The 144179-nt window shown below is 42.3% G+C and overlaps 3 protein-coding genes and 2 long non-coding RNA genes across 5 annotated transcripts; 2 read left to right on the top strand and 3 right to left on the bottom strand.

The window, feature by feature from the left end:
- The first annotated feature begins 388 nt into the window (after positions 1-388).
- On the top strand, positions 389-20903 carry fam81b (family with sequence similarity 81 member B). The gene is made up of 9 exons (XM_064936467.1): positions 389-416; positions 707-765; positions 3043-3250; positions 4535-4653; positions 14978-15107; positions 16790-16896; positions 19045-19180; positions 19262-19457; positions 20479-20903. The coding sequence occupies exons 2-9, from the start codon at positions 737-739 to the stop codon at positions 20610-20612; spliced, it is 1059 nt and encodes a 352-aa protein (XP_064792539.1). The 5' UTR covers positions 389-416; positions 707-736; the 3' UTR covers positions 20613-20903.
- Positions 20904-30414: 9511 nt separating this feature from the next.
- Positions 30415-68911, top strand: LOC135514390 (uncharacterized). The gene is made up of 3 exons (XR_010451672.1): positions 30415-30692; positions 52592-52672; positions 68841-68911. It is a non-coding gene; the product is annotated as an uncharacterized LOC135514390 (long non-coding RNA).
- Positions 68912-77555: 8644 nt separating this feature from the next.
- On the bottom strand, positions 77556-81873 carry LOC135514389 (uncharacterized). The gene is made up of 2 exons (XR_010451671.1): positions 79170-81873; positions 77556-78744 (listed from the first exon to the last, which is right to left on the bottom strand). It is a non-coding gene; the product is annotated as an uncharacterized LOC135514389 (long non-coding RNA).
- A 958-nt stretch (positions 81874-82831) lies between these two features.
- Positions 82832-84157, bottom strand: LOC135513659 (interferon-inducible GTPase 5-like). The gene is made up of 2 exons (XM_064936518.1): positions 83602-84157; positions 82832-83481 (listed from the first exon to the last, which is right to left on the bottom strand). Exons 1-2 carry the CDS (start codon positions 84155-84157, stop codon positions 82856-82858), a joined length of 1182 nt encoding a protein of 393 aa, XP_064792590.1. The 3' UTR covers positions 82832-82855.
- A 21951-nt stretch (positions 84158-106108) lies between these two features.
- LOC135514388 (interferon-inducible GTPase 5-like) lies at positions 106109-118935 on the bottom strand. Its single transcript, XM_064937838.1, has 2 exons — positions 118286-118935; positions 106109-108088 (listed from the first exon to the last, which is right to left on the bottom strand). The coding sequence occupies exons 1-2, from the start codon at positions 118857-118859 to the stop codon at positions 107460-107462; spliced, it is 1203 nt and encodes a 400-aa protein (XP_064793910.1). The 5' UTR covers positions 118860-118935; the 3' UTR covers positions 106109-107459.
- Between the last annotated feature and the right edge of the window lie 25244 nt (positions 118936-144179).

Raw genomic sequence — 144179 nt, 5'->3', positions numbered from 1 at the left:
TTTTTACAGATGTTAATGAGGCTCTGCTAGAGCAGCAGTTTTCAGTGAATGAGATTGCCATAGCTGAGCGCCAACAGACATGGAAACTAATCAAACAGACAGAATACATATCCAAATTGAATTGCTGTGAAATAAACAGTCCGGAACAATCCAGCCTCAATAAAAATCCAAGTTGAAAAAGTATTGTTGGTCTACCACGACACAAACACTGGCGATTATCACACTCTTTAGCCACTAAAGTAATGGAGGAAGTAAAGATGCTTTGCTTGCTGAGCTTAGCACAAACACAACATCAATCCCTCGTTATCACGTTGCCAAGTCCACACTGGCACACCCCATTCAGCTTTACTGCAGTAACCAAGTGAACAACACAAACACACATGATGCACAACACTCTGTAGACCAGACATTGGTTTGTAAGTATCCTGCATTTTCTTTTGTTAGTTTACTTGATGAACAAAACATAATAAAATGATATACTACAGAGGACAATGGACTTCTCAGACTGGTTAATAAGTAAGACGTTACGTAAGGGAGTTGAGATAAGGCTAATGGAAATAACATGACTTGTATCTTTGTGTTTGAATTGAAGAGCAACCTCCCGTGACCCAATTTCCATTTACTGTAACAGCGAATGGAATTTGTGTTATCTGTCAAGGTGAAAGCTGTTTTGCATGCTTAACAAAATGTTCTATCTTCTTTTCAGGGAAACAGAAAACTGTTATGAAGAGGAATCATGTCACAGCCGTACCAGCCTTATGACAAGTGAGTTATACCTACAGCGCATTCGTGAAGTATTCAGACCCCTTCCCTTTCTCCACATTTTGTTATGACATTACAGCCTTGTTTTTCTTAAATGATTAATGCAACAAAAATCCTCATCAATCTACGCACAATACCCCATAATGACAAACCGAAAACAGGTTTTTAGAAATGTTTGCAAATGTAAAAACAGAAATAACACATTTACATCCGTATTCAGACTCTTTGCTATGAGACTCAAAATTGAGCATTGTGTTTCCATGTGCATTGTGTTTCCGTTGATCATCCTTGAGATGGTTCTACAACTTGATTGGAGTCCACCTGTGGTAAATTCAATTGATTTAGGCATGATTTGGAAAGGCACACACCTGTCTATATAAGGTCCCACAGCTGACAGTGTATGTCAGAGCAAAAACCGAGCCATGAGGTGGAAGGAATTGGCCGAAGAGCTCAGGGACAGGATTGTGTTGAGGCACAGATCTGGGGAAGGGTACCAAAATATTTCTGCAGCATTGAACATCCCCAAGAACACAGTGGCCTCCATCATTCTTAAATGGAAAAAGTTTGGAACCACCAAGACTCTTCTTAGAGCCGGCAACCCGGCCAAACTGAGCAATCGGGGGAGAAGGGCCTTGGTCAGGAAGGTGACCAAGAACCCGATGGTCACTCTGACAGAGCTCCATAGTTCCTCTGTAGAGATGGGAGAACTTTCCAGAAGTACAACCATCTCTGCAGCACTCACCCCAATCAGGCCTTTATTGTAGAGTGGCCAGACGGAAGCCACTCCTCTGTGAAAGGCACATGACATCCTGCTTGAAGTTTGCCAAAAGGCACCTAAAGGACTCTCAGACCATGAAAAACAAGATGATCTGGTCTGATGAAACCAAGATTGAACTCTTTGGCGTGAATGCCAAGCGTCACGTCTGGAGGAAACCTGGCACCACCCCTACGGTGAAGCATGGTGGTGGCAGAATCATGTGTGGGGATGTTTTCAGTGGCAGGGACTGGGAGACTAGTCAGGATTGAGGGAAAGATGAACGGAGCAAAGTATAGAGAGATCCTTGATGAAATCCAGATCCAGAGGGCTCAGGACCTCAGACTGAGCCGAAGGTTCACCTTCCAACAGGACAACGACCCTAAGCACACAGCCAAGACAACACAGGAGTAGCTTCTGGACAAGTCTCTGAATGTCCTTGAGTGGCCCAGCCAGGGCCCGGACTTGAACCCGATCGAACAAAGGTGCTTCAACAAAGTTTTGAATACTTATGTAAATGTGTAAAAAAAACTGTTTTTTTCTCGTTTTTAATAAATGCGAAAAAATGCCTAAACTTGATTTTGCTTTGTCATTATGGGGTATTGTGTGTAGATTGATGGGGGAGGGGTGGGATCTAATACATTTTTTAATAAGGCTGTAATGTAACAAAATGTGGAAAACAGGATGGGGTCTGAATACTTTTCCCGCAAGTGTTCCAAAACAGACCTTCAAAAAGTCTCTCACATTTCCTTTCATTAGTAACCCTCATTCAATCAGTGCAGTGGAGACATAGGGTTTGCACCTTAGTGTGTCAGAAAACCCACAGAGACCGAGTTAATGGGAAATAAGACTTGTGAAAGGCCCGAGGATACGGTAACAAGCCCAGTGCCATGCAGCTTTCCCATGGATACACCGGGTGGGATATACAGAGATTGACAATGTTTCAGATTTGACAGAGGTGTTTCTAATCCTCTTGGAGGGTAGACTGAATTTGCCTTGATTTTCTCTGCCTAGGTGCAATGTCAACCAAGTCAGATCTGTTGATATACATATCTCCATGCAATGCTACAGGGTAATCTCAGTGTTTGAAGAAAGCAAGCAGCCTTACAGTTTACAGATGTAGGATCTTAACTTTAGCCAGGTTGCTACAGCAGGAAACTAATCCTGCAACAACAGGAAATGTGAATTATTATGTGGATTAGTGGATATCTTCGGCAGGGGTTGATACGTGTTTTGTTAAGAAAAATCAAGTCTGAAATGTTGAAGTGGAAATGATAAACTACAGAAGCCTTTTTAACCTCCAATACACTACACATTTGCATTTACTGCTGTGCAGGAAAATTCTCAGCAGCAAAACAGTGACAAAATGAAGATCCTACATCTCTAGCTTCATCGGACACAGATGAATCACATTAGTAAGACACATAACTGGTCGTAGCACAATACTATGTCAAACCCAAACCAAAACGGCAGCATGCACATCAAGTGCTACCAGAGGAATCTAAATCTTCCTCCTTTTCCCCAAGGTCTGATGTCATAGAAGGCCGTCTGACCAATCAGGAGCGTACGATGAGCGTGCTGCTTGAGCAGGCGTTCAGGATCAAGGAGGAGGTGGTGGCCAGTCTGCACTTCACCCAGGGCTCTGTCCAGTCAGAGACCTCCTCTCGCAGGCTGCTGGAGAGCCACATCCACACCATCACGCACATTGTCAAACAGCTCAGCACTGACATACAGGTGGTGGCCTGTAGCATCACGTGTCTCTCTCCATTGTTGTCCATTGTTGTCATCATGTAGCACACATACAGGACATATATACATGTGTTCTGTTTTCAGTTGACATGGTAACAGCCAGTATACAGCACATAGAGAACTACAAAACTGGTTCATGTAATCATGTTCATCATAATCATGACCATAACTTGTATGTGTGGTATTGCTGTACTGTGTCGACAAGTTCAATGAAAATCTAAATGCACAAGTCACAAGAGCATAACAGAAAATAAATAAACAATGGAAGGAGTACATTTAATAAATATGGTAGTGTAGAAAACCTGAGAGCGGTGAGTATAGGAGCGCGAGGTTCGAGTGACGAGAGAGTGTTACAGACGTAGGATCTTAATTTGATCACCATTTGTTGCTGGGAATTCAAACGTATAGGTGTATTTGTGTTTTAAAAAAGGCTTCTAAAGTTTGTAATTTCCACTTTCCACAAACTTGATTTGCCCTAACGTAAAATGTATCAACCCTACAAAAAAGTCCATTAATTATAATATTCATAATAATTCAAATGTCCTGTTGCTGCAGGATTGTTTAACTGCTGTAGAAAACTGGCTCAAATTAAGATCCTACATCTGTGAGTGTCTCTGTGTGAGTCTCTCTCTTTCTCTCTCTGCCAGATCAGGCTGATTTGATTATGCTGCACTGAGCAAAGCCTCACTGAATCTCATTCAGGCTCATGGCGTATTCCTCATAAGTAAGCAGAAATTTTAACGACATCCAATAAACCTCAACCAGTTCTGGAACGGTTGCCAACAGGGCCACTTAGAAGAGGGATTGCGTAATAACAGTGGCGCATGAAATAGATAGATCAAATAGATCCGTGTCTGGAGTCATATTTTCCTCCACAGCAATAATGACCTCACAAACACAAGGGGACATGGCAAAATGTGGGTATTTATTTTGACAAAATGTTCGCCATTCACGGTTACTGCATCTGAAATTAAAACGATAAATCATGAGGTAATTAGTGTGAGAAGCAATAGGCAGAGCCAGGATTTTACTCCTCTACATGGAAAACGAGGTGTGATAACGTTAATACACCTGTCGCACAGGAGCTCAATATTCTTTTGGTTTATCTGCCAGGGCACAGTCATGTGATATAGGGTGAGTGAAGCTCAACTCATTTGAATGGTTCTGCGAGTGATTGTCCATGCAAGAGGAGAGTAGTGCGTGAGCGATGATGATCTCTAGCAACAGGCCGATACCACCTGACAGTGCCTCGATCTGTTCTCCCCGCAGGTTCTGAAGAGTCAGATAGCCCAGCGGGACAGTGTCACCTCTGGGACCTCTTTTGCTATGCAGAGTCTGGATCACAAAAACCTGGCTGGTTTTGGTGACCTCAGGGGCAGGGTGGCCAGGTATGCATTTACTATAACTGAGTCACTGTCTCTCACACACTCACACAAACAATAACACTCATTAGTGTTATGATGGGTTGCATGAAAGTCTGTTTAATTTCCATACCTGGCAAAGCAGAACTTTACAATTTGCATTATGGAAATGATTTTGCTCCCATCCTTAGAAGTGTGTGTGTGTGTGTCCGTGCGTGCGTGTGTTGAGTGTATTTGATACTCGTCCAAGTAGAAAAAATGCTATGAAGCATCTCCCTTCATCATATTTGATCGATCATCTGGAATTCCGTATATCTGCTATCAACATCTGGCAAACCAAACATAGAGGTGTGAATATAGATTTGTGATCAGGAGGAATATATGAGTTCCAGGCTGGTCAGATGAATCTCTCTGATAGGAAATGAGGATCAGTGTGTGGGTCACAGCAGGTTAGCCCAGTCTAGAATATAGATGGCGTCATGCATGGAGGTTGGGGAGGACAGTCGAGGGAGGGAGAGAAGTGGCTGCTCAGTGTTGATTTAGTGTTGTCTAGGTTGTCTAAAGCTCTCCAACTTGAACGATTTACCGCTTTTGGGCAATTTATTAATAATCAGGTTGTCTGCTGTTCTTGTAAACAAGTAAAACTAAGTGTACAGTACCAGTAAAAGGTATCATGATACATTGTTGCTCTCCACATTGTGCTTTGTAACAAAGCAAAGGGTGATGCAGTAGGTGATGACACATTTAGCTGAAGCTCTGTTTGTGTTGATAAAAGGCATTGACCAGTGGTATGTTTATTTAACTAGGCAGGTCAGTTAAGAACAAATCCTTGTTTTCAATGACAGAACAGAACGACAGATTTGTACCTTGTCAGCTCGGGGATTCGACCTTGCAACTATAGGCCTACTGGTAAAATGTACATGAGGGGGTAGTTGTACTCCAGACAGAGCAAAATTCAGTTGGTAGTACAGTAACCGTAAAAAAAAGGTTGGGAACCACTGGACCAGATCAATTAAAGAACCATAGAGCTATACAGTGCAGTCAGACCAGTGGTGGTCGGTGCCGTTTAACATGAAGAGAACGATAATTTTTTTAATGAGCATGGCCTTCTATTTCTATTACGGCATATTGGATGACTGTCAGTCATAATACATTCACCTCAGTCAATGTAACATTGATAGGTTTAGGCTACTACGTGATACTCAAATTTTTCCTGTACCCATCACGAGGTTGCTATAACCTAGCCTATGAATGAACGTTTACAGTGTAGGTGTACAGGTCAAGAGAAATTTGAGTGATCAAGGTGACAGACATTGACATATTCAAAACCGCCCTGCACAATCTTGCCTGCATCTAGCTGATCTAGGGTTCTGTATCTAGCTGATCTAGGGATCTGTAGTCATTAGTCTAACAGTTGCAAACTAGAGTTTCTATTGGAGAAATTCAGATATGTTTATCCCTGTTTTTACTAGATTCATTCTCTGATCCTTTGATTGGGTGGAGAGCATGTCAGTTCATGCTGAAAGGTCTAATAGGTTGGAGGACGTACTCTGGAAGTTGTCATATTTACTGTGGAAGTAACCACAAGGCTCCTTTTTGTATTGTAGTCAATGTACCCAGAGGACAACGGAAACTAGCTGTCCTAGCTGTTCTTTGGCTACACCATGGTGCTACCCTACAAAGTGCTGTTGAGGCTACTGTAGACCTTCATTGCAAAACAATGTGATTAATTCAATTATTTGGTGACGTGAATATATTTAGTATAGTTTTATCTAAAAAAGAGAACTTTTTTATGTTTCACAATTGTTATTTTTATTAAATTCATTGAGGTGGATGGATGGTCCCTCCCTTCCTCCTCTGAGGAGCCTCCACTGAGTCAGACACTACTGTAAAGGAGCTGCTGTGAGTCCGTTTGAGTTGGCTGAGCATCAGTGTTTAAAAGGTGCCTTGTGAACATAAAGATTTATGTGAACAATTCAATGTTGTCCCCCGCGTTGTTGATTATTATCTGTCGCATGGTGAAACACTTTGGGTTATCCATTCTGAAATGTGTATTCAAAACATTATGCATATTATGAAATATGCATTCGCATATTTGAGTATTATTCTACACACTGGCTATTATTTTACTGAACTCCGCCCACAAAATACCAGAATTGGTTGGTCCGCACCAATCTGAACCAATCGTAGACATCTATAGTTCACACAAGTTTGGACATCAAAGTACAGCTCAGTAGAGGACAGTACAGTATAGTACAGAATAGTAGAGTGGAGTACAGTAGAGTATCGTTCAATACAATACGGTACCTTATACTGTACTATAGTGTGCTCTACTGTACTAACTCTATTCTACTCTACTCTACTCTACTGTAGAGTACAGCACAGGACTGTACTGAACTTATTATTACTTTACTGAAACATAGACTTTCAGTGGCATGTATTCATGGAGGCCATCGATTTGCAAGACGCTGAATGTATCACACAGGAGAAAGCATCCGAGCAAGGGAAACAGTGCCATCTATCTGATGCTGTCTGTCCCAAACAACTATGACAGTTTTTTCAATGTAATTGTCTGCATCATTTCCAATCCACATATATATTGTTTGTAAATATATATATATATATATATATATATATATATATATATATATATATATATATATATATATATATATATATATACACCATTCAAAGTTTTGGGCTCACTTAGAAATGTCCTTGTTTTTGAAAGAAAATAACATTTATTGTCCATTAAAATAACATCAAATTGATCAGAAATACAGTGTAGACATTGTTAATGTTGTAAATGACTATTTTTTTTAATGGAATATCTACACAGGCGTACAGAGGCCCATTATCAGCAACCATCACTCCTGTGTTCCAATGGCACGTTGTGTTAGCTAATTCAAGTTGATCATTTTAAAAGGCTAATTTATCATTAGAAAACCCTTTTGCAATTATGTTAGCACAGCTGAAAACTGATGTTCTGATTAAAGAAGCAATACAACTGTCCTTGTTTAGACCAGTTGAGTATCTGGAGCATCAGCAAACAAAGACCTTTCTTCTGAAATTCGTCAGTCTATTCAATGCGAGAAATTGCCAAGAAACTGAAGATCTCGTTCAACGACGTGTACTACTCCATTCACAGAACAGCGCAAACTGGCACTAACCAGAATAGAAAGAGGAGTGGGAGGCCCTGGTGCACAACTGAGCAAGAGTACAATTACATTTTAGTGTCTAGTTTGAGAAACAGACACTAGTCACAAGTCCTCAACTGGCAGCTTCATTAAATAGTTCCCGCAAAACACCAGTCTTAACGTCAACAGTGAAGAGGCGACTCTGGGTTGCTGGCCTTCTAGGCAGAGTTGCAAAGAAATAGCAATTTCTCAGACTGGCCAGCGCCGTCTGCCCAGCGCCGCCTGAGCTGCCCGTCTGCTCAGTACCGCCTGAGCTGCCCGTCTGCCCAGCGCCGCCTGAGCTGCCCGTCTGCCCAGCGCCGTCTGAGCTGCCCGTCGGTCCAGATCTGCTAGAGTCTCCCATCTGTCCAGAGCCGCCAGAGCCGCCAGTCAGCATGGAGCCGCCAGAGCCGCCAGTCAACCAGGATCTGCCAGAGCCGCCAGTCAGCCAGGATCTGGCAGAGCCGCCAGTCAGCCAGGATCTGCCAGAGCCGCCATTCAGCCAGGATCTGCCAGAGCCGTCAGTCAGCCAGAAGCTGCCAGAGCCGTCAACCAGCCTGAGCTACCCCTCAGTCCTGAGCTACCCCTCAGGCCTGAGCTACCCCTCTCTCCTTCCCAGGAAGAAAGCCATTACACACTGGACAGAGTAAGACTGGAAAAAAGTGTTATGGACAGACAAATCGAAGTTTGAGGTGTTTTAAACACAAAGAAGAACATTCTTGAGATGCAGAAAAAATTGAAAAGATGCCGGAGGAATGCTTGACGCCATCTGTCAAGTATGGTGGAGGCAATGTGATGGTCTGGGGGTGATTTTGTGATATTTGTACAGGGTAAAAGGAATCTTGAAGAAGGAAGGCTATCACTCCATTTTGTTACGCCATGCCATACCCTGTGGACGGCTCTTAAATGGAGCCAATTTCCTCCTACAACAGGACAATGACACAAAACACAGCTCAGCTGGTATTCTGTCTATAATGGAGTGGCCAGTCCGGGATCTCAACCCTATAGAGCTGTTGTGGGAGCTGGTTCAAGCCAATCCAATTTGCGGGAGGTGCTTCAGGAAGCATATTCAGATTACCTCAACAAATTGACATGCCAAAGGTCTGAAAGGCTGGAATTGCTGCAAATGGAGGATTATTTGACGAAGCAAAGTTTGAAGGAACAATGAATATTTCAATTAAAAATCATTATTTATGACCTTGTCAACATCTTGACTACATTTCCTATTCGTTTTGCAACTCATTTCATTTATGTTTTCATGAAAAACAATGACATTTCTAAGTGACCCCTGGTAGTGAGTGTCTATATAGCTGTACCATGATATTTGCATTGCTACTAAGTAAACCTCCAATTGCTCCCCACTATTCCACCCGCTAAAACCCCTCTTCATCCCATGTTGGGTTGTCATCCCAATGGCCGGCAGACCACCCCTGACCCCCTGGATCCCATGGGCCCGGGACCCATCCTTCGAAAAGAGCACATAGTGCCACCCACAGAACAGAAGCAGATCCATCGCACTCACCTCAATTTGTATTATATATAGCTATTAAAAAATATATATCTATTTTTAAAATCCTGTTTATCTTAATTTCAATAATTATCAATTAATATTTGTTATAATGTAGGCAGTTTATGCCATTACGAACATTACAATTTTGGCCAGCAATTATTATTTTAGCAAACAATTACTGCGATTCATCCTATATTGGCCCAAACATCTTTTACTCCCTCACACACCTTCACACACACACCTTCACACACACACCTTCACACACACCTTCACACACACACCTTCACACCTTCACACACACACACACACACACACACACACACACACACACACACACACACACACACACACACACACACACACACACACACACACACACACACACACACACACACACACACACACACACACACACACACACACACACACACACACCATACACTCAGATGCTCAACAGTTGCACCATCCCAGAGCCCAACTGAAGAAAGGTCTTGATTTACGAATGCATATACAGATGCAGCTGTATGAGAAGACCTGCAAAACTGAACAAAAATGGGCAGAAATGGGGAGATTTAATTAACCATTGTCACATCCTAGATGATGGAGGTCAGATATACTTCCCCTGAAACACCCAAACATGGTCCCCCGTTCTGACCATAATCCCAAGCATCTCCATGCAGTCAGACCTTTGATGATTTTGTGCCACCAGGGCCACAATAATATGCCCCCTCTCTGAATGTCAGTGTGACCCCCTCCCCATGGGGGTTACTACAGCTAGTGTTGCCAGCACTGTCACTGCCTGGGTGGGGGAACCCCACCGGAATCCCCACCGGCTACGTACAAGGTCGTCAAGGTTCTCATTAGCAGCTTTGAGAATTTCCTTGTATATTATGCTCTCCCATCAGGGGGCTCTGCCTTTGCAGGACCAACCCTGCCAGGCAGGCTTAGAATCCTGTGGGGGCGGTGTTGCTCTAGAAGGTCTCTGATTGCATTTTGGCTGCATACAGGCAGCTTACAGCAGGCCCATAAAACAGATAAGGACATCTCTTTAGTGTCTGAGTCATTCAGGTTGGTGTCTAGCGTATAGGGTTGTTGACCGTCCCATCAAGATAGGACCATAAATAAATAAATTAGATGTATCATTTATTTAAAAATGTTGTTCCACCCTGATAGGGTGGAACAACCTATCAGGGTAAATAAATAAATAAAATGTATAATTTATTTTAAAATGCAGTTCCACCATGATTGGACAAATAAATAAATAAATGAGATGTATAATTCATTGTAAAATGTATATCCCTCATCTGCACAAAATTGAAAGCTCTCTCACAACCCCTGCTCGCAGACATACATACTGTATGTACATACCATTTTCTTTCTCACTCACTTAACGCCACACTTTCCCAAGCACCAAAAAACACACAACACCTTCCATCACAATACATCCTCACATACCCACATACTGTGCCTTCTGCCTGCTGTGTTTATCTACACCACGTTGAATTAGTACTTTTGTGTTCCAATTAGTTATATTTGAAGAATGCTTTTCTATCTATTTGTTTTTGCACTATTACAATCCCTAACATGGATAGTATTGTGTGTTCCATTATTCGCCTCCTCTATGCGAACGTTGTCCTTTTTAGAATAGCCATGGAGTAGTCTTTGTGTCTCTGAACATTTGGTTATCAATATACAGTTCATCGACTACGAGAGTTATGTATCTTCCTTGAAGATTGCTTTCAGAACTTTGCAACGTTCTGCAATTTCTTTCGGGAACTGAGCATTCCTATTTCCGTGCCAGCAAGTCTTTTACTCTGGCTTTTAACCATTATTTTATCTTTAATGAAAGCAAATTTGGCAACGATTGGGCGTTCATAACCTTGCCCTCTCTGTACTAAACGGTGTACACGTTCAAGTCGGATTTTGTCGATATCTTTGGTTGGGATCTGAAGCGCTGTAAGGAGGAACTGTCTCACTACAGATTGAGGAACTTCTCCTTCTTTCTCTTGGATACCTGTAAGTAACAGATTCTCTCTCATGGATCTAGTCTGTATGTCAAGTAAGGCTTCTCTCAGAATCTATGTTCTCCTTTTTAATTGAATTGACTTCAGTTTCAATCTTATTGACTGTCCCTTTTAGCTTGTTTGTTTCTTTCTCCAATGTCGAAGCTTTTTTGTCTCTCATCTCGAAGCTTGACTTCAACTCTTTTATATCCTTACTGACTAATTCAAGTATGCCCAGTTTGTCATTTGGTGATTGTAACAGATTGGTTTCGACCTTTACCATTCCCAGTGGTGAAAAGATGAATTTGTCTGTGTCTGTAGAAGATTCACATTTTTGTTTTGAGATTGTTTTGGTTCCCCTGTTTTACTCTCCATGTTTGGCTGTTACTTGTTTTTGTAATATTGTTGATACATTTCTCTAGTCTTATGATTTGTTTTGTGTTGTTATCCAGATTGAAGGTTATTACCCACCAGTTTGTAGTGCTAAAATTTAGTCTAACTTAATGATATTGAATTTTACTTTTTTTATCTTGAGGTGATCTACACAGCTGTGTTCAATCCGCCATCTTGGATCAGTCCGCCCTGTCTGCTTTCTCTGACATTGTTGCCGCCTGTAGCATTTAAAACAAGGGAAGCCAGCAAGCATCTGACCTTCCTTGACAAAAAGAATACAAAACTGCCCAAACTGAGCGAGCTCAACTGTGAATGATCCTGGCACACCAAAAAAAAGTGTCAAGGGAAGCCAGCTTGGATTTGGTGTCACTACTATCAAATCCCATTGAGAGCATACGTCATTGACAGAGAAACTTGAATTGTTGCATCTTGTTTTGTTGTTGTCCTCTGGTGGCTAGCCAGCTATCTAAAATTGGCCCTTTTCTAAATTATCCATGGATGGAGATAGGGATTTGGACTTGTGGTTTTACTTAATTCTCCATACTGGCCAATGATTATAACTGCAATTCTGATCCAACCATTGATTCATACATTGTTGTGCCCCTGGCCTGAGAGGATGGAAGTTCAATATGTAGCTAGACGTAGAAGGCTGATGTTAACTAGCAAACCGTTATGCGGAGTGGAACAAGGGAACCCAAGAGCAGACTCAGATGAGGACACGGGGATGAAGTAAGCAAGGTATTTATTGTAACAGGGGGAAGATTGAGTGCAGGTCAGGGGAAGCTCGGGTGGGTTGCTGGAGACCAGGTGCTGAGGCTTAGGCAGGAGCGAGAGGGGTTGAGACAGGGTAATCAGGTCGGGGGGGGGGGATCCAAGGGAGTAGTAGTGGGGAATCCAGGACAGAGTAGCAGGATGACGAGACGTGGGACAGGAGACAGGGACCAGAGTCAGAGAGGGCAGAACTGTAGCGGAGAGGAAAACAGTGTCAGGCAGGGGAACAGGCACAACAGGATCTAAATAGTAACAACCGGCTCGAAACGTAGACTGACTGAGCAGAGGTTACGATCTGGCAGCGTGGAAGTGGCAGGGCTGAGTATTTGTAGAGGTCCTGATTATGGAACATGTTGCAGCTGCTGGGGATTTGCTCTGACTCCAGCACACCTGTCTACACACACACACACACACACACACACACACACACACACACACACACACACACACACACACACACACACACACACACACACACACACACACACACACACACACACACACACACACACACACACACTCACACACACACACACACACACACACACACACACACACACACACACACACACACACACACACACACACACACACACACACACACACACACACACAGAGGTAGAGAGTACTGCGGGAGTGGAGGCAAGTCAAGGAGACACAAAATTAGAGGGTGTTGCAGGAGCAAATGTGACACTAACATTGGAAGTTAGGCTAGCGAGCAAGATTTTTTTAGCCTAGAACAACAAAAAATAAAAGAGAGTACTGAATCACAGAGTGATAGACAGTTTCATCAACATGAAAGAGAGGAGGATGACATTGGTGTTTCTCTACATGTAGGGTGAGTCAACAGTTAAATTTGCAGGAACGCGCAGGCACACACACGCACGCAGAAATCAGAACCATAAACAGCCATATCATATTTAGCTTACGTTGATTGGACTAAATTGTGTTAGGTATCTTTTAGTTGTCACTCTATTAGACTAAGCAGAGGTGATTTGATGTTGAAATGTTGCTGGAATAGTGGAGGCACTTCATATTTACTTTGTGACTTGCGGTACCTCTTTGTTGTTCTAAATCAATAGTTGTTCAGTGGTCTAAAAATGGCAGAAACATTCATTTGCCTGACCATACTGTAGGTCATGTAACTAACTGTCTGTTACTATAGATGCAATATGCTTTGTGGACTTCACTTGACAGAGGTTGCTATCTGGTTTTGTGATAAATCAAAGGTGTGGTTGAATTTATTCTGCCACTGTCTTATTGTCTCGGCCTTTAGGCCTATATATCACTGTCGCAAGGCATATGAATTAACAGGTTATTAACTTGCTGGTTAAGTGTGTCTTGAATTCTAAATAAATCACAGCCAGTGTCACCAGCTAAGCACCCCCACACATCACACCTCCTCCTCCATGCTTCACGGTGGAACTACACATGCGGAGAACATCCGTTCACTTACTCTGCGTCTCACAAAGACACGGTGGTTGGAACCAAAAATCTCAAATTATGACTCATCAGACCAAAGGACATATTTCCACTGGTCTAATGTACATTGCTTGTATTTCTTGGCTCAAGAAAGTCTCTTCTTCGTATTGGTGTCCTTAAATAGTGGTTTCTTTGCAGAAGAAAACCATGAAGGCCTGATTCATGCAGTCTCCTCTGACCAGTTGATGTTCAGATGTGTCTGTTACTTGAACTCTGTGAAGCATTTATTTGGGCTGCAATCTGAGGTGCAGTTAATTCTAATGAACTTATCCTCTGCAGCAGAGGTAACTCTGGGTCTTCCTTTACTGTGGCAGTCCTCATGAGAGCCTGTTTCATCATAGCGCTTGATGGTTTTTGCGACTGCACTTGAAGAAACCGTCAAAGTTCTTGAAATGTTCCATATTAACTGACCTTCATGTCTTAAAGTAATGATAGAGTGTTGTTTCTCTTTGCTTGTTTGAGCTATTCTTGCCATAATATGGACTTGGTCTTTTATCAAATAGGGCTATCATCTGTATACCAAACCTACAGTCCCTTGTCACAACCAACTGATTGGCTCAAATGTATTAAGAAGGAAAGAAATTCCAGAAATGAACTTTTAGCGATTGAAATGCATTCTAGGAGACTACCTCATGAAGCTGGTTGAGAGAATGCCAAGAGTGTGAAAAGCTGCCATCAAGGCAAAGGGTGGCTACTTTGAAGAATCTCAAATATGAAATACATTTTGATTTGTTTAACGCTTTTTTGTTTCTACATGATTCCATGTGTGTTATTTCATAGTTTTGAGGTCTTCACTATTATTCTACAATGTAGAAAATAGTACAAATAAAGAAAACCCTTGAATGAGTAGGCGTGTCCAAACTTTTGACTTGTACTGTATAAATAACTTAATTTCTCAAAAATATAGACTCTTAGCTTTCATTTGACACCCAAACTTCCCAGAGATGGTCAAGCCAGGTGGGAGTGTATTGTACTGTAATGGTAAAGACATCTCTCTTTCCCTGTCTCACTCTCAGGTGTGATGCCAGCATTGCCAAGCTGTCAGGTGATGTGAGCGACAGGGCACAGGAGATCGCCAGGCTCCAACAGGAGGTGTCAGAGGTCAAGTCAGGTCTGGGAGAGCGACTGAGAGAGATAGACATCAAGGTTAGGGGTTCTGAACAACTGGACTGCTTTTAGGTCAGACTCAACTTGACCAAGCACTTCACAACAAGATGCATAAAGGAATCTCCCTTTCCTTTTAGCTTCCTTTCCTGAAGGAACCAACATGGCCTCTCGCTGAATACATACAGTACATAGTAGGGATGACGACTGTAGCAAAACCTGGCTAGACTTTTGTGTTGGACAAAGAGTGAAAGAGGATATTACTCCAGGCCACAATTCTCTAATTAGAGTATTAGTGAATTGTGGCCTGGGGTTGACAAACACATGAATCAAATCAAATCAAATTTATTTATATAGCCCTTCGTACATCAGCTGATATCTCAAAGTGCTGTACAGAAACCCAGCCTAAAACCCCAAACAGCAAGCAATGCAGGTGTAGAAGCACGGTGGTTAGGAAAAACTCTCTAGAAAGGCCAAAACCTAGGAAGAAACCTAGAGAGGAACCAGGCTATGTGGGGTGGCCAGTCCTCTTCTGGCTGTGCCGGGTAGAGATTATAACAGAACATGGCCAAGATGTTCAAATGTTCATAAATGACCAGCATGGTCGAATAATAATAAGGCAGAACAGTTGAAACTGGAGTAGCAGCACGGCCAGTTGGACTGGGGACAGCAAGGAGTCATCATGTCAGGTAGTCCTGGGGCATGGTCCTAGGGCTCAGGTCCTCCGAGAGAGAGAAGGAGAGAATTAGAGAACGCACACTTAGATTCACACAGGACACCGAATTGGACAGGAGAAGTACTCCAGATATAACAAATTGACCCCAGCCCCCCGACACATAAACTACTGCAGCATAAATACTGGAGGCTGAGACAGGAGGGGACAGGAGGGGACACCCCCGGACAGGGCAAAACAGGAAGGATATAACCCCACCCACTTTGCCAAAGCACAGCCCCCACACCACTAGGGATATCTTCAACCACCAACTTACCATCCTGAAGGCTTTAGAGCCCCAAAACAACCTCAGTTATGATTGCATCTAGCCAGTGAATTGCACATTTTGCACATGTTGATCAAGTTGTGTTCATTTTAAAAACGTTTTTTTGTTGCTATGCAGTTTATCCGCCTCACTCTCAGATAAATAAGTAGTACTGCTAGGTTTTACACAGTCAAAGGTAACACATTTCTACATAACATTTGTTTTTCTACAAATGATACATGTGACATCAATATATAAAAAAAACCATTATAATATTTATTCAATACAGTAATATGAGATCTGTATGTAAAACATTTACATTTAAAATGTTTGTCACTTAGCAGATGTCCAGCTAAACAATGGATGTATAGCGTTTATAAAAAATAAAAATACACATTTGTTCACATCTAAAATCTATTAAACAACAAATCTGAGAACAGTAATATTTTTCACACACATCAACACAGAATATAGCGAATATGGAATATAGCGTTTTGGTAATAAACTCTTCATGTGTATGTCACACAGGGGCCAGGTTTGAGGCTGTTTACAATGCCTGTCTGTTTGCCTGTCTATCTGTCCATCTGTCTGTCTGCCTTCCTGTCTGTCTGGAGTGTCCATGCATGCAAGGACCTTTAAATGTCCCTTTTTAATGTAAATTTGATTGGTGGATTCAAATCAAGTATTTAAAATGTGTGTGTGTGTGTGTGTGTGTGTGTGTGTGTGTATGTGTGTGTGCGTGTGCAGCTGTCTCAGGCAGTTAGCAGACTGGAGGTGTTGCTGGTGGACCAGACCCACGGCCAGAGAAACAGCTGGACTGACCTGCACAGCCAAATCAAGCTCCTGGAGGCCAAGTGTGTCTTGTGCTCTTACAGTAACCCCATTTAACACACAACCTAGACACTGACCTTTAAAAGCCTGTTGAGAGACAACTTAATCATACTATGTATGGGGGGAACGGGGTACGAATACTAGTACCTACGCTGTATTCTATGCCACTGAATATAACAGTACATCATGTAGTAGCACCACGAAAGGAACTAGGTCAAAGCCCCTACATCAAGGAAGCTTGGTCTTACATGCTTATTTTTCATAGGCAATAAAAGAGATAGCTCTCTCCTTTCCTTGTGAAATGCACTACCTTTGCCATTATAAGTGGTGAGGCAAAATCATTATTCAATGTTGAATCCACCAGTTTTACATTTTTATTTGTTACAATGGAGACACTAAGATCTGACCCAAGCAGGTAATCCATCTGTATCTAGTCCATCATGGCCTGGCCCCAGGAACAGGTAATGAATAGCTTAAGCACATCATGTTGCACAGCCCTGCCCCTTCAAACCACACACAAACAAAAATACACACACACACACACACACACACACACACACACACACACACACACACACACACACACACACACACACACACACACACACACACACACACACACACACAAACAGTCATTGAAGTTGTAAAAGGTAAAAAATAACAATAATAATGAATGCAAATTGTAAAATGGATAAAGATAATCCAAACTATAATCCATCAGATGGCTGAATTACAGTATAGCACTACTGGCAAGGACAAATAATGAATGAAGTTCAGGCATTTTGGTGGGAATTCAGGTTTTTAAAAGATTTTTTGTATTATTTTTTTCCAGGTATTACATTTATTGTATAATGTAACTATTTTTCTTGTTATGCGCTCAAATCCACTGAGTGTACAAAACATTAGGAACACATTCCTAATATTGAGTTGTACCCCATTTTGGTAAGGACAGCCTCAATTCATCAGGGTATGGACTCTGCAAGGTGTCGAATGCGTTCCGCAAGGATGCTGGCCCGCGGAATTGCACATATAGACACTAGGTGTAGTTACATACATGAATACATATTCCAGCGCTTCTAATTTGTAAACGTTACAACTGTATTAAATCATTACTTTTTTAATTGTGTAGAAAATGTCTCTAGACAATGTGTTAAATCGCCGACAAGCATCAGTGCTCCTATAGATGCAACGGAAAGCCAATGTATTTCATTGAGCTCATTTCAGCCATTACCTAAGTGCGTTTGACAGGTCATCACAAACGTTTCCTTTGGTCATTACGTTAATGGACAAAAAAATGGCACGAGCAAGAGTAAAATGAAAGCAAACAATCGAGGGAAAAATAAGTGGCAAGGGGATTTTGCACTCCTCAAACACAGGAACTAGATGGTTTAAAAGGAGATGTCCTCAGGTGGTTGTGGCATGTGCATTGCTACATGCATGCAGGTACACACGCAGGTACTCAACCCACAGAGCACCAATACCCACCCTAGATGCTGCCTCACTGAAACTCTGTCAAGAGGAAACACTCGATGAGAGGAATGAGGCATGCTGTATTTGAGAAGCTAAGGGGTTAAGACATAACGTCACACCCTTGAGGCAATTATTGATGAGTGATCGAGTATATTGTGCTAAAACTTGCAGAAAGCCTTTGAGGGGAGCTAACTCGGCATATCCAAGGTGGCAGCTTTCACCGCACTGTTTTTGGGACTTCCCTCTGCTATTTACGATTAGTGTGGACAGATGGCTGTCTCGAGTCTCTCCTCTCAAATGGAGAAAGCCTGGCTGTGGACTTCTAATGGAGAGGCAGCATTTGAGTGCAGCAGAGTGAAGTGCTTGGCTTGCAGACCAAACAAAACAAAGAGTGTGCTGTTGCTGAGAAGGTCACTGGCATAACTACCCAAGAGAACATAGTTTAGGGTACCTCCTCCTCCCATCCAACTGCAGGGCCTGCTATAGAAACATACTCAGTTAATAAGAAGTGACACCTTAAATCTGAGATAGACTATTGAGATAGTTGTGCAACTGTTTAGGTCGATTTCTCAGTAAACCATCCTGAACCAGACTGTCAGAGGTGACTCTTGTGATGTGTATATGATTGTTCACAATCCTCAACAATCTGTACCCAGTTGCATGTGGATATAACATCAATAACATATATATTCCACCTACAGGAGCTCTGGTGTGGTAAGGGAGGCGAGGGAGGACACAGACAGACTCAGGATGTGGACAGAGCAACAGCTCAGCAGTTCAGCACAGACACACAGACATGGCAGTGAGGTGCTACGGTCACTACTGCAGGACAAAATGGTAGTATGCATATATGTGTGTGTGTGTGTGTGTGTGTCAGTTTGTCTGCTGGACTATGGTAAGGCGTGTGGGTGTGTGCAGGTGGAGGCGGATGGGAGGCTCAGTGAGCAGGTCAGGCTGCTGTCAGTCCGTGTGGAGAGAGCAGAGATTCAGCTGGAACAGGAGCACCAGGCAGACATGGTGAAGCACTCGAAGAGGAAACTCCACAGTAGGATCAGCACATTGGAGACCAGCTTCCGGGAAGAGCTGCAGCTGATCAAACAGGACTACCAGTCAGGTCGCTACTCACACCCTCACTAACACTGTCAATACCAGAGACAGGAGACCTTTACCAGGAAAAACACTGGGTATTCGATATAACTTATATACGTTGTGGATGACTGTCACAATAGGGGTCAGTGAAGGAATGATAAATAGGACAACGGGGCAGGTGCAATAAAGACCTAGATCCAATGGCCAACATTAGCAATGAGATCTCAGCTTGTATTTCTTTGGCAAAGTTCAATTACACACCTCACAGTTGTGTGGGCCTGTTCTGATTAAGTAGGCCTGATAAGTGCCACCTGAGCTCAGAAACTAATTGAGAACGGTGCCTTTTGGAGCAGATAGATAATGAGCACACCACTGAAGCATAGTTACAGCAGTGACAAACATCGTCTTTCCTGAGACATCAAGTAAGTCAAACGGGAAATATTTATTTCTTTATTGGGGTTTCCATAAACAGGGTCTAGTCAAATCGATCCACTCGATGTGACATGGAAACAACATAAAAAGAAACTGTAACAGGCCCTTCCACCAAGCCTTCAAGCATGCAGTTGGGGCGATGTTATCTATGTCCCTATCTCTCTGTTAATAAGTCATGGGGTGGACGTAAGCACGGCAGCCTGTTGTTGGGTTGACATCTAATGCCAATTTTCTGATTTCAGTTTATAGTTAATTTCCCCAAGGAGCTGATGTTGGCTCTAAGGCCTTCGCTCTGCAGGGCTTCTGAAACCCTTGTGAAAAAGGCAAAGGGACAGCTCAGTAAATAAAACTAGCAATAAACGCTGGGATGGATCACGCCTCAGTCTCGGCTTTAATAAGGCTGCGAGGCTAGCGCTTCATACCCCTCAATCGTTCACTCTGTCTTCAGAGGAAAGAAAGGGAAAAGAGAGGGAAGGACAGTGCATAATTGACAAGGTTCTTAATGTTCAACACACAGCAGCAGCAGTAAGGCAGAGCCTATAGGAGAGTCTACAAGGCTGTAAGTCATGTTGTAGGGACTGACTCTCCTTATCCCCCACCTCTCTGACGGCCAGGGTTCCAGTCTGTCCATGATGCCATAGACTCGCTGAGGCAGATCGGTGACACCAAAGCCCGGCTGGACAAGGAGAAGCTGCAAAAGGACATCAAACACATCCGCAGGAAGATGGTGGAGCTGAGAGATGTGTGACGCCACAGGTCACACAGGAGTGTGGTACTGCATGGTGAAACAGACCAGTAATGAAATTTCATACTCAAAATTGTCAATGATTGTGAATGACACAGAAGTCCATGATCACTGGGATCCACATGGTATAGTAAAGTGTGCAACACGTCAGGAATTATTATGGGATGCTTTCACTTTGAAACCTTTTCAAATCACTGATTTAATACCAAAAATAGTTAATCGGAAGAAAATCTTGATGTTATTATATCTCATCTGAAATGAATAAAGTTCATCATGAAAGTACAACTTAGTAATATTGACACAATCAAGCATGAGAATTTATTTCCAAATGCACCTGTCATCTCAAAATGCCAGAATTTATTGTTCAGGTACTGTGTCAAGAGCTGAAGGGTATAGTATTTCATATTTTTACAGCACTATATTTCAGCAAAATGCATCTCACTTCCAGCTCCTATGTCAAGAAAAAAGCATTTGACCTTTGAGATGAATCCAAACATCTGCTCTTTTTAGTTGTTACAGTTGCCCAGTTGCTACAATCTATTGTTGTCTACGAGTTGTCTCTGGAAATCGCCTTCACAAATGTCTAGCCTGCTCCAGTTGTAAATGCAACTTGTTCAGGGTTCCACAGTACATCCTGAGAAATGCAAGATGTACAGCAGTGCTGTGCAAAAGTATTTTGCCCCCTTTTCAAATGTTCTCTACTCTTGCATATTTTTAATACTGAATATTCTCAGATCTTCCACCAAAACCTAATATTAATTAGATAAAGGGAACCTGATTGAAAGAAATAACACAACAATGACATACAGTACCAGTCAAAAGTTTGGACACACCTACTCAATTAAGGGGTTTTCTTTAGATTTACTATTTTCACACTATTGACATTCTCTCAACCAGCTTCACGAGGTAGTCAACTGGAATGCATTACAATTAACAGGTGTGCCTTGCTAATTTGTGGAATTTCTTTCCTTCTTAATGAGATTGAGTCAATCCGTTGTGTTGTGACAAGGTAGGGGTGGTATACAGAAGCTCTATTTGGTAAAATACCAAGTCCATCTTATGGCAAGAACAGTTCAAACAAGCAAAGAGAAACAACAGTCCATCATTACTTTAAGACATGAAGGTCAGTCAATAATGACCATTTCAAGAACTTTGAATGTTTCTTCAAGTGCAGTTGCAAAAACCATCAAACGCTATGATGAAACTGGCTCTCATGAGGACCACCACAGGAAAGGAAGACCCAGAGTTAACTCTGCTGCAGAGGATACGTTCATTAGAGTTAACTGCACCTCAGATTGCAGACCAAATAAATGCTTCACAGAGTTCAAGTAACAGACACATCTCAACATCAACTGTTCAGAGGAGACTGCGTGAATCAGACCTTCATGGTCGATTTGCTGCAGAGAAACCACAACTAAACACCAATAATAAGCAGGGACTTGCTTGTGCCAAGAAACACGAGAAATGGGCATTAGACTGGTGGAAATGTCCAAAAGTCTTTGTTAAATGCAGAGTAGGTGAATGGATGTTCTCCGCATGTGTGGTTCCCACCGTGAAACATGGAGGAGGAGGTGTGATAGTGCTTTGCTGGAGATACTGTCAGGGATTTATTTAGAATTCAAGGCACACTTAACCAGCATGGCTATCCACATCGTTATACAGTGATATACCATCCCATCTGGTTTGTGCTTAGTGGGACTATCATTTGTTTTTCATCCAGGCTGTGTAAGGGCTATTTGACCAAGAAGGAGAGTGATAGCCCGGAGCCCGGATCTCAATCCCATTGAGCACGTCTGAGACCTGTTGGATCGGAGGGTGCGGGCTAGGGCAATTCCCCCCAGAAATGTCTGGGAACTTGCAGGTGCCTTGGTGGGGTACATCTCACAGCAATAACTGGCAAATCTGGTGCAGTCCATGAGGAGGAGATGCACTGCAGTACTTAAACCATTAAGTAATTATTACACTATTGTTCTACATTCAATCACCTTCTTCATCCTCATCATTCAGTTAATTGAAATTCAATTTTGAAGTCATACACAATTTTCAGTTTCTATTTGGTTGATGTCGCCCATTCATTGTCAGTTAGAGACACATTAGCGCCTTGGGACCCAAAAGCAGCATCTCTGCTTTGTAGTTTGTCATTATATGACTGGCCTGTGTTGCCCGGAGCACTTCCATCTGCTAGCGGAGTCGAAGGAGCACAGCGTGAGGAAAAAGCCCATCAACGATGGTCGCATGTTACGAGCCGCAGAAGCCAAAGACAGCGACCTCCCGAAAAGCAGTCGACACTCCCAACGAGAGGCCAGGAGGGGATACTGACAGCAAATAGTTTCACCGTCCTGGAGCCTGATCTTCCTGCACCTTCGTCGCTGGGGTTGCCTGTGTCTGCGGCCGCAGTGCCTCCTACTACGCTTTCGAAGTCGACATTGGAAACCTTTCCGTCCCTGCTCTGGATCGAGCAGGGCTTCTCCATCTGTCGGAGGCCTGAATCTCGTAAAGCGCGGGAGTGGGCGGATTTCCTCGTCCTTTTCGCCAGCCGTGATTTTGGGGCAGCTCCATGGTAAGCAATGTGACCGCAACTGGTGTAAAAACAATGTCCTATCAAGGAGAGAATGTAAATGACATAACTAAGCTGCTCCTAAATTATTACACTGGGGGTGTTGGTAGACACAATATAAGTCACATAATTTATGTCTCTTTAGCTGCTCTGAATAACTCTACTGATCCTACATCTATTGTATACAGTAATCATGTGCTTACGAACCCAATTTATACTGTTAACACTGAGCTGGTGTGCCCGAGGAGGAAGTGCACTGTGTGCAGCTCACCCTGCACTAGCAAAAAGAACATGAGCACATCTAATGCTGCTAAGTTTCCATGTAAAGCAATAAAAACAAGTAAGCAACCCAGAGGAAAAGTGATCAGTAGGTTCATGAAATCAATAATTTGCTAGTAACAGATGGAACATTCATATTCTGACTATCTCTGAAACTCACTTAGACAATAACTTTGACGATACAGTGGTAGCAATGCAAGGTTATAACATTTACAGAAAACATATAAATGCCAATGGTGGATGTGTTGCTGTATATATTCAGCACCATTAAAGATTAGAGAGGCTATCATGTTAAATACTGTTGAAGTAATATGGCTGCAGATTCATCTGCCTCACCTCAAGCCCGTTTTGGTGGGAAGCTGCTATAGATCACCAAGTTCTAACAATCAGTATCTGGATTACATTGATAATGTGTGTGATGTCATTAGAGAGGTTTACTTTCTGGGTGATTTAAATATTGACTTGCTTTCATCAGGCTGCCCACTCAAAAGAAAGCTTCAAACTCTAACTAGTGCCTGCAACCTGGTTCAGGTGTGGCAATAGTGCTAGTACAAATTTGGACCAAGGCGCAGAGAAAAACAACAGGCAGCGGTAAGGGTAAATCCAGAATATTTACTTAGTCTTACTAGTCTTACTGTCTTCATAGCAAGACAACAATGTAAGGGCACACGAGAACACTGAACAAAACATGAGACCTGAGCAACTGGCCCAGTCCATAGAGGAACCTAAATAGTCATCCAGCAGGTGATCCCAATAAACCCAATCCGGGTCACCTGGATACCTGTGGAAACCCAAGGGTGCTCTCTAGTGGCAACCACAGGTAGTACACTCCAGGAATAAACCCTGACCTGTGACATCAGTCAACCTACTGGGGTAGTTATAAACAGCACAGGAATGAAATCATCAACATGCATTGATTATATCTTTACTAATGCTGCAGAGATTTGTTTGACAGCAGTATCCAAATCCATTGAACATAGTGATCACAATATAGTAGCCATATCTAGGAAAACCAAAGATCCAACGGCTGGGCCTAATATAGTGTTGAAGAGGTCATACAATATGTTTTGTAGTGATTCCTATGTTGTTGATGTGAAGAATATTTGTTGGTCCGTGGTGTGTAAAGAGGAGCAAACAGACAATGTACTTGACACATTTATTCAATTGCTCATTCCAGTTACTAATACGCATAAACCCATTATGAAAATTGCTGTAAAAATGGTTAAATCCCCTTGGATTGATAAGGAATTGAAAAATGGTATGGTTGAGAGGGATGAGGCAAAAGGACTGGCAAATAAGTCTGAAGAGGCAAACATACTGAAATTTGAGAATTCATGTGACAAAACTGAACAAAAAGAAGAAGAAACTACACTATGAAACAAAAATAAATGACAAAGAACGATAGTAAATAGCTTTGTAGCACCTTAAATTAAATTTGGGGAAAAAAGGCAAACAATCATTAATTGAATCAGATGGCTCATTCATCACAAAACCGACTGATATTGCCAACAACTTTAATTATTTTTTTAATTGGCAAGATGAGCAAACTTAGACATGCCAGCAACAAACGCTGACACTACACATCCAAGTATATCTGAACAAATTATGAAAAACAAGCATTGTAATTTTGCCATCCGTAAAGTGATTGTGGAAGAGGTGAGAGGACCTCGATTGGCGTCTATCAGCAATGACAAGCCACCGGGGTTCTGGTCTGGCAACTTGGATGGAAAATTACTGAGGATAATATCGGATGATATCGCCACTCCTATTTGACATATATTTTTATTTAAGCCTACTAGAATGTGTGTGCCTCCCGGCTTGGAGGGAAGCAAAAGTCATTCCGCTACCCAAGAATAGTAAAACCCCCTTTACTGGCTCAAATAGGCTACCTGGGGCAGCAGGTAGCTTAGTGGTTAGAGTGTTGGACTTGCAACCGAATCCCCAAGCTGACAAGGTAAAAATCTGTTGCTCTGCCCCTGAACAACGCAGTTAACCCACTGTTCCTAGGCCATCATTGAAAATAAGAATTTGTTCTTAACTGACTTGCCTCGTTAAATAAAGATTAAACAAAAATAGCAGAACAATCAGCCTGTTACCAACCCATAGTAAACTTCTGGAAAAAATTGTGTTTGACCAGATTCAATTCTATTTTACAGTAAACAAACTGACAACAAACTTTCAGCATGCTTATAGGGAAGGACATTCAGCAAACACAGCACTTACACAAACGACTGATGATTGGCTAAGAGAAATGTATGATAAAAAGATTGTGGGGGCTTGTTAGGCTTCAGTGCAGCTTTTGACATTATTGATCATAGTCTGCTGCTGGCAGAACGTATGTGTTATGGCTTTACACCCCTGCTATAATGTGGATGAAGAGTTACCTGTGTAACAGAACACAGAGGGTGTTCTTTAATGGAAGCCTTACTAACATAATTCAGGTAGAATCAGGAATTCCCCAGGGCTGTTGTGTAGGCCTATTATATTTCAATCTTTACTCATGACATGCCACTGGCTTTGAGTAAAACCAGAGTTTCTATGTATGCGGGTGACTCAACTCTGTACATGTCAGCTACTACAGCTACTGAAATGACTGCAACACTTAACAAAGAGTTGCAGTTAGTTTCAGAGTGGGTGGCAAGGAATAAGATAGTCCTAAATATTTATATAACTAAAAGCATTGTATTTGGGACAAATCATTCACTAAACCCTAAACCTCAACTCAATTGTGTAAGAAATAATGTGGAAATTGAGCAAATTGAACTGAACTGTCATGGTCAAAACATATTGATACAACAGGAGCTATAATGGGGAGTATATCAAAAATAAAGTGTTGCTCTACCTTCTCAACAGCACTATCAACAAGGCAGGTCCCACAGGCGCTGGTTTAGTCGCACCTGGACTGCTGTTCAGGATTTAGGAAAGTTGTAATTGGCTCAGAACAGGGCAGCATGGCCGGCCCTTGGATGTACACAAGGTGGCAGCGTAGCCTAGTGTTTAGAGCGTTGGACGAGTGTCCGAAAGGTTGCAAGGTATGGCCCTGTGTCCATAAAGCATCTCAGAATAGGAGTACTGATCTTGGATGAGTTTTACTTTTTAGATCATAATGAATAAGATTATGGACAGGGAAGAGATGATCCTACATCCCCACTCTTACTCTGAGATGCTTTGCGGATACAGAAAGAATTTCAGTGCGGTTGGCCAATTGGTGATGCTGTGCTGTTGTTTGTTGAGATGCAAGACAAATTTCCCAAAAGGGACAATCAATAATAATAATAATTATTATTATTATTACAGGCCCAGGTTCCCAGAATATATCAGAATCACACTTTTTTTTTAACAATGTAACTGACACGATGACTCAGTCATTTCCTAACTGTGGGAGTTAACTTATTCCCTTATTTCCAAAAATGTCCTTATGACACAATATCTGCTATATCAGTTATAACACTGGTTTGAAGGCATTTCACCTGGTCTCCACTAAATGGGAGTGACAGCCACAGAAAGGTTCTAAAGTTGTGCCAAAGTAACAGAGCAGTGATTTTTGTTATCAGATTTCTTTTGTGATGCTCATTGGTCCTCTCAACTAAGGAAATATGCCACTTGATTTTTAAAGAATAATGATAGATTATTTTTTTTCATCCAATTACAACAATTTGTTTTAAACAATAGGGTGTACTTGTAATTTAAAGTCTTTACAGTTGAATTTGCTTCATCTAAATCTCTCTGAATTAGTCTGATAAGTGACACATACGGTATAAATGTGATGTACAATGTGATAACTGATGTGTTCGATGCTTTACTGTAGCTTACATCTGGTCTTGTAATGTTTTTCCTGCAATCCCTCACTCACTCCTGTAAATGCTGCGATATATGGAGAACTTTTCTGATTCTCTTACTCGCACCCCTTTTTCCACGTCATTCTGCTGCGGGGAAACCGGTCCAAATCTCTCCGGGTCCTCATTGACTGGAGCCGATGAGAGTTTGTTGGATGCTGAACATCCCCACTAAGCCCCTCTCCATTCCCATGGATGTTAGAGCGCTGGATGGGCGGGTCACCTATAAGACCACTCCCATCAACCTACGTGTGTCAGGGAATCACAGCGAGACCATTCAATTCCTGCTCATTAAATCCACCCAGATCCCCGTGGTTTTTGGGTTTATCCTGGCTCTAGCAAAAACAATACCCTCATCAACTGGTCTACGGGTGCTATCATGGGCTGGGCCATGCCCATTGTCTGAAGTTGGCGCAACCTGCCCCGGGAGCTCGGGGGCTCAGAAGTTGCTCCGCCATTCCCGCGGAGTACAAAGACCTCCGGGAGGTGTTCAGAAAGTCCCATGCCACTTCCCTTCTACCGCACCGCCCCTATGACTGTGGGATTGACCTTTTCCCTAGCATCACGCCCCGGGGACATCTGTACTCTCTGTTGGGACCAGAGACCAAGGCTTTGGAGACCTACATTGGGGACTCCCTATCTACAGGATTTATCCGTCCTTCTATCTCCTGTGTATTTATAGCTTTGTTCTCTGTTTGTCTGTTGCCAGTTTGTCAAGTCAACCAGCATTTTTGTATCTCAGCTCCTGCTTTTCCCAGTCTCCCTTTTTCTCACCCTCCAGGTTTTGACCCTTGCCTGTCCTGACTTTGAGCCCGCCTAACGACCAGTACCTTTGCCCCACCTCTGGATTATTGACCTCTGCCTACCCTAACCCTGACTGCCGTCCGGTACCATTGCCCCACCTTTGGTTTACTGACCCCTGCCTGCCTTGGCCTGACTATTGACTGTCCCGTTGGATTATTAAACCCTGCATCTGGGTCTTACCTTCAAACCTGATAGACATTAATACTTCCAGATGTTTCTTTGAGAGTGAGAGGTCAATCACCAGGGGACAGCAGGACCGTTGTCTCCCCGCCTGCTCTCATTGCTGGCCTTCTAGATCCCTGTGTGTGCAGGTTTTTATTTCAACCCAACATACCAGTATTTATGGTCAAAATGACCAATAATGAATAATCACTGTGGCATTTTAAAACTACCCCACCTCTTTCCTATGGAATATTCTGTATCTCAGGAACATACATTACATTCTACACTACACACTACATACAGTACTATATCCAATGTTCTTATGAGAGACAATAAGAATAAAATGACTTCACTATATACTTTATACTAGGTGAATTACTAAACAGATGTGATTATTGTGTATAATCCCTGTCACATGTAATAAGGTCTTTTTAGCCTTTCCCAATGGTTTCCAACCTGGGGTACTTGGCCCATCCACAGGGGGTACCTCCAACATAGGCCTACGAGTGGGTACGTGGGTACGTCAGAGGGTAGAGCAAAATTTGGTTTGGGTAAACAATCGAGAACCATTGCCTATCATAAGAGTGCAGGATCATCAACATTTAGGCTCATCTTAACTTTTCTCCAGTTGAGGGTCACATCTTGGCTGTGTTACTGGAGTTCAGACAGATATTTGATATATTGTCTTAGGAGAGAGATGCAGTGAAATGTGTTGTTTTACATGGTCAACCATAGTAGTACGGCATCCCTTTAGCAAATTAGGGTTAAGTGCCTTGCTCAAGGGCTCAAGGGACAGATTTTTCACCTTGTCGGCTCAGGTACCCGAGCCAGCGACCTTTCGGTTACTGGCCAAATGCTCTAACCGCTAGGCTACCTGCCTCCCTAAGAATCATCTCCCCTAAAGCAAGCTACCTTTAGATTTGGGAGTACGCATCCGTCAAACAGGCAAGAGACTTAAAACATAACCAATGGGCCATAGAGTTCTGTTCTGTGAAATGTCCACGCTCGTACCTCGTCTATGCTTTCAGATAAATAAAAAAAACTGCAAAAAAGGACCAGATTCATGATTTTAAAGTTCATGTGTTCCCCAATCACATAGCTCTTAAGTGAAACCATGCCCATGCTCTTGACAGAGACTCATGGATCTCTCTTTGCACAGAAGGAGAGTGTGTAAAGAGCTGAGCATGTTAAGGCAGAGATGCATATTGAAACCTTCAGATCGGGCAATTTGGACACCACGCAGGCTTCAGTGCTCCATGGGTTCTGACTCAGCAGAAAGAGTCACAGTACCTCTTTCTCAAGTTCACCTCAGCTGAGGGAAGTGTGTGTGTGTGTGTGTGTGTGTGTGCGCGTGCGTGCGTGCAAGCAAGTGAGCGAGAGAGCGCGAGAGAGAGAGAGAGAGAGAGAGAGAGAGAGAATATTTGTGCTACAGAACCTGGACATTTCCATGTTTTCAAATAATGTCTAATCTTCAAGGCTAATCTTGTGTTTTTAGCTTGTAAGACTGAAGGGGTGAAATGAAAAAACACTGAACAACGGTATTGTTCTAAGTGAGCTCAAACATTTTAGTGATTTGACAGTTACATATACAGTCAGTCCTCACTGGCCTTACCCACATAAATCCTGGCACGGTGGCAGTAGCCAGACACCAATCACACAGCATCCACACTTTTGAGTCCTTTCTTTTAGAGGGCATGTACTGGGAAACGGAGAAACATCCCTTCACGGCCAAGGCGCCTTGGTCGATTGTCAGGCAGCATTTGGGCGTGTACGAATCCCACATGGTGCTCTCGACAACGTCCAGCAGTTCAAGTACTTTGAAGAGGTCATCATACCATAGCTCGCCACGCACAGGCTCCGACTCACGGTCATATAGATGTAGGATTTGGGTGAGTTTTTCAAAGCGTAGAGCTGTCAAATGTCTTTTTAAAACATGTATTGCCTATGGAAATGTCACTGGCCTAGTACATGTCAGCATCAGGAAGCTGGTTGATGCCCATGAGAATGTTCAGTCCTATGTAAACTTTTATCTCTCTTAGGTCAGTGGGATGCCAGTGCTGGTCTGACTTTCCACTCCTCTTTTGCCGATAGAGGGCGTAATTGTTTGTTTGTTGTACCATGTGTTCAAAAAGAGAATCTGTGAAGAGTAACCGGAAATAGTCACAAGTGTCAGCATCGTCTCCCATAGAATGCTGTGGGCCACTGACAGCGGGAAAATGTCTCAATAGAAATGACCCGATCAGGTTTGCCCCAGAAGTCAGGAGAAGTGCAGTCCTCATCAAGCTGGAAAAAGCTTGTTTGCTCCTCCTCCTCCAAACCGGAGAAATCAATATCCGAGTCGTTTGAGGTGGAGTCAGAGCAGTTGTTGGAGGTAGAATAATAGCATTCCTCGTGCTTGACTCCATTGCCAGTGACCAGAATAATATTGCAGCCGCCTCCCGCGATGTAAGTAGCTGTGGCTGTAGTCCCCTCCGTTGCTGCAATGCTTTTGAACCCCCCCCCTCCCTCCCTCCTCGCTGTCCTCGTCCTTCAAACCACTTTATTCTGACTGAAAGATTAAGGGGAGAATCTTCGGTGGTTTCTTTGTCCGTGCCAGTTTCCAGAATAGTAAATAGCTCTCTCCTTTTTCTTGCCGCCATGTCGGGGTATGGAACTGTCCCTAAATTAGTCTTTGTGTATTTGTTTTTTGTGGGGAAACAATCCTCAAAACTAATGTTCAATTCATTACATTACATTTACATTTAAGTCATTTAGCAAACGCTCTTATCCAGAGCGACTTACAAATTGGTGAATTCACCTTCTGACATCCAGTGGAACAGCCACTTTACAATAGTGCATCTAAATCATTAAGGGGGGGTGGTGAGAAGGATTACTTATTCAATAGCAGCTGACATACACGGAGAGATGTCTTTATAAACCTTGCTGGTCTTTAAATCATGCGGATTCTATAAACTTGAATCTCACTGTTTCTGCTCTTGGGTATTCTACGCTTTGTAGAGAAGTGTGGCTGCAGACATCAGAAGCTGTATGCATGTCCTGTTTTGTCGGGCGTTTTATGGCTGCAGCTGGTGGGGTTGCTAGTTCACTAGGTTAGCAGATGGCTTCTTGCAGTTGTATTCACCACTATCAGTAGCTGGATTGGATACCCACCTCCGGGGACACGGAGGAAAGGAAACGAACTCACAATATAGTTTATGCGAAGGGTTCCTATTTGTAAATAAACTGTTTGTTTGTATTATGATGCATAAATAATGTTCAATTTGTAGCCTACATAATAAACAGTACATTTACAGTCACTGGGTGGCAACATTGCGTATTTGTAGGTTGTTATTACATGCGTAGGAAATCGATTAGTTCGCCATGATATTGTTTCGGTCGGCAATGTCTGGTGAAGGTGCATAGCGTTTGGTTCTACATGACATACCCCTCTATGTACTGGATATACCCCAATAATTTATTATATTAGAATAGTTCACTCACGAACCTGCAGTCCCGTAGGCTACTGTGGGAATTATGTCCGTCCCTCTTATATTGTTTGAATGTGGCCAGTCCCTATTCTTCACTCATAGAGGGGAATATTTCTTAGTGAATTTTTCCTGACTATTTCCATTGCACTGAAGGCCTAACTATTAGCTGATGTGTGGTTTAGCCTACTTTCATATCATTCAACATATAGCACTTATAGAATCATGATTTCTAGTGGTATTTAATTGAACAAGAATCTTCTTCTGGCCACACCTAAATATTACAGGTATGCATTGGTTTCAGAATTGGCCAGAACATGTATTGTGAGGAGCCTAGATATTTGTTGAGCAACAACATATACTGTACTGGTTTCACATGTAATTCTATGCAATGCAGCCTTCGTGTGCTGTCTTTCTGTAGTGTTTTCCTACTGTGGTCAGTGTACAACTAGACCTAAAGCAGTGTACAACAACTAATATATATATATATATATATATATATATATATATATATATATATATATATATATATATATATATATATATATTGGCTAAAGGTGTAGTCTTTCCATACGATATCTTAATGTAAATTATTTTTGTAATCAGTCCTAATGTGGGGGAAGGGACCTAATGGGAAAATCAAGTCACTTGAACATGGATAATGGGCTAGTATTTGATTGACAGGTAGATCAATGAGATTACAACCTATTCACTCACTCAAAAAGACAGACAAAATTGAATTTCCAATGTGTTATCACTTTAATTTCAACCATCTCAAAACAATCACATTCCAATAGAAAAATTGTCCGAATTTTGGTTTAGTTGTCACCCAAATGTCTATCACTATGCATTCAATCATTTCAAATAATACAAATGTCAGATATATATTTTATAAAACATATCTTATCACTGTACTTCATCTCATAACCAAATGACCTGGATTGCAGATGAGATTGCATTAAAAGTACTTTGTGTAATTGATCAATGTTGGAATGATATAGAGCAACAGGAGCAACGAAATTATTCAAATTTGACGTTTGCAATTCTTCCATTCTTTGGAAGCAGAGAACTGGAAGGAAAGGCTTTGGTGTTGGCTTTGTGGATGACCAGTGAAATATACCTGCTGGAGCATGTGCTATGGGTGGGTGTTGCTATGTTGACCAGTGAGCTGAGATAAGACGGGGCTTTACCTAGTAAAGACTTATAGATGACCTGGAGCCAGTGGGTTTGGCAACGAATATGTAGCGAGGACCAGCCAACGAGAGCATACAGGTCGCAATGATGGGTAGTATTTGGGGCTTTGGTGACAAAACGGATGGCACTGTGATAGGCTGCATCCAATTTGCTGAGTCGAGTGTTGGAGGCTAACTTGAAAATGACAACGCCGAAGTCAAGGATCGGCAGGATAGTAAGTTTTACGAGGGTATGTTTGGCAGCATGAGTGAAGGTGGCTTTGTTGCGAAATAGGAAGTTGATTCTAGATTTAATTTTGGATTAAAGATGCTTAATGTGAGTCTGGAAGGAGTGTTTTATGGCATTGAAGCTTGTTTGGAGGTTAATTAACACAGTGTCCAAAGAAGGGCCAGATGTATACAGAATGATGTCGTATGTGTAGAGGTGGATCAGAGAAACACCTGCAGCAAGAGCAACATCATTGATAAATACAGAGAAAAGAGTCGGCCTGAGAATTGAACCCTGTGGTACCCCCATAGAGACTGCCAGAGTTCTGGACAACAGGCCCTCCGATTAAAAAACACACTGAATATCTGAGGAGTAATTGATGAACCAGGCTAGGCAGTCATTAGAGAAACCAAGGCTGTTGAGTCTGCCGATAAGACTGACAGAGTCAAATCCCTTGACCAGGTCGATTAATATGGCTTTTATTGATGGAGGTTATGATATCATTTAGGACCTTGAGTGTGGCTAAGGTGCACCCGTGACCAGCTAGTTGCTGCGAGGGTTGCAGAGCAGTTGGCCAGGGTTTGGGGTAGCCAGGTGGAAAGTGTGGCCAGACGTGGAGAAATGCTTACTGAAATTCTCGATTATAGTGGATTTATCAGTGGTGACAGTGTTTCCTAATCTCAGTGCAGTGGGCAGCTGAGAGGAGGTGCTCTTATTCTCCATGGACTTTACAGTGTCCCAAGACCTTTTGGGATTAGTGCTGCAGGATGCAAATTTCTGTTTGAAAAAACTTGCCTTTGCTTTTCTAACTGTATATTGGTTCCTGAGTGACGATGAGAGTGGCTGCATCTCTGGAGGCGCCAGTTTAGCTAGGTGCGGTCTCCGCATGTGTGGGGGGTGGAGCAAGGGAGCTAACTGAGGCATGTAGAGCGGGACTAGGGGCTCTGCAGAAAAACAAAACAATAAGAGCGACGCTAAAAAACAGTATCCAAGGCATATTGACATTTTGGAAAATGTTTCAAAAACAAGTACATTTCTAAGTGAGCCCAAACTTTTGAACGGTAGTGTATTTGGAGACTGTTTAGTGACAAAAATCATTATTTTTCATCTAATAATTGTTTTGACTCCCGAGTGGCACAGCGGTCTAGGACACTGCGTCACAGTGCTAGATGCATCACGACAGATCCGGGTTCGATCCCAGGTTGTGTCGCAGCCGGCTCACAATTTGCCCAGCGTCGTCCGGGTTAGGGGAGGGTTTGGTCAGCCGGGATGTCTTTGTCCCATCACGCTCTAGCAACTCCTTGTGGTGTGCAGGGCACATGCACGCTTGTCGCCAGTTGTACAGTGTTTCCTCCGAAACATTGGCGTGACTTGCTTCTGGGTTAAGCGAGCAGTGTGTCAAGAGGCAGTGCGGCTTGGCAAGGTCGTGTTTCGGAGGATGCATGGCTCTCGACCTTCGCCTCCCCGAGTCCGTTTGGGAGTTGCAGTGATGGGACAAGACTGTAACTTCATATATCATGAAATTGGGTAAAAAAATATAGATAAAAAAAATATAACATCATAATAACCATAATTGTTTCATATATTCTTGTAATACTTAAAGGGGTCTTAAAATTAAATATCAAAAGGATGCTTTGTCCTAAAAACAGTTTCTACATATCTTCTTACTAATCCATATTTGATATAGCAGTGTCCACAACTGCATTGACATGGAGATGGGAACAGACTGAGGTTCCCACCAAAACCACTGGATGGCGATAAAGCATTGGATTTCATGAGGTAAACTTTGGTCAAAACGACTTAATTGTACAGTAGCTGGTGGAGAAATGTAGGATTACTGACAGAGAATGTCAGTGTATGGGTTAGACTTAGTTCTGAAGTACAAAATATCTATGTAAAGTCTTCTTATTTCCTCTGTCAGAAGTGACATTTGTTGACTTTGGTGATTTTTGTATCAGTCCAGACCAGGGTTGTGCACAGACCTTTCAGGGCGCAGCTGCTCGAAATGATTGTGATTTTCAATGCTCTTAAGTCCTTAAATAATATTCATAATCCTTTAACTAATATATGGTTTCCTGGCTAGTGGCTTGTGTGGATATTTTAGTATCTGGTGGTTAGCTAAGATTTAGACTACCTGTGTTGCTGTTGCCCAGACACACGTGCAACTCCCAACTGAAGAAAGCATGAAGTTGAGTCGGAGTATCATTGATGCAGCCTCCCCTCTCTATTTCTTTCTGCCTCTCTCTGCCAACCAGATCGAATATTGATGATGATGATGCACAGTATATCAAGTGCTACTCAAATTATATTCTGCTGTGGCAGTATTGTTGATATTTAAATGTGTTTCACATTATGGCCATTATGCTGATGGGCTGGGTCAGATTGGTTTTGTCAGGATCTGATCTGTGACTAATCCTAATTGCCTAAGCAATTTATCCCTATTAGCCTTTTGACTCTGCCTCTCCATTTTGTACTGTGGTTATTATTCATTTCTGTCACTGCCTTTGTTCAGGAAATGGAATGAAATTCAATGCAAAGAAACTGCTGCATACAGTGCATTATACACTGAGTGTACAAAATATTCATTTTGAGTTGCACCCCCTTTTGCCCTCCGAACAGCCTTAATTAATTTGTGCATGGACTCTACAAGGTGTCGAAAGCGTTTCACAGGAATGCTGGCCCATGTTGACTCCAATGCTTCCCACAGTAGTGTCAAGTTGGCTCGATGTCCTTTGGATGGTGAACCATTCTTCTTTCACACAGTGTGAAAGAGCCAGCAGCGTTGCAGTTCTTGACACACTCAAACCAGTGTGCTTGGCACCTACTACCATACCCCATCCAAAGGCACTTAAATATATTGTCTTGCCCATTCACCCTATGAATGGCACACGTACACAATCCATGTCTCTTTTGTCTCGAGGCTTAAAGGGAAGAGAAAGGCTCTGTGTTTCTCCTGCTGTTTTGTACAGACTTTTCCTGGACTCAGCCTTATCAGGCTGTCCTGAATTCCTCTCTGACTCCATAAGTAAATGCAGCCTAAATCTAAAGAAAACCACTGGGAGATGACGGCTAATTAAAATGCTGTTTACCCATGTTAACATACACTACTGGTTACTACTGTTTTAGAACACTTACTCAGGGTTTTTCTTTATTTTAATCGTGAATACATCAAAACTATGTAATAAAACATATGGAATCATGTGGTAACCCAAAAAGTGTTAAACAAAAAAAAATATTTTATATTTGAGAATTTTCAAATAGCCAGCCTTTGCCTTGATGACAGCTTTGCACACTCTTGGCATTCTCTCAACCAGCTTCACTTGGAATGCTCTTCCAACAGTCTTGAAGGGGCTAAGGTGATGTACAAACACGCCCCATAAAGAAAATGAGAATTAAAAACAGTTTCAGCCCCTGCTTCGACAGTGATCTTGCAAAGTTACTCCACCTCAAGAATTCCATTTGCCGAAAGGCTCTGCACACACATTCTCTGGCTGACTGGTTCTCGTTCAGGCAAATGAGAAATACGTGCACTCAGGCTATCTGGAAGGCCAATGTTAGTTACTTCATGTTGATGGTTGTTACTGACAAGGAGCACATGGCTGAGCTCTTTAGTCACCACTTCATTAAGTCAGATTCCTATTTGACTCAGCCATGCCTCCTTGCACCTCCAACATTTCCTCTTCTCCAAACCCTTCTAATGTGACTAGCCCCGTTGCTCTTCACTCTTTTCCCCTTGCCGCTCTACAAAGTTCCTCCCTGCCGGCGGTCACTGACTTCTCAATAACTGACTGGCTTTTTTGATGTCTATAGTATTCTCTCTGGTATGCAATCTGGCTTCCGCTCAGGTTATGGATGTGTCATTGCAACCTTAAAGGTCATCAATGGTGTCAGCAATGCCCTTGATTCTAAGCAATGGTGTGCTGCTATTTTTATTGACTTGGCCAAAGCTTTTGATAATGTACCCCAAGGCTCAATCCTAGGCCTGACACTCTTCTCAATTTACATCAACATAGCTCAGGCAGTAAAAAGCTTATACTTATACTTACACTGGCCCATACCTAATTTTTGCATTAAAAGCTATACAACAAAGCTTTCTGAGTGTCCAACAAGCTTTCTCTGCCCTTAACATTGTTCTGAACACCTCCAAAGCATAGGTCATTTGGTTTGGTAAGAATCATGGCCCTCTCCCCACAGGTGTGATTACTACCTCTGAGGGTTTGGAGCTTGAGGTAGTCACCTTTTACAAGTACTTGGGAGTATGGCTAGACGGTGCACTGTCCTTCTCTCAGCACATATCTAAGCTGCAGGATACGGTTAAATCTAGACTTGGTTTCCTCTATTGTAATCGCTCCTCTTTCACCCCAGCTGCCAATCTAACCCTGATTCAGATTACCATTTTAACCATGCTAGATTACAGAGCGGCTAGATGTTCATTACCATTCGTCCATCAGATTTGTAACCCCTGCACTGTAAACTGGTCATCTCTGTATACCTGTCACAAGACCCACTGGTTGATGCTTATTTATAAAACCCTCTCAACCCTATCTGAGATACCTACTGCAGCCCTCATCCTTCGCATCCAACACCTGGTCTGCCAGTCACCCTCTTTTAAGGGTCCCCAAAGCACACATCCCTGGGTCGCTCCTCTTTTCAGTTCACTGCAGATAGCGTAGTAGTGTTTAATGGTGTACCATTTTGAGTCTCCACTTTTATCCAATTTAAAAAACACTTTCAAATTTAGCTACATAAGACCAATTTGAGCCGCTCGTCACATATAGTCTATTAGAAATCCTCTTGGCCTTGTTTTGCCAAGGTGAAGCATTGCAGGCTTAGCTATTTCATGTTGATTGACTCACAGATTTAAAAAAAAAAATCCACAAGTTGCTAATTTACGCATAGGCCTGCTTTGTATCAGCAAGAAACCTCAACATATCCTTTATCAGTGATGTTTTGCTCACCTTTTGTAGGAAGGAGACACAACATTACTTAGGGAGTACTTAATGTGGGAGTACTTAATGTGAGAGTACTTAATGAGACCTTTTCTGATTATGCTGCCTTTTTAGACTATTTTATGGCACATCTCTGAACAAGAAATTCCCCATTTCAGATTGGACCAGATCGGGTTTGGAAGGACTGAGACGAAGGGTGCGTATCTGAAGCTTCTCTGAGGTTAATCAGATAGCATGACCAGCCCAAACTCCTGTACAGCATTAGCAATACTATGCTGTCCATTGATGGATCACTTTATTACTGTGGGAAATTTATTATGAGTATCTCGAAAAGGTCAGGGGGTGTCAATATTGCAGGTGGACCTACGATGTGAACAGAATATCAGTGGTTCTGGTGGTTTCTCCTGTACATTTGTTCATCTGTTAGTCTGGGGAGATCATAGTACCTCTGATCTTCACATACAATTGATTTCGTAAGGTATTTTCATTTACAGTACTAAGGCCCACCCTAATCTAACTGCTTGATGCTATGTGGTTATGATTGAGGAGAAAAGTTCAGACCCACCACTCTCATACACATAGAACCAACAGTCCAATTGTAGATTTATAGATTTCTCCTCCTGAAAATCTTCTGATAGTGTTTTTGATAAAAATACAAATAAAGTGTTAGGGGTCGATTCAATCCGTAGCGCAGAAAATCAGCAGTTATAGAGCAATTGATATTTAAAGACAATGTTTCTGCATTCATGGTAAACTGTCACGCCTGCTCTTGCTCTCCTCCCCTGGTACTCGAGGGCACCAGGCTCCCCAGCATTACGCACTCCTGCCACAATCATTACGCACACCTGCCTTCCCCCATCACGCGCATCAGCGATTATTTGACTCAATCACCTCTGTCATTACCTCCCCTATAAAATGTTTGACTCTCTGTACCTGCTTCTCTACTCCAGCATCGGTCCTTACATTACCTTTAAAAAATGTAAACCATACTACAGCACAGATCTTCTGCATAGTGGATTAAATCGAGCCCTACGCCGTGTAAAAGTTCGTAATGAAAAGATAAGCGAGCAAAAATGACAGGAAATGTTTGTCACATGAAATCCATATCTAGTGGTTTCAGGTGGTAGTGACAGGCACCTTCCAACCCAGCAAATGGTATTGATACACCTTGAATAAAATACTAACATTTTCAATTTTATGTCTAGAGCAATACAAAACAAAGATGTAATATACAATCCTTCATCAGTACTCGACATCCTCGCCAGATCTCATAACAGAGGTAAACATGACTCACCTCAATCGAGTAAACTGATGGACAGATTTGTAAATGTCAAGTTAAACAGTCCATAATGTCCTCAATAAACAAAATAACTGATTTACTGACATCCTGTTTTAAAGAGAGAGAGAGAGGTTTACAGCTTGAATTATACAGCTGGTCATATTACAGGAAAGTCCCCTGTCGAAGATAGTGTGCAATGCTGTATTTATTTCAAACACTTGTCAAACAAGACTTCCATTGGGTAAGAGGTGGGTAGAGGCTGTTTGTCATTAAGGAGAGAGTTATTTGATCCCTACGGTAAAGACTACACAACCTACCTTTTGCATGTCTTTTTTCTGCTCAAGAGGGAGGTAAATGAGGACTAGCATACAAGAATCATAAATTAAGGGTTTCCTCCTGGAAAAATAAAGCCTTTATATCCTGGGATAGGCTATTTCTGCAGTAGGAGAGTCTTTGCACTTTTTTTATATATAAAAGGGTTCTTCGTCTGTCCGTATAGGAGAACCCTTTTTGGTTCCAGGTAGAACCCTTTTCACAGATGGGGCTACATGAAAGCCAAAAGGGTTCTACCTGGAACCAAAAAGTTGGGGAGAGCCAAATAACCCTTTTTTATAAGAGTGTAGAAGTGTCACCTTGAGTGTGTTCTCTTTTAAGCCTTGATGGATATCAAAATATACATATCCTGTGAGTTAGAAGCACCAAGTCAAAAAAAACAAAAAAAAACAGCTGTCGCGCAAAACTTCTCAAATGACAAACATGTAATACAGTGTGGCAATGTAGACTGTTCATTGGTCATCCAGTGCGGTCATTTGCTTGTGACATTGGCTTATGGAAATACGGTTTGAAGTCTACATTTACTGTAAATTACCATGGGGTTTCTAGCCTTTAATAATCTGGTGTTCAGGTCCATTGCAGGATCTTGTTGCACAGAGGAGTAAACCAATTTTAAAGCACGATCAGAATCAGGCCAGCTCCTAGCATCAGCAACATGCTCAAACAATGAAGAGAACATCTCTGGGTCATTCTCATTAAATTTTTGGCTACAACCGTAAGTGTCAAACAATATTAAATGAGTCCGGGGCACGACCGAGAGAGGAGCGACCCCTAGATAAATCTGGGTCACCTTCTGAGAGCAAAATCTCCCCTGAGAGCTTTCCTTCCCGAACCAACTCTAGCTGCTCTTGTTGCGAATTGATTTTAGCATGCTTCAAATCCTGTTCAAATGCCAAGTCTTTTTCATACTTTACACAATCATGCTCTAGCTTCAGCTTAACACAAGCATTCTAACGATCTTGCTCCAGTGGTAACAGAAGCAATTCTTTCTGTTGTTCAAAATAAAGACTACTAGGGCTAAAAAAACAGGTAGATGGCGAATCCGACAGGGGCTGCCCCAGATTTAACTTCAAGAATACCACTCTCCATCAGATTGGCCTTCAATATCACCCTAACAGAACGTCTTTTGACGTTCATCACTAATTTCAACCTGGTAGTGATCAGCGATCTTCAACAGTTGTTCTTTAGTACATAATTCTAACAGTTCCTCTGATGGAGAGAGGATGAACTCGTCTACATTAGACACCATGGTCACAAGTAAATACCCCAAAAACATTATCTCGCTCTTTCCCTCTGCTGAGCACACCAGACCACAACAAGAGAAATACCAATCACACTGGACACCACAGAAGAGAGATGATATCAATGGAGCCTTTCCCAAATCCTACAATTACTCAACCCTAGTCGTTGTGTGGATTCGCGGTGGGGGTGGGCAAATACACACTGTAGCCCACGGTTAAAGGAACCCCCCCCCCAGCATGTGCCACCGAGACAACTGCTCAGTCCATGGACACCACACAAAAATAACCATGCCCAACGTATTCCAAAGGGAAACACGTCGATAAGCCTAACAAGGGAAAAAAAGAAAGGCTCCAGGTAGCAAATGACACTACCCTACTCATATCTCCCACTGAGGTACACAGCAAATTGTATTCACCTCAGACCGATGTCCCAACAGCGATTAGAGCAAGAGTTTGCAGCCTGGGCAGGGGCCTGGAAACTAACCAATGTACTCTCCAACGCAACACACAACCAACTATCCACCGCAGTGGCAAGTATATCAAACGAACAAAGGCAACCAACACTGGGCCTACCAAACATTACAACACAAAAAAACGAACAAAAGACGCAAACAAAGCACCTACAGAGTTTTCAAACAACTCCACATTTTCTCCCAAACATAATACACATACCAGTAAGCATAACAACTCTAGTTTTAGGCCCACTGCCAAACTCTACCAGGCAACGCCTTTGTTGATGACGTCAGACAACCAAAATCACTGATATGTATCTAAGGCACTATACCAAACACTTATACAAATATGCCCTGAATACCAACCAAAGCGCATTCCATTAAGCATTATCCCATCATTTGCCAAGGAAGAGCACATGATCAGTGAATATATTCATTGTACAGGCTACAATGTGGGGATCTCATGCGTGCTAATAACTACAGTACATGTACAGTGGGGAGAACAAGTATTTGTTTGATACACTGCCGATTTTGCAGGTTTTCCTACTTACAAAGCATGTAGAGGTGTGTCATTTTTAACATGGGTACACTTCAACTGTGAGAGACAGAATCTAAAACAAAAATCCAGAAAATCACTCTAATTTTTGTAATTAATTTGCATTTTATTGCATGACATACCGTAAGTATTTGATCACCTACCAACCACTAAGAATTCCGGCTCTCACAGACCTGTTAGTTTTTCTTTAAGAAGCCCTCCACTCATTACCTGTATTAACTGTGCCTGTTCGAACTCGTTACCTGTATAAAAGACACCTGTCCACACACTCAATCAAATAGACTCCAACCTCTCCACAATGGCCAAGACCAGAGAGCTGTGTAAGTACATCAGGGGGAAATTGTAGACCTGCACAAGGCTGGGATGGGCTACAGGACAATAGGCAAGCAGCTTGGTGAGAAGGCAACAACTGTTGGCACAATTATTAGAAAATGGAAGAAGTTTAAGATGACGGTCAATCACCCTCGGTCTGGGGCTCCATGCAAGATCTCACCTCGTGGGGCATCAATGATCATGAGGAAGGTGAGGGATCAGCCCAGAACTACACGGAAGGACCTGGTCAATGACCAGAAGAGAGTTGGGACCACAGTCTCAAAGAAAACCATTAGTAACACATGGATTATAATCCTGCAGCGTACGCAAGGACCTCCTGCTCAAGCCAGCGCATGTCCAGGCCCATCTGGAGTTTGCCAATGACCATCTGGATGATCCAGAGGAGGAATAGGAGAAGGTCATGCATCTGATGAGACAAAAATAGAGCTTTTTGGTCTAAACTCCACTCGCCGTGTTTGGAGGAAGAAGAAGGATGACTACAACCTCAAGAACACCATCCCAACCGTGAAGCATGGAGGTGGAAACATTCTTTTGGGATGCTTTTCTGCAAAGGGGATGACTGCACCGTATTGAAGGGAGAATGGATGGGGCCATGTATCACGAGATCATGGCCAACAACCTCCTTCCCTCAGTAAGAGCATTGAAGATGGGTCGTGGCTGGATATCCCAGCATGACAAGGACCCAAAACACACAGCCAGGGCAACTAAGGAGTGGCTCCGTAAGAAGCATCTCAAGGTCCTGGAGTGGCCTAGCCAGTCTCCAGACCTGAACCCAATAGAAAATCTTTGGAGGGAGCTAAAAGTCCACATTGCCCAGCGACAGCCCCGAAAACCTGAAGGATCTGGAGAAGGTCTGTATGGAGGAGTGGGTCAAAATCTGCAGTGTGTGCAAACCTGGTCAAGAACTACAGGAAACATATGATCTCTGAAATTGCAAACAAAGGTTTTTGTACCAAATATTAAGTTCTGCTTTTCTGATGTATCAAATACTTATGTCATGCAATAAAATGCTAATTAATTACTTAAATCATACAATGTGATTTTCTGGATTTTTTTAAAAGCTTCCGTCTCTCACAGTTGAAGTATACCTATGATAGAAATTACAGACCTCTACATGCTTTGTAAGTAGGAAAACCTGCAAAATCGGCAGTGTATCAAATACTTGTTCTCCCCATTGCATATAGGACTTGCATCCTTGGCACAATAAAGTTCTTATATTCTACTCAATCCATAGGCTTCAGTAACGCCATTCAGACTTGAAGTCGAAACAACAACGATACAACTCAACTACCTTGAGGTTCATAGATTGTGTCTGAATTTTAGTTCAGAACCTGATCGGCTACATACTGTAGCTAGCTACACGTCCATAGGCATACAGTTTTTTTTATCCTCCACTACACAATAAGCAAATAAATAGTTAGCTAGCTATGTTACTTCAGCTGCATTGCATGGCAAATATAAGCAGGCAAGCTTACATAATTGTACGTTCAATTTGCAGTAAATGCTTTAGCAAGATAGATTCTTTACATCCACTGTTTCACAAGACGAAAGCCTGGTTGGCTGGTTTTCTCAGGAGTCCCTAAGCAGTTTCAAGATACCTGGCGAGTTAATGGCATTTTTTTATCAACTTTATCAATCAGATGAATAGCTAGCAAATATATTTGTTCACCTATGTGTCCCTTGTAGCAGCTAAGTCACCCACGTTTTTAATGCATGCCTTCACACGGAAAAGCAGGTAAGCAGCGGCTATCACTGTATGTGTAGCTAACCACAAAAAAGATTAGCCACAATAGTGGAACCTTATATCGACAGGTGTGTGCCTTTCCAAATCATGTCAAATCAAGCACAGGTGGACTCCAATCAAGTTGTAGAAACATCTCAAGGATTTTCAATGGAAACAAGATGCACCTGAGCTCCATTTCGAGTCTCATAGCAAAGGGTCTGAATATTTATGTGAATAACGTATTTAAGTTTTTTATTTTTAAAACATTTGCAAAAAATAATAAAAAACATTTTTTGCATTGTACTTATGGGGTATTATGTGTAGATTGCTGAGGATATTTTATATTTAAAAAAAAAAAATCAATTTTAGAATAAGGCTGTAACGTAAAAAAAAAGAAAAAAGTCAAGAGGTCTGAATACTTTCCGATGGCATTGTATACAGGTTTTTTACATTTATTTTTAAAGGAACTCAGTCTGGCTTTAAACTTACTCTTGAAGGTTTTAATACACTGCTTTAAAAAAAATAAAGGGAACACTTAAACAACACAATGTAACTCCAAGTCAATCACACTTCTGTGAAATCAAACTGTCCACTGAGGATGCAACACTGACAATAAATTTCACATGCTGTTGTGCAAATGGAATAGACAACAGGTGGAAATTATAGGCAATTAGCAAGACGCCCCCAATAAAGGAGTGGTTCTGCAGGTGGGGAGCACAGACCACTTCTCAGTTCCTATGCTTCCTGGCTGATGTTTTGGTCACTTTTGAATGCTGGCGGTGCTTTCACTCTAGTGGTAGCATGAGACGGAGTCTACAACCCACACAAGTGGCTCAGGTAGTGCAGCTCATCATTGCGAGCTGTGGCAAGAAGGTTTGCTGTGTCTGTCAGCGTAGTGTCCAGAGCATGGAGGCGCTACCAGGAGACAGGACAGTACATCAGGAGACGTGGAGGAGGCCGTAGGAGGGCAACAACCCAGCAGCAGGGCCGCTACCTCCTCCTTTGTGGAAGGAGGAGCAGGAGGAGCACTGCCAGAGCCCTGCAAAATTACCTCCAGCAGGCCACAAATGTGCATGTGTCTTCCGGTTCCGGTTGGAGCGAGCGGTCGCATCTACACTTCGGTCCGCAGGTAGTATAACTTTTCATTACATTTCGTTATAGTACAACGGTTTGATTTGTCTAATCTTAGCAATTTCTTCTTAGCCAGCTACATAGCCGTCTTTGTATCAACGACAATTGCATAATTATCGTATTTCGTCGTCCTAACGTATCTGCCCAGCAGCTAGCTAAGCAGCTAGCTAACATCCACTGTCCACTAGCACTGTAGAAACTATTACACTCAACTGAACGACTCGATTAGCGTAGTGTCAGCTAGCTACATAGTTGTCTTCGCTGTCTTCGTATCCAAGATAATTGTGCAGTTTAGAGTGTGTAGACTTAGAGTGATTATCTTAATTTACCGAGGTTAGCTAGCCAGCTATTTGTCGTCCTTAACGTAGGAAATGCTGCTAGCTAGCTAGCCAACAGCTAGCCAACCTCTACCGAATTGAACTCCAACTACCCGGTCAACATTCCGCGTCGCTCCACAGGTAGTATCACATTTTCATTTCACTTCATTACAGTACAACGGTTTGATTTGTTTGATCGTAGCAAGCCAGCTACATAGCCGTCTTTGTATCTAAGACAATTGTGTAGTCTAGAGCGATTTTCTAGGTTAGCTGGCCAGCTATTGTCGTTCTTCTAACGTAGCTAGCCAGCTAGCCCCGGAATAGCAGCACTGTAGTAACTATTACAGTACAACGGTTTGTTTTGTTTGATCGTAGCTAGCTAGCTACATAGCCGTCTTTGTATCTAAGACAATTGTGTAGCCTAGAGCGATTTTCTAGGTTAGCTAGCCAGCTATTGTCGTTCTTTTAAAGTAACGTAATGCAATCAACCTGCTAGCTAGCCAGCTAGCCCCCGAATAGCAGCACTGTAGAAAAAACTATTACACTCGACGGAACGACTTGATTAGTGTAGTGTCAACATCGCAGCCACTACCAGCTAGCCTACTCCAGCAGTACTGTATCATTTCAATCATTTTAGTCAATAAGATTCAATCATTTTAGTCAATAAGCTACGTAAGCTTAACTTTCTGAACATTCGAGACGTGTAGTCCACTTGTCATTCCAATCTCCTTTGCATTAGCGTAGCCTCTTCTGTACCCTGTTAACTATGTGTCTATCTATCCCTGTTCTCTCCTCTCTGCACAGACCATACAAACGCTCCACACCGCGTGGCCGCGGCCACCCTAATCTGGTGGTCCCAGCGCGCACGACCCACGTGGAGTTCCTGGTCTCCGGTAGCCTCTGGAACTGCCGATCTGCGGCCAACAAGGCAGAGTTCATCTCAGCCTATGCCTCCCTCCAGTCCCTCGACTTCCTGGCACTGACGGAAACATGGATCACCACAGATAACACTGCTACTCCTACTGCTCTCTCTTCGTCCGCCCACGTGTTCTCGCACACCCCGAGAGCTTCTGGTCAGCGGGGTGGTGGCACCGGGATCCTCATCTCTCCCAAGTGGTCATTCTCTCTCTCTCCCCTTACCCATCTATCTATCGCCTCCTTTGAATTCCATGCTGTCACAGTTACCAGCCCTTTCAAGCTTAACATCCTTATCATTTATCGCCCTCCAGGTTCCCTCGGAGAGTTCATCAATGAGCTTGATGCCTTGATAAGCTCCTTTCCTGAGGACGGCTCACCTCTCACAGTCCTGGGCGACTTTAACCTCCCCACGTCTACCTTTGACTCATTCCTCTCTGCCTCCTTCTTTCCACTCCTCTCCTCTTTTGACCTCACCCTCTCACCTTCCCCCCTACTCACAAGGCAGGCAATACGCTCGACCTCATCTTTACTAGATGCTGTTCTTCCACTAACCTCACTGCAACTCCCCTCCAAGTCTCCGACCACTACCTTGTATCCTTTTCCCTCTCGCTCTCATCCAACACTTCCCACACTGCCCCTACTCGGATGGTATCGCGCCGTCCCAACCTTCGCTCTCTCTCCCCCGCTACTCTTTCCTCTTCCATCCTATCATCTCTTCCCTCTGCTCATACCTTCTCCAACCTTTCTCCTGATTCTGCCTCCTCAACCCTCCTCTCTTCCCTTTCTGCATCCTTTGACTCTCTATGTCCCCTATCCTCCAGGCCGGCTCGGTCCTCCCCTCCCGCTCCGTGGCTCGATGACTCATTGCGAGCTCACAGAACAGAGCTCCGGGCAGCCGAGCGGAAATGGAGGAAAACTCGCCTCCCTGCGGACCTGGCATCCTTTCACTCCCTCCTCTCTACATTTTCCTCCTCTGTCTCTGCTGCTAAAGCCACTTTCTACCACTCTAAATTCCAAGCATCTGCCTCTAACCCTAGGAAGCTCTTTGCCACCTTCTCCTCCCTCCTGAATCCTCCTCCCCCTCCCCCCTCCTCCCTCTCTGCAGATGACTTCGTCAACCATTTTGAAAAGAAGGTCGACGACATCCGATCCTCGTTTGCTAAGTCAAACGACACCGCTGGTTCTGCTCACACTGCCCTACCCTGTGCTCTGACCTCTTTCTCCCCTCTCTCTCCAGATGAAATCTCGCTTCTTGTGACGGCCGGCCGCCCAACAACCTGCCCGCTCGACCCTATCCCCTCCTCTCTTCTCCAGACCATTTCCGGGGACCTTCTCCCTTACCTCACCTCGCTCATCAACTCATCCCTGACCGCTGGCTACGTCCCTTCCGTCTTCAAGAGAGCGAGAGTTGCACCCCTTCTGAAAAAACCTACACTCGATCCCTCCGATGTCAACAACTACAGACCAGTATCCCTTCTTTCTTTTCTCTCCAAAACTCTTGAACGTGCCGTCCTTGGCCAGCTCTCCCGCTATCTCTCTCAGAATGACCTTCTTGATCCAAATCAGTCAGGTTTCAAGACTAGTCATTCAACTGAGACTGCTCTTCTCTGCATCACGGAGGCGCTCCGCACTGCTAAAGCTAACTCTCTCTCCTCTGCTCTCATCCTTCTAGACCTATCGGCTGCCTTCGATACTGTGAACCATCAGATCCTCCTCTCCACCCTCTCCGAGTTGGGCATCTCCGGCGCGGCCCACGCATGGATTGCGTCCTACCTGACAGGTCGCTCCTACCAGGTGGCGTGGCGAGAATCTGTCTCCTCGCCACGCGCTCTCACCACTGGTGTCCCCCAGGGCTCTGTTCTAGGCCCTCTCCTATTCTCGCTATACACCAAGTCACTTGGCTCTGTCATAACCTCACATGGTCTCTCCTATCATTGCTATGCAGACGACACACAATTAATCTTCTCCTTTCCCCCTTCTGATGACCAGGTGGCGAATCGCATCTCTGCATGTCTGGCAGACATATCAGTGTGGATGACGGATCACCACCTCAAGCTGAACCTCGGCAAGACGGAGCTGCTCTTCCTCCCGGGGAAGGACTGCCCGTTCCATGATCTCGCCATCACGGTTGACAACTCCATTGTGTCCTCCTCCCAGAGCGCTAAGAACCTTGGCGTGATCCTGGACAACACCCTGTCGTTCTCAACCAACATCATGGCGGTGGCCCGTTCCTGTAGGTTCATGCTCTACAACATCCGCAGAGTACGACCCTGCCTCACACAGGAAGCGGCGCAGGTCCTAATCCAGGCACTTGTCATCTCCCGTCTGGATTACTGCAACTCGCTGTTGGCTGGGCTCCCTGCCCGTGCCATTAAACCCCTACAACTCATCCAGAACGCCGCAGCCCGTCTGGTGTTCAACCTTCCCAAGTTCTCTCACGTCACCCCGCTCCTCCGCTCTCTCCACTGGCTTCCAGTTGAAGCTCGCATCCGCTACAAGACCATGGTGCTTGCCTACGGAGCTGTGAGGGGAACGGCACCGCAGTACCTCCAGGCTCTGATCAGGCCCTACACCCAAGCAAGGGCACTGCGTTCATCCACCTCTGGCCTGCTCGCCTCCCTACCATTGAGGAAGTACAGTTCCCGCTCAGCCCAGTCAAAACTGTTCGCTGCTCTGGCCCCCCAATGGTGGAACAAACTCCCTCACGACGCCAGGACAGCGGAGTCAATCACCACCTTCCGGAGACACCTGAAACCCCACCTCTTCAAGGAATACCTAGGATAGGATAAGTAATCCTTCTCACCCCCCCTTAATGATTTAGATGCACTATTGTAAAGTGGCTGTTCCACTGGATGTCAGAAGGTGAATTCACCAATTTGTAAGTCGCTCTGGATAAGAGCGTCTGCTAAATGACTTAAATGTAAATGTAATGTCTGCTCAAACGGTCAGAAACAGACTCCATGAGGGTGGTATGAGGGCCCGACGTCCACAGGTGGGGGTTGTGCTTTCATTTGCAAGAGAACAGCAAGATTGGCAAATTCGCCACTGGCGCCCTGTGCTCTTCACAGATGAAAGCAGGTTCACACTGAGCACATGTGACAGACGTGACAGTCTGGAGACGCCGTGGAGAACGTTCTGCTGCCTGCAACATGCTCCAGCATGACCGGTTTGGCGGTGGGTCAGTTATGGTGTGGGGTGGCATTTCTTTGGGGCCCGCTTAGCCCTCCATGTGCTCGCCAGAGGTAGCCTGACTGCCATTATGTACCGAGATGAGATCCTCAGACCCCTTGTGAGACCATATGCTGGTGCAGTTGGCCCTGGGTTCCTCCGAATGCAAGACAATGCTAGACCTCATGTGGCTGGAGTGTGTCAGCAGTTCCTGCAAAAGGAAGGCATTGATGCTATGGACTGGCCCGCCCGTTCCCCAGACCTGAATCCAATTGAGCACATCTGGGACATCATGTCTCGCTCCATCCACCAACGCCACGTTGCACCACAGACTGTCCAGGAGTTGGTGGATGCTTTAGTCCAGGTCTGGGAGGAGATCCCACAGGAGACCATCCGCTACCTCATCAGGAGCATGCCCAGGCATTGTAGGGAGGTCATACAGGCACGTGGAGGCCACACACACTACTGAGCCTAATTTTTACTTATTTTAAGGACATTACATCAAAGTTGGATCAGCCTGTAGTGTGGTTTTCCACCTTAATTTTGAGTGTGACTCCAAATCCAGACCTCCATGGGTTGATAAATTTGATTTCCATTGATCATTTTTGTGTGATTTTGTTGTCAGCACATTCAACTATGTAAAGAAAAAAGTATGTGCGACATGTGTCGGATGCTGGAGGAGGGGCTGAGTGAACACGTTTGAGTACCACTGGTATATTGAACAATCAAATGTTTTGGGTAGCGCTGCTGTGGAAGTGAATGGTTTCTCTGGTTTTCGATCTGACTGCGCTTATTCTCCCCATAAACTCACTTGGCCCTTTCTTTCCAGTCTGCTGATGCTACCAGGTCTTCAATCTCAGGTGAGCGCCAGGGTTGGGACATTATTAAAAATGCATCCGTTTCCTCTGGGTCTGTCTCCACATCAGACATCATGTAATCAGTTGTCCCATTCCTTTGGTATGTCTAGGGTGTCCCACAATTTATACCTCTCTCTTTCAGTCCAATAACAACATCATTGACAACATTGTAAGATTTAGAACTATGTCACAGTAAATACGTGTCTTTATGAGACTACTCACCTTCAAACTCTCCATGCTCCACTCTCCATCTCTGCACCTTCATCTCAGCTGACTAACCAGCAGATAGTACACTGCTGTTGTCATTGGAAGAAGAGTCTGCACATGTCAAAACAAAAATATGAGATACATTTTACGCATGATATTCGCACCACTATTTCAGGTGACATATTTGAGTGCTAAAATAACCAATATTTGGACAAATTCAAAGTCCTAATCAAATACAAATTTGTCCTCACTTTTCTTGTGGCTTAAAGTGGTCCACCTCGCCAGAATTAATTTGTATATCCCTTACTGCCCGCTATTAAAAGAACATCATTAGCAAATTAACCGCCATTAGCAAATAGTTTGCCTACTTTCAGTGGTGACAAAACAAGCAAGTATAGTGTAGAAAATCATTGTACCATCAAAAGTGCTGTTTGCATTTTCAGCATTTTGAAGCTGGTGTACAAAACTGAAAGTAAAAGATACAAAAACTAAACTTAACGGGAAGCATAGTAATAACAGACATAGATCTACCAGCCTGCCACGGAGCTGGCATATCTATACCTCACATTTCTATGTGAATTTGGTCAGGTCGCCCAAAAAGTTTCATATTTCAGCTTTAAGTAGCTTTAAATAAAATTGCCATCGCAGCAAGAACAGAACCAGGAGTTATTTTGTCAGGATGAATATGGTACGTGTATGTTTGTTATTACGGAGTTGTTTGTGTCTCCTCTGTAAAAGCATTCATAATCTTGTCCCCCAGTAGAATATTCTCCAACTAGTGATATAACTGTCTATCATAAGAATTTATAAAGTTGGCTACTTTATTGCCGGGCCTTTCAAGGCCCCTGTTTATTTTCAATGTCACTATTTGTTAGTGTCTGTTTTTAACTTTCATGTAGCCTATTTGGGTTTTTACCACCACCTTTTTAGCTGTTCAACAACACTGACCCAGGCCAAGCTCGCACACGTTGCAACAAATGCCTGATGGAAACGGGGTGAAAAAGACGATTACTCCAATATGCACTTGACGGAGAACCATGTACTGCAACGTCAGAATGAAGTTCACAATATGCAAGGGAGTATATGGACACGGGCGAAGACCAACACAGAGGAAAACAATAGAGACTGAAACTGGAGCCAGATTCTCTTGAGCAATTTAAATTGACATATTTCATGCCCATAGACATGGCTGTCGTGGATTCTAGGCATAATCTTTTACTGGGGACGGCAAAACACAATTTTCAACATAAAGTTGATGTACTGAAAGCACCTGCAGACATAGGCCAACTAACTACCTTCTAAAATCCCATCAGGGTTTTTTCTTTTCAATGCACAAGAACAGAAAAATTGGACATGCATTTACTCCTTATTCGCTCATATCCCTTTCTTGCAGTCAAATGACCTAGTGGCTTCATGGGCGGAATGTTATTAATAATTTTCATAATTTCATAATTAATCATACAAAATCAAATAATGCTGAAAATACGGTGTGTTTCCATTTGTTATAATTCAGTCTTCTGTCAAAAAAGTGTAACATTGGGAAGCAAAAAAACCCAAAACATTTCAACTCTGTGTAAGATGGCGCCGGAGAACATGGCAGACATTTTACGTGCCCCCAGCCGATTGTGTTTTTTTGTTAGTTTATTTGTGTTGTTTGTAAGTTATATTTGACTTATTTTGCACATAATGTTGCCGCTACCGTCTCTTATGACCGAAAATAAGGACTAAGATTTCTCACCATGGACTAGCAGAATCCTTTTTAATCTTTTCACGACTCTGACGAGCCCGATGCAAAGTATACACTGCTTTCTCTGTAATCTGCAGAAATAGGAGGCGGAGAAAGAGAGACCAAAGGTCGGGCTGCCTTCTGAGAATTCATAGGTGATCAAATAAACCCCCACTTCCTTCCATTCTGCTAGGAAACGTGCAACCTTTGGACAATGAAATCGACGAGTTACACTGAAGATTAAACTACCAACAGGACATTAAAAACTGTAACATCTTATGCTTCACAGAGTCGTGGCTGAACGACGACAACATCAACATACAGCTGGCTGGTTATACGATGTACTGGCAGGATGGAACAGAGGCATCTGGTAAGACAAGGGGTGGCGGTCTATGTATTATTGTAAACAACAGCTGGTGCACGATAGCTAAGGAATAGCTAAGGAAGCCTGAGGTAGAGTATCTCATGATAAGCTGTAGACCACACTACATACGGAGAGAGTTTTCGTCTGTATTCTTTGTAGCTGTTTACATACCACTACAGTCAGAGGCTGGCACAAAGACAGCATTGCATGAGCTGTATCTTGCCATAAGCAAAAAAGAAAACGCTCACCTAGAGGTCGCGGTCCTCGTAGCCGGGGACTTTAATGCAGGGAAACTTAAATCCGTTTTACCAAATTTCTATCAGCATGTTAAATGTGCAAGCAGAGGAAAATTTACCTCTGGACCACCTATACTCCACACACAGAAATGCATACAAAGCTCTAACCTCGCCCTCCCTTTGGCAAATCTGATCATAATTCGATCCTCCTGATTCCTGCTTACAAGCAAAAATTAAAGCAGGAAGCACAAGTGACTAGATCAATAAAAACGTGGTCAGAGGAAGCAGATGCTTAGCTACAGAACTGTTTTGGTAGCACAGATTGGAATATGTTCCCGGTTTCCTCCGATGGCATTGAGGAGTACACAACATCAGTCATTGGCTTCATCAATAAGTGCATTGATAACGTCATCCCCACTGTGACCATACGTAACCCAACTAAAGCCATGGATTACAGGCAGCATCTGCACTGACCTAAAGGCTAGAGCTGCCGCTTTCAAGGAGCGGGACTTTAACCCAGAAGCTTATAAGAAATCCCGCTATGCCCTCCGACGAACCATCAAAAAGGCAAAGCGTCAATACAGGACTAAGATTGAGTCGTACTACACCGGCTCTGATGCTAGTCTGATGTGGCAGGGCTTGCAAACCATTACAGACTACAAACGGAAGCACAGCCGAGAGCTGCCCAGTGACACAAGCCTACCAGATGAGTTCAATTACGATGTAAGTAACACTAAAACATGCATAAGAGCACCAGCTGTTCCGGACGACTGTGTGTTCACCCTCTCCACAGCCAATGTGAGTAAGACCTTTAAACAGGTCAACATTCACTGCAGGGCCAGACGGATTACCAGGACGTGTACTGTGGGCATGCGCTGACCAACTTGCAAGTGTCTTCACTGATATTTTCAACCTCTCCCAGTCTGTAATATCAACATGTTTTAAGCAGATCACCATAGTACTTGTGCCCAAGAACACTAGGTAACCTGCCAAAATGACTACCGAACCATAGCACTCACTCCTGTAGCCATGAAGTGCTTTAAAAGGCTGGTCATGGCTCACATCAACACCATCATCCCAGAAACCCGAGACCCACTCCTATTTGCATACCGCCCAACAGATCCACAGATGATGCACTCCACACTGCCCTTTCCCACCTGGACAAAATGAACACCTATGTGAGAATGCTATTCATTGACTACAGCTCAGTTCAACACCACAGTGCCCTCAAAGCCCATCACTAAGCTAAGGACCCTGGGACTAAATACCTCCCTCTGCACCTGGATCCTGGACTTCCTGACTGGCCGCCCACAGGTGGTAAGGATAGGTAACAACACATCCGCCACGCTGATCATCAACACAGGGACCCCTTAGGGGTGCGTGCTCAGCCCCCTCCTGTACTCCCTGTTCACTCGACTGCAAGGCCAGACACGACTCCAACACCATCATTACATTTGCCATTGACACAACAATGGCCTGATCACCGACAACGACTAGACAGCCTATAGGGAGGAGGTCAGATACCTGGCCGTGTGGTGCCAGGACTACAACCTCTCCCTCAACACAATCAAGACAAAGGGGATGATTGTGGACTACAGGAAAAAGAGGATCGAGCACGCCCCCATTCTCATTGACAGGGCTGCAGTGGAGCACATTGAGAGCTTCAAGTTCCTCGGTGTCCACATCACCAACAAACTAACATGGTCCAAGTACACCAAGACAGTCATGAAGAGGGCACAACAAAACCTATTCCCCCTCAGGAAATTGAAAAGCTTTGGCATGGGTCCTCAGATTCTCAAAAGGTTCTACAGCTGTCCTAGTAATAGCCTGTCCTCTCTGCTACCGCACAGCAAGCGGTACTAGAGCGCCAAGTCGGGGTCCAAGAGGCTTCTAAACAAATTCTACCCACAAGCCATAAAACTCCTGAACATCTAGTCAAATGGATACCGAGACTATTTGCAGTGCCCACCCCCCTCTTACCCCCTCTTCACACCACTGCTACTCTCGGTTGTCCTCTATGCATAGTCACTTTAATAACTCTACCTACATGTACATACTACCTCAACTAACTGGTGCCCCCGCACATTGACTCTGTATCGGTACCACCCTGTATATAGTCTTGCTGTTGTTTTTTTCCTGCTGCTCTTTAATTACTTGTTACCTTTATCTCTTATTCTTATCTGTATTTTTTTTAAACTGCATTGTTGGTTAGGGGCTCGTAAGTAATCATTTAACTGTAAGGTCTACACCTGTTGTATTCGGCGCATGTGACTAATAACATTTGTACAGGTGCCTTCTTTTTTGTAAGCTCATAACCATGTCTGTGAGGTGTATGCTTTGTTTTCAGAAGTAGATTTGTTTAAGACTACCAAGAAACACTCTGTGACCCTGATTTAGCCCAATGCAGTAAAATGTATTAAGGGACTTTTATCAAAGACTGTACCATCTTATGTGTAAGATGTTTCTCAAGAGCAAGTTGGAGAGGCTCATCGCCACTTGCAACAGTTGAGATACCTTTGCAAGGTTGTATGGAAAACAATATTGCACACCAGACATGCACCTACATAGCCACTTGAAGAAATGTGTTTTTGACTATGGCCCAGTATGATCAGAGTAAGAATAAGGATCTGATCAGCGTTGTCCATTTTTTTATATGGAACTTTGCATTGTACTGTGAAACTGCTTGAGGTGTTATAATCCCATTCGTCAACCAGCCTTTTTTAGCTTGGCCTTTAATCAATGACGCCTTTGTGTTTTATGTTCTTTGATAACATTTTATCTATTTTATTGCCGACCTTGTTTTTTTGATTTGATTGCTTTAAGTGTGTTGCTATTTTATATGCACTTCAAATAAAGTTTGGATTGAAGTTTGATTTTATATTGGATCTTTAATTGATGATTGTATTAATATAGACTCCATTAACTTTATAGTCCATCATTCTTATTAAGACATTTTATTAATGTATGAACTAGGTTATAGGCCTGCTAAATACATTTTTGGAGTATATTGCCTACTGAACTGGGGCATGATATGAGGACAATGAAGAGAAGGAGTTAGGGGCTAGCATGTGTAAAGACCCATGACCCTTCTGACTAATCAAGACTGGCCACGCTCTGTATTTATTCTGACTTCTCAATACTGAGCTTCTACTTCTCCTCCTTTATATTTAAAGATATTCTGACTTACATGTACACACTCAGAAACAGGCCATTTTACAGTGTCTCAAGTTCATAGACAGAGCAATGGATGCAAGGACTGACCATATGATCCATCAATATACATTATTTTATTTATATTATAATAACGTAAGCCACATTACTGTGGGGGATCTCCTCCAATAATTTTGTTTTACATTTTGGCTCAAAAGAAGCACTGGCCACTGTGTTTTGTGTTTTTGTTTATTTTCTTGTTTGTGTTTCAAAATGGTCGTAACCATGGGAAACCTTAGTTGATCACAGACAAGACATTTACCCAAATAATTACGCTATAGCCTACAAATATGATATATTTGCCAAAATGAAAGGCTCGATTTATTATAGATATGACAAACAGTAGCTTAACTTCTATGATAAACAAGCATCGAAGAAAATCCATCAGGAAAAATGCTTTTGGTTCAGGTCAATGCTCTGTAGAACCTAGAATTGAACAAGATCAAGACTGGACATTATCATAAATAATTTGTTGCATTTCTGTGATGTTTTCACCTACTTCTCACTATTTCAAAACTTTGATCTTTTCCTTTTCATGATAGGCCTTTTCATCATACTGTAGATAGCCAATAAGCCTACTCAAGTATACTTTGAAAAAGAGATTTGCTAATCTCAATATAAGATATAATATAATATAAGATCTCCTGTTTGATACAAAATTAAAAACAGGCATACAAATAAAAAATAAAGACCGGACAGTATCGACAAGCTTAATGATTTGTTGTGTTTGTGTGATATTTAAAAATTAAACCTCAACACGCGCTTTGCATGGTTTGTCCATTGCCCCGTATAAAAAGAGAAAGAAAGTGCTATTATCTTACAGGAAATATAAGTGTTTTTTCAAATGATTCGGAGTTGAGAATATTAGCGGCATATCCAGAAACATTTTATTTTTAAAGATAAATAACATTTTCAGGAGAGGGATTGTCACGGCTGTCAAAAGAACTGGACCAAAGAGCAGTGTGGTGAGCATACATTTTCAATTTTATTCAAAATAATGAAGACAAAACAATAAACAATACAACCCGTGACGCTTAATGCTATGTGCCATCAAACAAAGTTAACTTCCCACAAACACAGGTGGGAAAAAGGGTACCTAAGTATGGTTCCCAATCAGAGACAACGATAGACAGCTGTCCTTGATTGAGAACCATACCCGGCTAAAACAAAGAAATAGAAAATCATAGAAACACAAAACATAGAATGCCCACCCCAACTCACACCCTGACCAAACCAAAATAGAGACATAAAAAGGATCTGTGAGGTCAGGGCGTGACAGGGATTGTATTATTTTTTTTACCTTAAAATAATAATAAAGATTAGTGAATAATATTATTTTTTCATGAATCGCTAATCACAGGAAATAAATAATAATAATCTTCAGAAATGACTTTGTCAAAGAAACAAAATAACTAGGGCTTTGGGTGGGTTAAAATGCTGAATTCTTTATTCATATAAAAAAATCGGATTTATTGCATTTTCCGTGTGGTCTATATTAAAGGGCACTTCATTTAATATAAAAGGCGTTTAAAATCCAATATTGGTGCACAATTTATACTTAAAATATCAAAGAGATGCAAAAGGGACTCCTTTCGTGGAACGCTGTTGCAGATTAAATTAGGCCGTTCCCTCTTTACTGGAAACGTGTATCTGTCACTGATCAAACAACAGAAATGCCACGACCATCATTGACATTAGCAAGTGTTGATGTGTGAGAAAACCATGCAACTAAAAAGCTGTCAATCAATCTGTGGCTAAGCCGCTTCATTTCCAGTCAACTCTGTCTCAGAACCCCCGCTGATGGAAACCATCTAAACATCTTTACCACATTTTCCACCACCATGGTTTCGTCACAACATGGCTTGCTTTGCACCTGTGTGCTAACTCTAGCAGTTAAAAGGTACATTATGGTTATAGTCTACTCTTTGTTATCATCATGATGAATCATGTTCATAAACATTCTCTGATGTAGCTTATAGTCAGCCAACGGCAAACCATTTGTTTAATGTATTTTTTAAAGCCTTTACAAGAGAAAGCAAACATGTTTAAGTATACTAGCAGATTCAATGAAAAAATAGTCCCCTTTTCTCTACAGACACATAAATACTGTGAATATGAATGTTTTGCCAAGGTTTATCTACCGATTTCAATGTGTTCCAGTTATTCAATCAAAATCCTTCTTAAAAAAATCTAGATCAATTTATTCGAAATCCTGTTTCAGTTCACGTCTCAGTGTTTGTGCCTTGAGGAGGTATCTGCCAGACAGACCCTACTGCAAAAGTTCGTCCTCTCTTTGACTCCTTTGTCCTCTTCTCTGTGCATGCACATAACTTGCAGGGGGCACTGGAGGATCATGACACCCCCAATATTAGGGACAGGTCAATTTGACCACTTCAATAATATACTATGATGAATTTGGGTGCGTTCCTCTGTTCAGTGGGCGAACTCTGCCGGTTCACGCTGGGTTCATAGGCAGCAAAAGCGTGCATGCAGTACAGAAAAAAAGCAGCCGATGGAAGAACAGTCACCGCCTGAGTCAGTGAAATGGCCGTGAATTGCGCAGCGCAGTAGCTGGTCTCCACCGCCTAGTTCACGCAGCAAAGCTGCTCAATGAACAAAGGAATGTTTGGCGGGAATGAGGAGCCGAGCACTGAGAGTTTAGCATATTTTTGACATCTACATGGAAGGTGTGAACTGCAGGCTATTGCCATCTGCTGTGTGCTCAGTTAGAAGCCACATTAGCCTAGCCATTAGCCCAAACAAGGAAACTATCCTTCAAAGTTGATACACGTGCATCCAGGTGTAACAGTTGTGCTTCCTTCCTTCTCCTTGACCCAACCTGGACTCAAACCAAGGACCCTCTGAACACATCAAGAACAGTCACCCACAAAGCATTGTCACCTATCGATCCACAAAAGCCTCAGTTCTTGCAGAGCAAAGGAAACAACTACTTCAAGGTCTCAGATTGAGGGATGTCACCAAATGAAACACTTCTAGCATGCGCTGCTAACTAGCTAGCCATTTCACACTGGTTACACACGTATACATAATGGGGGTGAGTCAACTTATTTTAATGACATCATTTAATATGATTCAATCCATGTTATTAACAAATGTGTGCTCCATTTGAAGTCGGAAATATACTTTATTTCATTAAACAAAAAAGGTGTATAATTTTGAGACTGTAGATTGACTGCTATGTTAAGCAACTGCAGTAATGGTTGCTTTGGTTATCAACAGCCCTGTGGCTATTGTAGTCTTTTGACTGAAGAAAAACTTGTCCCAGATGAGGCAGGCATGCGAAGGATGGGCAACTGTGACTGCGCAATGAAGTGTCTGAGCAGAGGATGGATTGATTGATAGGGGTGGAAAATCCCCCCGTAAAGTGTCAGGCACCTACTGGCTTTCTGTGTCTTTACACCACAGAGTGCTACTCAAGTCATCTTTTTATGATTGGATCCCACCTGCAGCTTCTGGTTTGGCCCGGACCTCAGAGGCCGTGTTTTTTAAGGTAAAAAAAGTTGCTTTCTCACCTAGTCCGTTAAATACGAGCACGTCTTCTTTATGCCGCCTTTCACCAATTGCGAAATATCGTCCTTCCGTAATCCGCCAATTATTTGATCGGAACAGGTTTGATTTTTGTTCTCTGAGACACGTGTTGTAGAGACGGAAGAGGAAGTGAGACATCTCACTCACAATCGTTTTCTGGTTCAATGGACGTCAATAAACTGAGCAGACCAGACCCAGCTGCAATCGCAAGGTGACTATGGCAGAGCCACCCCATTAAGCAAACCATAACTGTAATTACTTTCCAACGGTAAACGACCTGAGTGTACTATCTTAATTTATCCTCCATATTTGACGTGTTCTGCCACTGACAGTCTGCACTCTACCACTGACAGGTTTGTTGTGTGAATGAATTTCTCTGTGTCGGTCTGTCCAGTGCAGCAATGTATCAATTCATCCCCACAGCCAATATGATCACATCACAACAGAGCTTCATGCTCTCATCACTGAAACTTCTCCGGCAGTTTATTTTCAACACTAGAATATTTTATATTCAGCATGCAAGATCAGGTGCTTCTCTCCTCAAATAGGCCTATTATTTTTTTTCTAACTCAAAAGTTGTGACCAAAATATATTTATAATCCTGGGACTCACATTGTTCTAGGCTACACATTCAAGAGCTGTAGACCTAAATTGAATAGTGAGAAGAGAGAAGAGAGAGAGGCCAGCAGAGCATGAGATGCCAGTGGAGATGTGTGAACACAGAGAGATGTATTAATGTATGAAATAACATATAATTAACACATCATTCAGATGCTAGCCTAGCCTATATACAGAGTGTACAAAGCATTAAGAACACCTTCTCTTTCCATGACATCGACTGACCAGGTGAATCCAGGTGAAGGCTATCACCCCTTATTGATATCACGTGTTAAAACTTCTTTGGGATTGGTGTCCCTTCCACGGGACAGTTAAGCTAACATAGGCTAATGTGATTAGCATGAGGTTGCAAGTGACAAGAACATTTCCAGGACATAAACATAACTGATATTGGTGGAAAGCTTAAAAACTTGTTAATCTATCTGCACTGTCCAATTTACAGTGAAAGAATACCATGATATTGTTTGAGGGGAGTGCACAATTTTGAACATACAAGTAGTTAATAAACAAATTAGGCAGTCTTTATACAAAATTTTGAACTGAAATGCAATGGTTCATTGGATCAGTCTAAAACTTTGCACATACACTGATGCCATCTAGTGGCCAAAATCTAAATTGCAACTGGGTTGGAATAATACATTATGGCCTTTCTTTTGCATTTCAAAGATGATGGTACAAAAAATGAAAGAACGTTTAGTTTTTTCTTTGTATTATCTTTTACCAGATCTATTGTGTTATATTCTACTACATTCCTTTCGCATTTCCATAAACTGAAAAGTGTTTCCTTTCAAATGCTACCAAGAATATGCATATCCTTGCTCCAGGGCCTGAGCTACAGGCAGTTAGATTTGGTATGTCATTTTAGGCGAAAATCCTTTAATCCACTTTAGTTAGTGTAGATGAATGGGAGGAGACAGATTAAAGACTGAGACATTAATTGTGTGGCATTCAGAGGGTGAATGGGAAAGACAAAAATGTAAGTGCCTTTGAACTGGGGAAGGGGGGTTACAAGGTAATTGAGATATATATGTACATATAGGTAGGGGTAAAGTGACTCGGCAACAGTAGAACTTTTTGAGGATCTAAGGATACATGCCAACTATTTTCAGTCTTGTGAGGGGTAAGATGCATTGTCGTGCATTCTTCACGACTGTGTTGTCTGTGGACCATGTTAATTCCTTAGTGATGTCAACACAGAGGAACTTGAAGTTCTTGACCTGCTGCACTACAGCCCCATCGATATGGATGGGGGCATGATTGGCCTTCCATTTCCTGTAGTCTGACATTGAGGGTCACTGCCTTCCTCCCTATAGGCGGTCTCATCATTATCGGTAATCAGGCCTAACACCGTCGTGTTGTCGGCAAACTTAATGATGGTGTTGGAGTCATGTGAGGTGTCGTGTCTTTGGCATCATTAACTTCTAATGGGTAGGTGGGATGGTAGCGTCCCACCTGGACAACATCCGGTGAAATTGCAGAGCGGGAAATTCAAACTACAGAATTATAAATATTTAACTTTCATAAAACCACAAGTGCAATACATCAAAATAAAGCTTAACTTTTTGTTAATCCAGCAACTGTGTCATATCTCAAAAAGGCTTTACGGTGAAAGCACACAGTGCGATTATCTGAGGACAGCCCCTCGCATACATAACCATGAAAAACATATTTCAACCAGGCAGGTGCGACACGAAAGTCAGAAATAGCGATATAATAAATGTTTTACCTTTGATGATCTTCTTCTTTTGGTACTCCAAAAGGTCCCAGTTACATCACAAATGGTCCTTTTGTTCGATAATGTCCTTCTTTATATCCATAAAAACGTTACTAAAAAACTTTTCCAAACAAGTCAAACAACGTTTATAATAAAGCCTTAGGTACCTTTTTGGTTCCAGGTAGAACCATTTTGTGTTCCATGTAGAACCCTTTTCACAGAGTGTTCTATATGCAAACCAGAAGGGTTCTATCTGGAACCAAAATGGTACTCCAGTGAGGACAGCTGAAGAACCCTTTTGGAACTCTTTTTTCTAAGAGTGCATATGGCTGTCTCTGGGAGATTTTTAAATCAACATTTTCACATTATATAATATTGGCCATCGGTCCCCAAAAACGTTTTTTTTTGTTGATAATTTTCTATTCATAAGACACCGGTGCATTTCAAATTGAATGAATTGAATGAATGAAAAAAGTATCGCCAAGTTAAGGCTGGTTGAAACTAAATGTACCATGCTTTGAATGGATCATTGGATCAACCTCCAGTAAAAGCTCGTTTAGTGAACTATGCATCTGGAGGTTCGATCTGATAAGCTAATTCAAGGCAAGTGATTGCTCTACTGTAAATTCTTAATCTTGAAATTTGACTGCTGACATGCACAATTTGGGGGGGAATGTATTAACAGTGGACTAATAGACAAAATACTAAAATATAGTTTGTTATTTGAGTGTTCCCAAATAATCACATTAGTGTTTTAAAATGTAAAACAATGAAAACCCCCAAATTAATAACTGCAAAGATAATAAAACCATTTATTTAACACAAAAAACAAATACCATGAAAACTTTTAAAACATTTTTATGAACACACATAAAGACATAGGGAAACAACAAAAATTAAGCGTTTCTACGTCTAATCATTATGACTTAAAAAAAAATACATCATTTATTTTAAAGGGGCAATCCGCTGTTAAAACAATAATAAAGCAGGCTCCCCCCACTGTTTTAGTAAAAACGTTGGATAAATTACATTGGAGTAAAACATGCTTATATTATGGTTTCTGATGGGGTATGACAGTTGAACTAAGCTCACGAGGTGTTTCTAATTTATATTCTTTAAGAATCAATGGGTACATATCATTAATGTTTTAATTTAAAAAATAGATGTAGAAACTGCAGATCGCCCCTTTAAGCATAGACAGGAGTTTTGAGCACAGAACAAATCATGGGTTGCACCTCCTCCATCACTTGGTCACATCACGGCACTGTTTTGAGCTTTCTCAAGAGACTCCGTCATTTTGAAAAATTATTTATATATACACTAGATGGCTGAAGGGGGCACTGTATTGAAGCCAACGTGCCTCCATTTTGGTACTCCTCCACCATTGTATTGTTTTGGGGGGGAAGCTATATACAGTGGGGCAAAAAAGTATTTAGTCAGCCACCAATTGTGCAAGTTCTCCCACTTAAAAAGATGAGAGGCCTGTAATTTTCATCATAGGTACACTTCAACTATGACAGACAAAATGAGAAGCAAAAAAATCCAGAAAATCACATTGTAGGATTTTTAATGATTTTATTTGCAAATTATGGTGGAAAATAAGTATTTGGTCACCTACAAACAAGCAAGATTTCTGGCTCTCACAGATCTGTAACTTCTTCTTTAAGAGGCTCCTCTGTCCTCCACTCATTACCTGTATTAATGGCACCTGTTTGAACTTGTTATCACTATAAAAGACACCTGTCCACAACCTCAAACAGTCACACTCAACTCCACTATGGCCAAGACCAAAGAGCTGTCAAAGGACACCAGAAACAAAATTGTAGACCTGCACCAGGCTGGGAAGACTGAATCTGCAATAGGTAAAAAGCTTGGTTTGAAGAAATCAACTGTGGGAGCAATTATTAGGAAATGGAAGACATACAAGACCACTGATAATCTCCCTCGATCTGGGGTTCCACGCAAGATCTCACCCAGTGGGGTCAAAATGATCACATAAACGGTGAGCAAAAATCCCAGAACCACACGGCGGGACCTAGTGAATGACCTGCAGAGAGCTGGGACCAAAGTAACAAAGCCTACCATCAGTAACACACTACGCCGCCAGTGACTCAAATCCTGCAGTGCAAGACGTGTTCCCCTGCTTAAGCCAGTGTGATAGAGGCTGTGGTAGTTCATGTGTATTATTCATGCTTACGGACCAGACTGGCCCTGAGCACTGTCTGCATGTCTGGCTGAAGAGCACCACTGACAGCTACTGGCTCACTGCACATTAGATTGCATGTATGTATGTATGTATGTATGTGTGTATGTGTGTATGTGTGTATGTGTGTATGTGTGTATGTGTGTATGTGTGTGTGTCTGTCTGTCTGTCTGTCTGTCTGTCTGTCTGTCTGTCTGTCTGTCTGTCACTCACACACTCACTCTGTTCTCTCTCTGCTCTCTCACGTACACACACTCTCACCAACCAACATGTCCAGGCCCGTCTGAAGTTTTCTAGAGAGTGTGAAAACCTTGTGTAGACCTCTGTCATTGCCAACAAAGGGTATATATATATATATATATATATATGTTTATAAGTATTGAGAGAAACTTTTGTTATTGACCAAATACTTATTTTGAGAAACTTTTGTTATTGGCCAAATACTTATTTTCCACCATAATTTGCAAATAAATTCATAAAAAAAACTACAATGTAATTTTCAGGATTTTTTTTTCATAGTTGAAGTGTACCTATGATGAAAATTACAGGCCTCTCTCATCTTTTTAAGTGGGAGAACTTGCACAATTGGTGGCTGACTTTTTTGCCCCACTGTATGTGCATTTACTAATGTCTAAATTTGTTTTTGCGACCTGTATTATATTACAGACACCTTTAAGCATACTTTAAGTAATATTATGTGAGCTAAACATTCAAAAAATATACACACAAAAACATTTTCCTGAAAGTAAAACGTTTCACCTCTCATTGGCCTCTCATTGGCCAATACGTAGCATCAGCAATCCAGGGTTTATATACATGATCGTTCAATAATTTGGGGTCACTTAGAAATGTCCTTGTTTTTTGAAAGAAAAGCAAAACTTTTTGTCCATTAAAATAACATCAAATGTATCAGAAATACAGTGCAGACATTATAAATGTTGTAAATGACTATTGTAGCTGGAAACAGATTTGTTGTCGAATATCTACATAGGCATACAAAGGCCCATTATCAGCATCCATCACTCCTGTGTTCCAATGGCATGTTGTGTTAGCGAATCTGAGTTTATCATTTTAAAACTCTAATTGATCATTAGAAAATCCTTTTGCATTTATTTTAGCACGGCTGAAAACTGTTGTACTGATTAAAGAAGCAATAAAACGGGCCTTCTTTCGACTAGTTGAGTTTCTGGAGCATCACAAGTCCTCAACTGGTAGCTTCAATAAATAGCACCTGCAAAACACCAGTCTCAACGTCAACAGTGAAGAGGCGACTCCAGAATGCTGGCCTTCTAGGCAGAGTTCCTCTGTCCAGAGTCTGTTCTTTTGCCCATCTTAATATTTTGTTATGGCCAGTCTGAGATATGGCTTTTCCTTTGCAACTCTGCCTGGAAGGCCAACATCCTGGAGTCGCCTCTTCACTGTTGACATAGAGACTGGTGTTTTGCGGGTACTATTTAATGACGCTGACAGTTGAGGACTTGTGAGGCCTTTGTTTCTCAAACTAGACACTCTAATGTACTTGTCCTCTTGCTCTGCACCGGGGCCTCCAACTCCTCTTTCTATTCTGGTTAGAGCCATTTTGAGCTGTTGTGTGAAGGGAGTAGTACACAGCGTTGTACGATATCTTCAGATTCAGAAAAAAGTTATTTGTTTCTGGCCATTTTGAGTAATCGAACACACAAATGCTGATGCTCCAGATACTCAACTAGTCTAAAGAAGGCCAGCTTTATTGCTTCCTTAATTAACCAGTACAACAGTTTTCAGCTGTGCTAACATAATTGCAAAAGGGTTTTCTAATGATCAATTAGCCTTTTAAAATTATAACTCGTGTTAGCTAACACAACGTGCCATTGGAACACAGGAGTGATGTTTGCTGATAATGGGCCTCTATAGATATTCCATTAAAAAAATTCCAGCTACAATAGTCAACATTAACAATGTCAACACTGTATTTCCGATCAATGTAATGTTATTTTAATGGACAAAAAAATAGTTTATCTTTCAAAAACAAGGACATTTCTAAGTGACCCCCAAACTTTTCAACGGTGGTGTATATCATTGATATTGATGCCAACAACTTTAGCGGTGCCCAGTCATTCTTAGCATCCATGTTTGGTCTAAATTAAACTGTAGAGCCGGGGAAATACAATGATATTGCCACACAGGGGAAATATTAAGTAGGAAACAATTTTGTCAGCATTAGTATGTCTTCACATTTACTTCAGACAGATGGCAATGTCAGTAGCTAGTAAAGTTTGTCAAAAATATCTAGCAATACTAATGTCAGCTAGGTAACAGTCGGTGCTCTCCCCTCACGTTCAGATAGCTAGTTATCGTTATACTGCAGCTAAAGGAAATCAGAAATTTTTCTGCTAATTATTTGTCTACTTGAGAAATATCACAGTTTCCCAGTCATTAGAATGCACTTTACACTAAATATTAATCAGCGCCAATTGAGAATGCATTGAGAATAACTTTTAGTCGGCCACCAGTCCTCAAGAGAAACAAGCAACCCATTACCATTTTTTTTAACCTTTAAAATAACAGTAACTTTTACAGATGTTTTCAAACAAGTTTGGAATACAAAAACCTCTCATAGATATCAGTAATAGTACTTTTTTCCCACTGTGAGTAATTGGACGACGTAAATGGGGACCGAAATTTCCTCCTTATTTCCCAGAACTCTTTCAGAACTCTTCATAATGAAGAGATGAGCTTTTCTTCAGGTAGGGGGGCTATTTCCCATGTTCCTGTGGTGCAGCAGGAGAGAGAGCCCACAGCAGTACACCATGCTCTTCACTATCATCACTGTGTAAACCAGAGAGGCCAGACACAGACTGCAAATGGACTGGAAGGTTGCTGAGGAAGAGGGAGAAGACTGATGGGTTAATTTCAATCTCGTGCTTTCAGATTGTATTGATACCCCTTGACTTATTCCACATGTTGTATTACAGCCTGAATTCAAAGAAAATATTTGTTTTCTCACCCATCTACACACAACACCCCATAATTAAAAAGTGAAAGCGTGATTTTAGAAAATTTAGCTAATTTTTTGAAAATTAAATACACGAATATCTCAAATACATAAATACAATTTTATTTGTCACAAGCTTCATAAAAAAGAAAGTGTAGACTAACAGTGAAATGCTTACTTACAGGCCCTTCCTAACAATGCAGAGAGAAAAAAATGTGAAATGATTGAAACATTAAAACCCAAGGAATAAATACACAAGTAAAAGATAACTTGGCTATTTACACAGGGGACCAGTACTGGGTCGATGTGCAGGGGTACGAGGTAATAGAGTCAGATATGTATGGTGTATTCAGAAAGTATTCAGACCCCTTTACTTTTTCCACATTTTGTTACATTACAGCCTTATTCAAAAAAGTAACATTTTTTAAATCTCATAAATCTACATACAATTCTCCATAATGACAAAGCAAAAACTGGTTTCTATACATTTTTGCAAATGTATTACATTTTTTATTTGAAATATCACATTTACATAAGTATTCAGACCCTTTACTCAGTACTTTGTTGAAGCACCTTTGGCAGCGATTACAGCCTCAAGTCGTCTTGGGTTTGACGCTACAAGCTTGACACACCTGTATTTGCGGAGTTTCTCCCATTTTTCTCTGCAGATCCTCTCAAGCTCTGTCAGGTTGGATGGGGAGCATCGCTGCACAGCTATTATCAGGTCTCTCCAGAGATGTTCGATCGGGTTGAAGTCCGAGCTCTGGTTGGGCCACTCAAGGACATTCCTGTGTCTTGGCTGTGTGCTTAGGGTCGTTGCCCTGTTGGAAGGTGAACCTTTGACCCAGTCTGAGGTCTTGAGCAGGTTTTCATCAAGGATCTCTCTGTACTTTGCTCCATTCATCTTTCCCTCAATCCTGACAAGTCTCCCAGTCCCTGCCGCTGAAAACCATCCCCACAGCATGATGCTGCCACTACCATGCTTCACCGTAGAGAAGGTGCCAGGTTTCCTCCAGATTTGACATTTGGCATTCAGGCCAAAGATTTCAATATATTTTTCATCAGACCATAGAATCTTGTTTCTCATGGTCAGAGTCCTTTAGCTTTACCAGCCTTTCAAAGCATTTCATGGCTACAGATGTGAGTGCTACGAGGCGATAGTCATTCAAACAGATTATCTTGGCATTCTTGGGAGCAGGGTCTGCTTGAAATATGTAGGTATTACAGACTGTGTCAGGGAGAGATTAAAAATGTCAGTGAAGACATTTGCCAGCTGGTCAGCGCACGCTCTGAGCTCTGGTCCAATTCACACACTTATCAAGAGAACATCCCTGCTCATCCCTATTTCCTCTGATCTGGTGGACTCACTAAACACAAATGCTTTGTTTGTAAATTTTGTCTGAGTGTGCCCCTGGCTATCTGTCAATTTAAAAAAAACAATACAAATGTGCCGTCTGGTTTGCTTAATATAAGGACTTTAAAATTATGAATACTTATACTATTACTTTCAAGTATATTTTAGCAATTCCATTTACTTTTGATACTTAAGTATATTCAAAACCAAATACTTTTAGACTTTTACTCAAGTAGTATTTTACTGGGTGACTTTCACTTTAACTTGAGTCATTTTCTATTTTTCCACAATAATTCACTCTTGCCTCCTTTTTCAGGTATCATGGCTCGAGATTTCTTTGAGGAAGAAATCATCAAGAGATATGCTGGACCCCATGTCAGAGAGGTGTTTCTGGGATCACATAGTTTCTTTCAAGGTAGGATTATAGCAATATTGTGTTACGTTTAGGCCTATGTAAATTTCTATTATTGTACCTAATGGCTGTTAGGCGAAATATTATTTTTTCCAAATGCAGAAAATTACTCAAAACACACTGACGCCCGGGTTTGCAATGCAAATGAGGGCATAAACTGGGTCAAGACGCCAGCAGAGTAACTAGACCTTATGTAGTAAAATAAAGGTTAAATAAAAATAAATAAATAAAAAGACATACATCATCTTCGGTTTTGGCGAGAGAAATTGACGGTACAACAATGCAACAAATACATTGATCATCTCAGCAAGGTTTTATCTGTGGTCGTGAAGCTGGGTGGAAATGAGACTAAAATGTAGTTAATATAAACATCCGCATTTGAATGTATTTTTTCTCGTTATTTTAATTGATTAACAAAAGCATAAAGCTGTTGATGAAGAAATACTGTACTGCTGTTTTGAATTAGAAATGTAACACTTTAGTGTACTTAAGCATCAAATAAATTGCAAGTTGAGGGATTTTCACAACAGTAGCTGGGTTATAAAAAGTCTATTGTCCTGCTAATAGGAAGCATTTGCATGATGGGCTACACCTGCTACAGTTGTGATGGCTTCACTATTATTCTACAATGTAGAAAATAGTAAAAATATAGAAAAATCCTGTAATTAATAGGTGTCCAAACTTTTGACTGGTACTTGCTTAATTAATTTAAGTTTCTATTCCATGAAAAATGAAAAACCCTCTGGGTTACTGTTAGGATGGAATGGAAAATATGGCACTGTACAACTTGACGGTCGGTTGTACAGTACTGGGCTATTTAGCTAAAGAATCTCTGTGTCGTGCGGACGGGAGACCCGGGTTCAAATCTCTGACGGAGATGAAGGAGGAGTAGGGGGGGAGGTTCACACCTAGCTTGGCTATTACACAATTATTTATTAAAGGTTGAATAGTCTATTGTTCATCTAAAAACCCATCCTGCTACGTTTGTGAAAAACTAATAATAATACTTTTCCCCCTTTCCACGTTAAAGAAAATCGATAGTCAAAAAATGTAAGGAAGCTTGTTTTGAAGTGTACGTCCTATCAGATATAGAGATATAAGAAAGGTCAGGAAAATGTATAGATTTTTTTTTTAGACATATTCAAAAATAAATGTTGGTCACTAAACCACTTCCATATATACTTCCATATTTTTTTAACTAGTACCCAGCTACCTAAAGACAAGTCTTGTGAGGTTTGTGAACGTCCTGGAGCAAAATTTGTTTGTGAGAAACTCACCTGTCCATAGAGGGGTCATATTAGTGTGTAGCCCAAATTGTTCGGACGCTACAGACATTTTCATGAGAAGACCGATTTTCATGATGTCTCATGGTGTGACAAACACAGCTGTAGCTCGTCCATTGGCAGATGTGGCAGATTGAGATGCAAGCCATGCCCGAAAAATGAATATCTTTAGTTTAAACAGATATATTTTGATGGGGATTTCTCACGGGGAGCGGACATTGACTCTAGGGGGTTGCTATTTTGGCCCATTTTGATCTTGCCTTGAGTAGCGCAATTGCTGTGACCAGGACTGTCAAGTGAGCTGCATCACATACGCCTAAAACAATATTTCAGGACTGTGGTCGGATGCAGGACCAGTTATTGTGGGAACGGGTGGGAGTCATACAAGAAGTCAGAGGGAGCAATATGAAAAGCATCAGGAGCATGATATTAGTCACCCGCAGACCTCAAGTTCAAAGTTCATAAAATGATCTAATGAATCTCACCAATGGGTATGTAGGGTGGTGCCATCACATTGGTAGATGGAGAGCAAACATTTTGCTCTGATGAAAAACCTACAAGTAACAAAGAACATGTATTTGTGAGAAATAAGTAATTGATTGACAATGTGAGTGTTACATGCAGAGTTGGGGTCAATATGAATACAATTCAGGATGTAAACTAAATGTGTTTCTTGATTTTATTCAAAGCACCCAACCCTGGTTAGATGGTGTAATTCAACCAAATATTATTGTATATCCAATCACAACATCTTTAATTATTTCTAGAGGATAATTTCATTATCACAGGTAGTTCACTAATGTCTCAATTCAATGTTTCAATTACACAGTTTTTAAATCATCTGGAAAATTACTAACACATTGCCATGTGAACTAGTAATTCAAAAACAAACAAGAAGGAAAATATCACTCAAATTGTGGAATATTTCAAACTTTGGCTACCTTTTGATGTGTCAGCTTCTTCAGGGCCCGCTTCATGCTCCACCGAACAGACGTATTTGGCGTCTGCCTTTCCCTGATACATGATGATCATACTGGTCGTCTGTCCTTCCTCCCTCTGCTCCAGCTGTTCCATCTCTGCTTTGGGCACCTCCACGGTTCGGCCGTTTTCATCCTCCATCTTCCATGAGATCTTAACCAAGTCTGGAAACATGTCTCTAGCCAGACATAGCAGGGTGGTCTTCCCATTTGGCTCAGGTTTGAACGCCAGGTACACGGTCACTTTGGGTTTCCTGAGCTGGTTCTCATCTGATTTGCATGTGAAACAATCAAAACTCACGTTATAAGAATAAAAAACAAAAAAGTGAACACCTTGGAAAGTGCAATCTATTGTAGTACTAAAATATCACACACACACACACACACACACACACACACACACACACACACACACACACACACACACACACACACACACACACACACACACAAGGATAAATAGCATGGGCACAACAAAAAAGCCTTTCTAGCCATCAGAAACGAGATTTCAACAATGCCATGGTATAAAATAGAATAGTGTATTATATATCTATCAGCTCAGAAAGGTTCTTAACCCCCATCGTCAGGAGTTACGCCTGATCCAGAATAATCAGCTCTACCACTTGACCAGACTCCAGCCCCACGCAATTAGTTTGAAATGTCTCTAATATAAAGTGTTTGCCCAACATAGCATTTATTTATTTATAGGAAAAGAAAGTTATTTTTCCCTATTCTAAGCCATTGCATTTGCGTCTAACAGAATATGTATGCAACATCTAAAATGAGTTTAATTTCATTCGTCAAATATAGTCAAATAAACAAATATAATATACAGTATCAAGTAGAGGTCCTTACCAGTGATGATGAGTTTTGAGCCGGATCCAAACCGCAAAATCTCCGTGTCCCAGATCCAGAATCACACTCCAAGTAAATCCCAGACAAAAACGTATCATATTTTTGTTCATTTAGATCTAGAGAACTAAAAGTGAAATCCTATCATGTCACGCTATGATAGTCCCCCCCACCCCACACTATTGACACAATTGCAATTTTTCTGCTTTCAGATCATCTGTATTTTACATGGTTATAGTCAATATAGACCATACAGTAGTAATACATTATATACAATATTTAGATAGTATTATATATTATCGTTATATTCAAAAGGTATTCCAAGAAACTATTTGTGAGTCAAAAATATATTCCTCAGTGTGATTTCTCACTGATTTGATTGGACCTCCCAATGAAGCATCAGAGAATGTGGTTAGAAATAAAGATGAGAGTTAAAACATCATCACCTGGGTTTGGTGTGGTGTCTAACAGCTTCTCAACCCTCTGCTTATGTCACATCCCGTGGTGATGCTAAGGTCTCTCATTGAGAAGGACCGGATAACTGTAAGGTGGTTTTCTGCACAGGGAATGAACTGCAGTTGTCACTGTGGTTATCAAAGATTGCACAGTAGTACGTGGCAACATGATCTGTCTTTAGAGTAGGGATTGTTAGTGTGAATATGTCAGAGTTTTCTGCCTTTTCTGCTTGGTAATCCTCAAAATCAAGATCCTTGGTTGATTTTCCACCACCTTTATGCATGGACAGAATCCACTTCAGAGCTTCTCCGTCTTTTTGCTGATACCAGTGAATGTTACCAGTGTTGAAGCCTGTAGCTCTGCATTCAATAACACCGGATTTGCCCGAGGATTTGGTCACTGTTAACTGCTCCTGATGCAGATTCATAGCTGCTGCTGCTGCTGTAGAAACGAGAGAACAGATGGTGTGAGTAAAGTGGATATACTGTATCTTTCAACTGAGTATTTAACATCAACGGCACCAGACACTTAAAATACAAATGATACACTTACCGACTAAAAGGATATAGGTAAGACACAATGGATGCATGATTGTGCTGTGATATGCTGGCCTGTTATGTGGCAAGTGTGAGATGCTGTGCTCGACTAGTAAAGCTTTAGAAGGAAGTGACTCTAAAAGCAGTGAACCAAACTCAAGAAGGGACACCTAAAAAACATTGCATATCGCCCAGTGGGCAGCGGTACACATCACAGTGGGCGTGGAATAAAGTGTGCACACCAGGCAACAACTGTGTCCAAGCTTGTGATCCAGGTCTAATTTGATTAATGTACACAATCTAACTTTGTGTCAACTTTACTTGCTAACCATCGGCAAAAGTTGAATGAAAAATAAAATGTACATGCAATGGTACCTGAACATGACTTTGAATTTGGTCAACTTACATGAAATGGTACTTGCTGTACACCTATAATGAAATTATTCAGCATTGTTGGGTTATTACACCTCATTAATAAAATCAGGGAGCAAGCTATTTTCTTCACAAAATGAGTATAGTAACGGATATGGAGAATATGATAATGATATTGTTTTTTTTAATTGTCTGTGATTTTTTAAAGGCATTTATCTTTCTAAAGTCATACAAACAGTGTGAAGTGCTGTGCATTCTGAATAAATCCACTGGCTGGTTCTGCTGTCTGTAAAGAAATGGGCGGGCTGTAGGTTGATCCTGCTGCTACAATTGGATAGAGCGACTGTTCACTTGCTCTTTGTCACTTGATAATTTCACCTGTCACTTCTCCTCGCATGTTTTGCTCAGACCATTCAGATGTGCTACTGCCTACTCATCTGCCCGCTGCAAGTTTTGAGAACACACAGTCACACAGCTCCTGATCTGCAGCTTCCTTGATTTATATAAGTGTGCAGGTAGACGATTAGGTGCTGCCAAGCTCTATTTAGTCTTTTTTTTTAAACTTTTGGTTTTCAGATTACGAGTATAATCCGATCCGACTATCTGTCATTTTAAGGATACGATTACGGATATGAGTATTCACAGAAGCTATATTTACAACTGCAATAAAAATCAACACCGGCATATAATTTTTTTTAGGCCCACATTAATCATGAGAATAACCATTGTGATCTAGCATAAAGTCGGTTTGTAGCCAATATTTCAAGACAGCTAAAACTACCCTACCTAGCTAGCTAACGTTGCACCAACAAAATAGTATTGCAGTCCTACCTTTGTACTAACGATTAAAAGGATACTACAAGATTATTTTTATGTCTATTTTTGTAACTCTGTGCAGTATGAAGGAAGTTAGAGGTTGTTTTGTGAGCAAATGCTAACTAAGTTAGCACAATAACTGGAAGTCTACAGGTATGCTAGCGTATGCTACCTTACCTGTAGACTCCCAGTAACTGCGCTAACGCTAATTAGCATTGGCTCGTGAAACTACCTCAAACTTCCTTCATACTACACGTAGAGATATAAAAATGGTATCCACAAGTTCATCTGACTCTTGGTAAGTAGGAAAATGGTGGAATTGCCATAATCTCAAAGTATCCCTTTAATAGACCCCCCTCAGCCCACAGCTGTACCCAGGACACCATATGTGAATTTATTGCCCGACATCTATCTTCAGAGTTTGTACTGTTAAGTGACCGCAAATGGGATATGCTTAACAGTCCAGCCGTCCTACAATCTAAGCTAGATGCCCTCAATCTCACACAAATTATCAAGGAACCTACCAGGTACAACCCTAAATCTGTAAACACGGGCACCCTCATAGATATCATCCTGACCAACTTGCTATCTAAATACACCTCTGCTGTCTTCAACCAGTATCTCAGCGATCACTGCCTCATTGCCTGCCTCCGTTATGGGTCCACGCTCAAACGACCACCCCTCATCCCTGTCAAACACTCCCCAAAACACTTCAGCGAGCAGGCCTTTCTAATCGACCTGGCCCGGGTATCCTGGAAGGATATTGACCTCATCCCGTCAGTACAGGATTTCTGGTTGCTCTTTAAAAGTGCTTTCCTCACCATCTTAAATAAGCATGCCCCATTCAAAAAATTTAGAATAACACAGGCCAGGTCGATTAGAAAGGCCTGCTCGCTGAAGTGTTTAAGGGAGCATTTGACAGTGATAAGGGTTGGTCGTTTGATCGCGGACCCATAACGGAGGCAGGCAATGAGGCAGTGATCGCTGAGATCCTGGTTGAAGACAGCAGAGGTGTAATTAGCTGGCAAGTTGGTCAGGATGATATCTATGAGGTTGCCCGGGTTTACAGATTTAGGGTGGTACCTGGTAGGTTCCTTGATAATATGTGTGAGATTGAGGGCATCTAGCTTAGATTGTATGATGGATGGGGTGTTAAGCATATCCCAGTTTACGTCACCTAACAGTACGAACTCTGAAGATGGCTCGATGGGATGGGGGGGAATCAATTCACATATGGTGTCCAGGGCACAGCTGGTGGCTAAGGGGTGTTTATAACAAGTTCCAACGGTGAGAGTCTTATGTCTGGAAAGATGGAATTTTAAAAGCAGAAGCTCAAATTGTTGAGCATGAAAGGCCCAAACATACCGTGGTCCAACGAGTGCAGTTTGGGTCGGGAATGACACACATTTTCTTTGCAGTAGCTGATGGCAGGGATCATGGTTGTCAAGGAGCAGGGAATGCCCTAGTATGCCTCGCATTCCAATGGATTATGCAAGGGCATCGCAGACGAAGTAGGGATAGTACCTTACCGGAAATGTACCTGTTAAAAATGTGTATTAGATATTAAATATTTACACAATAACAAGTTTTGTAACACAACTTGAATTGCAACACGTTATAAATGCATTCCACCCCATGGAAGACGAAGTAAGGGGGAATGCTATTCCCCTGGACATTCACTGCAACGGCCACGGTCACCAGGCGCCAATGAGGGTCATTATGGCGCTGATATGCTTGACCGTTGATGGCGTCGACCTTCCCGGGGTCTTGGACTGTGGTTACACCCATTTCATCTACATTCCAGCCAATGACAATCCACAAAGCCCATGTTATTGTAAAAGGCAGGTATATTTGTCCAGTTTTTAAAATTTGTTGCTAGTGGCTGGTGCTATTGTTCAGTTTTGCTTTTGATAGCCAACAGTGGGGAAATTACAGCTGCCGCTCTCTGACGACTTTTTTTTCTCCTGTACACAGTGGCATGACAGATGCTGTAGTTCTTCACTACACTTCTTGTAGAAAGGCCCATGTACTCGACATCCCTTGCTGCGATCTCAAACACATGCCTGGCCACTCCTCTGTTAGTTGTTATCTTTCAAGATCTCATTCTGTGTATTAAAGGTTGGAGAAAAGGTGGTGTTTGTCATTATTTGTTATTACGGGGACAATTGTAACAGTGTTACAATTAACCCTCCACTGGGGGGAACAACTTTTGCCTGGCTAACAACCAGTGCTAGCTAGCGAGACATTGCGAAACAATGTTGCAAAACATTTTCAAATTCCCATGCCATTTACTGGAGGGGGTAGTGGAGGTGACAGTGGATATGTAAAAGTGAATACATCACGCTAACTTCTGTGTAATGTGAGAAAATGGGCATGTTACAACTGACCTATGTTTGTTTTAGCCCGTCACCCCTATGATTAGGTTTTATGATAATACAAGTAGAGCAATACATGTTCACGTATACCCCTTTCAAATAAAGTGTTACCATTAAGACTACATGAAAAGAAAGTCACAAAACTCTATATGACACAAACTATTGAAAGGGTAAACCTGATGTGACTTTATTTTTATTACAGTTTCCTCTTCATTAGGCAGCACCTATAAAAACATTACAGGATGTGTGTCAGCTCGTGCTTTTTACTAGACCATTTTAACTACACAAAATATGAAGACATTTTTTTTCTAATGTTATGATACTTCTCACTATGACACAGTTATGACAGGTGTCCTAACACTTTAGCTACAGCAAACCATTTAATCCAATATGTCATAACAGATATTCAGGTAATTTGTTTAGGGAATGATTACTACAATATTATGACGCTGTAATTACGTATGGTTCAAATGAATTGATAATTGTTCTTTCAAATGGGTGATTTACAAAACATTATTCCTGCATTCCGGTAAGATCATTTCCGTTCACATTTAGTATGACATACAGGCAAATTGTGTGAGGGCCCAGGCTTGGTTTGTATGATTTCCATTAAGCAGAAACTTAAAACTGAAATTGTATGATCAGACATAAACAAGGGGGCAGCCCACACTCTTCATAATATTGAAATACCTTTGGACTCCATAGCAAAACCTTTGATGTTGGAACTAGTCTGAGTTATTCCGAATCTATTCTACTGAACAAGCCATTCCTTGTTTTCTGATCTTCCTCGTTGTTTTTATTCTGACTATCATCAACCCCTAAACCAAAGAGAAGCCAATCCTACATTTTGATATTCTACTAATGCAGTGCTTCCCAAAATGTATCACTCATGCCCCCCTTTCATAGTTGGGGAACACAAAAATACGGTATAGGAATAACACAATGATTCAAATTTAGTACATAAATGTGTATTTTACTCAACAAGAAACAGTTCATACAAAACACCATACCTGGTTTTCCTTTCCATATTGAAATCAAGAATAACAGATGTATAAAGGATAATTAAAACAGCTTACTGCTACAATGTCACATCCCTTTCAATGTTTACTAGGGTTTGTCAATTTCTATTGTAGATTTTCAGAAATTGTAATACAAAAATAAAGGTGGTTCAAAGTATTTTAAGGGTGATTACTCGGCTGCGTAAACATGAGTACCCCCCCCCCAATGGTGGCCATCAAATGTGATTTCTAACCATAATAATAAGGAGCTGCTGGTCAGAGTCTATGAGACAGGTAGGCTGACTTCAGTACAGAAACAGGCTTGGGCCAACTGAATCAGAGAATGAATAGGTTCTTCTCTAATTCTGCCTACTAGAAACCAGATGTTGTCTTTCATCTCTCAAAATGTTGCGGAATACAACCGCTACCATTTGTCACTCGTTTGGAGATATAGTGTTCACATGCAAGATGCGCATCTTGTCACTTTGCACTAAAAAGCTTTATCAATTTGGAAAAATATGCTTTTCTATATAATTGATGACGCAACATGCTGCGTGAGTCCACACAATGTCACCAGTTAGAGCTCTTGTGAACTCTATTAATCAGGAGCCGCCAATTATGCAATGTTATGCTTTTAAACTAAATGTTTTAAGAAGCACCAGCTTTAATTGTGAGAGAAAATCCAGCATAATCTTGCAGATGTTATATAATTTGAAGCAGAAAGTTGGGCAGAGAGTGCTACATGGTCTCTAATTCAGAATCAAATGAACTACGGTAACATCAGTACAGGATGTGTCTTGCAGTTAAACACTTTGGGAATCCCTGTAGGCACAGTAGTAGGTTGTTGAGCGATTGGTTTATATTTCAGGAATTTTCAGTGTACATACTGGATCCCACTTTCTCTGCTGCGACTTCCTCAACGCCAGGGTCACTCATCCATTGTTTATTTTGGTGTCTCATCTCCTGTGTTCTCTCATCAGCAGTTGCCATGTACAGCATCCTCCTCAAAGTCTCTCCCTCTTTGTGAAGGTACCAGTGGAGGTAACTGCTGCAGAGGACTGTCACAAGCCATTCGATGAGAGACGTTTTGGGTGTCCGTTTTTGTCAGGGTGAATTCCTGGCACAGCTCTGCAGTTTCTGACACTGTACAGAATGTGTGATGAACAAAGAAAGTAACATTGTCAACGAGGCCAATAACATAACATAACAGATTCCGTGGCCAGTATTCAGGATTATGGACGGGATTCAATCTGATTGAACGTTGTCGGCTTTGCACATTTGAAAGGAAACATTCCTCGTGAAGACCTCAATCACAGTAAAAACGACATGTGTTGGAAATTATCTTTAAAAGGTGCATAAGTGACAAAGTGTGATCGGATTGAATCCTGGTCTAGTAAATACAGAAAAGTAATATACAAAAACTAAATGAACTCAAATACTGAATTCAAGTCATTATTGACTGTGGCTTCTCTCAGGGAACTTTTGGATCTGACATATTATCAGTAGTGCACTAAAACAAATCAAAAGTGGAATTCCACCAAGCGAATAAGCTAACCCACAAAACTTACCCACAAAAAGGAGAAAGATTAGGTACAGAAGAGCTAAAGACATGTTTCATCTAAGTCTACTTGTTTACACAATGTGCTGTTTGTCCTCAGTGCTCTGTGCATCGTATGCACTGTTGCACTGTTATGCAAGTGGGAGTCACCTCCAGAGCTGTACAATTTTGGGAGGTGCATGGAGTTAGGCACGGATCTTCTGTACAGCCAACGTTCACTGCAACTGCAGATGCCAGATCGACCAAAAATTGGGGTTCTATCCTGGCCTCACTTCAACACCTTGACAAAAAAAAACAAGTGTGTGAAGTATCAATAAAATGAATTAATTGTCATTTCAACTGAACATTATAGATCAAACAATGATAATTAGTATTTTAAATTGTGATTTCATTTACATAAAAAAACTAAATGTAATGAATTCAGCTGACACAATGCTGTAAATAGAAGGCTCAAGCTGGTGGTTATAATGCCAGCTAATGTGTAAAGCCCTTAATTGACAATGTATCACTGATCTGGGTGAGTGAATGTCAAGTTCACTCTTTATCGCTTACACATTTTCAAATACATAAGAATAGTGAACGTCATGAAGGAAGGATGCATTGCTAAAGTATTGTGTGTGGAACACTATGATTAAACTTGATGTCACAGTTTGTCAGTAGCATATGGTGAAGGTTTGCATTTCTCTCTCCTGATCATCTTATGACAATAGATGAAAAATAATGTGTCAGGTTTAGGATTTGTCTATCAGTCATGTCAGGAAAGTCATAAAATAGCCAGACTTTGATGCAAATGATGTGTGTCAGGAAATTCTAAAGTATATACTGTACATACAGAAAGACTGTCACTGTAAGGTCCTTGCACCCTCTTGTGGCACAGACATGCATTTATCTTTGAGAGGCCTTGAATGGGGGAAAAAAATCAGTCGAAGCATCCTTTCAAATACAACACCCAATTAATCCCAAATAACAACGAGCTACACAAATCCACCCAAAACCACTCATTCCTTTCATTTACAGTGTTAAATAACACTCATATGTGAGAACAATATTTTTTTATGAACACATGTTTCATTTTGGCATTATAATAAGGTTGGTGGCAACATGAACAATTGTTGTGGAAATCTATTGCATTTCAAGTCGACGACAAAATCCACAATGCAATGCTCTCTCCGTGGGCTGGCTGGCTAGCTTGGTAGCTAGCTAGCAAGCAAATGTAGCTACACACAATAATACCAAAGACAATATCAGCATGTAAATTAGGAGTCTACAATCACCACCGTGTTCAACCTGCAGATCGATGTGCTTCACAGAGTGAGGGTCTGACATTCACTATGGCAGACATACTTATGAGGAGACGGGAAACGTTGCCCATACTCCGTCAATGGACTGTGCGGTGCATTTTGGGCGATTCTGGGACAAGGAGTGAATTGGAGTCTATAAGTGGAAGTTGCTGCGGAGAGGACGGCTCATAATAATGTCTAGAAAGGAGCTAATGGAATGGCATCCAACAAATGGAACCCATGTGTTTGATGTGTTTAATACTATTACACTCCAGGCATTAACACGAGCCTGTCGTCTCCAATTAAGGTGCCACCAACCTTCTGTTGAGTCTATTGGGCGCTAGCTCAAAATCACAACATTAGCACACATTTTTTTCAACAAGTACAAAACATTATTATGTTCTTTCGAGGAAAATAGGCACGTAGATATACTGTACATTGACTTTGATATAGGGATTGCATGATGATTAGCTTAGCAACTGTGTGACGCATCGTAACAACGTGAATACGATTGGTTGACAGTCTGCTGGGTGGCGCGTGATACGTTCTTTCATTTATTGGATTCGTTAAAAAAAATGTATTCTTAACGTAGGAATATCGCAAAAATATATTCAATGGTTCATTCGAGAGAAGACATCATCCCAAGTTATGACAACGGCAAGTTTTGAAATCTAACATGTGTGATAGAGGTTTTCGCAATGTAAAAGTCGCCTTCCTATTAAATTCCATAGTGGTGAGAACTACTTTATACAGTGCTACGTCATACCTGACGGATTTCTGCATGCTTGAATGCCAGTAACTCAGATACACATGAAAACATGAAGTGACCCAGGGAATTGATAGAACATCACTCAGAGATGCACAAAAACAATATTACATTCAAAATAGGTGAACCTTTCCTTGAAGCCTTGTTCACAGTGCAGGCCTTAATGCTCAAATCAGTTTTGTTGTTAAAATATGTTTAGGAAAACTGACTTTCCAAAAGCACATTGGATGTGTGTGTGTGTTCAGACAGCAGTCATTTGCTGACTTGGCTACACTGGTTGTCATAGTAACGGCGGGTGTGTGAGCAGTGGTGTTGAACATTAAACATTTATTTTTGATCAATGTAAAGAGATAACAATGAAATCACACTTACACATCGCCTTCACTAAAAGTACAGAATACATCATAATAACAATGATTTAATTGACTGGTGTAAATCAGTAACCCCGAAAGCAGTAAATGTCACTCTGCATTTCTTTCGTAACGCAAAATATAAAAAAACAGATGTCAGATCAACCCTTTTGCATGTATTTTTAGTGAGTGGTAAAATATTTTAAATAACAGACCATCGGTCTACTCAGTGACAGGTATCTCAAGTGCTACGCCCTGACTCAGGCTGTTAAGTACGGAGGGCAGTAGGTAGTAGTGAAGACATTCCCACAGTGCCAAGCATTGGGACACGTTGTCTCATTTAGCATACCGTGCACTTTGAGCTCCAACAGCTTCTTTCCAGTGGTGGAGTGTACCCTTTCGTAAAGCACCTACAGGGTGTGGGACAAAGGTTTACAGCAGGAGAAGTGAATATGATCATTGTAAAACCCTCTATTTAGAGTCCACAGATCTATAATATGTTATGTGCATTACTTAACCTTGTGTTTTTATTTAGAGTTTACATCTACTGATTCAGAGGGGTTGGGCTAAATGCGGAAGACACATTTCAGTTGTACAACTGACGAGGTGTTCCTTTCATCACTATCTACTGCCTTGAATGACCAACACTAAAACTGTTGACCAGCTAAATAGTACAATCTGGCGGCCTGCTCATGAACTGCAATATTACACTAGTTAATATGGGAAAGTAAAGAGTGACGGTTTTAGATAAAGATTCATGCGATTCTCAGAAGAGAACACAGGAAACTGGTCAATAATTTGTTCTCATGTAGAACATATGTACTGAATGAGTAATTTTGGGTAAAACCACAATTTATATGTAGACAATTAACACTGGTTCATTCTAAACTAGGATTATTTTCAAATCCACTTTCGAGAGGGAGTCATGTTCAAATATCATGCAATTGTTTCAAAGCACGTCCAATTTGGTTCTCAAAAGGCTAGGATTAGATTATACTGAAGTTAAATTGTAAAAGCAAGTGTATTGTCTGTAAATATATATTTTCAGAGTAAATTTACTATGAGTAAAAAGCTGTAGATCCCAATATGAATTTCCCATCTAATGCAGTAAGGTTATATTGTACTAACCTATATTAAAACTATTGTGACCTTACTGTCCCATTGATCAATTACATTTGAACATTTATTTTCAAGCAGCATAATTTAATTATCTACTTATCAGCATTTCCTTGTTTGAAGACAGTATTCAAGAAAGAACGCAAACACAGATCTAGCTTGCAATTCAATCTTGAACATTATCTCACTCATTGGCCTTCAGTGCCTTCATCAGAACATTGTGTGCATCATCAGCCAGCTCATTCAGACACTTCCTCAACATGTAGATGGTTGTACTAAAGGAAATTCCTGTGGCAGCTAAGCTGCCGACAATAGGAGTGTTACTGAACAGGTACTCAACCACCGTTACCCCTGATAGAGCTACACTTTGAAGCAACTTGACAACCGCATCTTTGTTTATTTCTTTGTTCAGAGGTGACTTGAGGACTGCTTTCAGCTCCTCCACTGGCACATTCGTTCTGTTAGCAAGGCTCTGCAGGGACTCATCATCAAGACCAAAAGCGTTATAGTACTTCTTGATCTCAATTACCAATATGCTTACATCTACAGCAAAGGAAAGGCCTGGGATAGGTATTGCTGCCACAATGCCAGATACAAAAGCTAGCCTCCACATGTTGGCTTTGAAAGCGTTCTTCTTCCTCTGGTTGATTTTCAAGGTTATATTCGGGATGGACAACAGTAGTACATGCCTCTTGTGGTCAGGAAGCTCTTTCTCCATTGTCTCCTCAAAGTCATGGAAATCGTAGTGACCAAGATCAAAACTGGAGATGAGAAAGACCTTAGGAGAGCCCAGACCCTGATCCTCAAGCCCTGAGGAGCAAAACAAAGTCAAGTCAAATACAAACACAGTAACTACAATATGAAAAAAACAAATTCCTTTTGTTTAGCAATAGAGTACATTTACATAATGTACATAGTGTGTAGACAAACCTTTGATGCAGTATTGTCTGATTGTTTCCAGTGTCTTATCCTGGTCAAACTTCTCTTTTCTCCCCTCAGCCCTCATGTCGTTATCAATCTTGGAGCGAAGAAAATAGAACTTATTCTTCCTCTTCTGGATCTCCTTGGCCAGAGTAATGTCATTGGCTCTGAATCGCTCTGATGAGACTATGATGAAGAAATCAAAGCGATCAAATTCAACTTTCTGAAGGTACTCTTCTGGTTTGAAGTTAGCGGTGCCAATACCAGGGAGATCCCAAACTTTCAAATTTGGGTATTTTGGGTGGGGGTAAGCCTTTGCCTCCATGGTGGTTTCCACCACACCAGTTAAAGCAGCTCCTTCTTCATTATTCTTCATGCCTCTGAATGCATTGACAAAGGTAGATTTACCGGAGCCTGTCTCTCCTGTGACAGCAATATTCAGCTCCACATTATTCATCTCCTTCAAATAATCTTGAATCTTGCCTGCAGCTGTGGTCAAGCTGTTGTTCTTCAATGCTTCTTCAAGATCTCTTGGAAATGCTGAAACTTCATCAATATTCTCCATGGCAATCGTATTTCAAATAAATGCAAGTGAATGAATGTATGTATGTATGTTTGACAATGGCAAGACTAAGAACTGGATATATAATGACAGTCTTAGACCACACCCACCCATAACTGGCAGCAGCATTGTAAGATACCTTATCTTTATGGTCTACTTTGTACGTCAGGGTATGGGACCAAGAATAACGACCTGTTCTCTACATCTGGAAATGTTTATGAACATTCACACAGATTGAATACCTAGAAGGTATGTGTCATGCCCTGGCCATAGAGAGGCTTTTATTCTCTATTTTGGTTAGGCCAGGATGTGACTAGGGTGGGCATTCTATGTTCTTTTTTCTATGTTTTTGTATTTCTTTGTTTTTGGCCGGATATGGTTCTCAATCAGGGACAGCTGTCTATCGTTGTCTCTGATTGGGAACCATACTTAGGTAGCTCTTGCCCACATGGGTTTTGTGGGTAATTGTTTTCTGTTTTTCTGCATCTGACAGGACTGTTTTTGTTCATTCTCTTTGTTATTTTTGTTATTTCAGTGTTCAGTTAATAAAAATCATGAACACGTATCACGCTGCACCTTGGTCCTCTCCTTCCAACAGCCTTTACAGTATGGCTGTAATTATTGCCACTTGGGTCAATTCCATTTCACTCTTTTCAAGCTACATTGTATTCAAACAGCACAAATTGTGTTAAAAAATAAGTGAAATATGTTCCTCTTCCATGTTGAAGTATACAACTTGATGCACACTATAACCTCAGTTTTACCAAAAAGAAAAGCAGAGCTTCTTTAAGTATAATAGGAAATTCTACACCGATGACATTGTATAAGGCCCAGTGCAATCAAAGACATGATTTTCCTTTGATATAACCACAAAATTAGGTTGGAAATAATACCATTGAAATTGTGAATATGATAAAGCCCGTTCTGTGTAAGAGCTGTTTGCCTGCCTGGTGACAAATGCTATTTATGTTGTCTCCTCCCCACTCAGACCACTCCCAGATAGTCCTAGCAAAAATATTTTTATACGCACTTACATATGACTTGACAGAGACTTCAGTGCGGCTTTTGACATTATCAATCCTAGTCTGTTAAATCTCATTTTACATAGGTATTCAGACACTTTGCCATGAGACTGGAAATTGAGCTCAGGGGCATTCTGTTTCCATTAATCATCCTTGAGATGATTCTATACCTTGATTTGAGTCCACCTGTGGTAAATAAATTCAATTCATTATACATGATTTGGAAAGGAACACACCAGTCTATATAAGGTCCCATAGTTGACAGTGCATGTCAGAGCAAAAATCAAGCCATGCGGTCGAAGGAATTGTCCGTAGAGCTCCAAGAGAGGATTGTGTTGAGGCACATTCCTGCAGCATTAAAAGTCACCAAAAACACAGAGGCCTCCATTCTTAAAGAAAGACGTTTTGGAACCACCAAGACACTACCTAGACCTGGCCACCCGGCCAAACTGCACAATCCGGGGAGAAGGGCATTGGTCAACACAAATCATAATATATCATCTCTGTAGGTGTCTCGGCTGGTGGAGGTTTGTCATGTGAAGGACATTGAAGTGGATGTGACCGCTAACCTGCAGGAGAGGCTCACCGGGGTGACTGACCTCCTGTCACGGATCTCTCCAAGCTTGTGTCTGAGGACCTGGAGAAGGCTGTGTCTACAGCTGTGGGGCAGGACAAGTATGGTAACCTCACCTCACTGTATGAAGGAGGAGGCTGTGTGTAAGGACACGCAAGGTAACCTTATTGTGTGACACCTATATTGTCTTACTTTGCCAAGGCAAATGCTCTATATTTAGCTAGAGCTGTGTGTTGTTTTTATGGATAGTCATCTCCAATCTGTTAAAATATCTTCCTCTTAACCTGAATGATGTTCAAAAGTTTGACAACATAAATGTGATGTATCACCTATCCTTTTGTTTTTGAGTTAATTTCGCTGTATACCGAAATGTCTTCTCACCCTCCTCCTCAGACCGCTGAACCCTGACCTTTGACCCTCGCACAGCCACCTGCTCCTCTCTCAGGAGAACCTATGGGCACCTCTTCCCACTATAACCTTTGAACCCCACATCACTCCCCCATATGACGTCAAGGGCATCCCCCGGATGGAAAAGTGGAAATGGTGTATGGTGTGAATGAACGGTCTACGCTGGAGCCTTCAACTGGATGAGTTCAAGCTGAGGGCCTGGCGCAACGTGTGCCGGGAGATGGTGGCTGGCCACTCCCAACACTCCCGCATCGGAATGCTGCTGGACTACCAGGCTGGAAAACTGACTTGCTATGAAGACGGCCGACGCAGCTGCTGACTTCCACTGTGCCTTCACTCGGGAGCTGTTCCCTGCCTGTTGGATAGGGGAAGGCGTCAGCGTCACCCTCTGCTCGCCATGACAACCACCTAGACTGTGTTTGAACAGGTATAAAGCAAAGGTTGGCGATTTACTGCCACTTGCGGTTATGGAATATTTTCATTGGCTGATACCACCTGTGATCTGTATGAAATTCTGTGATCTTTCTTTAACCCGTAGGAAGTCCCCCCCCCCCCCTTTACCCTCAGAAAAGCCTAACTTCGGCAGGGCATGGACTCTTCAGGGATACTGGCCCATGTTGTCCTTTGGTTGGTCCATCCTTGATACACGGGGGAAACTGAGCATGAAAACCCCAGCAACGTTGCAGTTCTTGGCACAAACCGGTGCGCCGGCCACCTAATAACATACCCCGTTCATAGGCACTTAAATGATATATCCTTATTTTTCTCAAACGTCGTGCAAGCTTGGCGTATTACAAAAATTCTCCCCCTCCCCACCCCCACCCCCACCCCCTTTCTCAACAAGCCTAGAGTCACTCCTACTTTGCATGCTCTCACCCTTTCATTCTAAAACGTGTGGATTTGTTTATATAGGCAGAGCTAGCTAACTAGCTAGCCAGCCATTTCATACAGCTACAGCAGCAGTCCACAACCACTGGACACACAGAATGTCGAGTGATGAGGTGAAATATAACGCTAAACTCCAAAAGTATTTGTGTTGTAAAACCATATGTCAAGTTAACGTGATGTGTTTTTTCAGTTCCCTTGCTAGCCTTGTTAACGTTTGCTAAACCAATGTTAGTTTGACACAATTGCAGCTACAGCTAGGCTGCAATAGTTTCAACCTTGTGAAATTGTTTTGTAATAGCCAATGTATTTAAGAAAGTATTTCACATAGCAGGACATCCAGCTAACGTCATTCATTGTATGCGCAGGTTGCATTGGACAACGTTGATGATGGCAGTCCAACAAGCAGGGCTCGAGGGAGAGCCAGGGGCAGAGGACGGACAGGCAAAGGCAGGCAGTAGAGAGAGAGAAATGAGGAGAGTCTTTTTGTTCTCCGACATGATAGAATGGCTGCCACACAGATTTGTATTATGTTAAATGCCAATATATTTATCAAAAATAAAGTACCCTCTCTTGAATAGTTATTGTATGAACATAATAATTGGTAGATAAATACATTTTTGTTTTTGGTATTTATCTACACGTACTACTTTCAGTAGAAACATGATCTAGTTTCATCAATTTACAATGGAAAGTAGTTGCTTTGAATGAATCGTAGTCCTTGACCATACATAGGAGAACAACCTTTAGCTGAGTGTGGAGAGAAATATCACATTCTGCCATACTGATAATAGGCTGTGTGCATCTGTTCATTCAGGAATTCATCATCAGGGAGCTGGATTATGCAGACAACAGAGGTGGTGAGGCTGATGTTTAAGCGAGAGCCAGGATTGGTTTTTGATGTCCTAGAGATTTACCGACAACGGAATGGTAAGCCGAGAGAGAGAGAGATGCGGTCAGGGACCAGCCTTCTGTGTAAGCCAGCTGCCACATTTTAACCAGTACTACCTAGACAACAGATGTTTATGTTTGCACAGGCGGTAAAGGGTTGACGTGCTGGCAGTGGCTGACGCAGCAGAGCCTGGAGATGACTCCCGGGACTACCTGCATGCTGCCTACACACAGTTTAGCAAGGCTTGGAGTAAGTTCTCATTTACCTGCAGTGACCTGGCACAAGTCATTGGGGTTAAATGTTGTTTTGAGGGTGACATTTCAACCGTAGAATTATGTTTGTGATGTGGCAGCTTTGTGCAGGAAACTGAGTTGTCATCCCCAGTTACTGTGTTTGGAGAGTCAGGGATACCTTCCCTGATCCCCATTCTGAGTACACTGGGTTCCACCCTGGGCGCTAGGATTCTCAAAGTGTTTGGCATGATGACGTACTAGTGTTATGCCCAAATAATGTCCATTGCCATACACTTATCGGCATGATATTAGTATGACGTCGTGTCACTTGCTGTGAACAGAACACAACCTCTCCCTCAGTATGCATTCTCCACACACAAACACCTGCCAGGTGCATCTTCAGGACATCAACCTTCTTACTGGGCACATCATGTCATATTAAATATTCTAAAGGTTGTTTGTTTATTTCTCACCCAAAAGTGTCATACTGCACTTTCTCCCGGCACAATAAAGTTTAAATGGGAAAATGTCTGATTTTTATTCATACATCTGAAAGTGTGCTTCACTTTTTTTTTGTATATTAGTTTTTTTCTGAATGAAAAGTTTCAAAGACACAATTGTACACATTTCAGACAACGTTTGTCTATATTGTTTCCCGTTGACATAATTCTACGGTTGAAATGTCACCCTCAAAACAACATTTAACCCCAATGACTTGTGCCAGTTCATTGCTGGCAAATGAGAACTTACTCCAAGCCTTACTATTCAAGGAGACGTGGGAAGTCAAGGGAAATATAAACAACACAGGAAGCGGGGGGAAGCCTGTGGTCATGGACGACTCGCTGATTACGACTTCAAATATGTCATTGAGTTCATTTGTCCAGGGGTAATTAATATCACCCCAGACATAATATACACCCCTCGAGGCAGATGGACACAGGGATGCTTTACGGTGGTAAATACACATGTTGAGATCATCTGTACGTACACCCACACCACGTCTCACAAAAACACGGCGATTGGAACCAAAAATCTAAAATTTGGATTCCAGACCAAAGGACAAATATCAACTAGTCTACTGTCCATTGCTGTGTTTCTTGAACCAGCAAGTTTCTTATTATCATTTGTGTCCTTTAGTAGTGATTTCTTTGCAACAATTTGACCATGAAGGCATGATTCACACAAGCTCCTCTGAACAGCTTATGTTGATGTGTCTGTTGCTTGAACTTGAACTGTGAAGCATTTATTTGGGCTGGTAACTCTAATGAACTTCTAATGAACTTCTCCTTTGCAACAGAACTCTGAGTCTTCCAATCCTGTGGCGTTCCACATGAGAGCCAGTTTCATCATAATGCTTGATGGTTTTTGCGATTGCACTTGAAGAAACCTTAAAAGTTCTTGAAACCTTTCGTATTGACTGACCTTCATGTCTTAAAGTAATGATGGACTGTCATTTCTCTTTGCTTATTTGAGCTATTCTTGCCGTAATATGGACTTGTTTTTTTACCAAATAGGGTTATCTTCTGTATACCCTCCTGTGTAATAACACAACTGATTGGCTCAAACGGATTAAATGTTTTGGCCGGGTATGGTTCTCAATCAGGGACAGCAGTCTATCGTTGTCTCTGATTGGGAATCATACTTAGGCAACCTTTCCCCATTTGTCATTTGTGAGAAGTTGACTTTGTTAGGGGTACTCTAGCCCTTGTAAGCTTCACGGTCGTTTCTTGTTTTGTTGGTGACATAATAATAAAGATATGTACGCTCAACACTTTGCGCTTTGGTCTTCCTTTAACGATGGTCGTGACAACACCAGCACATCACAAATACTAAGAACAATCTTACAATTACACACTATTCATTAGTGTGTAACTGTTGCACACTATTCATTAGACCTCATCTTCATTTACTTCTACGGAGATGCTTATATTATTCAGGCTATAGTAGTGACAACAAAAAAAGTAAATTCACTGAATAAGGTCTGTACAACATTGGCAATTCACATATAGGTTGATGTCATGGAATAGTTGCTCCCATCTAGCTCAACCACTCCAGGCTCCCCAAGAAACTCATCGGCCCTTTAGAAAAAGACAGTCGGTTAAACTCCAAGCATATAGACTCAGCAAAAAAATAAACGTCCTCTCACTGTTAACTGTTAACAACTGAGACATAAACTCAACAAGTTCCAAAGAAAAATGTGTTCCTTAATGAGGGGGAGAGGGTAAAAATCAAAGTAACAGTCAGTATCTGGTGTGGCCACCAGCTGCATTAAGTACTGCAGCGCATCTCCTTTGCCAGTTCTTGTTGTTAGATGTTACCCCACTCTTCCACCAAGGCACCTGCAAGTTCCCGGATTTTCTGGGGGGAATGGCCCTAGCCCTCACCCTCCAATCCAACAGGTCCCAGATGTGCTCATTGGGATTGAGATCCAGGCTCTTTGCTGGCCATGGCAGAACACTGACATTCCTGTCTTGCAGGAAATCATGCACAGAATGAGCAATACGGCCGGTGGCATTATCATGCTGGAGGGTCATGTCAGGATGAGCCTGCAGGAAAGGGTACCACATGAGGGAGGAGGATTTCTTCCCTGTAATGCACAGAATTGAGATTGCCTGCAATGACAACAAGCTCAGTCCGATGATGCTGTGACACACCGCCCCAGACCATGACGGACCCTCCACCTCCAAATCGATCCCGCTCCAGAGTACAGGTCTCGGTGTAATGCTCATTCTTTCGACAATAAACGTGAATCCGACCATCACCCCTAGTGAGACAAAACCGCGACCTGTCGGTGAAGAGCAGTCCTGTCTGGTCCAGGGACAGTGGCTTTGTGCCCTTAAGCAAAGTTGTTGCCGACGATGTCTGGTGAGGACCTGCCTTACAACAGGCCTACAAGCCCTCACTCCAGCCTCTCTCAGCCTATTGCGGACAGTCTGAGCACTGATGGAGGGATTGTATGTTCCTGGTGTAACTCGGGCCGTTGTTAATGCCACCCTGTACCTGTCCCGCAGGTGTGATGTTCGGATGTAGGGATCCTGTGCAGGTGTTGTTACACATTGTCTGCCACTGCGAGGACAATCAGCTGTCCGTCCTATCTCCCTGTAGCGCTGTCTTCGGCGTCTCACAGAACGGACATTGCAATTTATTGCCCTGGCCACATCTGCAGTCCTCATGCCTCATTGCAGCATGCCTAAGGCACATTCACCCAAATGAGGAGGGACCCTGGGCATCTTTCTTGTGGTGTTATTCCAGAGTCAATAGAAAGGCCTCTTTAGTCTCCTAAGTTTTCATAACTGTGAACTTAATTGCCTACCGTCTGTAAGCTGTTAGTCTTAACGACCGTTCTACAGGTGCATGTTCTGTCACGTTCTGACCTTTATTTCCTTTGTTTTGTATTTATTTAGTATGGTCAGGGCGTGAGTTGGGTGGGCAGTCTATGTTTGATTTTCTATGATTTGGGATTTCTATGTTTCGGCCTAGTATGGTTCTCAATCAGAGGCAGGTGTCATTAGTTGTCTCTGATTGAGAATCATACTTAGGTAGCCTGGGTTGCACTGTTTGTTTGTGGGTGATTGTCTATGTTGATGGCTTGTTTCAGCGCAGCTCGCATTAGCTTCACGGTTGTTATTTTATTTACTGGTTTTGTATAGTGTTTCTGTGTTCAGTTCTTTCTTTTATTAAACATTCAACATGAACGCATATCACACCGCATTTTGGTCCTCCGATCCTTCTCGCCTCGCCTCTCCTCTTCAGATGAAGAGGAGGATGACCGTGACATGTTCATACATTTTTTCATTGAACAAGCATGGGAAACAGTGTTTAAACCCTTTACAATGAAGATCTGTGAAGTTATTTTGATTTTTACAAATTATATTTGAAAGACAGGGTCCTGAAAAGGTATATTTCTTTTTTTGCTGAGTTTACAGGCAAACATTTTGAATACTAGAGAGGGAGACATGAAAATACCATAGAGATACACCCACCACATAGGCTTCTCAAAGGAGGCAGGTGCAAAGAGAGGGACACAAAAACACAGAAATCAACCATAAATGATACACACACAAGACAGTTCACAGTACCCAATAGCCATCATTGAAAGGAATAGGAAAAATGTATCTAGCTATTCTGCATTTGAAATTAAGCATGTGTTCTCATCTGACAGTGTGGTGCTGGATGACACAATGCATGATAAAGCAGGCAGAGGTAACACTTTCCTTGGCGTGGAATGTGGCGGGGGCTTTTCTTAAAGAAGATGAGAACTTACATTTTTGCTAAACCTTGCTATTGAGCTTACTTGTCAACTCTCTACTAGTAAACATAATGTTAGCTAGCTAGAAATCATTGTAGATTGTGCTCAGAAGAAGATGACCACACCTGCGAGTGACACTACTCAAAGAGGGAAAGAGCCCTCCAATTTGAAAAGAAGAGACGCACAGTCTGAAATTCTGAATGCAATTTTGTAATGGCCCAATGTAACGATCAATGAGTGAATGGGTGTGGAGTCAGGCGCAGAGAGCAAAGGATTCGGGGAAAAAACACGCTTTAATGTCCAAAAATTCACAGGAACAAAATAGTATACCCAACACAGGCGTAACTATAAAACAAAATAGTCCCCTGATGTGAAATACTAGGACAGCGAGAAAACCCAACAAAAAACACTAACACCTCTCAGACATACAGGAAAACAAGCCCGCACAAACAGAAGTGGGCTAAACGAACTTAAATAACCCCACCCTAACAACCAAACAATAAACAGGTGAAACCAGTTAGACAAAACCAAACGAACACGGAACAAAGGATCGGTGGCAGCTAGTAGACCGGCGATGACGACCGCCAAGCGCCACCCGAACAAGAAGGGGTGCCACCTTTGGTAATATTCGTGACAGTACCCCCTCCCTGATGCGCAGCGCGCTGACGCCGGCCTCGGGGAAGACCCGGGGGTCGAGGCGCGGGGCGATCCGGATGGAGGCGATTGGAACTCTCTCAACATAGATGGATCCAGAATATCCCCCACCGGGACCCAGCACCTCTCCTCCGGACTGTACCCCTCCCAGTCAACGAGGTACTGCAGGCCCCTCACCCGGCGTCTCGAGTCCAGAATAGCTCGTATCGTGTACGCCGGGGACCACTCGATGTCCAGAGGGGGCGGAGGGATCTCCGGAACCTCACCTTCCTGCATGGGACCAGCTTACCACAGGCCTGAGGAGAGACACATGAAATGAGGGGTTAATATGATAATACGAAGGAAGTATTAATCGATAACAAACCTCCTTCTCCTCAGGACTTTAAATGGCCCTACACACTGCGGACCCAGCTTCCGGCAGGGCAAGCGGAGGGGCAGGTTTTGGGTCGAGAGCCAGACCCTGTCCCCTGGTGCAAACACGGGGGCCTCACTGCGGTGACGGTCAGCGCTCTTCTTCTGCCGTCCACTCGCATGCTGTAATGACTCCTGGACGGCCCTCCAGGTCTCATTAGAGCACTGCACCCACTCCTCCACCGCAGGGGCCTCAGTCTGGCACTGATGCCATGGTGCTAGGACCGGCTGGTACCCCAACACGCACTGAAATGGTGACATGTTGGTAGAGGAGTGGCTTAATGAATTTTGGGCCATTTTAGCCCAGGGGATGTATCTCGCCCACTCCCCTGGCCGGTCCTGGCAATACGACCGCAGAAACCTACCCACCTCCTGGTTCACTCTCTTCACTTGCCCATTACTTTCCGGGTGATACCCTGAGGTGAGGCTGACCGAGACCCCCAGACGTTCCATAAATGCCCTCCACACTCGGGAGGTAAACTGGGGACCCCGATCAGAAACAATATCCTCGGGCACCCCGTAGTGCCTGAAGACATGGGTGTAAAGAGCCTCCGCAGTCTGCAGGGCCGTAGGGAGACCGGGCAACGGGATAAGACGGCAGGACTTAGAGAACCGATCCACAACGACCAGGATCGTAGTGTTCCCCTGAGAGGGGGGAAGGTCAGTAAGAAAATCCACCGATAGATGGGTCCATGGTCGTTGTGGAACGGGAAGGGGTAGTAACCTCCCTCGTGGCAGGTGCATAGGAGCCTTACTCTGGGTGCACACCGAACAGGAGGAGACATAGAATCGCACATCTCTCACCAAGGTAGGCCACCAGTACTTCCCCCTAAGATCTCGCACTGTCCTATAAATACACGGGTGACCCGACGAGGGTAGACTATGAGTCCATCGAATCAATTGATCACAAACAGCGAGCGGCACGTACCTACGACCCTCTGGACACTGTGGAGGCGCAGGTTCCTCTCTTAGCGCCCGCTCGATGTCCGCGTCCACCTCCCATACTACTGGTGCCACCAGCTTAGCTTCCAGAATGATTGGAGTAGGATCGATGGACCGGTCCTCAGTGTCATAGAGGCGGGACAGCGTGTCGGCCTTAGTGTTTAGGTACCCTGGTCGATACGAGATCGTAAAACGAAATCTGGTGAAATACATGGCCCACCTTGCCTGACGAGGATTCAGTCTCCTAGCTGATCGGATATACTCCAGGTTACGGTGGTCAGTCCAGATGAGGAAAGGCTGTTTAGCCCCCTCAAGCCAGTGTCTCTACACCTTCAGAGCCTTAACCATAGCCAACAACTCCCTGTCCCCCACATCATAATTCCGCTCCGCTGGCCCGAGCTTTTTCGGAAAAAAAGCACAGGGGCGGAGCTTCGGTGGCGTACCCGAGTGCTGTGAGAGCACCGCTCCAACCCCAGCCTCGGATGCATCCACCTCTACTATGAATGCCAAAGAAGGGTCCGGATGCGCCAACACCGGCGCCTCAGTGAACAGTGCCTTCAACCTATGGAAAGCTCCATCCGCCTCTGCTGACCACTGCAAACGCACCGGGCCCCCCTTCAGCAGTGCGGTAATAGGAGCTGCTACCTGCCCAAAACCCCGGATAAACCTCCGGTAGTAATTGGCAAACCCTAAGAACCGCTGCACCTCCTTTACCGTGGTCGGAGTCGGCCAATTACGCACGGCCTTGACGCGGTCACCCTCCATTACCACCCCCGAGCTGGAAATGCGATAACCCAGGAAGGAAACGGCTCGTTTAAAAAACTCATATTTCTCCGCCTTCACGTACAGGTCATGCTCCAGCAGTCGCCCAAGAACTTTACGCACCAGAGACACATGCACGGTGCGTGTAGCGGAGTAGATCAAAATATTGTCAATATACACCACAACACCCTGTCCGTGCAGGTCTAAGAGAATCTCGTCAACGAAGGATTGAAAGATAGCTGGACCCACATATGTCACGGAAGCTCTGGGACAGGGGTACATTCGGCCCTCCATGTCACCCGTCTCCTCGAGTTTCTTTTTTGTGAAAATAAGGATGGTGGTTTGCGTCCGTGTATTGATTATCGAGGTCTCAATTCCACCATTGTGGGTTTTAGTTACCCACTACCTTTCATCACTACGGCAGTGGAATCATTTCACGGAGCGCAGTGTTTCACGAAACTGGATCTCAGGAGCGCGTATAATCTGGTGCGTATTCGGGAGGGAGATGAGTAGAAAACCGTGTTTAGTACCACATCTGGTCATTATGAGTGCCTCGTCATGCAGTACGGGTTAAAGAGGTCTGTAATTTTTTATCATAGGTACACTTCAACTGTGAGAGACGGAATCTGAAGCAAAAATCCACATTGTATGATTTTTAAGTAATTAATTTGCATTTTATTGCATGACACAAGTATTTGATCACCTACCAACCAGTAAGAATTCTGGCTCTCACAGACCTGTTCGTTTTTCTTTAAGAAACCCTCCTGTTCTCCACTCATTACCGGTATTAACTGCACCTGTTTGAACTAGTTACCTGTATAAAAGACACATGTCCACACACTCAATCAAACAGACTCCAACCTCTCCACAATGGCCAAGACCAGACAGCTGTGTAAGGACATCAGGGATAAAATTGTAGACCTGCACAAAGCTGGGATAGGCTACAGGACAATAGGCAAGCAGCTTGGTGAGAAGGCAACAACTGTTGGTGCAATTATTAGAAAATGGAAGAAGTTCAAGACGACGGTCAATCACCCTCGGTCTGGGGCTCCATGCAAGATCTCACCTCGTGGGGCATCAATGATCATTAGGAAGGTGAGGGATGAGCCCAGAACTACACGGCAGGACCTGGTCAATGACCTGAAGAGAGCTGGGACCACAGTCTCAAAGAAAACCATTAGTAACACACTACGCCGTGATGAATTATAATCCTGCAGCGCACGCAGGGTCCTCCTGCTCAAGCCAGCGCATGTCCAGGCCAGTCTGAGGTTTGCCAATGACCATCTGGATGATCCAGAGGAGGAATGGGAGAAGGTCATGTGGTCTGATGAGACAAAAATGAAGCTTTTTGGTCTAAACTCCACTCGCCGTGTTTGGAGGAAGAAGAAGGATGAATACAACCCCAAGAACACCATCCCAACAGTGAAGCATGGAGGTGGAAACATCATTCTTTGGGGATGCTTTTCTGCAAAGGGGACAGGATGACTGCACCGTATTGAGGGGAGGATGGATGGGGCCATGTATCACGAGATCTTGGCCAACAACCTCCGTCCCTCTGTAAGAGCATTGAAGATAGGTTGTGGCTGGGTCTTCCAGCATGACAACGACCCGAAACACACAGCCAGGGCAACTAAGGAGTGGCTCCGTAAGAAGCATCTCAAGGTCCTGGAGTAGCCTAGCCAGTCTCCAGACCTGAAGGATCTGGAGAAGGTCTGTATGGAGGAGTGGGCTAAAATCCCTGCTGCAGTGTGTGCAAACCTGGTCAAGAACTACAGAAAACATATTATCTCTGTAATTGCAATCAAAGGTTTCTGTACCAAATAGTAAGTTCTGCTTTATCAAATACTTATTGCATGCAATAAAATGCAAAGTGATTACTTAGAAATTATACAAATGTGATTTTCTGGATATTTAGTCTCTCACAGTTGAAGTGTACCTATGATAAAAATTACAGACCTGTAAGTAGCAAAACCTGCAAAATTGGCAGTGTATCAAATACTTGTTTTCCCCAATGTAGGCCGATAGTTTTTTATATTTTCTGGGACAAGGTTTGGCTTTTTCAAGAGAGACTTTATTACTGCCACTTTTAGTGAGTTTGGTACACATCCGATGGATAGAGAGCCGTTTATTATGTTCAACATAGGAGGGCGAAGCAGAGGAAGCAGCTCTTTCAGTAGTTTATTTGGAATAGGGTCCAGTATACAGCTTGAAGGTTTAGAGGTCATGATTATTTTCATCATTGTGTCAAGTGAAATAGTCCTAAAACACTTGAGTGTCTCTCTTGATCCTAGGTCCTGACAGAGTTGTGCAGACTCATGTCTGCATTTGGGTCTCGCCTTGTGCCTTGATAATACGAACTGGCCATGACAGACCCAGCAGACTTGGACCAGCTCCGCCACGCTGTCTCCCTGCAGGGATCCACCATTGGGATACACCAGGAGTCTCTACAGGGCCTTTTGGCCCTGAATGATTACATGTAAAACCAGCTCTCATATCATTAACCCATCGTATGGGGGTTGGTCTTTATATGCCAGTAAAAATCCACTTTTGGGAAAAATATGTCAACGTTAAATTGTATATGCTGGCAGGATACTATCTGGTCCTAGCTCTCTCAGAGTTGCTTGGCCTTCACCTGTAGCTCCTCTAACATAGTTTAACAGCTAGAACAGGTTTACCAGGATTTCCCGCCCACTCCGTTTTCACCGGATAATACATTTCTATGAACAGCCTGCCATTATGCCACAACTGTCAGGTTGAGGTATCATCTTGGCGAAGGAGAAATTTGAGAAATGTGTCTTTCTTTCCTCAGTATTGTTTTGAAGGTTCATACTTTGTGTTGAGGTCAGTGACCTGACTTGACTAACTGGTGTGATGTCAAAAAAAATTCATTGCATTTTAAACATGCATTTGCATCAGTAATATCTTACTACTTTGACCCCTTTGTTGGGTATAAATGGGTTAAATGCTAGGGGTTTCATTAACAAGCAGAAAACAGGCCAACTCTGCATCAGCTGGTTTTACATGTAATTATTCACTAATAGGAAACTAATTGTCGGTTAGGACACTCAAGCCTAGTATACACCCAGCAGAGCTATTTAAATGCAAGTTGACAACTGTGACATTGGTTAGCATTAACACCACCACTGTTGCTCCTCTAACATAGTTTAACAGCTAGAACAGGTTTACCAGGATTTCCCGCCCACTCCGTTTTCACGGGATAATACATTTCTATGAACAGCGTGACATTATGCCACAACTGTCAGGTTGAGGTATCATCTTGGCGAAGGAGAAATTTGAGAAATGTGTCTTTCTTTCCTCAGTATTGTTTTGAAGGTTCATAATTTGAGTTGAGGTCAGTGACCTGACATGACTAACTGGGGTGATGTCAAAACATTTTCTTTGCATTTTAAACATGCATTTGCATCAGCAATATATTACTACTTTGACCCCTTTGTTGGGTATAAATGGGTTAAATGCTAGGGGTGTAATTAACAAGCAGAAAACAAGCCAACTCTGCATCAGACTTCAGCCCTTTCAGGGTCATTACTTCTCTCCAGCTAAGTTATGTTTTGAAGGTTCATTCTTTGAGTTGAGGTCAGTGACCTGACTTAAGTACCTGGGGTGATGTCAAAACATTTTCATTGCAATTTAAACATGCTTTGGTATCAATAATTATATTACTACTTTGACCCTTTTGTTGGGTATAAACAAGGTAAATGCTAGGGGTTTAATTTCCATTTGACTTTCATAAGCTACATTTGTGAGTGTTTGTCAATGTATGCTAGTAGCTTCCTACTTGTTTCAGCATCAAATGATAACGTGTAATGGGTCCTAGTTCATGTTAACCTAATGTAGTTTGTTTACTGGGTTGTAGAACTGAGGGATATGGTTTAGGGTTGGTACATCAATTGTCTGTAAATAAGGATGTTGCCAGAATCAGGGGTAATGGTGTCAGTGCTAACTAATGTCACAGTTGTCAACTTGCATTTAAATTACTCTGCTGGATGTATACTAGGCTTGAGTGTCCTAACCGAAAATTTGTTTCCTATTACTGAATGCTTAAATGTAAAACCAGCTCTGGTATCATTAACCCATCGTATGGGGTTTGGTCTTTATATGCCAGTAAAAATCCACTTTTGGGAAAAATATGTCAACGTTAAATTGTATACGCTGGCAGGATACTATCTGGTCCTACCTCTCTCAGAGTTGCTTGGCCTTCACCATGAACCGGTTTACCAGGATTTCCCGCCCACTCCGTTTTCACGGAATAATACAGTTCTAAGAACAGCGTGATGTGAAATGGAACCTAAATTATACGCAATGTCTGTCATGCAGGCCTTCTCTATCTGCATGACCAATAATCAACACTCCGGGTATGCCTTGCATCAGCATACCGTGTTTACAGTCGGCAAGAATTCAAACCGTAACCTAAAATTATTGGCTCCATCTTGTGACCTACCGGTAGGGCTACCTGCTTTTGTTCATACAAAAATGCCTGGCAAAGCCTGGATTCAGCCTGTTTTGAACGAACATGTCAAAACCAACATTTAAAGTTAAACAGGTATGGGATATAGCCTATGCAAATTATTTTGTTTGCTACAGGGTAGGCCTACCAGGTTATTTTACATAGCCTATAGCCTATTTTATTTAATAACGGTGTTGAATGACCTCTGTTCTGACTTTCTTGTGAGGTCTGATCACCCTCGCAAGAAAGACCAATGACTTTGGTGGAAATGTAAATATAATATATAAATGCCGAAGAAGTATGAAGAAGTGTATTGTTGTTGACACAAATCTTATCAGATTTGTATTTACTGTATAACTATAAGACTTTTTTCTCTTGACCCCTTATAATTTTTCGATAGTTCTGATTGGGAGTTGTTCAAGGGAGAAGGATAGAGAGAGCACTGCCCCTGAACTGTGAATCAAATCAAAGTTTATTTGTCACGTGCGCTGAATACAACAGGTAAACTTTACAGTGAAATGCTTACTTACAGGCTCTAACCAATGGTGCCCAAAAAGGTGTGTGTGTGTGTGTGTGTGTGTGTGTGTGTGTGTGTGTGTGTGTGTGTGTGTGTGTGTGTAGGTAAGTAAAGAAATAAAACAACAGTAGAAAGACATTTGAAAAAAGAGTAGCAAGTCTATATACAGTCAGACTTATTGAGGTAGTATGTACATGTAGGTATCGTTAAAGTGACTGTGCATATATGATGAACAGAGAGTAGCAGAAGCGTAAAAAGAGGGGATACGGGTAGTGGGACACAATGCAGATAGCCCGGTTAGCCAAAGTGCGGGACCACTGGTTGGTCGGGCCAATTAAGGTAGTATGTACATGAATGTATAGTTAATGTGACTATACATATAAGATAAACAGAGAGTGGCAGCAGCGTAAAAGATGGGTTGGGGCAATGCAAATAGTCCGGGTAACCTGTTCAAGAGTCTTATGGCTGGGGGTAAAAACGGTTGAGAATCTTTTTTGTCCAAGACTTGGCACTCCGGTACCGCTTGCCATGTAGTAGTAGAGAAAACAGTCTATGACTGGGGTGGCTGGGGTCTTTGACAATTTTTAAGGCCTTCCTCTGACACCGCCTGGTGTAGAGGTCCTGGATGGCAGGCAGCTTTGCCCCAGTGATGTACTGGGCCGTACGCACTACCCTCTGCAGTGCCTTGCGGTCAGAGGCCGAGCAATTGCCGTACCAGGCAGTGATGCAACCGGTCAGGATGCTCTCGATGTTGCAGCTGTAGAACCTTTTGAGGATCTCAGGACCCATTCCAAATCTTTTTAGTTTCATGAGGGGGAATAGGCTTTGTCGTGCTCTCTTCACGACTGTCTTTGTGTGTTTGGACCAATCTAGTTTGTTGTTGATGTGGACACCAAGGAATTTGAAGTTCTCAACCTGCTCCACTACAGCCCCGTCGATGAGAATGGGGACTTGCTCGGTGCTCCTTTTCCTGTAGTACACAATCATCTCCTTAGTCTTGGTTACATTGAGGGATAGTTTGTTATTCTGGCACCACCCGGCCAGGTCTCTGACCTCCTCCCTATAGTGCTGTCTCGTTGTTGTCGGTGATCAGGCCTACCACTGTTGTGTCGTCAGAAAACTTAAAGGTCTTACTCACGTCGGCTACGGAGAGCGTGATCACACAGTCGTCCGGAACAGCTGATGCTCTCATGCATGCCTTTGTGTTGCTTGCCTCGAAGCGAGCATAGAAGTGATTTAGCTTGTCTGGTAGGCTCGTGTCACTGGGCAGCTCGCGGCTGTGCTTCCCTTTGTAGTCTGTATTAGTTTGGATGCCCTGCCACATCCGACCAGCGTCGGAGCCGGTGTAGTATGATTCAATCTTAGCCCTGTATTGACACTTTGCCTGTTTGATGGTTCTAGCAGGGCATAGCGGAATTTCTTGTAAGCTTCCGGGTTAGAGTCCCGCACCTTGAAAGCGGCAGCTCTACCCTTTAGCTCAGTGCAAATGTTGCCTATAATCCATGGCTTCTGGTTGGGGTATGTACGTACAGTCACTGTGGGGACGACGTCCTCAATGTACTTATTGATAAAGCCAGTGACTGATGTGATGTATTCCTCAATGTCATCGGAAGAATCCAAGAACATGTTCCAGTCTGTGATAGCAAAGCAGTCCTGTAGTTTAGCATCTGCTTCATCTGACCATTTTTTTTATAGACCGAGTCACTGGTGCTTCCTGCTTTAACTTTTGCTTCTCAGCAGGAATCAGGAGGATAGAGCTGTGGTCGGATTTACCAAATGGAGGGCGGGGGAGAGCTTTCTACGTGTCTCTGTGTGGAGTACAGGTCATCTAGAATTTTTTTCCCCCTCTGGTTGCACATTTAACATGTTGATAGAGGTTTGGTAGAACTGATTTAAGTTTCCCCGCATTAAAGTCTCCGGCCACCAGGAGCGCTCCGCCTCTGGGTGATTGGTTTCCTGTTTGCTTATTACCTTATACAGCTGACTGAGTGCCAGCATCGGTCTGTGGTGGTAAATAAACAGCCACGATAAGTATAGCTGAGAACTCTCTAGGCAAGTTGTGTGGCCTGCAGTTTATTACAATATACTCAACTTCAGGTGAGCAAAATCTAGAGACTTCCTTAGATTTCGTGCACCAGCTGTTGATTGCAAATATGCACAGACCACCCCCCCTCGTCTTACCGGAGTGTGCTGTTCTATCCTGCCAGTGCAGAGTGTATCCTTCTAGCTGAATATCCATGTCGTCATTCAGCCACGCTTCCGTGAAGCACAGGATATTACAGTTTTTTATGTCCCATTGGTAGGATAGTCGTGATCTTACCTCGTCTAGTTTATTGTCCAATGATTTCACATTGGCGAGTAATATTGACGGTAACGGCAGCTTTCATCGAGTAAGTGGAACTATGTGTGTTGGGGAAAATCCTACTATTATCTGTCTACAAACAGGTCATGCTATGTTGCCTATGTTGTTCCTGCTGTGCGTGCTACCCCAGTACCCGTGAATCTCCCTTTCTCCCACTTGTATAGGAGGACCAATGCCCAGCAAAAACAATATTCTCTGCATTAATTACCAGTTACAAAGAGCTTATCTTGATTCCATTAGCGAACGAGCAAATTAAGTAGAAAGCATGGGTAATGCTACTGGTATTGAAGAATTAACTGCTTAACTTGTGGCTATGTGTACTATTGTTTTACAGAATAGATTGGCTTTGGATATTCTCCTAGCATCTAATGGAGGCACCTGTGCGGTGTTGGGTCAAGAATGTTCTCTCTGTTCTCATGCCTGATGACATTTGTGAGGAGAAACTGCAGTATCTCCTCCCCGCCAGGTTGTGATGACAACAGAAGTGCTCGCCACTGTCTCCCCCTTCTTTCAGGGATCCAGATTGCCTTATTGGAAATGACCCCGATCCCTATGAACCTCAATAATTGTTACGTTAATTTTCAGAAGTTCCATTCGGATCCCCCACTTTCTGTGTAAAATGCCAATTTCCCAGAAACCAGAAGGTTTTAAGTTCTGTCTGACAACAGCTCAGAAATGTCATGTCATGTCAGAAATGTCATGTATGGCGATGCTTATGGTATCCATGGCATCAAAGGGGGAATTGTGGCAGAATTGGGTTGGACTGTGATGTTATGCATTTCATAGACTCATGTTATGTCTGCAACCTAACACTGAACACAGTAAAATAACTTGTGTGAACATGATGATTGTTTTATCACGTCCCACTACAGTGCCTTGCGAAAGTATTCGGCCCCCTTGAACTTTGCGACCTTTTGCCACATTTCAGGATTCAGACATAAAGATATAAAACTGTATTTTTTTGTGAAGAATCAACAACAAGTGGGACACAATCATGAAGTGGAATGACATTTATTGGATATTTCAAACTTTTTTAACAAAACAAAAACTGAAAAATTGGTCGTGCAAAATTATTCAGCCCCCCACCTTTTGCTGCGATTACAGCTGTAAGTTGATTGGGGTATGTCTCTATCAGTTTTGCACATCGAGAGACTGAAATTGTTTCCCATTCCTCCTTGCAAAACAGCTCGAGCTCAGTGAGGTTGGATGGAGAGCATTTGTGAACAGCAGTTTTCAGTTCTTTCCACAGATTCTCGATTGGATTCAGGTCTGGACTTTGACTTGGCCATTCTAACACCTGGATATGTTTATTTTTGAACCATTCCATTGTAGATTTTGCTTTATGTTTTGGATCATTGTCTTGTTGGAAGACAAATCTCTGTCCCAGTCTCAGGTCTTTTGCAGACTCCATCAGGTTTTCTTCCAGAATGGTCCTGTATTTGGCTCCATCCATCTTCCCATCAATTTTAACCATCTTCCCTGTCCCTGCTGAAGAAAAGCAGGCCCAAACCATGATGCTGCCACCACCATGTTTGACAGTGGGAATGGTGTGTTCAGTGTGATGAGCTGTGTTGCTTTTACGCCAAACATAACGTTTTGCATTGTTGCCAAAGAGTTCAATTTTGGTTTCATCTGACCAGAGCACCTTCTTCCACATGTTTGGTGTGTCTCTCAGGTGGCTTGTGGCAAACTTTAAACAACACTTTTTATGGATATCTTTAAGAAATGTCTTTCTTCTTGCCACTCTTCCATAAAGGCCAGATTTGTGCAATATACGACTGATTGTTGTCCTATGGACAGAGTCTCCCACCTCAGCTGTAGATCTCTGCAGTTCATCCAGAGTGATCATGGGCCTCTTGGCTGCATCTCTGATCAGTCTTCTCCTTGTATGAGCTGAAAGTTTAGAGGGACGGCCAGGTCTTGGTAGATTTGCAGTGGTCTGATACTCCTTCCATTTCAATATTATCGCTTGCACAGTGCTCCTTGGGATGTTTAAAGCTTGGGAAATATTTTTGTATCCAAATCCGGCTTTAAACTTCTTCACAACAGTATCTCGGACCTGCCTGGTGTGTTCCTTGTTCTTCATGATGCTGTCTGCGCTTTTAACGGACCTCTGAGACTATCACAGTGCAGGTGCATTTATACAGAGACTTGATTACACACAGGTGGATTGTATTTATAATCATTAGTCATTTAGGTCAACATTGGATCATTCAGAGATCCTCACTGAACTTCTGGAGAGAGTTTGCTGCACTGAAAGTAAAGGGGCTGAATAATTTTGCACGCCTAATTTTTCAGTTTTTGATTTGTTAAAAAAGTTTGAAATATCCAATAAATGTCGTTCCACTTCATGATTGTGTCCCACTTGTTGTTGATTCTTCACAAAAAATATACAGTTTTATATCTTTATGTTTGAAGCCTGAAATGTGGCAAAAGTTCGGAAAGTTCAAGGGGGCCGAATACTTTCGCAAGGCACTGTATATAAGGGACATGTAACCACTTTCTCTTGGAGCTCCTTCAGTGACTGAGCTCAGAAATGAATCTAACTTGCAACTGCTTGTATGTATTAAAAACCTCTTATGGCTGCGATCCTCGTACAGGGATCAACATCCGGGGAAATTTCAGAGTGACTAACTAAAAATACATTAAACATTCCTCCATGACAGTTTTGACACACTCACATCTGAAGGTAAAATGATGACTTACATTCTGATATATTGCTCTTATTTCTCTTCCTGAGGGTCCAGGTGATCAAATGAAGTGCCGTTTTCTTTGATCAAATCAATTTTTATAGTCTAAAATGAAACATTTTGTAAACCGTTTGTGTCGTGAATTCCATCTCTATCAACCTTTGACGGAGCATTCGACGTAATTACACACACTAAACAATCGTTAATCTAGTCATAGTTGGTTTCATTGCAATCCTCTGGATGTTTGCAACACAGCCAAACTTGATTGTTTTTTTGTTGCGGGGAGTATTGACCGAAGTGAACTGATTTGAAGACAACGAGCAATGACTTCATTGCTCACCAATAATATTAGCCAAGCTTCAATGATTGACTGTATTTCTGCCCAATGACCACTGAACTTCTTGAAATCCAGCTGGGAAGATAGCCAATGAGCCGAGGTAAATGCCAGTATGTGATAGTTATGGGTTGGACCACCATCCCTTGTTTGTAAACGCATGCGTAATGAACTTCAGACTAGTTGCAGTCACGCTTGTTACGCACAGCAGTGCGGAAGGTAGTATTTTGGAAGCAGTATTTTGGAATGTGTTTTTTCAACGATTTCATTGAAGATATCATGGCGAATAAATCAGGTAAAGCGAAGTCCAAGTCTAAGTATACAGATTTGAATCAGATTATAGAAGAGATTGATCGGGAAAGTGAGACAGATTTTTTGTTTGAGGAATCTTTGAGTGAACACAGTTATTATTCAAACATTGAGGAGCTGTTTCTGCAAGGACAGGACGTACTTCTGGACTGGTAAGTGCTAATGTCGTTTTATGAAATATAAATATATATATTTTTTTAAATGCAAAAAAAAAACAACAGAAATAAATTATGCTCAACTGGGACCACTGGCTGATGTGATTTATTTGGACAAAACCCTACGCAAGGAGAGTACGATTTACATCTGTTACACAACCAGAGGAAGAAAAACTCTAGACCACCTTTACTCCACGCACAGAGTCTCATACAAAGCTCTCCCTCACCCTCCATTTGGCAAATCTGACCATAATTATATCCTCCTGTTTACAAGCAAAAACCAAAGCAGGAAGTGGTCACATAACACGGATGCTCCGCTACAGGGTTGTTTTGCTAGCACAAACTGGAATATGTTTTGAGATTCATCCAATGGCTTGAGGAGTATATCACCTCAGCCACCAGTTTCATCAATAACTGCATCCACGACGCTGTCCCCGCAGTGACTCTATGTCCATATCCCAAACAGACCTGCTGCTTTCAAGGAGTGGGATACTAATCCAGACGCTTATAAGACATTTCGCTATGCCATCGGATGAATCATTAAACAGGCAAAGCATCAATACAGGACTAAAATCAAGCACCTTTGTCGTACATTATAAAAGTTTATTTTGATCATTATGCGAGAATGTCATGATAATGTAATTATAGTTACAATGTGCATTCACTGAGATTACAGAATACATCTTAAATAAAGAAAAAGCTGAGATTCAGGAGATGCCACCTAGGGAACTGGACAATCATTTCTTTTGTTTTTTTATGTTACCATGTAGAACCACAACTTGTACAATATTTTGTACAATTAACATTGATTTATTTTCAAATCCACTTTCTAGAGGGAGCAACATTTAAACATCATGTTATAGTTTCAAATCGCATCCGATTTGGTTCTCAAAAGTCTAAGATTACAAAGATTATACTGAAGTTAAATGGTAAAATCTGATGTATATTTTTGGAGTATATACTGTGTTGTCAGAGTAATTTACTATGAGTAAAAATATCCCAATATGAATTTCCCATCTAATGCAGTAAGATTACGGTATATCATGCTAGCCTATATTAAAACTATGGTGACCTTACTGTCCCATTGATCAATTACATTTGATTTGTACATTTACTGGCTGACCATCAGTCTACTCAGTGACAGGCGTCTCAAGTGCTACTCCCACCAATCTCTCTGCGTCTTGGCTCAGGCTGTTAAGTGTGGAAGTCAGTAGGTAGCAGAAGGCAGCGAAGACAACCCCACGCCATTATATCAAGCTTGCCTATATTAACACTATTGTGACCTTAATGTCCCTTTGATCAATTACATTTGATTTGTACATTTATCTTCAAGCTGCATAATTTAGTTATCTACATTTAACTGTATTTCCTTGACTGCAGATAGTGTTCAAGAAAGAACGCAAACACAGATCTAGATTGCAATTCAATCTTGAACATTATCTCACTCATTGGCCATCAGTGCCTTCATCAGAACATTGTGTGCATCATCAGCCAGCTCATTCAGACACTTCCTCAACATGTAGTAGGTTGTACTAAAGGAAATCGCTGCTGCAGCAATGCTGCCGACAGCAGGAATGTTACTTAACAGGTACTCAGCCATCGTCACCCCTGATAGAGCTACACTTTGAAGCAACTTGACAATCACATCTTTGTTTATTTTTTTTTGGTTCAGTGGTGACTTGAGGACTGCTTTCAGCTCCTCCACCGACACATTCGTTCTGTTAGCAAGGCTCTGCAGGGACTCATCATCAAGACCGAAAGCGTGATAGTACCTCTGGACCTCAAATACCAATATGCTTACATCTACAGCAAAGGAAAGGCCTGGGATAGGTATTGCTGCCACAATGCCAGATACAAAAGCTAGTCTCCACATGTTGGCTTTGAAAGCGTTCTTCTTCCTCTGGTTGATTTTCCGGGTTAAATTAGGGATGGACAACAGTAGTACATGCCTCTTGTGGTCAGGAAGCTCTTTCTCCATTGTCTCCTCCAGGTCAGGGAAATCGTAGAGACCAAGGTCAAAACTGGAGATGAGAAAGACCTTAGGAGAGCCCAGACCCTGATCCTCAAGCCCTGAGGAGCAAAACAAAGTATAGTCAGATACAAACACAGTAACTAATATGAAAAACAAATTATGTTTGTGTTTGTTAGTAGTAGAATACACTAATATACAGTACCAGTCAAAAGATTGGACACACCTACTCATTCAAGGGTATTTCTTCATTTTTTACTATTTTCTACATTGTAGAATAATAGTGAATACATCAAAACTATGAAATAAGACATATAGAATCATATAGTAACCAAAGTGTTAATTAAACAAATCAAAATATATTTTCTATTTGAGATTCTTCAAAGTAGCCACCCTTTGCCTTGATGACAGCGTTGCACACTCTTGGCATTCTCTCAACCAGCTTCAACTGGAATCCTTTCTTGAAGGAATTCCCACATATGCTGAGCACCTGTTGGATGCTTTGCCTTCAATCTGCAGGCCGACTCATCCCAAACTATCTCGATTTGGTTGAGTTTGGGTGATTGTGGAGGCCAGGTCATCTAACGCAGCACAAATCCAATCACATTTTATTAGACACATTTTTCTAGCAAGGCTCTGCAGGTGACACATTTTCACTGTCTTTTTACTGGTGTTTTTATTTCTTTACTTACCTATTGTTCACCTAATACCTTTTTTTGCACTATTGGTTAGAGTCTGTAAGTAATAATTTCACTGTAAGGTCTACTACACCTGTTGTATTCAGTGCACGTGACAAGTAAACTTTGATTTGATTTGACATGCACCGAACACAACAGGTGTTGTATTCTTGGGATAGCCCCATTTTTTTCAATTTTCGCCTGAAATGACATACCCAAATATAACTGCCTGTAGCTCTGGCCCTGAAGCAAGGATATGCATATTTTTGGTATCATTTGAAAGGAAACACAATGACGGTAGAAGACCACCATCTTTGAAATTCAACAGAAAGGTCCCATATTGAGCCATCACTCTGTTTGTCATTCTGATGGTGTCCACAAGATGGCAGCAGTGTATGTGCAACATTTCAGACGGATAATTTGAAGTATGAGCCAAATGCATGACATTTAGTGTAAAGTCACCTAGGTACATTTAGGCAAATCGTGAAGTAGACATTCATATTCACATTTAATTTTTCTGCAATAATACCATCAAATCTGTATACTTGGATTTTGACTTAGCTTTTCCAGTACTAATAGCCATATTATAAGTTCAACATTTGCAATACACCCAGTTTTTGTAACCTCATAACTCTCCCTATTCATATCATTTTTTGTCCAAAAGGAAAAGGTTTTCTGTCGCACAAGGTTAGCAGCTACATCTTGTGACAGATATGGGGTTACCCGACACTGCCATAAAGCCCAGCTCATTGGCTATCTAGCTAGCTGTGTTTGACCCCGATTGGTGGTCAAGTAAAGACTGCCCGAGTAATTGGCATGCAAAGAAGTTGTCGCTCTCTGACCGAATTTGGTGTCCTATAGAATATACTATACCCCTAATGATGTAGTGAAGTCTTACGTTCTAGGATATCTGAGGAATACATACAAATGTGATTTGACTGGTTGAAACATAACATTTGGGGTTAGATTTTCACAGATTCCTTTCTTTACAAATTGAACGGGTGGAAATACAACATCGATCGTGCATCGTCTATGTTGACATAGACCTTTTTAGGGTATGAAAAATGATTTTATCTAACAAAATGAAAGTTCATGTTACCTCTGGGACCCTTTGGATGATAAGTCAGAGCAAGATTTGAGATTGTAAGCACACATTTCACCTTCAGAGTTGAATTTATCAAACCCATCACGGAGAAAAAAAAGTGTTTTGTTGTTAGGAGCTCTCTTAAAGCAATAGCATTGCATTTTTTCACAGTAATAGCTACTGTAAATTGGACAGTGCAGTTATTTTACCAAGACTTTTAAAAGTGTTTGCAAGAGCAAGGAGGCCTACAGGCCTACAAACCTGACTTAGTTAAACCAGCTCTGTCAGGAAAAATGGGCCAAAATACCCCCAACTGATTGTGGCAAGCTTGTGGAAAGATACCCGAAACATTTGACCCAAGTTAAACAATTTAAAGGCAATGCAACCAAATACTAATTGAGTGTATGTAAACTTCTTGGAATGGGAATATGATGAAATAAATAAAAGCTGAAATAAATAATTTCATATTCTTAAAATAAAGTTGTGATCCTACCTGACCTAAGACAGGGAATTTTAACTAGGTTTACATGCCAGGAATTGTGAAATGTGAAGTTTAAATGTACATGGCTAAGGTGTGTGTAAACGTTTGACTTCAACTGTATGTAGATTCAATTAAAGTGACTATTTATGCATGACAACAGAGAGTGGTTGTGGTGTGGAGAGGGTAGGGAAGGGGGCAATGTGAATAGTCTGGTTAGCCATTTTGACTAGATGTTCAGGAGTCTTAGAAGCTTCTTGGACCTAGACTTGGCTCTCCGGTATCGCTTGACGTGTGGTAGCAGAGAAAACAGTCTATGACTAGGGAGGCTGGAGTCTTTGACATTTTTTAGGGCCTTCCCCTGACACTACCTGGTATAGAGGCAGTGATGCAAACAGTCAGGATGCTATCAATGGTGCAGCTGTAGAACCTTTTGAGGATCTGAGGACCCATGTGAAATAGTTTCAGTCTCTTGAGGGGGAAAGGTTTTTGTCATGCCCGCTTCATGACTGTCATGGTGGTGCTTGGACCATGTTAGTTTGTTGGTGATGTGGACACCAAGGAACATGAAGCTCTCAACTTGCTCCACTGCAGCCCCGTCGATGAGAATGGAGGCGTGCTCGGTCCTCTTTTTCCTGTAGTCCACAATTACTCACTTTTGTCTTGATCACATTGAGTGAGAGGTTGTTGTCCTGGCACCACACAGCGAGGTCTCTGACCTCCTCCCTATAGGCTGTCTCATTGTTGTCGGTGATCAGGCCATCCACTGTTGTGTCATCGGCAAATTTAATAATGGTGTTGGAGTCGTGCCTGGCCGTGCTGTCTTGAGTGAACAGGGGGTACAGGAGGGGGCTGAGCACATACCCCTGAGGGGCACCTGTGTTGAGGATCAGCGTGGCGGATGTGTTGTTACTTACCCTTACCACCTGGGGGCGGCCATTCAGGAAGCACAAGATCTGGTTGCAGAGGGAGATGTTTAGTCCTTAGCTTAATGAGCTGTTGAGCTGTTGTCAATGAACAGCATTCTCACATAGGTGTTCCTTCTGTCCTGGTGGGAAAGGGCAGTGTGGAGTGCAATAGAGACTGCATAATCTGTGGGGCTGTTGTGCTTCCCTTTGTAGTCTGTAATAGTTTGCAGGCCCTGCCACATCCGACGAGCGTCAGAGCCGGTGTAGTAAGACTCAATCTTAGTCCTGTATTGATTCTTGCCTGTTTGATGGTCCCGCTCCTTGAAAGAGGCAGCTCTAGCCTTTAGCTCAGTGCGGATGCTGCCTGTAATCCATGATTTCTGGAAGGGTTATGTACGTTGTGTCATGACGTTGCCCTCTTTGGGTACAGCGAGCACCATCCCCCGCTCTCTGCTTCTACAACCAGACTGCTGTGGTTAGAGTGAGGTCGTAAATTTCACCCTGCCATATGACCACACAGTATAGAGAACAAAGGAATTTCTTCCACCTCACAGAACTTGAGGTTCGAACAATGTTTATGTGGAGAAGGTATAAAAGATCGGTGAAGAATCCAGCTACGAACTGGTTCATTTGTTACAACTTGGGGAAGCTCATGGGGGACGGTGCGGCCACATTACCATAACGCTGTTTATATAATAGCCTCAGATATGAGGTTTACATCTAATTGTTGTATCAGATGAATGAGTGAGTATGATACTGTGTAATGTGATTTTGGACAGTTTAACCGCTTTCAGCTAGGGGGCAGTATTTTCATGATTCCCAATGTAAACGGCCTATTCCTCAGGCCCATATGTTAGACTATGTATATAATTGACAGATTAGGATAGAAAACACTCTAAAGTTTCCAAAACTGTCAAATTATTGTCTGTGAGCATAACAGAACTGATATTGCAGGCAAAACCTGAGGAAAATCAAACCAGGAAGTGGCTTCTATTTTGAACGCTCCATGTTCCATAGCCTGCCTTCGCTCCATTTAAAGGGATATCAACCAGCTTCCTTTTCCTATCGCTTCCTCAAGGTGTCAACAGTCTTTAGACATAGTTTCAGGCTTTTATTTAGAAAAATGAGCGAGAAAGGTAACATCGGTGTTCGCATGAGTTTTGCTTGCTCAACAGAGCTTGGGCAGCCATTTTCTCTCCCACTCCTACTGAAAAAGAGACAGTGCCGCTTGAAAAATGATTGATTATATATTTTAAAAACAACCTGAGGACTGATTATAAAAAAAACGTTTGACATGTTTCTGTGGACATTACGGATACTATTTGGAATTTTCGTCTGCATTTGTCGTGGCCGCTCAAGCCTGTGGATTTCTGAACATAACACGCCAAACAAACGGAGGTATTTTGGATATAAAAATAATCTTTATGGAACAAAAGGAACATTTATTGTGTAACTGGGAGTCTCGTGAGTGAAAACATCCAAAGTTCATCAAAGGTAAGCGATTCATTTTATTGCGTTTCTGATTTTCGTGATCAAGCTACTTTGATGCTAGGTGTTCATGCTAGGTGTTTTGTCTAGTGATCAATAAACTTACACAAATGCTTAGATTGCTTTCGCTGTAAAGCATATTTTCAAAATATGACACGGCAGGTGGATTAACAAAGAGCTAAGCTGTGTTTTGCTATATTGCACTTGTGATTTTATGAATATAAATATTTTTAGTAATATTATTTGAATGTGGCGCTCTGCAATTCAGCGGTTGTTGATGACAATTATCCCGGTAACAGGATGGGTAGCGTCAAGAAGTTAATGAAGGAAACTCCAATTCCCTTTTGAGTTGAACTAAATCAGAGGACCGCCCATGAGCCCATTTAAGGTCAGGCATCCTGGGAAAGCCCCTTTTCTGCAATTCCGAATAAAACCCAACTTTGAGAAATTCTCAGTAGACCATGTTTCTCTCAATCACGGGAGGACGAAGGTTGCAGACCATTGTTGAATATTTTAACCATACCACGTGGTTAAACTCTTAGACTATCGATACTGACAGAATAAGAACAAGTCTTTGATATTAATTACTAGTCTGCCACTAGGAATTCGGTATCATTGATCGCGAAGAACGACAACCGCCGAAACATCCATTCTACAACAAAATGAACGAATGTCGCCCTGAACTATCCCCTCTAACCACGAGAGAGAGAGAGAGAGAGAGAGAGAGAGAGAGAGAGAGGACGGAAACTCTCCAACAGAAACTAACTTTTCAACAGTGATCAAGAAGACACACTGAGCGTAAATATATATATTGATTGCAATTGTTCCCGAATGAGTGAGCGTTCCTGTGCAAAGGATTAGCATTTCAATTGTTATAATTATCACTCTGTAGTGACTTCTCAGATGACTCCCCCTTTTGTCTAACAAGCCATCATGCAGGTTTAGCCCACTAGGGCACATTCTCCTATCATTTATTGTAACCATATTTACTTTTTTTGTAGGCATTTCTGTGAATTACTTAGTTATATAATAAATAAATGATTTAAGACAATTGATGTATGGATGACTCATAGTGAAGATGCGGTTTGTGCAGATAACCAACAATTTTTGATGTTTGGAATGAGACTAACGTGAGGTAAAGTAAATCATTCATTAATCAGAAGACTATGGATCAGATATGAAAGGTTATATTGGGAAATTATAACTCTGTAATCTGAATATTTTCCTTGGGGCCCCGACATCCTCGTTAAATACAGTTACATGATTAATCAGTTTGATCGCGTAATACTAATTACAGAGAATCTTTGATAAAAAACTAAGTCTTCAATTTAATTATAGTAAAGACACGACAGTACGGTCACTGTGGGGACGACGTCATCTATGCACTTATTGATGAAGCCCCTCAATGCCATTGGAGGAATCTCGGAACATATTCCAGTCTGTGTTAGCAAAACACTACTGTAGTTTAGCATCTGCTTCATCTGACCGCTTTTTTATTGATCTAGTCACTGGTGCTTCCTGCTTTAATTTTTGCTTGTAAGCAGGAATCAGGAGGATATAATTATGGTCAGATTTGCCAAATGGAGGGCGAGGGGGAGCTTTGTATGCATCTCTGTGTGTGGAGTATAGGTGATCCTGAGTTCTTTTCCCTCTGGTTGCACATTTAACATGTTGATAGAAATGAGGTAAAACTGATTTAAGTTTAGCTGCATTAAAGTCCCTGGCTACTAGGAGTGCCGCCTCTGGGTGAGCATTTTCTTGTTTGCTAATGGCGGAATACAGCTCATTCAATGCTATCTTGGTGCCAGCCTCTGACTGTGGTTTTATGTAAACAGCTTCGAAGAATATAGATGAGAACTCTCTCGTTAGGTACTGTTGTCTTCAGCTTATCATGAGAAACATTACCTGGGGTGAGCAATGGCTCGAAACTTCCTTAAATATTGTGCACCAGCTGTTGTTTACAAAATAAACAGAACGCCGCCCCTTGTCTTACCAGTCACTGCTGTTCTATCCTGCCGGTACATCATATAACCAGCCAGCTGTATATTGATATTGTCGTCATTCAGCCATGACTCCGGGAAGCATAAGATGTTACAGTTTTTAATGACCCATTGGTAGTTTAATCTTCCCAAGAACTTGTCCATTTATTGTCCAAAGGTTGCATGTTTGTGAGCAGAATTGGGTGGAATGGGGGTTTATTCGATCGCTGCCTACTCTTCAGAATGCAGCCCGCCCTCTGGCCTCTCTTTCTCCTCCTCCTCTTCACGCAGATCACTGGGGTCGGGGTCTGTTCCCGAGGGAGCCATATATCCTTGGGCTCGTCAGAGTCGTGAAAGAAGAAAAAGGATTCTGATAGTCTGTGGTGAGTAATCGCAGTCCTGATGTCTAGAAGTTATTTTCGGTCATAAAAGATGGTAGCGGCAACATTATGTACATTATATGTACATTATGCCAACGCAGATAAACAAACAAAAAAACACAATCGGTTGGGGGCCATTTTAATTCACTCTCAAATAGACAGCCTGGAGGTGTGTTGAGTCATTGTCCTGTTGAAAAACAAATGATGGTCCGACTAAGTGCAAACCAGATGGGATGGCGTATCGCTGCAAAATACTGTGTTAGCCATGCTGGTTAATTTTGTTAGGGCTAGGGTCCTTTTTTCTCAATTTCCGCCAGACTAATGTGCCCAAAGTAAACTGCCTGTTGCTCAGGCCCTGAAGCCAGGATATTCATAAAATTGGTACCATTGGAAAGAAGACACTTCGAAGTTTGTATAAATATTACAATAATGTAGGAGACTATAACACAATAGACATGGTAGGAGAAAATCCAAAGAAATACCACCGGAAACACCAACCAATGTCAATAGTCTTTGTTCAAGGTTTCAGGCTTGTTTCTTCCAAAACGATTAAGAAATATGAGTTTTACCACAGTGACACAGACTTGGAAATATGTGAGCGCGACGAAGAGGACACGCACCTGCTGATATCGTTTTCCTATTGAACATACTTTTTTCCCGTATGAAATATTATAGTTTAATCTCTTGCGTCGAGCAATCCCATATCCGGGAGCGTAATCATAGCCTCAAGCTCATTAGCATAACGCAACGTTAACTATTCATGAAAATCGCAAATGAAATGAAAGAAATCTATTCACTCACAAGCTTAGCCTTTTGTTAAAAACACTGTCATCTCAGATTTTCAAAATATGCTTTTCAACCATAGCTACACAAGCATTTGTGTAAGAGTATTGATAGCTAGCATAGCATTGAGCCTAGCATTCAGCAGGCAACATTTTCACAAAAACAAGAAAAGCATTCAAATAAAATCATTTACCTTTGATGAACTTTGGATGTTTTCTGAGGAGACTCTCAGTTAGATAGCAAATATTCAGTTTTTCCAAAAAGATTATTTGTGTAGGAGAAATCGCTCCGTTTTGTTGTTCATCACGTTTGGCTAAGATAACCCCCCGAAAATTCAGTCATTACAACCCCAAATTTTTTTCCAAATAAACTCCATAATATCGACAGAAACATGGCAAACGTTGTTTAGAATCAATCCTCAAGGTGTTTTTCACATATCTATTCGATGATAAATCATTCGTGGCAGTTGACTTTCTCCTCTGAAGCAAATGGTAAAATGCACGCAGCTGGAGATTACGCAATAATTTCGACGGAGGACACCAAGCGGGCACCTGGTAAATGTAGTCTCTTATGGTCAATCTTCCAATGATATGCCTACAAATATGTCACAATGCTGCAGACACCTTGGGGAAACGACAGAAAGTGTAGGCTCATTCCTGGCACATTCACAGCCATATAAGGAGAAATTGGAACACAGCGCCCTCAAAATCTGGGCCATTTCCTGTTGGAAATTTCATCTTGGTTTCGCCTGTAGCATCGGTTCTGTGGCACTCACAGATAATATCTTTGCCGTTTTGGAAACGTCAGAGTGTTTTCTTTCCAAAGCTGTCAATTATATGCATATTCGAGCATCGTTTCGTGACAAAATATCTTGTTTTAAACAGGAACTTTTTTTATCCAAAAATTAAAAGAGAGCCCCCTATATCGAAGAAGTTAATTAAATTTTTGGGTATCTGAGGACTATATAAAAATGTATTTTGACTTATTGAAACAAAGTTTAGGGGTAGAATTTTGGATTCTGTTGAACGAGTGGATTACTCAAATCGATGTTGAACAAGTGGATTACTCAAATCGATGGTGTCAATTTAACATACTTTTTGGGATATAAAGAAGGATTTTATCAAACATAACCACACTACATGTTTTTGCTGGGACCCTTTAGATGACAAATCAGAGGAAGATTTTCAAAAAGTAAGTGAATTTTTAATCGCTATTTGTGAATTTATGAAACTTGTGCCGGTGGAAAAATATTTTGATGTGGGGCGCCGTACTCAAACAATTAAATGGCATGCTTTCTCTGTAAAGCCTACTGTAAATCGGACAGTGCAGTTAGATTAACATGAATTTAAACTTTCAACCAATATAAGAAACTTGCATGTAAATAAATGTTTAATATCCATAATTTTTACGATTTTTTATTTGAATTGCGCGCCCTTCAGTTTCACTGGAAGTAGCGGGATGCCAAGCCCAAAGAGGTTTTATGTGTGCCTTGAATTCTAAATAAATCACAGACAGTGTCATCAGCAAAGCACCTCCACACCATCACACCTCCTCCTCCATGCTTCACGGTGGGAACCACACATGTAGAAACCATCCGTTCGCCTACTCTGCTATCCAGAAAGACACTGCGGTTGGAACTAAAAATCTCAAATTTGGACTCCAGACCAAATGACAGATTTCCACCAGTCTAATGTCCATTGCTCGCGTTTCTTAGCCCAAGCAAGTCACTTCTTATTATTGGTGTCCTTTAGTGGTGGTTTCTTTGCAGCAATTCAACCATGAAGACCTGATTCACGCAGTCGCCTCTGAACAGTTGATGTTGAGATCTGTCTGTTTCTTGAAATCTGTGAAGCATTTATTTGGGCATCAATTTCTGAGGCTGGTAACTCTAATGAACTTTCCTGCAGCAGAGGTAGCTCTGGGTCTTCCTTTCCTGTGGCGGTCCTCATAAGAGCCAGTTTCATCATAGAGCTTGACGTTTTTTGCGACTGCACTTGAAGAAACTTGCAAAGTTCTTAAAATTTTCCGTATTGACCAACCATGTCTTAAAGTAATGATACTGTCATTTCTCTTTGCTTATTTGACCTGTCCTTGCCATCTTTTACCAAATAGGGCTATCTTTTGTATACCACCCCTACCTTGTCACAACGCAACTGATTACTCAAACACATTAAGAAGGAAAGAAATTCCACAAATATACATTGAACAAGGCACACCTGTTAGTTGAAATGCATTCCAGGTGACTACCTCATGAAGCTGTTTGAGAGAATGCCAAGAGTGTGCAAAGCTGTTGTCAACGCAAAGGATGGCGACTTTGAAGAATCTCAAATTGAAAATATATTTTGATTTAACACTTTTTTGGTTGACTACTTGATTCTGTGTTATTTCATAGTTTTGATGTCTCCACCATTATTCTACAATGTAGAAAATAGTAAAAATAAAGAAAACCCCTTGAATACGTATGTTTCCAAACTTTTTACTGGTACGGTGTATACTGTACATAGTCAGTGTGTAGACAAACCTTTGATGCAGTATTGTCTGATTGTTTCCAATGTCTTATCCTGGTCAAACATCTCTTTTCTCCCCTCAGCCTTCATGTCGTTATCTATCTTGGAGCGAACAAAGTAGAACTTCTTCTTCATCTTCTGGATCTCCTTGGCCAGAGTAATGTCATTGGCTCTGAATCGCTCTGATGAGACTATGATGAAGAAATCAAAACGATCAAATTCAACTTTCTGAAGGTACTCTTCTGGTTTGAAGTTAGCGGTGCCAATACCAGGGAGATCCCAAACATTCATATTTGGGTATTTTGGATGGGGGTAAGCCTTTGCCTCTATGGTGGTTTCCACCACACCAGTCGGAGCAGCGCTGTCATCATTATACCTCACGCCTCTGAACGCATTGACAAAGGTAGATTTACCGGAGCCTGTCTCACCTGTGACAGCAATATTCAGCTCCACATTATTAATCTCCTCCAAATACTCTTGAATCTTGAAAGCAGCTGTGGTCAAGCTGTTGTTCTTCAATGCTTCTTTAATCTGACTTTTTACTGCTGAAAGCTCTGTGTCATCAATATTCTCCAAAATGGTATTCATGGCAATCGTATTTCCAATAAATGCAAGTGAATGTATGTTTGACAAAGGCGAGACTAGGAACAACAGGACATGCAACAATATATATATGACAACGCAATCTTAGAACATGCCCACATGCCCACATGCCCACATGCCCACACACCCACACACACACACACACACACACACACACACACACACACACACACACACACACACACACACACACACACACACACACACACACACACACACACACACACACACACACACACACACACACACAGTTCAAAAACAAGTACACCATTAACTGGAAATGTGTTTATGATCACATTTAAATTTGGCCCGCCCGGTAACATCACCAGGCAGTAAAATAGTTAATAGACCAATAAGAAAGAGAGTTCCAAACCTCGCTGCCAATAACAGCAAAGTTTATGTTATCCCCTCCCCACTCAGGCCACTGTCATGGAAATTCCAACCAGAAAGGAAGAGAAACTACAGTCTCTTCAAAACAACTTATTTTATTGTAAGATTTGCAAATCAGGAACAGGTAACAATCACTCAAAATGTGCAGAGTTAAGAGCCCAATGAAATACAACCCCCTTTGGGTGGTGTGACAACCAATAGCTCTGAGGAAACATTGGGTGGTGACACAAATGTACAGAAACTGTTTCTAAAGCAACCGAAACCGTAGACAAAGAGGAAGCGTTCTAGCAGCAAATATCTGATTGAGAACATTTATGCTACAAAACCAGGACACTTCCATGTTTTCAAATCATGTCTCATCTTCAAGTCTAATCTTATGTTTTCAGTTTGCAAGACTGCAGGGGGTGAAATGAAAATAGTGTTGTTCCAAGTAAGCTCAAACTTTTTAGTGATTTAACAGTTACTTTTCACAGTTCTACTAGAGTCTAAAGCATTCTACATTTTAATATTACTCTTTTTACTGCTGAAACTGTTCATCATCAATATTCTCCACGATGTTGTTCGTGAAAATCGTATTTCCAATAAATGCAAGTGAAGGTATGTTCGATAATGGCGAGACTAGGAACAACTGGATATGCCATAGTAAATACAGTTGAAGTTGGAAGATTACATACACATTAGCCAAATACATTTAAACTCAGTTTTTCACAATTCCTGACATTTAATCCTCGTAAAAATTCCCTGTCTTAGGTCAGGTAGGATCCCTACATTATTTTAAGAATTCGAAATGTCATAAAAATAGAGAAAATTATTTATTTCAGCTTTTATTTCTTTCATCACATTCCCAGTGGGTCAGAAGTTTACATACACTCACTTAGTATTTGGTAGCACTGCCTTAAAATTGTTTTACTTGGGTCAAATGTTTCAGGTAGCCTTCCACAAGCTTCCCACAATAAGTTGGGTGAATTTTGGACCATTCCTCCTGACAGAGCTGGTGGAACTGAGTCAGTTTGTAGGCCTTGCTCGCAGACGCTTTTTCAGTTCTGACAACAAATTTTCTATGGGATTGAGGTCAGAGCATTGTGATGGCCACTCCAATACCTTGACTTTGTTGTCCTTAAGCCATTTTGCCACAACTTTGGAAGTATGCTCGGGGTCATTGTCCATTTGGAAGACCCATTTGTGACCAAGCGTTAACTTCCTGACTGATGTCTTGAGATGTTGCTTCAATGTATCCACAATTTTCATTCCTCATGATGCCACTTATTTTGTGAAGTGCACCAGTCCCTCCTGCAGCAAAGCACCCCACAACATGATGCTGCCACGCCCATTCTTCATGGTTGGGATGGTGTTCTTTGGCTTGCATGCCTCCCCTTTTTCCTCCAAACATAACGATGGTCATTATAGCCAAACAGTTCCATTTTTGTTTCATCAGACCAGAGGACATTTCTCCAAAAAGTGTGATCTTTGTCCCCGTGTGGAGTTGTGAACCATAGTTTGGCTTTTTTATGGAGATTTTGGAGCAGTGGAGCTGCCTTTCAGGTTATGTCGATATAGGACTCGTTTTACTGTGGATATAGATACTTTTGTACCTGTTTCCTCCAGCATCTTTACAAGGTCCTTTGCTGTTGTTCTGAGATTCATTTTCATTTTTTGCACCAAAGTATGTTAATCTCTAGGAGACAGAACGAGTCTCCTTCCTGAGCGTTATGACTGCTGCGTGGTCCCATGGTGTTTATACATGCGTACTATTGTTTGTACAGATGAACGTGGTACCATCAGGCATTTGGAAATTGCTCCCAAGGATGAACCAGACTTGTGGAGGTCCCCAATTTCTTTTCAGAGGTCTTGACTTATTTTTTGGGATTTTCCCATGATGTCAAGCAAAGAGTGACTGAGTATGATGGTCGGCCTTGAAATACATCCACAGGTACACCTCCAATTGAATCAAATGATGTCAATTAGCCTATCAGATGCTTCTAAAGCCATGACATCATTTTCTGGAATTTTCCAAGCTGTTTAAAGACACAGTAAACTTGGTGTATGTAAACTTCTGACCCATTGGAATTGTGATACAGTGAATTATAAGTGAAATAATCTGCCTGTCAACAATTGTTGGAAAATGTACTTGTGTCATTCAGAAAGTTGTCCTAACCGACTTGCCAAAACTATAGTTGTTAACAAGAAATGTGTGTGGTGGTTGAAAAACGAGTTAATTGACTCCAACATAAGTGTATGTAAACTTCCGACTTCAACTGTATATGATAGCACAGTCTTAGAACATGCCCACATGCCAACACACACACACACACACACACACATACACACACACACACACACACACACACACACACACACACACACACACACACACACACACACACACACACACAAATTCAAAAACAGGTACACCATAACTGGAAATGTGTATATGAACATATTTAATTTTGGCCTGCCTGGTGACATAACCAGGGGGTAAAATATTTAAAAGACCAATAAGAAAGAGAGCTCCGACCCTCTCTGCCAATAAATGGCAAAGTTGATGTTTTCCCCTGCCCACTCAGACCACTGTGGTGGAAATTCTAACCAGAAAGGAAGAGAGACTGTAGATTTGCAAATCTGGATCAGTTAAATTAACAATCACTCAAAATGTGCAGGGTAGTATTGTTCCAAGAAAGCTCAAACCTATTTCTTAGGCCATAGATCATATTGAAATCTTAACCATACGTCAAAGGTTTATGGCTGGGGGCAGTATTGAGTAGCTTGGATGAATAAGGTGCCCAAAGTAAACGGCCTGCTCCTCAGTCTCAGTTGCTAATATATGCATATGATGTCTGTGAGTATAACAGAACTCATTTGGCAGGCAGAATCCTGAGGAGAAATCAAAACAGGAAGTGAGAAATCTGAGGCTGGTATGTATTCAAGTCAGTTCCCATTGAAATCCACTTGAGATAATGATGTTGCACTTCATAGGGCTTCCACTAGATGTCAACCATCAATAGAAATTTGAATGAGACTTCTACTGTGTTGTGGGACTGAATGAAAGCAGAATGTATCAGGTGTCTGGCAGTCAGCCATTTTCTGATACGCGCATTCCTCATGGTATCCACTTGCGTTCCATTGCTCATCAAGACACAAAGGAATACTCCATTTGGAACTTTATTGAAGTTAAAAACATCCTAATGATTGATTCTGTAGTTAGTTTGAAATGTTTCTTCGACCTGTAATTTAGTTTTTGCTTTTATTGAATATGCCACAACACAGTATGTCAATTTAATAGTAAACAGTAAATCACACAGCACTGAAAAAACGTGGATTCATCCACTTTAAAGTCATAACAATATCAGAACATCTGGACCAATAACAATCAGCTATACAGAAGGAAAGAGAAAGGACTAGCCCTTATGACAGTCCTGGCAACATTCCAAGATGGCATAGCAGTTCAGACGCCTTTGTCTTTGTCTTGTCGTGTCCCGTGTATATATCTTTAATTCCCTTTGAATATAAAAAAATATTTTTAACCTCAGATTCAACATATTCTCCTGCAACCCGATTCACCCAATGTGCTATATAGCTGCTATTTTCTATACTTTAGAACCAGATCCCCAACAGAGGCTATCCAGCTAACTAGCTACTAGCTAATAGTCAGTTAGCTACTGCTAGCGGTAATCAGCTAATCTCCTGGTTTCCTACCGCAAGCTCTGGACCTTTTCACCTGGATCATTGCAGCTAGCCAGCTCCTATCCGAGTGGCTACCTCCTGGCTAACGTCTCTGTCCCAAAGCAAGCGCCAGTGGGCCTGGAATTAGCCTCGTGCTAGGCCCATCTCCCGGCTAGCTGAAGAGGTCTATCAGTCACTCCTTGGGCTACACTACCTATTTTGCCAATTGTCCGCTAGCCTGCTATCCGTGGCCCGCTAGCTGTCCAGAGCCTTTCAGGCAGTTAGCTGTGGAGGACCATCAGTCAATTTATTGGGCTACAATATCTATTTTGCCAATTGGCCTGGACCCCTTCTATTGCCGACACGGAGCCGAGCCCATTCCACCACGACTGGTCTACCGACACAATCCGCCCGAGGGGTTTCAACGTTCTCCTCTGTCGCGACGTCCCCTGGAGGCCCATCCGCTAGCCTGCTAGCCGTGGCCCGCTAGCTGTCCAGAGCCTTTCAGACTGTTAGCTGTAGAGGACCATCAGCCAATTTCTTGGGCTACAATACCTATTTTGCAATTGGCCTGGACCCTTTTACAGCCTACACGGAGCCCTGCCAATCCAACACAACTCGGCTGCCGACGTAACCGCACGAGGGGGCTACAACAACAGATTTCTTCCGTCGTGACGTCCCCCCTAATGCCCTTCTGCTAGCCTTCTAGCCCTGGCCCACTAGCTGCCTGAATCGCCGTGTCTCCAGCTCGCCTCGCCTCCCACTGTTCCCTATAATCACTCGGCTACGCATGCCTCCCCCTAATGTCAATATGTCTTGTCCATTGCTGTTTTGGTTAGTGATTATTGTCTTATTTCACTGTAGAGACTCCTGCTCTGCTCAATATGCCTTAGCTAGCCCATTTGTTTCACCTCCCACACATGCGGTGACCTTACCTGGTCTAAATGATGTCTTCAGAGACAAAACCTCTCATCATTACTCAATGCCTAGGTTTACTGCCACTGTATTCACATCCTACCATACCCCTTTCTGTACATTATGCCTTGAATTTATTCTTCCGTGCCCAGAAATCTGTTACCTTTTACTCTCTGTTCTGAAAGTAATAGACAACCAGTTCTTATAGACTTTATCCTTACCCTTATCCTACTCCTCCTCTGTTCCTCTGGTTATGTAGAGGTTAATCCAGGCCCTGCAGCGCCTAGCTCCACTCCCATTCCCCAGGCTCTCATTTTTTAAAACTTCTGTAAGCATAAAAGCCTTGGTTTCATGCATGTTAACATTAGAAGCCACCTCCCTGAGTATGTTTACTCACTGCTTTAGCACAGTCTGCCAACCCAAATGTCCTAGCCGTGTCTCAATCCTGGCTTAGGAAGACCACCAACAATCCTGACATTTCCATCCCTAACTATGACATTTTCCGACAAGATCTGTGCCTAAACAATTTGAGCTTCTACTTCTAATAATCCATCTTTCCAGAAACAAGTCTCTCACCGTTGTCACTTGTTATAGACCAACGTCTGCCCCTAGCTGTGCCCTGGATACTATATATGAATTGATTGCCCCCCATCTATCTTCAGAGCTTGTACTATTAGGTCACCTAAACTGGGACATGCTTATCACCCCGGCCGTCCTACAATCTAAGCTAGATGCCCTCAATCTCACACAAATTATCAATGAACCTACCAGCTACAACCCCAAATCTGTAAACACGGGCAACCTCATCCTGACCTACCTGCCCTCTAAATATCTCTGCTGTCTTCAACCAGGATCTCAGCGATCACTGCCTCATTGCCTGCGTCCGTAATGGGTCTGCGACTACATTCATCACTGTCAAACGCTCCCTAAAACACTTCAGCGTGCAGGCCATTTCTAATTACCCTGGCCTGGGTATTCTGGAAGGATATTGACCTCATTCCGTCAGTAGAGGATGCCTGGTTATTCTTTAAAAGTGCTTACTTCACCATCTTAAATAAGCATGCCCCATTTAAAAAATGCAGAACTAAGAACAGATATAGCACTTGGTTCACTCCACGATCACTCCAGCCCTGACTGCCATTGACCAGCACAAAAACACCCTGTGGCGGACTGCCATAGCATAGAATAGTCCCCACGATATGCAACTGTTCAGGGAAGTCAGGAACCAATACACGCAGTCAGTCAGGAAAGCAAAGGCTAGCTTTTTCAAGCAGAAATTTGCATCCTGTAGCTCTAACTCCAAAATGTTTTGGGAGACTAAAGTCCATGGAGAACAAGAGAACCTCCTCCCAGCTGCCCACTGCATTGAGGCTAGGTAACACGGTCACCACTGATAAATCCATGATAATCGAAAATTTCAATAAGCATTTCTCAACAACTGGCCACGCCTTCCTCCTGGCTACTGCAACCCCGGCCAACAGCTCCGCCCCCCCGCAGCTACTCGCCCAAGCATCCCCAGCTTCTCATTCACCCATATCCAGACAGCTGATGTTCTGAAAGAGCTGCAAAACCTGGACCGTTACAAATCAGATGGGCTAGACAATCTGGACCCTCTCTTTCTAAAACTATCCGCCGCCATTGTTGCAACCCCTATTACCAGCCTGTTCAACCTCTCTTTTGTATCGTCCGAGATCACTAAAGATTGGAAAGCTGCCACAGTCATCCCCCTCTTCAAAGGGGGTGACACCCTAGACCCAAACTGTTACAGACCTACAGTGGGGAGAACAAGTGTTTGATACACTGCCGATTTGGCAGGTTTTCGTACTTACAAAGCATGTAGAGGTCTGTAATTTTTTATCATAGGTACACTTCAACTGTGAGAGACGGGATCTAAAACAAAAGTCCAGAAAATCACATTGTATGATTTCTAAGTAATACATTTGCATTTAATTGCATGACATAAGTATTTGATACATCAGAAAAGCAGAACTTAATATTTGGTACAGAAGCCTTTGTTTGCAATTACAGAGAACATACGTTTCCTGTAGTTCTTGACCAGGTTTGCACAGACTGCAGCAGGGATTTTGTCCCACTGCTCCATACAGACATTCTCCAGATCCTTCAGGTTTCGGGGCTGTCGCTGGGCAATACGGCCTTTCATCTCCCTCCAAAGATTTTCTATTGGGTTCAGGTCTGGAGACTGGCTAGGCCACTCCAGGACCTTGAGATACTTCTTACGGAGCCACTCCTTAGTTGCCCTGGCTGTGTTTGTTTCGGGTTGTTGTCATGCTGGAAGATCCAGCCACGACCCATCTTCAATGCTCTTTCTGAGGGAAGGAGGTTGTTGGCCAAGATCTAGCAATTCAAGCCCCATCCATCCTCCCCTCAATACGGTGCAGTCGTCCTGTCCTCTTTGCAGAAAAGCATCCCCAAAGAATGATGTTTCCACCTCCATGCTTCATGGTTGGGATGGTGTTCATGGGGTTGTACTCATCCTTCTTCTTCCTCCAAACACTGCGAGTGGAGTTTAGACCAAAAAGCTCTATTTTTGTCTCGTCAGACCACATGACCTTCTCCCATTCCTCCTCTGGATCATCCAGATGGTAATTGGCAAACTTCAGACGGGTCTGGACATTGCACTGGCTTGAGCATGGGGACCTTGCGTGCGCTGCAGGATTTTAATCCATGACGGCGTAATGTGTTACTAATGGATTTCTTTGAGACTGTGTTCCCAGCTCTCTTCAGGTCATTGACCAGGTCCTGCCGTGTAGTTCTGGGCTGATCCCTCACCTTCCCCACGAGGTGAGATATTGCATGGAGCCCCAGACCGAGGGTGATTGACCGTCAGCTTGAACTTCTTCCATTTTCTAATAATTGCGCCAACAGTTGTTGCCTTCTCACCATGCTGCTTGCCTATTGTCTTGTAACCCATAACCCATCCCAGCCTTGTGCAGGTCTACAATTTTATCCCTGATGTCCTTACACAGGTCTCTGGTCTTGGCCATTGTGGAGAGGTTGGAGTCTGTTTGATTGAGTGTGTGGACAGGTGTCTTTTATACAGGTAACGAGTTCAAACAGGTGCAGTTAATACATAATACAGAACAGGAGGGCTTCTTAAAGAAAAACTAACAGGTCTGTGAGAGCTGGAATTCTTACTGGTTGGTAGGTGATCAAATACTTATGTCATGCAATAAAATGCAAATTAATTACTTAAAAATCATAGAATGTGATTTTCTGGATTTTTGTTTTAGATTCCGTCTCTCACAGTTGGAGTGTACCTCAGATAAATATTACAGACCTCTACATGCTTTGTAAGTAGGAAAACCTGCTAAATCGGCAGTGTATCAAATACTTGTTCTCCCCACTGTATTTGATGCTTGGTATGACGTCTTAAAAACAGTTTCTACATATCTTCTTACTAATCCATCTTTGATATAGCAGTGTCCACAACTGCATTGACATGGGGATGGGAACAGACTGAGGTTCCCATCAAAACCACTGGAGGGCGATAAATCATTGGCTTTCATGAGGTAAACTTTGGTCAAAATGACTTTGTTGTACAATAGCTGGTGGAGAAATGTAGGATTAATGACAGCGAATGTCAGTGTATGGGTGAGATTTCGTTCTGAAATACCTATGTAAAGTGTTCTGATTTCGTCTGTCAGATGTGAAATTTGTTGACTTTTGTATCAGTCCAGACCAGGGTTGTACACAGACCTTTCAGGGCGCAGCTGCTCAAAACTATTGTGATTTTCAATCCTCTTAAGTCCTTAAATATTATCCTTTAACTGATATATGGCTGGCTGGCTAGTGGCTTGTGTGGATATTTTAGTATGGTGGTTAGCTAAGGTTTAGACTACCTGTGTTGCTGCTGCCCAGACACACACACGTGCAACTCCTGACTGAAGAAAGCATGAAGTTGAGTCAGAGAATCGTTTATACAGCCTCTCCTCTCTATTTCTTTCTGCCTCTCTCTGCCAACCAGACCGAATATTGATGATGTATATCAAGTGCAACTCAAATCAACAATTTGGGGCGGCAGGGTAGCCTAGTGGTTAGAGCGTGGACTCCCAACAGGAAAGTTGTAAGTTCAAATCCCTGAGCTGACAAGGTACAAAATCTGTTGTTCTGCATCTGAACAGGCAGTTAACCCACTGTTCCTAGGCTGCCATTGAAAATAATAATTTGTTCTTAATGGACTCGCCTAGTTAAATGAAGGTAAAAATAAATACAAATAAAAATATGCTACAGTGGCACTACTGTTGTTATTTAAATGTGTTTCACATTATGGCCATTCTGGTGATGGACTGGGCCAAAGTGGCTTTTTTCTAGGATCTGACCAGTGACTAATCCTATTTGCCAGATCAATTTGTCCCTATTAGCCTTTTGACTCTGCATCTTCATGTTTTTACACTGTGGTCATTATTCATTTCTGTCACTGTTTCACAGATATTGAACTGAAACACATAGGGGCTGCCTTTGTTCAGGAAATGGAATGAAATTCAATGCAAAGAAATTGCTACATTCAATGCATTATACAGTGAGTGTACAAAATATTAATATTGAGTTGCACACCCTTTTGCCTTCCCAACAGTCTCAATTCATCGGGGCGTGAACTCTACAAAGTGTTGAAAGTATTCCACAGTAATGCTGGCCTCTGTTGACTCCAATGTTGCCCACAGTTGTGTCAAGTTGGCTGGATGTCCTTTCGGTGGTGAACCATTATTGATACACACAGGAGTGTGAAAAACCCAGCAGCATTGCAGTTCTTGACACAGTCAAAGTAGTAGGTGCGCCTGGCACGTACCACCGTACCCCGTTAAAAGACACAAGACATATTAAAAATATTGTCTTGCCCATTCACCCTAGGAATGGCACACGTACACAATCCATGTCTCTTTTGTCTCAAGGCTTAAAGGGAAGAGAAAGGCTCTGTGTTTCTCCTACTGTTTTGTACAGACTTTTCCTGGACTCAGCCTTAGCAGGCTGTCCTGAATTCCTCTCTGACTCCATCAGTAAATGCAGCCTAATGAAAAGTAAATAACTGGGAGATTACGGCTAATTAAAATGCATTACCCATGCTAACATACACTACTGGTCAAAAGTTTTTGAACACCTACTCATTCAAAGGTTTTTCTTTATTTTGACTATTTCCCACATTGTAGAATAATCGTGAATACATCAAAACTATGAAATAAAACATGGAATCATGCAGTAATCATACAAGTGTTACAAAAATCAATAATTTCAATCATTTAATAATTTGAGATTATTCAAATAGCCAGCCTTTGCCTTGATGTCAGCTTTGCACACTCTTGGCATTCTCTCAACCAGCTTCATGATGTATTCACCTTGAATGCATTTCAAATAGCAGGTGTGCCTTCTTAAAAGTGAATTTGTGGAATTCCTTTCCTTCTTAATGCGTTTAAGCCAATCAGTTGTGTTGTGGCTAGGTAGGGGTGGTATACAAAATATAGCCCTATTTGGTAAACACCAAGTCCATATTATGACAAGAACAACTCAAATAAGCAAAGAGAAATGACAGTCCATCATTACTTTAACCTCTTACATCTATGGGGGCGCTATTTCATTATTGGATAAAAAAACGTGCCCGTTTTAAGCGCAATATTTTGTCACAAAAAGATGCTCGACTATGCATATAATTGACAGCTTTGGAAAGAAAACACTGACGTTTCCAAAACTGCAAAGATATTGTCTGTGAGTGCCCCAGAACTGATGCTACAGGCGAAACCAAGATGAAACTTCAAACAGGAAATGAGCAGGATTTTTGAGGCTCTGTTTTTCATTGTCTCCTTATATGGCTGTGAATGCGCAAGGAATGAGCCTGCCCGATCTATCGTTTCCCCAAGGTGTCTGCAGCATTGTGACGTATTTGTAGGCAAAGCATTGGAAGATTGACCATAAGAGACTACATTTGCCAGGTGTCCGCCCGGTGTCCTCCGTCGAAATTTGTGCGTCATCTTCGGCTGCACGTCTTTTTCCAAGCCATTCAGAGGAGAAAGTAGACATCCACGAACGATATATCAATGAAGAGATATGTGAAAAACACCTTGAGGATTGATTCTAAACAGAGTTTGCCGTGTTTCAGTCGATATTATGGAGTTAATTTGGAAAACAGTTCGCCGTTTTGATGACTGAATTTTCAGGTTTTTTTGGTACCCAAACATGATGTACAAAACGGAGCGATTTGTCCTACAAAAATAATATTTTTTGAAAAACTGAACATTTGCTATCTAACTGAGAGTCTCCTCATTGAAAACATTAGAAGTTCTTCAAAGGTAAATTATTTTATTTGAATCCTTTTCTGGTTTTTGTGCAAATGTTGCCCGCTAAATGCTACGCTAAATGCTACGCTAGCTATCAATACTCTTACACCAATGCTTGTTTTGCTATGGTTCAAAAGCATATTTTGAAAATCTGAGATGACAGTGTTGTTAAGAAAAGGCTAAGCTTGAGAGCTAGCACATTCATTTAATTTCATTTGCGATTTTCATAAATATTTAACGTTACGTTATGCTAATGAGCTTGAGGCTATAACTGGATACAGGTTTTTTCATAGCCAAACGTGAACAAAACGGAGCAATTTGTCCTACAAAAATAATATTTTTTGAAAAACTGAACATTTGCTATCTAACTGAGTCTCCTCATTGAAAACATCTGAAGTTTTTCAAAGGTAAATGATTTTATTTGAATGATTTTCTTGTTTTTGTGAAAATGTTGCTGGCTGAATTCTAGGCTTATAGCTATGCTAGCTATCAATACTCTTACACAAATGCTTGTTTAGCTATGGTTGAAAAGCATATTTTGAAAATCTGAGATGACAGTGTTGTTAACAAAAGTCTAAGCTTGAGAGCAAATATATTTATTTCATTTCATTTGCAATTTTCATGAACAGTTAACGTTACGTTATGCTAATGAGCTTGAGGCTATAAATAGGATCCCGGATCCGGGATTGCTCGACGCAAGAAGTTAAGACATGAAGGTCAGTCAGTATGGAACATTCGAAAAACATTGAAAGTTTCTTCACATCTCAACATCAATTGTTCATAGGAGACTGTGAATCAGGCCTTCGTGGTCAAATTGCTGCAAAAAAAACACTACTTAAGGACAACAATAAGAATAAGATACATATTCGGGCTAAGCAATGGAAATTTTGTCCTTTGGTCTGGAGTACTAATTGGAGATTTTTGGTTCCAACCACCATGTCTTTGTGAGATGTGGTGTTGGTGAGCGGATGATATCCGCATGTGTATTTCCCACCGTAAAGAATGGAGGAGGAGGTGTTATGGTGTGGGGGTGCTTTGCTGGTGACACTGTCTGTGATTTATTTATAATTCAAGGCACACTTAACCACATCATTCTGTACCAATACGCCATCCCATCTGGTTTGAGCTTAGTGGACTATAATATGTTTTTCAGCAGGACAATGACCCAACACACCTCCAGGGTGTGTAAGGGCTATTTTATCAAGAAAGAGAGTGAGGAAGTGCTGTATCAGATGACCTAGCCTCTACAATCCCCCGGCCTCAACCAAATTGAGATGGTTTGGGATGTAACGGACTGCAGGGTGAAGGAAAAGCAGCCAACAAATGCTCAGCATATGTGGGAACTCCTTCAGGACTTTTGGAAAAGCATTCCAGGTGAAGCTGGTTGCAAAGCTGTCATCAAGGCAAATGATGGCTATTTGAAGAATCTCAAATCTCAAATATATTTTGATTTGTTCAACACTTTTTGGTAACTAAAGGATTCCATATGTGTTATTTCATAGTTTTGATGTCTTCACTATTATTCTACAACGTAGAAAATAGTAAAAGTAAAGAAAAACCCTTGAATGAGTAGGTGTTCTTAAACTTTGACTGGTACTGTATGTCATCCAGTTCAGCTGGCCCTTTGCCACCTTGGACTCAACCCTCACACTTTTATTCTCCCTGTTGGAGAATAGTGATCCTCATCCTCTGGTGCCAGAGTAGCAGACAATGTAGTACAGAGAGGAGGCTGGAATAATAGACAGAGGGAAGATCTAGTGGGAAAGTGGGCAAATAATATTCTACACTACCTTTCAGGACAAGGGAAAGGAAGTGGTTGTGGTCTTTTGGAGCTGGTGCAACCAAGTACCACTTTGTCTTGAAGTGATATTAACTGTATTGAAAGCATGTGTGTGTTTGTGCATGTACATGCGTTGGTGTGCGTGGCATGCGTGTGGTAGTTGGCATGGGTTGAGGGTGTGTGTGACACTATACAAAATGCTTCACTAGTATTATTCCATGAGAATGGGGATGAAACAGGAAACTATCAGCTAATCTCCTTTGCCACACACCATTTTGGAGATTGGGAATGTGCAGACTTTCATAAAGGTCTAAACTGTGTCAAAGCTGGTCTCTTTCCCATGGCCCATGCTTTAGAAATGCAATATGAGGCTTGATACACCTTGATTGATTCTCACTGTGAGTATTATGAATGGGAATGATGTAGAAGCTCAATGATGTAAAACAGATAACAACTATGTGTGAACAAAAAGGTAAGCTCCCCAATGACCCAGTTGGAATCAAGTGGAATAGTCAACCACATCTAACATGTTTTCAATGTTTATCTTACAAAACAAAACCCCTCAATTCTGAGTGTGTCCGACAAAACAAAACCACTCTACATCCATCAATGTAGCCAGTTTATCATGCGCCACAGGATATCTTTAAATGGAAAATGATGTTGATATCTATGGAAAAGATATCCAAGAACAAGGAGTGAAGAACAAGAAGGAGTGAGTTTCCTGTTTCAATTTGAAGATCAAACAGAATGTCTCCACTGAGGATAACAAGGAGCTGTATTAACTCCCGCCTCTGATAAAGAAATTAAGAAATGTTTTTGTTTTTACAGTGATTCAGTTCCAAGTAGGGTTGTAATTTACAAAATCACTGGAATCTTCTGTAATTTAGGTAATTAACAGTTAATCTATGGTCATTTGAAAAAAGCATCTAAATCAAACGGTGACAATATTGTTTATTAACTCTTCAACTCTTCCAACTTTTGACAAATTGCCATATTGACATAGTAAATCCTATGAAAGTGTATTTCATGCTGAAACCCTCAAAAACACCAATGGTTTTCACTAAGTTGCCAGTTTATATTTAGGATAATATTTTACAGCTTTGACATTCAATTTGTTATTTTAAAATGATCTCATTTGATTTTAGATGTGATAAGGCCACACAGACAGCCAGAGTTATGCTGTGTTCATAACCAAGTTGGAAGGTGGTAATTACCATTTGTGAAGCTGTAAAAAGCAGTTGGATGTATTCAGGTGCTATTAACTTATTGAGAAACGCATATTGGGTAATGGCCAGCAAGGTCCGTCAACCATAAACTAAAAGCACAGCTATCATGCTTGTAAACAAATTATAGCGGTCAAAAAACATTAATAGATTGCTTTTTATAAATAATGCATTGTTGTAACGTTTCACTGCCAAAAGGCTGTATTGAGGTAATTTCCTTAAGTAAGTGACGTCAGAGGTCAGCATGTGGGACAAGTTGGAGCTCGGGGAGGATAGACAAGTTTCCCACTAGTAATTACCAGTTGAAGGGACACAGTCTATAAAAAAGTGGTCAGATGAAGCAGGTTCTAAACTACAGGACTGTTTTGCGAGCACAGACTGGAATATGTTCAGGAATTCTTCCGATGGCATTGACGAGTACACCATCTCAGTTACTTGCTTTATCAGTAAGGGCATCGAGGACACCAGCTCAGACACTCGTCGGATGTGGCAGAGCCTGCAAACTATTTCCAAATACAAAGTCAAGCACAGCCGCGAGCTGCCCAGTGACACAAGCCTACCAGACGAGCTAAATTACTTCTATGCTCACTTCGAGGCAAGCAACACCGAGGCATGCATGAGAGAATCAGCAGCTCCGGACGACTGTGTGATCACGCTCTCCGCAGACGATGTGAGTAAGACCTTTAAACAGGTCAACATTCACAAGGCCGTGGGCAAGACGGATTACCAGGATGTGTTATCCGGGCATGTGCTGACTAACTGGCAGGTGTCTTCACTGATCTATTGAGTCTGTAATACCAACATGCTTCAAGCAGACCACCATAGTCCCTGTGCCCAAGAGCACTATGGTAACCTGCCTAAATGATGTTCGTAGCCATGAAGTGCTTTGAAAGGCTGGTAGTGGCCCACATTAACACCATTATCCTGTTAGGGATCCCTTCACCCCCATTCCCGCTCAAATCCCGTTAACGGGATTGATTTGACAACATCCAGTGAAATTACAGCACCCCGAATTCAAATACAGAAAGATAAATAAAACTTAACTTCTTATTAATCCAGCCACAGAGTCAGATTTCAAAAAGGCTTTACGGCGAAAAGAGACCATGCGATTATCTGAGGACTGCATCCCGCACACAAACACATGAATATCAGATTTCAACCAGCCAGATGCGACACAAATGTCAGAAATAACGATATAATTCATGCCTTACCTTTGAAGATCTTCTTCTGTTGGCACTACAAAATGTCCCAGAAACATCACAAATGGTCCTTTTTGTTCAATAAATTCCTTCTTTATATCCCCAAAATATCCATTTATTTGGCACATTTGATTCAGAAAATACGTTAGAATGCTATTCATTGACTACAGCTCAGTGTTCAACACCATAGTGCCCTCAAAGCTCATCACTAAGCTAAGGATCCTGGGACTGAACTCCTCCCTCTGCAACTGGATCCTGAACTTCCTGACGGGCCACCCCAGGTGGTGAGGTTAGGTAGCAACACATCTCAAAGACTGGAGCCACTCGTGCATGCTCTGTCCCCTCCTGTACTCCCTGTTCACCAACGACTACATGGCCAGGCAAGACTCCAACACCATGATTACGTTTGCAGATGACACAACATTGGTAGGCCTGATGACAGACAATGACGAGACAGCCTATAGGGAGGAGGTCAGAGAGCTGGCAGAGAGGTTCCAGAATAACAACCTATCCCACAACATAATGAAGACAAAGGAGTTGATTGTGGACTACAGGAAAAGGAGAACCGAGCACGATCCCATTCTCATTGACGGGGCTGTAGTGGAGAAGGTTGAGAGCTTCAAGTTCCTTGGTGTCCACATCAACAACAAACTAGAATGGTCCAAACACACCAAGACAGTCATGAAGAAGGCACGACAAAACCTATTCCCCCTCAGGAGACTGAAAAGATTTGGCATGGGTCCTCAGATCCTCAAAAGGTTCCACAGCTGCAACATTCCAAGATGGCGTAGCAGTGAAGACGTGTGTTGTTCGTCCTCTCATGTACTTTTCTATTTTTCATATTTTTTTGTATATATATTTAAATTTTATTTTCAATCTCTTTTTGATTTTACCTTGCGGTAACCTGCCTCACCCAATGTGATACGGAATCGCTATTTTAAATGTTTTAATTTTAGAACACATTCAAGAACCTCCAGAAGATAACCAGCTAATTAGCTACAAGCTATTTAGTCATTGTTAGCCACTGCTAGCGGCTTTTACCTTCTGCACAGATACCAGCCCTGTTTTTAGCCTGGATAATACTCGCCAGTCTACCAGTATCAGACTGTCTCTCCACAACAACGCCGGATTCCTGCCGTAATCCCTGTACCACTAATTCTGATTTTCACAGCTAGCTTGCAGCTAGCTAGCTCACAGCCCATCTCGAATTCCACCGTACCTTCTCCGCTGTGCAATCTGGTTTCCGAGCCAGTCACGGGTGCACCTCAGCCACGCTCAAGGTACTAAACGATATCATAACCACCATCGATAAAAGAGCGTACTGTGCAGCCGTCTTCATCGACTTCGCCAAGGCTTTCTACTCTGTCAATCACCATATTGTTATCGGCAGACTCAGTAGCCTCGGTTTTTCTAATGACTACCTTGCCTGGTTCACCAACTACTTTGCAGACAGAGTTCAGTTCGTCAAATCGGAGGGCATGTTGTCCGGTCCTCTGGCAGTCTCTATGGGGGTGCTACAGGTTTCAATTCTCGGGCCGACTCATTTCTCTGTATATATCAAAGATGTTGCTCTTGCTGCGGGCAATTCCCTGATCCAGCTCTAGGCAGACGACACCATTCTGTATACTTCTGGCACTTCCTTGGACACTGTCCTATCTAACCTCCAAACAAGCTTCAATGCCATACAACACTCCTTCCGTGGCCTCCAACTGCTCTTAAATGCTAGTAAAACCAAATGCATGCTTTTCAACCGTTTGCTGCCTGCACCCGCACACCCGACTAGCATCACCACCCTGGATTGTTCCGACCTAGAATATATGGACATCTATAAGTACCTAGGTGTCTGGCTAGACTGTAAACTCTCCTTCCAGACTCTTATAAAACATCTCCAATCTAAAATCAAATCTAGAGTCGGCTTTCTATTCCGCAACAAAGCCTCCTTCACTCACGCCACCAAACTTACCTTAGTAAAACTGACTCTCCTACCGATCCTCGACTTCGGCGATGTCATCTACAAAATAGCTACCAATACTCTACTCAGCAAACTGGATGCAGTTTATCACAGTGCCATCCGTTTTGTTACTAAAGCACCTTATACCACCCTCCATTGCGACCTGTATGCTCTAGTCGGCTGGCCCTCGCTACATATTCGCCGTCAGACCGACTGGCTCCAGGTCATCTACAAGTCCATGCTAGGTAAAGCTCCGCCTTATCTCATTTCACTGGTCACGATGGCAACACCCACCCATAGCACGCGCTCCAGCAGGTGTATCTCTCTGATCATCCCTAAAGCCAACACCTCATTTGGCCGCCTTTCCTTCCAGTTCTCTGCTGCCTGTGACTGGAACGAACTGCAAAACTCTCTGAAGTTGGAGACTTTTATCTCCCTAACCAACTTTAAACATCTGCTATCTGAGCAGCTAACCGATCTCTGCAGCTGTACATAGTCCATCGGTAATTAGCCCACCCAATTTACCTACCTCATCTCCATACTGTTTTTATTTATTTACTTTTCTGCTCTTTTGCACACCAGTATCTCTACCTGCACATGACCATCTGATCATTTATCACTTCAGCGTTAATCTGCTAAATTGTAATTATTCGCCTACCTCCTCATGCCTTTTGCACACAATGTATATAGACTCTATTTTTCTACTGTGTTATTGACTTGTTTATTGTTTACTCCATGTGTAACTCTGTGTTGTCTGTTCACACTGCTATGCTTTATCTTGGCCAGGTCGCCGTTGTAAATGAGAACTTGTTCTCAACTAGCCTACCTGGTTAAATAAAGGTGAAATAAAAATAAAAATAAAAACATTGAGAGCATCACTGCCTTGTACAGCAACTCTTTGGACTCCGAACGCAAGGCACTACAGAGGGTAGTGTGTACGGCCCAGTACATCACTGGGGCAAAGCTGCCTGCCTTCCAAGACCTCTACACCAGGCGGTGTCAGAGGAAGGCCCTTATTAAAATGATCAACAACCCCAGCCACCCCAGTCAAGGTCCAAAATGCTTCTCAACAGCTTTTAGCCCCACGCCCTAAGACTCCTGTAAAGGTAATCAAATGGCTACCCAGATAATCGCATGGTCTGTCCCGGCATGTCCCAGCATCCCCTTTCTGTTAATCATCTATGCATAGTCACTTTAACTGTACATACATATTACCTCAATTAGCCCGACTGACCGGTGCCCCCGCACATTGTACCGGTCCCACCTGTATATAGCCTCACTCTGATATTTCAACTGTCATTTTACTGTTTGTTTTTCATTTCTTTACTCTTATTGTTTATCTAATACCTATTATTTACTTAAAAATTGCACTGTTGTTAAGGGCTTGTAAGTAAGTATTTCATTGTAAGGCGCACGTGACAAAATCCCTCCTCTAATAGTAGTTTCATAAGGGGTTTGGTCTCATCTACTTCTGAGGTCCTCTATGTTATTACACCAGAGGAAAATGTATTCTGATGCTACCTCAGACTCCAACTATGGTACTTGACTAAAGTGGCAAACTAGATATCTGAAAGATATCCAGTCACTCTTAGAGGACAGTAGTAATGATATATTGTAATTATTAAAGAACATTGTGTTTCCACATATAGCCTTCATCGGGATGCTTATTGTTACACCAAACACTTCCCAGACTCCCCCACAGATTCCCATGTAACCAACCCCACAACAAAGCCCTCCACAATACAAGACAGTGGGGGATTGTGAAAGTGTATGGGGTGTTTAATTGTCTGCTTCTCGATACAGAACATTCTGTTTATTATGACCGGAACAGTCTGAGCATAGCAGACAGTAGTAAACAAATAAAATATCTACTATATGTGTTCTTTATTCAGCATGGGAACTTGAACATATTTGTTGATTTAGATTTGAAAACACAATATAGCTATTGTCTCTCTCTCTATATATATATAGATATAGTAAGGTCCAAGCAGGAACGCAACCTGGACGCCAGTGCATTCTGATGTGTACACCCCAAAAAGACATTACCAATAGACAATTATTCGAATGCATATCTGTGGCTGGTATGGTTTCAGACAATAATGTCTCTTGTATTTGAGGAAGAGAGGGGAAGAGAGGGGAAGAGATTTAATCACACTTCACATGATGTCTGTATATGTTGAGAATTAAATGTTCACCATATTTAAACATGAATCAGAAACCCCCCTTTGAATTCCTTGGGAAGTAAAGACTACCCACTGGGCACAGATGTCAATACAAATTCTATTCCACATAATTTCATTGAAATGATGTGGAAACATTGATTCAAGCAGTGTGTGCCAAGTGGGTAGTTATTACAAAATAGCCAGTTTAAGGAAACTAGGCTAATGTCTCAGGTCACTACTTCACTAGAAATCCATTTGAATTTAATCTTTAAAAAAAATATTGAAATGCATTTTTTTAGCAGAAATGCCTTCTTGAACATGTGAACTTTAAGGTGCCTTAATAACTAACATGTATGGCATCTGTAAATACAAATAGAATTGTTAAAATTATGTGCCTAGTTGGTTTAGCCACAGAAAAAGTAAGCAACCTGACTGCTAACGATGATTGGCTGAGGTAATGAGTGAGCTGGACATGTTGAGAGATAAGTTTGGATTGGTCTGCCATTGTCACGTTCTGACCCTAGTTATTGTGTTAATTGTTTGTTTTAGTTGGTCAGGACGTGAGTTGGGTGGGCATTCTATGTGTTGTGTGTCTAGGTTGTTTTTCTGTGTTCGGCCAAGTATGGTTCTCAATCAGAGGCAGGTGTCGTTAGTTGTCTCTGATTGAGAATCATACTTAGGTAGCCTGGGTTTCACTGTTTGTTTGTGGGTGATTGTTTCCGTGTCTGTGTTTTACACCACACGGAACTGTTTTCGGTTTTGGTTATTCACGTTACGTTTATTGTTTTTGTATGGAGTGTTCAGTTTATGTGTTTCAGTAAACAACCATGGACACTTACTACGCCGTATATTGGTCCTCCGATCCTTCTCGCCTCTCGCCTTTTTTTCTCGCCTTTTCTCCTCTTCAGACGAAGAGGAGAAAAGCCATTACAGAATCACCCACCAAACAAGGACCAGACACAAGACTCCTGGACATGGGAGGAAATCCTCGACGGGAGAGGAGTGGGAGTGTCGCCGTCCAGGGGAGTGTCGCCGTCCCAAGGTGCAGCAGGAGAAGCAGCAGCAGGAGCAACAGCAGCAAAACCAGCAGCAGGAGAAGCAACATAAGCAGCAGAGGAAGCAGCAGCAGCAAAAGCAGCAGCAGGAGAAACAACAGAAGCAGCAGAAGAAGCAGCAGCAAAAGCAGCAGCAGGAGAGGCAACAGCAGCAGAAGAAGCAGTAGCAGCAGCAGAAATGTCAAGATTCCTGGACATGGGATGATGTTTTGGATGGCGAGGGTTGCTACACATGGGAGAAGAGCCAGGCTGGTAGGGATCGCTTACCATGGGAACAGGTGGAGGCATTGAGGAGAGCAGAGGCAGCCGGAGAGAGGAGCCATCGAAACGAGGGAACGCGACTGGCAAGGAAGCCCGAGAGTCAGCCCCAAAAATTTCTTGGGGGGCACTTGGAGCTGTCGGCGAAGCTGTGGGCTGAGTCTACGAGGGCCGAGGAGTTTTTGGACAGATTAGAGGAGAGTGAACGGATGAGAGATGAGAAGACACTCGAGGAGTTGTTAATAGAATTGGAGGAGAGTGAAGAGAGAGAGAGCTGTTGATTTGGCGTAGTATGCAAGGCATTCGCCCTGAGGTGCGTGTCCCCAGCCCTGTTCCACCAGTGCCGGCACCCCGCACCAGGCTGTCTCTCCGTCCCATCAATACAGGTGCTCCCGCCTGTCAGGCGCTACCAGAGTTTCCGCCCCTCAGTCCAGAGGCACCAGAGCCCCTCAGTCCAGAGGCGCCAGAGCTCCTCTGTCCAGCGCTGCCAGAGCCTTCCTCCTCTCCAGCGCTGCCGGAGTCTCCCGCCTGTCCGGCGCTGCCAGAGCTTCTGCCCCTCAGTCCAGAGGTGCCAGAGCCCCTCTGTTCAGCGCTGCCAGGGCCTTCCTCCTCTCCAGCACTGCCGGAGTCTCCCGCTTGTCCGGCGCTGCCAGAGCTTCTGCCCCTCAGTCCAGAACTCCTCTGTCCAGCGCTGCTGGAGCCTTCCTCCTCTCCAGCGCTGCCGGAGTCTCCAGTCTGCCCAGCGCCGTCTGAGCTGCCCGTCTGCCCAGCGCCATCTGAGCTGCCCGTCTGCCCAGCGCCATCTGAGCCACCCGTCTGCCCAGCGCCATCTGAGCCGCCCGTCTGCCCAGCGCCATCTGAGCCGTCTGTCAGCCCAGCGCCATCTGAGCTGTCTGTCAGTCAGGAGCTAACAGCGCCGTCAGCCAGCCAGGAGCTGCCAGAGCCGTCAGTCAGCCAGGAGCTACCATCGCCCTCAGCCAGCCAGGAGCTGCCAGAGCTATCAGCCAGCCAGGAGCTGTCAGCCAGCCAGGAGCTGCCAGAGCCATCAGTCAGCCAGGAGCTGCCAGAGCCATCAACCAGCCTGAGCTGCCTCTCAGTCCTGAGCTACCCCTCAGTCCTGAGCTACCTATCAGTCCTGAGCTACCCCTTAGTCCGGTGGGCCTGTTGTTTAGGGTTCCCAGGTCAGGGTCGGCAGCAACGGTCGCCGTTCCTAGGAGACCACAGAGGGCGGACTAAGACTATGGTGGAGTGGGGTCCACGTCCAGCGCCAGAGCCAGAGCCGCCACCGCGGACAGATGCCCACCCAGACCCTCCCGTATAGGTTAAGGTTTTGCGGCCGGAGTCCGCACCTTGGGAGGTTGGTACTGTCACGTTCTGACCCTAGTTATTGTGTTAATTGTTTGTTTTAGTTGGTCAGGACGTGAGTTGGGTGGGCATTCTATGTGTTGTGTGTCTAGGTTGTTTTTCTGTGTTCGGCCTAGTATGGTTCTCAATCAGATGCAGGTGCCGTTAGTTGTCTCTGATTGAGAATCATACTTAGGTAGCCTGAGATTCACTGTTTGTTTGTGGGTGATTGTTTCCGTGTCTGTGTTTTACACCACACGGTACTGTTTTCGGTTTTGGTTATTCACGTTAAGTGGACACTTACCACTCCGCATATTGGTCCTCCGATCCTACTCGCCTCTCCTCTTCAGACGAAGAGGAGGAAAGCCATTACAGCATGCTTCTGTCTATTTGAGCTGGTCAGTATGTCTCGGTAATCCTGTCTAACAAAGAATATATTTTTTTATGTATTGCGTATTAAACTGCATAGGTGTTTCTCTTCACTTTCTGGAGGACACAATTTTTGAAATCAGTGGAATTCAAGTATGATAGCTAAGGAGATGGAGAAAACACCTGTCTCCGGATGACATTTTCAAACTAAGGGCAACCAATGTGTCCATTCATGATGTCTAGCTAGCTACGTTTTCAGATATTACACGTTTCCAATTTTGACAGAAAGTGTTTTCATTTCAAGTAAGTGTACTGCTAGCTAACATTATCTGTATGATCTTAATATTCGTATTTCAGAGCCATTTGCTAGCTAACATTGGCCCTGGCTGTTTAGCTACCTGCGGATTCATGCAGGGTAGTAACTTCATGAGTTGGGATTATGGTTCATTGTTTAACTAGCTATCTAGCTACATGTCTTTACAAAATGCTTTCATCTGAGTGTGCCAGAGTGCAGTATAACAGATACATTTACAAACGCTCAACACCCGTTGAATATGGCTGGTGTCAGTAAACGTTGGCAAAAAAGCATAATTAAATTGTTGCCAGAAACACAGTTACAGTCACCAATGCGCTGGATAACAGCAAAACAGCCTAACCAGCTCTGCTAGGGCAAGTTAAATGGTCAGAGTGGGGTGTTCTCTCATTTGTTTATGGAAGTAGCTAGCAAGCTAGCCAATGTTAGCCAGTTAGCTTGGGTGCTTGACTGCCGCTGTAAGGTCAGAATGTTTGGATCAACCCTACTCATCGGCTAGAACGTCCAGTGTGCGCTCTGAACGCTCTGAGAGCAAAACAGTCTGAATTTACAAACAGATAATCTGACAGCACAGTTGCAGTCACCAAAGTTCTGGATAACATAACAGCCTAACCAGCTCTGCTTAGGCGAGTAATATTCAATGAGCTGTTCTATCCAGAGTCCTTTGAAGCCCCCTCCCGCTGTTCAAGGACCATCCCCTGGCATTTTCTACAAAGAATATGCCTAAAAAATGTAACACCTACTCCCATTACCTGGTGATCTGTTCATCATCTTCCCTGGCCTGTCTCTCCCCGTCTGGTACAGGTACCCCCGCAACACTCCCAAGCTTTTGCTTGGCTGGACTCTAGGCCCAAGTCGTTATACTGTTTTCTTGTGCTTTATGCTATTTGCCTCATGACTCCTGCATGCTTAGTTTACTTTGAACTTGCTTGTTTACCCAACCAATGGACAGACGGTTTGTTCCCCCACTCGGGAGTCTCTCTATTGGTTACACTCTTGGCTTCCCATCCTATTCTAACTACCTCTCGCCGGCTTTGTTTTCATGTACAATGTGATCAAGTTGCAATCTAATGCATATTCAAATGTCATAAATCAACACTGCATAGCTCTCCCTGTCCTCTGCTGTGCCCTGATTGTATTACTCCTGATGATATCTGGCAATGTGCATGTACACCCTGGCCCACCTACTGTTGCTAGCCACAATTCTGATATGTGTTCTGATATCTGCATCACTGATTTCTGCTTTTGTAAAAGGCTGGGTTTTCTGCAAGTTAACACTGGAAGCTTATTACCTAAAGTGGATCAATTGAAAGTGTGGGTTCACAGCTCCAATCCAGATGTGTTGGTCATTACTGGGATGTGGACTTCTTCGGGACCGGTGTCGCTTCCAATGGACGGTTGAGCTAATATAGGCTAATGCGATTAGCATAAGGTTGTAAGTAACAAGAACATTTCCAAGGATATAGACATATCTGATATTGGCAGAAAGTTTAAATTCTTGTTAATCTAATTGCACTGTCCAATTTACATTAGCTATTACAGTGAAATAATACATGCTACTGTTTGAGGAGAGTGCACAATTTAGAAGAGGAAAAGTTATCTATAAACAAATTAGGCACATTTGGGTAGTCTTGATAGAACATTTAGAAATGCAATGGTTCATTGGATCAGTCTAAAACTTAACACATACACTGACAATCTCTACTGGTCAAAATCTAAATTGCAACTGGGCTGGAATAATACAAAAATGATGGTACAACAAATTGGTCAAACTAAGTAGAGAATCAATCTTCAGGATTTTATTATCATATATATCCAATAACGTTCCAACCGGAGCATTCGTTTTTGTCTACAGAGTAATGGAACGCAAGTCGATATAATGACTACTGTGCATAACCAGGAACTGGCATTCTGCCAGACCAGTGACTCAAATAGCTGCCATCTGGTCCCACATCACACTAGAAGCTTCATTCCACGTTCTACTGACTGTTGACATGTAGTGGAAGGCGTAGGAAGTGCGAACAGATCCATATCTGATGTGGATGTGAATAGGCGATGAGTTGAAAATCATCCAGCCCCAGAATTTCCACTTCCTCTTTGGAAGTTTGCCTGCCCTATGAGTTCTCTTATACTCACAGACATAATTCAAACAGTTTTAGAAACTTCAGAGTGTTTTCTATCCAATAGTAATAATACATGCATATATTAGCATCTGGGACAGAGTAGGAGGCAGTTCTCTATGGACACGCAATTCATCCAAAGACAAAATTCTGCCCCCTATCCCTAAAAGGTTTTAATTAAAGGTCCCAAAGCACACACATCCCTGGGTCGCTCCTCTGTTCAGTTTGTTGCAACTCGCGACAGGAACGAGCTGCAACACACACTCAAACTGGACAGTT

The sequence above is a fragment of the Oncorhynchus masou genome, chromosome 25, assembly GCF_036934945.1.
Source record: "Oncorhynchus masou masou isolate Uvic2021 chromosome 25, UVic_Omas_1.1, whole genome shotgun sequence".
Lineage (NCBI taxonomy): Eukaryota > Metazoa > Chordata > Actinopteri > Salmoniformes > Salmonidae > Oncorhynchus > Oncorhynchus masou.
The sequence above is the reverse complement of the archived record's forward strand: the minus strand, read 5'-3'. Positions and strand labels throughout refer to the sequence as shown.

Excerpts from the sequence above, each read along its gene's own strand:
- fam81b (XM_064936467.1), top strand. The coding sequence starts at position 737 with ATGTCACAGCCGTACCAGCCTTATGACAA. Across the intron at positions 15,108-16,789 it reads TGAGAGAGATAGACATCAAG|CTGTCTCAGGCAGTTAGCAG; the intron begins GTTAGGGGTTCT and ends GTGCGTGTGCAG. Across the intron at positions 16,897-19,044 it reads ATCAAGCTCCTGGAGGCCAA|GAGCTCTGGTGTGGTAAGGG; the intron begins GTGTGTCTTGTG and ends TTCCACCTACAG.
- LOC135514388 (XM_064937838.1), bottom strand. The coding sequence starts at position 118,859 with ATGAATACCATTTTGGAGAATATTGATGACACAGAGCTTTCAGCAGTA. Across the intron at positions 108,089-118,285 it reads CAGACAATACTGCATCAAAG|GGCTTGAGGATCAGGGTCTG; the intron begins GTTTGTCTACAC and ends TTTGCTCCTCAG.
- LOC135513659 (XM_064936518.1), bottom strand. The coding sequence starts at position 84,157 with ATGGAGAATATTGATGAAGTTTCAGCATTTCCAAGAGATCTTGAAGAA. Across the intron at positions 83,482-83,601 it reads CAGACAATACTGCATCAAAG|GGCTTGAGGATCAGGGTCTG; the intron begins GTTTGTCTACAC and ends TTTGCTCCTCAG.